The following is a 130,613-nucleotide window of genomic DNA, read 5'->3' on the forward strand; positions in this document are numbered from 1 at the left end:
AGGAACCAGACTGCCTTGATCAAACAGTCAAGATCCACCACTTCCAGTTATTCTGATCCTATATAACAAGCACGCTTCTGCCAAAAAGATAATCAGTGGGACTAACCTGAGAAGTAAGGCTGACATTATTCAAAAGTATTAACTAGAATATATGCAAAAATTAAAAAGAAACCCAACAACCCAGAGGTCCAGTGCAGTTGCTAACATTTTTCCCCTTCGCGTGTTCTCTAGAGGAGGAATCAAAACTGAACTGCAACCAGGAAACCAACATAATAGCATGAACTGAAGTTTCTTTCATCTAAAATGACCCAAAACGCCCTCCTGAAAAGAAAAAAAAACTTGTCTTCCCACACTGCTGCTAAATCTCTGTGTTAGAAATCCTTGCAAATCTAATGCGCTGAAGAAATGTGATGAAAATGAAATTAATGTACTTTTGTACATTTGAGGATTTGGAAGAATCCCCTTTCTTTTGAACATATAAAATGAAAAGATCCACAACACCCAGAAGGCTGTGAATAATTATTTTTACTAACAGGACTGCCAGAAATTTTTAAACACTTACTAAGCACAAGATTTCAAGATAAAAAAAATTAACTTTTAAGTTTTTTTTCCCCAGATTCCTTTCCTCAACAGACTTCACATAAAGAACTTATTTCAATTTTCGCCTCTATTAAAAATAAATGACATTAATAAAGCCAAAGAGGAGGCATTTCTATTCATCTAAACTCTGTGAGGAAGCATATTTATGCAGATAGATGTGGTAGCAAACACTACGAATCACTCAGAAGTGAGGCTGCAGCTCTTCAGTTTTGGCCTTCTTGTGAAGTAAACAATATGCTTGATTCTGCTCTGACTTACTGATTGCAGAGGTGTCATTCAACAGCATCTTTTCACAGCTGCTTCAAGATACACATTCCTCTTATTGCTTGTGTATTTTCAGTAGCTGAAGTTCTGTGCTAGTCACTGTAAAATGAAGGCTATAGAACAAAACTCAGAATTATTTAAAATGAAAGTCAAATTCTTATCTTGTTTGTACTGAAGTAATCCTACAGTAACTCGATTTCAAGAGTAAAACTGAGCTTTGAATAAATCTGAGCTAAAATACTCCTAAGTTGTGCTAACAAACTGTAAAAAGTCTTTGTTTGTTTGTTTTGTGGGTTAAACTAACTAAACTCTGATCTCCTAAACTCTTAGGAGGAGATAGCATTAACTGTTTGTGAAATACAGTGCTCTTATTAAGAAACAGTAGTGCTGCCTATTTTACTCTACTTTCTGGTCAGCAAATATTATTATCAATACTTGCTCCATAGAACATATCAGTGTTGGCTGTTAAACCCCCATCTGCCAAGCTTGACATAGGAATACAAGTACTTTTAACCTCTGTAAATCCAGATCTTGGTTCAGTAGCCAAGGCAGACAGTCATGTTACAAAAGCAGGAGAACATCCTGGCTGCAAAGTGCCCTGAACACTGCATTCACAAAATAAGCTTTTTCAGCACGAGGAAGAAGATGTAATCCCTATGGTCAGTGTGTATTGCAATCTCCTTCTAATAAAAAAAGGCTTGAAATCTATCAACAGGGACTAAGAGAAGTTTGACTTTATTTAAAGACTCACACATTTAACTGAAAAGGTTATTACTTAATTAACTGCCTGCTGGCTAAGTGAAGTCATCACACTTACACCCTTACTCCCCAGTTCAGCTGACACGAGCACACAGTAGCCCAGTTAAGCCATATACTTCTTTCTTTGATAATAAATTCAAAGGCACCAGATATCTGGCTGGCTTATGGAGGAAAATGCACTGAATTCTGACAGCATTATTACTGCCAAAGTGTTAAAGCAAAAAGAGTAGACTGTGGCCAAGAAAAAGCTATGGAACACCTTTGCAAGAATGTGAATTATACCTGAAGGCCATTCAAGTCAATTAATCACCTGTGTAAACTTGTAATCTCCAAAAATATTAGCACTATCACCTAGTTTACATTGGATAAACAAATGCTCTGCTTTTTCTTTTTTAACTCAGATTGTGAAATAATGGTAGAGTTACATAGCTGTAATGAAGGTTTGAAATAGCTGGGGAGACTGCTAAGTAAGCCATTGTATGAGAGCAATCTGTATTCCTGTGAAATGCTGTGACGCTACAGTGATACCAACAGGAGCATGAGAGGAAAACAGCTTCCCTTCAGAGAAAGCTTTTTGCTTTGTGTTATCTTCAGCCTTAATAATTATTCAGACTCACTTTATGCATTAGACCTTTTCTCACAAAATAATGCTTATTTTAATCACTGCAGTAGAATACGCCGTGCCACTTGCAGGCCGGTGGGGAGGTGTTCAGGCACCGTTGAGTCAGGCATCAGCAAGCAGCTGTACAACATCATGTTACTTTTAAAGATAAGAACCATGCAGAATCTTTAGATACCCAAAGAACAGGAGAAATATGATTTATGTATCTAGCATTTTTTCCTGTAGCTCTTCTGAACACAGTATTTTCCTAACTGGGAAATGTTAGTAAAAGTAGAAAATAATTTTAAAAAATACTTGCAGAAGAAAGATATTCTCCTTTACATCCTTCAGCTTTTATCAGAATTATCATTACCCAGAAGTTGTTTCTTCATGGTTATTGTTAGAAACGCGCACAAGTTTTTCAAGATCATGTGTCGAGCAACAATCAAAAATAAATTAATATACTCAGCAAGGGGTGACAGAAAACAACTGCTTTCTCTTCCTTTTTGGTCCTCAGTTCAGCTTAGCAATACATCTCCAGAGAATTTAATTTCAGTTTTTGCCATCTTGCTTATTGCTGTACTAGCATTATTCCCATCCCAGGTCTTACAACATGAATTATGTCAGAGTAATAATGAATCAAATCAAAACACAGAGTGACAGTGTTTACTTTATGTGAACATGCCACGAGACTGAAATTAGACTTGCTAAAATGCACATGCATAAAACTCACTTCATTTAGATACATAACGGCCTACCATTTGTAGTCTTAAAAATATGTATGCATGCATTACCAATGAATTATAGCTCAGCACAAAGTGAAACAACGTTGGACCTGTTAAAAGTTCACCACCCAAAAAGATTTTTTTTCACGTGCTGTGGGAATACATTTTATATCATTATTTAAGCCTTAATGTTGTTTTTTAGTCTTATCACTTCTCATCAAACTTGGCTTTCTGATCTTTGCACAACTGTAACAGAACTTGACAATTCCCAGTCACCTGCAGTTCTTCCCCCTGCTTGCTGTATGCTCACTGATGTGCTTAGCAATGCCCATTCTTCCTAAGCAATTTCTACTTAAATACTTCCTATTTTTCCTCTCTTTCCTCATTGCATAAAGTTTGCGAAACCAAATCATTTATAAGCATATTATCTGTCAAATTTCAGTGCTTGTTCTGCAAAGATGTATTCACATCATTATGGTTGCTCAGATGAGCAGTAAATTGAGCCACATAGAACTGAGATCCCAGCACTTCTTAACAACCACAAGGAGGCTGCTAAGAATTGGATCATCATGCAGGCTGCTGATGAAACCACTCATATTATTGTCTCTCTCTTTTTTTTTTCCTTCCTCCTATTAAAAAAGGCCTACGAATGGGCCTGAAACAATAAAAATTATATTGCACTTCAGTTAAAAATCCCCCAAGTAATTATTTCAATCGCAGTGTTTTTGATGTTAAAATCATTAATTATTTTTCACACCCAGAATAGATTCCAAGTGTTGTCTAATGCAGGTACAGACCAAAAAAGAAAAGTATTTCAGTAAGAATTACAATAAAATATTTCTTTTAATTTAATTAAAAAATAAGCAACCTGATTGGTTATTAAAATATTAAGCCTAAGAAAAACTCTGTAGGACTTATTTTATCCCATAATTGCTCTACGTAATTTTTGTTTGTGTCAGTAAGAACAACAATCCCCATGTGTTAAGTAAGAAATCTGTAGGCTGATCAAATAAACTACTGTATCTTTAAAAGGCCATCAGACTTGTAGAGAAAACACTCATCAGTAGTTTGAAAAGCATGTTATGCTACATTTGCATTTGATAAGGTAACAATTTACATTTATGCAGCAGCTATTATTCCAAAGCAATTTACCACTCATAGCCTGAGATTATCACTTCATCTCCAGAAAAATTTGGCAGCTACAAAGTGTTACTCTATAATATAAAGCAAGAATTCTGGCAGGTAGCAATAAATATAAGGTTTCAGTCGAATAAGCATGACTTGTATTTATCCCTACAATGAAATCAAGTAGAATTTCAAATTATTTTTCTAAAGCTGCATTGTCTTTTTGTATGTAGCATCCACTGGCAAAACCAGGAATAGTTTCTACAGAAAGCAGAAGAATATTTGCAACATACTCTCCAACAAACCTTCCCAGCAAGAACTCTGAAGTGCCATCTACTGTGTGTTTAAAACTTCTTCCTGTGCTGCTTCCTGTGCGTATGTTTGGCTTAAGAATACTCAGGAATTGTTCCAGTTTGGGAGATACATTTAGAAATATCTCCAGCTTTCACACAACTGAATAAAGATATTTCAATAAGGACAAGATTTAAGAGAAAAAAAATAGAAACATCAATCATTCAAAATGCCACAATTTCCACAAGAGAAACTGTATGATCTTAAAACAAATGTAAGTTGTACACTTTCATTTTCTGTTAATTTTATCTCTGGAATACATATTTCCAAGCTTTACTTTGCATCAAGAAAGATGAGAGAGTGCTAAAACCAAAGCAAAACAAAACCCTGAAGGCTAGAAGTTATGTGACTCAATGTACCATGGGTTTGGGGGCCATCTTGCTGTAAGGTTCAGCACAATTTTCCAAGACAGAGAAGCTTGGCATGAGGGTAGCTCTAAATGAAATTCATGTACTCTATACGGGGGAAAAAAAAAAAAGTCATATTAGCCACATGAGGACAGAAAAAAATCAGTTTTTAAAACTTGCCCAGTCAGCCCATGGAGCCACCTGTCATAAGACAACAGAACAAAAACAACACAAAAAAACATGAGTTTAAAATTTAAATTACAGTGGATCATTCCATTCTCAGTACGGAAGACAACGTCCTTCAGAGAAATCAGGGTATAACAACAGGAAACAACCACACCACCACGCATCCTCCCAGTTGCCTAATGCAGATCTATGTAAAAAGTTCTGTAACCCTGGCAGGCAGTTTTTGGAATTAGCAGTCTCCTTTGGAGGCATGGAAAGAAAGAAGAGAAAGAAGGACTTACAGAAAGGTACACAAGAAGTCCATTCCAGTTCCAAGATCACAATCTGGTATTTCTCCCAGGCCTACATGCTGTAATTCAGTTAACTTTCTACCAGAGTGGGGAAGAAGGAACTGGCTGCAGTGAGGGGCTGATCTCTAAAGCTCATTGCAGCAGTCAGCTCAATCGCTGGAGTGACTGATTTCATTTAATAGGAGATACAAAAATCCTATAAGGAGCACCCTTATTGTTGTTTTCATGGTTTAAATTAACAGAAAGAATAAACAAAACATTGATTGTGATCAGATGACAAAATTAGGAGAAGTACTTCAAGCAGCAACATGAATACCCTGTGGGAATAAATCATACACATGTACATCCACCTGTATCTCCGAGCGAATCCTTCATGCGGGCTGACAAGGCCATTTTGAATTGATCACATCCAGTTCTTGTCAGACAATCATGCACAAACACCTGGCATAACAACCTTAATAAGCAGTGACAAGGAATTTGTGTCTATCCAAACAGACCACATCTGAGCAGTTACATGATAAAACCCTTTAACTCCTTCCCCCGCTCTCTGGACCAAATTCTTTAGCTTTTTAAAGGCGATTTTTACAAAAACGGATCATTTACTGGTCATTCACTGCAGTCCTTTTGGCAAACTCTCTCCATAAAAGAGCAGCGTAATAAGAAGCATAAAACGGGAGTAGCGGAATCACATTCCTCTCAGCAACTGCATCCATATTCCCTCCCATATCACATCACACTAATTATTGTTAAAGAATTTGGAATAACTAAAATTTGTACAGCGATCCAGTGCATCAGCCTAGTCAGAAAACATCTCTCCTGGTTTTCATTTCATTTCAGCTATTCTCAACTTCCAATCCCAGCCCGACTTCTTAAAAGGATCTGCATCCTACTGCATGGAACAGATTGAGATATGTGTGTACATATATGTGTGTTTATTATTAGTTTAAGGAATTTAAACACAGCAAAAGTTAGGGAGCATTAATAGCGATGACTACTTCACATTCCCACTTCACTGCCTATACCAAAAATTTTAAGTAAAAACTTAGGAAAATAATGAAGCCTTAAATAATTATGAAGTTGTAAAACCAAGGAAAACAGAAGCATTTAATAAAAGAAACACCTATGTCTTGTTACAGAACATCATAACAGTCTAGTGAAAATGCAAAAAGAGCCATCAGCTGTTCCAAGAGCCATATTCAGAGAACAGAGAAACGCCTTGAAAGAAGTGGTTCATTTCTGCTCAAGGCTGCAGAGCACTGCACCTCTCTGTACCAGTGTGCCTGTGCTTCAGTGCTGTCGCTGCTGCAGGTGGGTGTGCTTGCAGTCACACTGTGCACACTGTTGGCACCCCTTAGTCCTGCTCTCACCACAGCTTGCCGTTAGAGGTATCTCCCCAAGCAGTCCCATGGCACAGCTTCTCCCCAGCTTCTGTCACACACAAAACACAGAGCTGAAGAGAAGCTGCTGCACCCGTGAGAGATGCCCAGGCCGCAGCAGATGAAAACCAAGGCTTTTACTGGGAGACATACACCATGGGGGCTGCAGATGTGGTCATCTCCATTTTTAAATTTTAGCTTTTCCACTGTGAACCTTTTCAGGATTCCTGAACTAGGAAGCAGAACACCAGCAAGTTGAATGCAGGCACCTTCAGAGAAAGCTGAGCTAAAACCACCACTGATCCTAGCAAATGTACTTACTAGGCTTGCAATTAAAGGTCTTAAAAAGTGACTGCTCATAGTAATACCACGTACTGGGTTTAATCAGATAACCACTACTGCTTTAATAAGCAAATAAATGTGTCTATGTGTACATTCCACTAACTTTGACATGACTGGTTCATTTTCCTTTGCATATTACACCACCATGTGGCCTAATGCTCTTCATATTTTCTTCTATTTACCATGTTTCCTCTAGAGATACCAGTACAGAAAACAAAATAAAATTAAAAAGCTGAATCGCTACGTAAGATAAATGAACTAACCAGAGCATTACCTGAGAGATCCTGCTAGATACTTGTAGCAATTTTTCTCCTATTATAGCTTATAAATTCAAATTTAATACAAGCGTAAATTTGATTATCATTTTTCCCTCTCAGCATCAACTTAAAACTTATTAGAAAGAGGATCATCTTCACCTTTGTCTGGGTAACACATGTGCCTCTGCCAGTGACACCTCTGCTCCCTAAGTAAACTACCTGCTGCAACTGCTGAGGCAGCCTCCAGTTCCAACTAGTTTGCTATTCAGGCTTCTCCGTATTTTTGCTCCAAATCCTTTGAAATCCATATGACCAGGGAGCAGTGCGGATGAGGGATACACGTTCCACTCACCCCCACTCATGAAGGAAGCCAGGTTGATCTAGTTGAATCCTGTTTAATTTTCCCAACCAATGCAGCAATGCCAGCCAACAACTAAGGTCATAAATGTTTAAATTTCATGCAATCTCATACACATCTAGCAAAAATTTTGCTATTTAGGTTCCAAGTTATGCAACAAGGTATTCTTCCAGGAGCATAAAATCACTTAAAAAGAAATGTATTAAAAGAAGTCCCCAGGGGAGTTGGGCAAGATCACAGGGAGAATACTTAGAAAACAGACTTTTGCAAATACTTTTGCAGAAGTCCAACAGCATGATCAATACACAGCTCTGTGGAAAATAGGTAACCTTCCCTAATTACAAATGAATAAGAACCTCGTTGTAATGATTATTACAGCCTTAAGGATCCTGGCTAGAAAGACATTTGCTTGTTACTGTGAGTAAATGACATGGGATTACTTTTCGTAGAAACGAGTGTTCTTTCTTTGCCATTCAGCCATAACAATTTGAAACAGCAGAGCAGCACATTCAGGAAGCATTACAAACACCAGACATTCAGAATGTACACTGCATGCCAAACTAGGTCCAAATCGTAATGCCTAGAATATAGGTACTAGAACTATGTCACAGAACTATGAAATAGAATCCAATAGATGAATACTTAAGTTAGAGAGTTGGATTTCCAAACAAATCATCAGACTTTAAATTTAGACTATTTGAATATTTGACTTCTAAGATTCTAGGGAATCCTCCAAGTCTTTGTCGAGAATAATAGTATATAATAAGTTTTGTTTTAATTGAAGTTTAAAGTTACAGGTAAGTACACAACTCCAGCAGATGTGAATTTGGCAAAACGTTAAACAGTTAGACTTGCAGTAAGTCTGAAAGAATATTTCATCTTCTGAAGTTTGTAGCTCTGTTCACACTGACTGCTCTTCTGTGAAGGCACCAGACACACAGCAAGGCTTGTACCAGCAAGGCATTAGCTATCTTGAGTCAACTTTGGAAACTACCAGTTTGTTTGTTTGTTCTTTTTTACTGAGCGAAGGTGTACTTTGGAAACAATGTGATTTGTTGTTGAAAAATACCATCTCATTTGAAAATCTTTTGCTAGAAAATAGGAGGCCACATTATATCTTTCTCCTTTATGGCAACATAACAAACTACTACTGAAACACTTAAATGTTCCAAGTTGCATCCAGCCTCTGTGCCGATTTAAAGGACATTCAGAACTTCTATCTTTGTCCTTTGCACCGCTGAGTCCCCCTGAAACTGCAAGGGCTTCCCCTGATCAGGGCTGGGAAGACATCATGTATTGGAAGAGGATGCAGGGATTTTTAGCCTTCCTCTGGTCCTACAGGTAAGAGCAGAGCCAGCTGAGTAGGCAGAAATGCGTATACACTCAGTTCTTAAGGAAGTGACAAAGCCCAACAGCAATACTTGAACAATGCACAGAAAAGCAGAATCTTTTCTTTACAAGTTTCTGACAGTTGAGCTGTACTTTGAAGGGCTACATTTGTATTTTTGAGGGGAAAGAAACACATATCTTTCAAATGGAAAGACAAGCTAGAGCAAAGGAGAGCATGGTGTAAATGGTGTATATTCTAGAAACAAGTGCCTCTACTACCAGTTAAAAAAATGTATCTTTCTCTGATCCAGGAGATGCTACTGAATGAGACACCTGGAAAAGGCAGCTGTCAGTGCTGGCACTATCCCACCTTACTCCTGAGCATATAGCTCTTTCAAATATGGTTAGATTCAGAGTAAGATTAGTCAGTAAATTTCAGAAAAGAAATTGAACAAATAGTTTTGCCATACACACTTAAAAGAAAAAAGCTTAGAAAGTCTGCCAGTCTTCTTGTGGGAACAGAGGATATAGCAACTTTTTTTCATCATATAAAACATGTCCTTTAAACATTTACACTGTAGTTTCTACATGTGGCCACGTCCCAGGCAAAAGCCCTCTGCATCTCACCAAAGCACACTTAAGAGCATTCGCTGCACATGTGATGAGAGTACTAGAGGACCCAGATGTAAATTAGAAAAACAACTGTGTGTGTTACAGCTGAATTTCAAACTACTGGAATGAGATTAAGCAGGAGAGCTGCGGTTTGTTCCAGAGCACCCCAAGCCCTGGGAGCACCGCACCAAACGGCAGCAGAGCTCACCAGGAGAGCACACAGCATCACATCTCATCGCGTTCCCAGCCACGGACCATGGACACGTTCCTCAAACCTTAAAAATCAGCTTTATGAAGATGTATAGATATGTGTTCCTAATTAACATCTAATTGTTACTTTCTTCGGCTACAGAATATCACAAGCGTTTCAACAAATCCAGGGAGTACTCACAGCATCATTGGGTGGGATTAAAACTACAGCTTGTCCTGAGATGGATGCAATCCCTTCCTGCACTCAGCTCCACATGGCGGCGTTTCACGAGGCCTCACAGAGCCGGGCCGGGCAGAAACAGCAGCTGGGGCAGCGCTGCCGAAACAGTAACGACCGCTAACTTTAAGAGAGCTCCCAGGAGGCCTTCATTTATACCTAAAGCGCAGCTATTTGTAACTTGCGACGGACAACACAGATGCGTTCCCCGTCAACGTGCAACTGAGGAGCAAAGCGCTACCCCGCCGCTGTGAGGCGCTGCAGGGAGCCCCGTCCCGCTGCTGGCTCCGCAGGGGCGATTTGCAGGAGCAGCGGGGCTGAATCCCGCCGTCTGCCTGGAGTGGTGCGGTATCCCAGAGACGGGAGGGACGGCACAGGGCGGACACGGGCAGCGGAGCGGGCGGTGGCTCCGGGCAGGATTTGCAGCCCGCTTTTGAGCGCGGCGGGATGTGGAGAGGCGCTGTGAGGAGAGGCGCGCGCGCGAGGCGTGCTGTGAGGAAAGGCGCTGTGAAGAGAAGCGCGCCCACGCGACCGTGAACAGAAGGGAGGGCAATGGAGGCTGAGACGGCTCTGCAGAAGCAGCACCGCCGTAGCACCAGGCCGGGCAGGCAGAGCCGCCCGGAACAAACACCGCCCGACCACGCGGCACGGCCCCGCCGCCCGGCTGCCACCACCCGCTTCTACGCCTGCGCCAGCGCCAGGATTTGCAGGAGCACCGCCGAGCCGCCGGGGGGCGCTGCAGGGCCGCGGCTCCCCGCGCCGCCGCTCGTGCCGGGTGCGCGCGGCGCCGCTGCTCGGCGGGGCCGGTATCCGCCCCGGCCGCGCGGTCTATCGGGCCGCCATGGGGAAGAAACACAAGAAGCACAAGTCGGACAAGCACCCCTACGAGGGTGGGTGGGGAAGGGGGTCGCGAAGCGGGCGCCGAGCCTCGGGCCTGCCGGCCGGGCCCGGCTCAAAGGCAGAGGGAAGCCGGGGCCGGGCGGAGAGCCGCGGCCGGGCCTGGGCACCCGCGGCCGGGCAGGGAGGGGAGAAACGGCGTGGGGAGGGCCGGGGTTACGGGTCTGCGGGGCGGGGGTGGCGGAGGGACGGCCGGGGTGCGGGGGGAGCGCGTTGTCCGCGCCGCTCGACGCCTCGTTTCTCTGCTGCGTTAAAGAGTACGTAGAGAAGCCGCTGAAGCTGGTGCTGAAAGTTGGAGGGAACGAAGTTGCCGAACTGTCCACTGGAAGCGCGGGTCTTGATTCCAGTCTGTATGAGGACAAATCCGAGCATGAAAAGCACAAGGACAGAAAAAGGAAAAAGAGGAAGAAGGGAGAAAAACAAGTTCCTGGAGAAGAGAAGGAGAAAAGAAAGAGAAAAGTTAAGGTATGCATTCGTGCTTTTGTATATTAGCAAAAAAAAAAAACCAACACCGCCACAGAAAAATACCTTCAACTTTGCCTGCCCCTATTACCAGACAGAGAGCAGGTATGCCCGCCTGTAACTTGTGTCCTTAATCAGAGAATGGTTTTGGTTGGAAGAGACCTTAAAGATCATTTAGTTCCAACCCTTCACCGCCCTCTGAGTGAATACTCTTTTCCTAACATCTCTCCTAAATCTCCCCTCTTTTAGTTTAAAACCATTCCCTCCCCTTGTCTTGTCACTATCAGACCGTGTAAAAAGTCGGTTCCCCTCCTGCTTGTTAGCTCCTTTCAAGTACTGGAAGGCTACAATGCGATCTTCCTGGAGCCTTATCTAAGCTAAACAAGGGCAGCTCCCTCAGCCTTTCTTCACAGGAGATGTGCTCCAGCCCTCTGATTGCCTTCTTAACGCTGCAGTGTGTTCAGACTCTGTGTGTTGGTTTTGCCAATTCCTTTGTTTCAGATTTTCTAGAAAAAGGTGTGAAAACTCATCTCAAATACTGGCTAGTGTAAACACACAGAAAGTTAAAAGCAGAAATAAATGCTGTGTCTAAATAAATCGATTTATATTAAATAGAATTAAGACATCACTGGTTCTTAATTAAGAAGAAAATGTAATTCCCTTCTTTATCTGATCTGTATTTATAACACATTTCTGTGAAGGAAATGGTTACAATCTCATTTTAAACTTTCTACCTCTCTCTTACTAATTTTTGTATAAACTTCAAAATCATCCCAGAGGTATCTCTGGAGACAATTCTCTGTGTGGAGGCATTCCTGTCACGCTCTAAAGCTGTCTGTCATGTTTAAAAAATAAACACTCAATGATGGATTGCATTGTATGCTGAATTTTTGTATTGACCAGTAGATGGAGACAGTACATAAAGAATGCAGGGTTTCTGAAGCCTTATAAACATGGTGTGGTTTTTTGTGGTTTGTTTTGTTTTCATTGTGCAAGGTTGTTTTGAAAAATCTGGAGTGTTACGTGCAGTCATAACGCTGGTTTTGCAGGTCCTGAGGTTTTATAGCAATTTTTCTCCTTCTAGGAGGATAAAAGGAAACGCGATCGAGAACACCCAGACAGTGAGGGAGAGCAGGAACTGAAATGTCAGACCCCTATCAGATTGGAATTATCACCAGAGAAACCATTAACGAGTACTTTATCAAAACAGGAAGGTAGAAAAAAAAATCTTTAGTGAATTCTAATTTTCTTCTACTGTCTTCCTTTTTATTTTTGTTTGTTAAGAAATATCTTGATATTTTTTGTCATCCCCATGTTCTTCTCCAGTTCTTAAAATTATTGAAACTGTTACCATATATTTGTTTTGAAAAAGTAGTATCTACTGCCCCTGTCAGTATGTGCAGAATGTTGAGGCCAATGAGAAAAGTATATCTACGTATCCTGCTTTTTACCACTGTATTTGTTTACGCTGAATTCTCAAGTAAGATCAGTTTTGTGTGGTTGATGACTAATATCTTGGAAGTTCAGTATCACTTGCAGTCAGTTCCATTTCATATCCTTCCTATCCACAATTCTTTTTGGTCTAGAGGTGGAGCAGACACCGCTTCAGGAAGCTCTGAATCAACTCATGAGACAGCTACAAAGGTAAGTGTCCATGCTACAGGCTTTCAGAGCTGCTAAATGAATTTAATGTACATTAAGGGAAAAGGCCTATAAAAAGTTTAGTTCAAATACTACTGGAAAAAACATATCGTATTACTGGAAAGTTAGGTATATTTTCTATATAAGAACTTCTTTTCCCTGTGAGATTGGAATAAAGTTACCAAAACTGTAATTTCATTTCTTTACCAATTTTTACTATAAAAAGGAAGTACGTGCTTCATAAATGTAGATCATGTCTTATTAACCAAATATATTTTGACTAAAATAATCAGATTTGCAGAAGCAGTTCCTTCAAGCAAGCTCTGGTTCAAGGTATTCCTTCTTAAAGTCAAGAATTAGTGTATGTCTTACAGTGGTTGAAAGACCTTTGTCTTATTTTACCATATCAAGCTCAAAATGTTGTTTGGGAGGCATCTGCTTGATTGCAGATTGGGAAACTGACAGCATACTATCAAAATGTTTGTCTACACACGCTTTGCAGCTAGGAGTGGAAATCCATACTAAGCCACAGGAGGAGGCCTGAAACAGCAGTGGTTTCACCAGCATGTAGTAACAGTGAGGAATTCAGCCACATTGGCGTGGGAGGCCAGTCTGAAACTACAGTGTTCGGGGGAAAGGGAAAAAGAAAATAAAAATGAACAGTTCTGGGAGAGAAATTCACACCAAGTTATCAATCTAGCTTTATCCCAAGGAGAGAATATCAGGGAATGTTTAATTTTAAATAAGCTGTTAGAGTTGTGTAAGCTGAAAATGAACATAACTCTGAATGCATGTTTTATTGTAGCTTTTATTCCCTTTGATTAATTTCAGAGTAAGCAAGCTAGTTAATGAATGACAAGTATGCATTCTTATCACATTAATTCCCTTTGTTTTATGTTGACCTAACTTTAACTTAAAAAAATGTGAAGAGAAAAACCTCAAAAGCATGTTATTTGTATTTTTCTTTTTCATTTTCTTGGGGATAGTTACCAAAATGTAGAACTAACTTCTATGATATTTTTGTAGCACTTTTCTGGTATCAGGGTTTGCTTTCCAGCCTTCAGAAGTGAAAGACTGCTGACAAAAGCCATTTCTGGCTTCATGTTTTTGATTCTTTTTCAACTTAGTCTGTTCCTTTCTATTTAACTCTGAGCTCAATATGTTTTTTGTTATAAAGTTGAAACATAAAAATGTCCTTTCATATCTTAACAGAAAGGATCCAAGTTCTTTCTTTTCATTTCCTGTGACTGATTTTATTGCCCCTGGCTACTCCATGATCATTAAAAATCCAATGGATTTTAGTACTATGAAAGAGAAGATCAAGAACAATGGGTACCAGTCCATAGAAGAATTAAAGGTAATTCTATGAATTTCTCTGTGACTACAGAGATGGATTGTGTGCAATGTACTTGAGCTCTACAATTTTAGGATAATGTGAAGTTGCCAAAAAGAACCAGTACTTGTGCCTGAGGAAATGTTTCTTACTGACTTATTTGTGAGCAGCTAAGCTGTGGAAGAGAAGAGGAAGCATACCTCTGGTTTGTAAATATGTATTTCAAGATGACACAGATGTCTTCATTTCTTACGCAGGATGTATATCAGCTTGTCCATCAGTGTGTCAGTTTAGATCTTTACTTGAATGAAAACGTTAGCATTTGTAGCAGACTTCCCCGAAAAACAAGGAGTTGGCTTAATTTGCCTGTCAGTTACTTCATCATTGGCATCCTGTCACCTCAGTGCTAGCTGCTCAGCTTATCTAGGGATGTAGAACCACAAGTAGCAAAGGCCAGACTAGCTCAGTCCTGTTCACTGCAGGCACTTAACCCTGTGCTGTAGTGTCTGGTGGATCAAAGGCCCTGAAAGTACCGTGTGTGCAGTGGTTGGGGTGGGGAATTGGGGTCATGCTTTCAACTACTACTTTGTAAAACATGCTTATATGTTCTTGTACATTTTTATGCAGTAAAGGGATATAGGCAAGGAAACTGGCCTATTGTTAGACATCATAAGTTCACTGGTTTTTCTTTGAAGTTCTTTTTTGCTAAAGCTCTGGATGCACCATTTGCAACAAGGATTATAATACAGCATACTGTAAAACTTTAACTTTCATTCCAAAATCGTTTGTACAGGATAACTTCAAATTGATGTGTACTAATGCAATGACATACAACAAACCAGACACCATTTACTACAAAGCTGCAAAAAAACTGCTGCACTCAGGGATGAAGATACTTAGCCAGGTAATAAATGATTACAAAACAAAATATTGAAAAAAAAAAAAAAAAAAAAAGCTGCTTTGACAGAGTTGTATCACAGAATTGTAGGGTTTGGAAGGGATCACTGAGTCCAGCCCCCCTAAAGCAGGCTCCCTACAGCATGCTGCACAGGTAGGCATCCAGATGGGTCTTGAATATCTCCAGAGAAGGAGATATTACCAGATAACATATTTGTATTTAATATTTGATTTTTCTAAATTGCCTTTATACTTGCAAGCATAAGAAAGAACTAAAGTTAAATTATTCTTTGTGGTTAAGTTAGGAAAAGATTAATGTAAGCAGGAAACAGAAGGATTCTATTGTGTTTTTTTAGGAGAGGATTCAGAGCCTGAAACAAAGTATAGAATTCATGGCTGATCTGCAGAAGACAAGGAAACAGAAGGACAAGGTAGAACTGCAGCTAAGTGGAGAAGATGAAAGTGGTTCTGGAAAAGACAAAGGAGAACCTGTGGATGGCGATACCAAAGCTTTCAAAACACCTAACAAGGAACACAAAAAGTGAAGTATTGTCTCAATGTTTAGAAGATGCACCCCTTTAATGCCACTGAAATAAGCTGACTTACTGGGGACTTGGAGGTGTGGTTTTCTTTGGTACTGGGTATACTCTAACAGTCCTTCATCTCAAGGGAATAACATTTATGTAAAGTCAAAATACCAAAAAAAGTATATTTGGAAGTCTTTTATAGGATATCATCATGTTTCATGGGGATAATCTTTTACTGCTCAACAACCATTTCAGTTATTTTCTGTTATTATTACCAGTTATTGTTAGTTTTAGTGTCTGTTTCATGTAAATAGTACTGTTCTGAAGATAACTTGCAAACATGACCTTTTAAGTATCTCCTTACAAATAACTCTTCAGCCAATTTCAAGTTCCAATTACTATTTTCTTTGCATAATACTTACAAATGTGTAGCTACGGAATATTTACTTTCTAATTAAATTTTAATGCCTAGAAACATTCCTTTCTAATGTTCAGAAAAACTAGGGACTTCATTTTCCTAGTTTTGAAAGTATAAGTACTAAAATACAGAGTATGAAACATTTAATTTTTACCAAAAACATCCTTGTTTGTTTTGTCAGAGCAATGATATAAATTTTGACATGCCAAACTGTATCCATCTGTATGGTTGAACTAAGCTAAACAGATACTTTTACTATAACTATCATAAAAAAAAATGCATTCATGGGTTTAAGACTCTGTCACATTTTTTCCTTCTTTATTAAATAGTCCTATTAAATGCATCTTTTTTTTTTAATTGGGGGGAAGCTGTCTACAAAAGCAGTTTGCAAAAAGAAATTATCCACTGCCCTGTTCCTGATACTTAGCCATTTGTGTCTGTTACAGCTATTAACTAAGATACATTGGTTTTATTTATAGGAAGGACAAAGATCTACTTGAAGACAAATTAAGAATCAATAGCTTGGAGAGGGAACAAGAGCAGATTGATCGTATTGTTAGAGAATCTGGAGGAAAGTTAACAAGACGACTTGCAAACAGCCAGGTAAATCACTTTTTCCTGAACTGGGCTTAGGTAGCATCACTGAATCTCAAGGCATGCTCTTACTGCAGTTTATATCATTTTACACACGACTGGTAATGTCAGTGTAAAGGCAGGAGGCAGGAAGAGCGTCAGTCGAATGCATGCTGAATGTCATCAGCAGAGCAAGTTCATGTTACGTTTTCAGCATTCTTAGATAAAGTAATAGAGGAGGATGAATGCTAGGGATTTCAAGAAAAAAACTCCTGTGTTTGAAGCAGCCACATATCTGAGCAAAGGAGAAGGAATCCACTTTGGTAACACTGGGCCCATTTCTACCAAGTATGAGTTACATATCTTATTAATTATCTTTTATAGAAATGCTATTATTTATTGTAACTTCTTTATCCCTTGTGCCTGGATCAGTAACTGTTATCCAGTGAAAGGCTTTTTTACCAAAAAAAAAAACAAAAAACAAAAAAAAAAAGAAGAAGAAGTAGTATTCACTTCTAAGTCTGACTGATCTTTCCAAATCCATTTTAATTTCTATGGATAAGACAACTTTCATTAGCTGTTTCTATAAATTTAAGGACTGTGAATTTTGTCAGGTGACATAAATTGTGATTTTATTTCAGTGTGCGTTTGAAAGAAGAAAGCCAGATGGCACAACAACTCTGGGTCTTCTTAACCCAGTTGATCTTACTGCAGGAGGTAAGTTTGCATGGTTCAGGTAACAAATCACACCAAAGTATTCTGCTGCTTTTTTTCCTGCTGGTGTAGATGGGCAAATGTCTGTAGTTCTTAATAGTCTGATAATCTGAATTTAAAAAGCTGCAACTGGTGGAGGCAATTGGGGCTGCATTGAGGAGCAGCAAGAGGGAACCATCAGTGGCCAATCCTCTTCCATTTTGCATGAATTGTTTGTGGGAGATGCAACAGAGCTTTTGCCATGAGAGAAGGAACTACCAGCCATGTTAGGGTACACTTAATTCCTGGACTCTCTATAAGTCAGGATCAAGAACAGAGTGCAGTCTGTTGACCCAGAGGATCACAGACTCCCCAGAACTGGGAATTGTCTGAGTTCCAAATGACTTTGTCTCATCACTGCCATCTTTGTGGTGTCACTAGCTAGAATGCAGGTGCTCAATCATTTAACTGTCACCTTACTGCAGAATTGAGCTGACTACATGAGACAGAAACTATTCTGAAAACTTCTCAATTCCTCTTATTTATGCAGTAGGAAAACCTCAGCAAGACAGTGCAGCTTTTGTTAGGGGAGGCAGGAAGGAAGAAAACTAACCCTTAGCCAGTGTTGCCACTTAACCAGTGCATTATCGTGGGTTTGAATTCATATTTAAAACTACGTGTAGTCTTTAATATGAAGCAATTGAAGAACAATGCTCTGAGTTGTAGCCAGAAATTTCAGACTAAACAGGATGCAAATATTAAATAAGCTTGGACATCTTATTGTGTCACTTAACAGTGCCTTATTAGTCTTGTATTTTGATTGTATGCTATTGCAGAACCAGGTTACTGCCCTGTAAAGCTGGGTATGACAGCAGGAAGACTTCAGTCAGGAGTTAATACATTACAAGGGTTCAAAGAAGATAAAAGAAACAAGGTTACTCCAGGCAAGTGCTGATTGATTTATTTATTTTTGAAACACTATAAATCCTCCTTGTTATATAAACAAAATATGTTGATCTCATTACTAGTATTCAGTTTGCATGTGTTTATGACACATCTGAAGAGCACATCACAAAATCTAGCTTAATTTACACATACAAAAGGGGAAGCGTATTCAATAGAAGATTGATCTAGAATGAGAAGAGAAACAATACCAGAGAGATGCAGGGGTTTCTGCTGGCTTTGAAGGAGCATAGTGGGAAACCTGAGAACTGGTTATGCCCAGACTGAATTTTCATATTGGGTTAAGGCATACAATACTGTGAATAGAACATTATAAATAAATAAGCATTTAAAATATGCATTATTAAAAATTTTTGCAGGGTGGAAAGATGGTATTCTATGAATATTTGTTTTCTCTTTAAGAAATAACATTCTTAGTTTCTTCTGAGGGGTTATTTGACAACCTCATCTCACGTTTATCTAATATGTACATACCAGAGGTAATAATTAGTACTGTTGTTATTCATTAGTTACATACTTGAACTATGGACCCTACAGTTCGTATGCTCCGACATATGATTCTACATTTGCCAACATCAGCAAAGAAGATTCTGACTTAATCTATTCAACCTATGGGGAGGACTCTAATCAGGGATCATTCAGGTAATCAGACAGCTAGAGCATGCATTACAGTGGTCGTGTATGGAAACAACATGCAACTTGCTGCAGTATGGACTGTGCCTGTGCTGCTGAATGATGTCACTGTGTCCCATGTCTTACAGCTACTGCTTTTTTGTTAAGAAACATCTAATCCCTAATGTTAAGTGTCTGCGTGTAACGCGATGGAAAGCACAGCAGTGACAGCAGGGTAGCAAAGTCCTAGGCTGTACTAAGTGAGGACTTGCTCAAATACAGCAGCTGTGGGCACAGAAACAAAGAAAAGAATCTGCTTACCTTCAGAAGGCCTCAGGTATACAGAGAGATGCCCTCACCTCCACTGCCAACACTTAAATGATGTCTAGGAAGGGGTGGATCCTGGCTTCACCCCTTCCAGTCACTCAGGTACATTGCATGCACCTGAGCTCCTGGGTTGGTCCTGCTCCCCACCAGGTGCTCAATCACTGCTTCAGGCAGTGACTTAGAACTTCTGCTATACTGTAGAAGTTTGCTTTCAGTTTAATGCAGTTACCTGACGATGCAGATTTTTGTTTTTCAGTTCTTGAATCTGAATGTTTTCCTAGGCTACAAGCTCTAGGCAATACAAAAAAAAGGCAAGCCAGTTAAATTCTTTGCTACTTTTTGTGTTTCCCATGCTGTAGGCATTGGTTACCCTTTACCTAACAAAACTTTTTTCTCTTGAATACAGAATACAGAAGTAGTTGTCTTAACTATCTTTTGATCTTCTAGTATTCATGAATTTTTGATGAAATCGCAAGATTATCCTTTCTTAATGGCTGATAGCTTGCTTGATGTTCTAACTAAAGGAGGACATTCAAGATCTCTCAGAGAACTAGAAACGGTAAGGGTGAACTTGTGAGTTTTCTAGTTGTTACTCCTGGTGCACAAGCTACACAGCTAGAAAATGATGACACTGATCCTAGCGAGGGGTTCCCTTTTTAACAGTGAAATTTGAAAGTGAAGACACCTGTCTCCAGCAAATAGGTTTTCTAGAAAGATATTGTGATAGTTTGTTAATTAGAGAAATGTGAAAATCAAATATTGTAGATGGAGTCAGAGTCTCATAGCCTTTGTCCAGCTGTTCTATTTGTGCCTATTACAGTTAGTAAGAAAACAGCAGTGATCAGCTTAGAGACAAGGTGATCACCATTCTTAGTTTGTTTCCATGAGAAGTTTGCTAGCACCACTGCTTATTTTAAGAGAATATTAACTAATTTTCCCCATTAGTTAGTGCAGTGCTTTTAAACTCAAATATGTGCTATGGAAGAATAGTAAAAAACTTGTGAGACTTCAGTATCCACGTGTGCCAAACAAGACTGGAATCAAAGGGGCTGATTTGATGAGCAAGATATGGGACCGAATTTGTAAATCATCGATTAGTTGTGTCTCTCCAGAAAGTAGTTACCCCTAAATACTGCTTTAGCTTACTCTGACTTGAGTGGACACTCCGGTAATAAACAAATAATAGGTTTTTAGTAATGATTTGTACGTAACTGAAACTAATTCTGGGAACAGCTCACAGAGCAAAGATCAGAGCCCCAGCCTCCAATTCAGACCTTTGCTTTGCATTACACGTTTATCACTTCTGTTGTACTCAGTTGTGCCATTGGCTTACAGGGTTTGACCACTGTTGTTGCAAATATTAAGAGAAATGCAGTTATGTATTGAAACAATATATTTCAGCCTGATTGTCATGCTGCTTTTTTTTTTTCCCTTTTTCCCCCTTGAGGTGATATCACTGGGGAAAGACATGTAGATATTTGCAAAGAGCAGTAAAATGTGTACTATAATATATTTTGGTAAATATTGGTATCTGAAAAAAGCTGTTTAAAAACAGCTGCTTTGTAACTTGGTTTTACAGAGCTTGCATCATGTACCTCAGATTAAAACCACCACATTGTAAGGTTCACTTTGACCTTAAGGAAAAGATTAGTTTTAATGCCTGCTTTAAAAATCCTTTCTGTATTCAGCCCCTAGAGGAAGATGAAGGGCCCCATGAAAGAAGTGATGCATTAAAAGAGGTAAGGGTAAAATTTTTCTATCTGTAAGCTGCTCGAAGAAACACGCGTCTAACACCTCACTTATCCCAACAGCCAAAACCCCTGCAGCTTGCGAAGCAGCGCTGAAACTTTGCATGTAAATGTGCTCTGTGTCACTTCTGACAAATGCATGGAGTCATAGAATTGCTCAGCCTGGAAAAGACCTTAAAGATCATTGAGTCTAACCACAACCTAGCCATACTATCCTAACTAATGAACCTCTGCTGAATCAGAGGGCATCTGGAGCACAAGAATATTCCAAAAGTCAGTCTTATGTAAATTTGACTTTGTCAAGAAAACTAGAAAAAAATTCATATATATTTGTGATTGCTTGACCACACACTCGATCTTCTGGGTGGAAGCTGTAGTTGTACCATTCCCTCTAAAAACCTGATTTAACATAAGGTTGTAATAAGTGTCAAAGACAGTGATACACAGCTCCCTTTGGGATAGTTTCTTAAGGAGCTTGTGTCCCTGTAGGCATGCAGTGTAGCATTACAATCATTTCACCCAACAAATTTTGTTCAGAGAGAAAGTGCAGTAGTACAGGGAAAGAGCTGAAGCCTTCATCTCCTATCAGTTCCCCATTGGTTTTAACTTTTATTGTCAGATTGTTCATCAATTTAGTCTTAGGTGAGCTCATGTTTATAGTCCAATTGTTTTTGCTGCTGTTAGTTTACCACATCGTTTGTGCACGGCCCCACTGTTTTTGGCAGATGCCAATTCCTTCCTGTCTAAGTATGAAACATAATAATGGGCTGAGTAGCTAGAGAGCAATGAATGTTTCATATGTTTCATAGGGTATCAGTACTGCTTTTTTTTTTTTTTTTTTTTTTTTTTTGAGCAGACTAATTTTAATTAACTTAGCATTCTGATTTACCCAAAACAACTTTGCTGTTTTGAGGTTGATTTAAATATTATCTATCTGAATTATTACTTGCTCTTTTAGATTATGGAAATTGATATCGCTGCAAGATTGGATTCTGCTAATAATGACAGACTAACAGCCCTAAAAGCTGTTACAAACTTTGGCATGCCTATGGAAGAGTTTGATTCTGAGGGTAAGTTAGCACAGTACTTGCAATTTTGATACGTGTCTTTAACTTCTGATGAAAGGTAGTTGATGTTCTCAATCTCTCTGCACGGTCAGCCTTAGTACATTTTATATCATAAAGTAAACCTACCCTCTTTACTTAGTCAGGGACTCTTCTTCTATAAACAGAGGCTGAAATCTTCCAGAGGAAACTTGATGAAACAACAAAGCTTCTGAGAGAACTTCAGGATGCTCAAAATGAACGGCTAAGTACAAAACCACCCCCTAATATGATTTGTCTTCTGGGTCCGTCTTACAGAGAGATGCACTTGGGTAAGATAATACTTCTTCTGCTCATTCTTGCATAATTGATGAAGTCCTGACTTATATTAAAGCAGAGGTGTAACAGAGTGGAATCTGTGTCCAGTTTGATGTAGTATGTGAATTTATATTTCATTTTTTGTATGGAAAGCCAGATGAAGGTTTTAAACAATAAGTACAAGTAACTGAGCTATCTTATAGTTTATTTCAGTGCCACGGGGCAGATGATAGCCAAGCACCTCTAACTTCACGATTTTTCCAGTGTCTCTGAACAGATGTTTTGTACATTTTACCAAGTTTTTATTGTAAGGATAGTTTTATTCCAGGTTTGGTCTATTTTTATTATGGCAATTCACAGCAATCATTAATTTAATTATCTGAGCAAAGCTCCCTGCCTCATTGGTTTGTTATACAGGTAATGGAAGCCTTCCATGTTAGGACTATGCAGAAAGGGTGTCAGTTCTGCAAGTAAAACTAAACTGTGCAGTATCAACTGCAGCGTACATGATCTGAAGGAGCCAGCTCACTGAGAAAAGATAAAATGCTTCAGTGTTGGTCCAATTGCATTTGTGTATTTAAACACTGGTAATAAGATGAAAGACTCATGTCGGCAGTTTTGTGTGTGTTTGTATATGCAGCTTACAAGTACATCCACTTCCCTTTTTTTAGCGGAGAGAGTAACCAACAATCTGAAGGAACTGGCACAACAAGTGACTCCAGGAGACATTGTTAGTACGTATGGAATCCGGAAAGCAATGGGAATTTCAATTCCTTTACCTGATACGGAAGACAGTGGGGTAGATTTGACAGATGGTGAGTATCCAAAACTGTTGGGTAGCATCTAAAACAAAACCACAATCTGCAAATCATTAGAATGGCTTGTGGTACAACTCACCTGGTTTCAGCTTTCAGTTATTCTCCACTTTTAAAAATCTCAGTTCAAAATTAATCTTTTGGATATGTGGAACTTTGGTTCAACTACTCAGAATAGTTATTTTATATATTTGCCAAATTTTAAAGCTTGGCACTCCATTAAATTCTAGTTTTTGCATTTAGAGTGAAGTTACAAGAGAAGAGTTAAAATTACTCACTTGCTGAAATGAGGACATCTTGCTCCCTTTTTGCTTACTTTGGCCAGCTGTAGTGCTTTTCTAGTTGACAGCATCAACTTCGTTTATCTAGCAAGAACCACTGATTGTGCTGGATTAGGAGTCTGGGCAGTGGAAAATGAGTGCCAGAATCAGATCTCCCCCTTGTGGCAGTGGCTTAATAGGTCGTGTAAACTATGAAAACACACCTAGAATTTGTTTGTACTCAGTTTATAAGGCAGGTAAGAATTCTGTTTCAAGAAAGATAACTCACACAATGAATTTACTCAAGGTGTGGCTTATAAAAGGTTTTAGTTAAGTTATTTAGTAAGAACCAGATTGCTTCAATGAAACTGAGAAATCTTTACAATTACTGAGCAATTTAGTTTCCATAGCAGTGTACTGCAAGAGAGGCCACATAACAAACACAACTGAAAAAAGACTCGTGGACAAACAGAACACACACTGTTAACTCAGGACTGTCTACACAAATAGCGAGTGTCTGAGAAATACTGTGCTGTCTGTGCTCTTCTGTCACTGAAAAGTGGTAAACGTGCTAACTGACCTGGTGTCTGTTGTGAACTTTCAGAGTTTCAAGAACCCAAAAAGACTGTCACCATCACTGAAAACGAATGTGGTCCAGTTACAGTCTGAAGCGTCAGTTAAGTTTACAGGTGTTTGTTTGATTCTATTTAAGAACCAGATAAACGTCCTTCAGGTGCATTCACTGGGCATGTGTATATTGTGTGTTAAAGAAACTACTTTTGTTTATTAAATTTTGGAACTGATGATTTTTGAAATTGAGTTGTTTGTATTAGAATTTCTTCTGCTTCAAAAATGCACTTACTATTCATTTGCCATTCTTTATTATTTTATAGGACTTCTGCTGCATTTAAATTCTTTCCATTATTGTGTGTCTGGAAAAGTCAGAGTGTATGTGAAAACAAGCCTGTATAGCGTGCAAAGACACGGCCACCAATTTCCAAACGTGATACATACACTGTGTAGCTGAATCTGACTGAGACAATAATTAGTGTCTGAATGTGAAAGACTCCCTTTTCAAAATAATTCTGCAACAGGCAATGTTGGGTATTTTTAATTGTTGTTACCCTACAACATTAACTCACGTTAAGATTCCATGTTACTTTAGACTTTACAGCAGCGATACACAGTAGTTCATCTCCATCTGATTAACAGTTTATAACATGTGAAGTGGCATGAAGCTGAAATGAAGAGCTAACTTAAAGGTAAAGCAGAATAACAAATTCCACTTAATCTCCAGCCTTATGTCCAACATAATCTTCATAATTCCTTTCCTCTTCCTCCACTATATAAAGGAGCTGCAGAGGTGCTTGTCTGCTTTCTTGTTTGTTTTTTTTTTAAAACTCACACAATTCTTAAAATTCATTCCTAAAAAGGTTGAACTGTCACCCTGAATACTTCCCCAGTAATTTCAACTGTCGCAGACTGGTTTTAGTTTACTAATAAAATAATCACTGGGGTTTTCTTCCACAGCAGTGGCTAATTGTAGCTGATTACCATGATGTTCTCAAGGGAGTGAGTTTTCCATTAATATTTATATTTAAACTTTTTTTCGTGCTACAAGAGAAGACAAGATGTAAAGCAACAGTTCCAGCCAAATCATTGTTGGCTCAGTTTTTAGCATCTAATCACCTACCTCACATACCTATCATATAGTGCAGTAGGAGGCCACAGGTGGCAGAAAACAGCACTGAAATTATACTTCAGCTGTTGAATGCAAGTCTCTCAGTATGTGTTTTCTACTTGTATGAATTCTCTTAAATATATGTATCAAATCACTTTGCAACTAAAAAAAGTTTACTAATTCTATAGGGGGTATAAGAAATACAGCTCCTGTTCATGGGTATCACAGAATTGCAGGGGATGGAAGCAACCTCAAGGGAGCATAGAGTCCAACACCCTGCTAAAGCAGGCTCCCTACAGCAGGTCGCACAAGGAGGCAAGCAGCCAGGTCCTGAATATCTCCAGAGAAGGAGACTCTACCACCTCTCTGGGCAGCCTGTTCCAGTGCTCCACCACCCTTACTGTAAAGAAGTTCTTCCACATCTCTTTATGGGACTTCCTATCTTCAAGTTTTAGGCCACTGCTCCTTGTCCTATCACTACACAGAACTGAGAAGAGCCTGGGCTCATCCATTTGCTTCCCTTCATAATAACTGCAAAAACAAACAAGTTTCAGGAAGTTGTTTATTTAATAATAAAAACAAAAGTTTGTTCTTTAAAATAGATCGTTAATTCAAAACATTATGAGCTCTTCAGATTAGATACAGTGTCATTTTCATAGTTCAAAAAACAATAACGCTGTGAAGATTTTCTAGTAAGATCACTTTCTCAGTCTTAAGTTCACAGTTCTCTTAAGATCAATGAACAGTTGTCTCTTAAATGGAACTTTTTTGTAGTTGAGTAGTTTTCCTAGTATAGTATACAATTTCTGTAGTATGCAAATCCATTCCTAACAAGAAGTTAGTCATCTTCAGCTATGAACCCCTGTTTCTTTACATAAATCTGTTATCCAAACTAAAATTCAGTCCTGCTCAGGACACAATGTCCTTTTAAACAAAAGAAAAAAAACTTACTAGTTCCAGTTCAAAAGCAACAGGTTTCTATAGGTTAAGGTATGCCCAAGCAAGTCACTAGCCTGACAGGCAATACAATGTAAACAAAAGCATTTCAAAATGCTGTTAGTGACAGCCAGTATTTTTCCATAGATAACTTACATCTAAATTCTACTAGTGCTGTGAACTTTAGAGCCAGCTCTAGCTATAGGCATGATGCATTTTTCAAAATATATTAACAAGGCAAATAGCCACTTCACCTAACTACCATATGACATGAAAGACTGCTGAGTCTTTCACACATGCATGGTCCTCATAACACAATAAATAAATATCTCAAAACAAATGCTTGTAGAGCATCTGGTATTACAAACACACATCGTACAAGGGTAGCAAAAGCTCTTTGAGAGTTTATTCTATTACAACACTGACCTGATACTGAGAAGACACCAAGTATGAAGTTTCCATCCTCAGCAGAGTCCATACATGAGCCTGACAACCTCAAACTAAGGTTTTCTAGCCTGCTGTTTTCTGTTGGAGAATTACTACAAACATAGTTTTGACCTACCAATTTGACAGTCTGTAAGTACAGTTTTTAAAATCCACAATATTTAGATTTGTTTCTGCCTTGAAACAGTCACTCCATTTCCTAAAGAAATTACACAGTAATTAGAAAGTGGCAGTAATGTATATGACTGCTTGTTAAAATCTTTTCCAGTACAATTTGGTATGAACCCCTCAAATTAGTAGATGCTGCTTTGTTTGTAAAAGAGTAAGGCTTAACAAAGCAGATGTTGCATTTATTAATCACTGTGCCGTTTAGTCAAACTCCATGGGGTTCTAAGGGATAAGGGGAGAACGCATCCTTAGTTAATACATATATTTAGCCACAAGATCTCATCATTAGAAAAAATGGTCATCTCCACCAGCAGAAAATAGATTGATTGTAAGCAGGTAACGGCTAATTTAGATTTTTGCTTTAACTATTAACACCTTAAAAACTTTACAAACCAACTTACAGCCAGTTTCTGTGATCGCCTTACCAATGCACTAGGCCTACTTTTCAGCATTGAGGCTCTGCTCAAGCATTTCCATTATGAACATGTTTTTCCACATATCCTGCTGTAATCTTCAAAACCAAATTGTTTCATAAACTGCACTGCCTTTAAAAGGAATGTAAATCAGCAAGAAGCCAATCAAGTTGAAGAAACAAAATAGAAAAAAATTAAAAAAGGAAAACTCATCTCAGCTGCAGCTCTGTTTATAGAGTATCTGCTACTGTTTCTAATACTATTTCATTAGATCTGTTTTTCAGTTTCCAAATAATTCAAAACAGATTATTTTCTTCTACAAAAACATTCAAGAATGCAGTCAGTATGCAGAATTCCAGCTGGATGTCAGTACTAGAAGCTGGTACCAGAGTCTGTCTAACCAAGCATTCAGCAGAAACTGCACTAGGTATATTTTCTTGAAATTTCAAGCCAGATTTTTAAAGACCATTCTCCTATATGACTGTAAAATATATGCATGCAGGTGTTAAATACAGAGGCGCATAAACACAAGGGGCAACATATATAATGTAAACACCCCGAACTAGATGAAAGATTTCTGGACAGCTGCTGGTTAGGAAAACACTTGCATAATACATGATACTGCAGTGGAGGAGGAGAAGATAATGAAGTCATCCAAATCTGTGCAATTACTTTTTTTTTCCACCTCCAAGGCGCTCAGCTCGGAGCTTACTTGTATTTCTCTTTCCATTATTCTGCCGTCTTCTGCCATGAAGTTTGTTGAGCATTAATAGCAGGATGTGCGGCGCCTGGAGAATCATCTCCATACGTCTGTGACAAATGCAATACTGTGTGCTATGTGACAAAAAATGAAGCAGTGGAATATTTTAACAGGAAAGGAGCTCAGCAGTGCATCCACATAGTTTGTTACTGGAGCTATTAGACTCTCACAGTGCAAGTAAAGAAAGGAACCAACAGAGAATGCTTCACGGCAATTCCAGGTACATCCTGAAATCCTTTCAGGAAAAGGCAGTCTTTCTCAGACTGGTGGTTTGCTAGGAACTTTTCAGAGCTTCTTTCGAAGATTAAAAAAAACTGAGAAAAATAAACACCAAAAACACACATTCTCCTATCTTTCGATGCAGAAGAACTATGAATACTATCTGTGTATTTTTAGAATAGTCTCCTTCACATAAGGAGGGAAGTTCTAAGTCTTCACAGAAGGGAGGCAGTTCAAAGCCTACTTGCATTAACTTTGTCTTAGCCTCAGTTCAGTCCAATACCTTGGAATTTGGCTGTCTCGGTGCAAACAAAGTAAGTCCTCAGTTCTCCCTTTCCTTTGACGTTAATGAGTCCCCTACATTCACACGAATATCCCAGGTCCTGTAGAATTCTACTCGTTTCTTCTGTGACCTTTATGTGAAAAGAATTAGAAAACTCTTTGAAATAGTACAGATTATTCAAAGAAGAAAAAAAAATCCATAACCAATTAGAAATAATTTCTTAGAATTTCCAAAGCTTGTACATTTATTTACCTGGATTTTTCCAAGCTCCCCTGTACTCTCCATCCTGCTGGCAACATTAACGGTGTTACCCCAGATATCATACTGAGGCTTCCGGGCACCAATTACACCAGCAATCACAGGACCATGATTTATCCCTTTATAAATAAAAGCAGATATCTTTACTGAAGCAGAAAATTACTTGATATCTACCTTCATTATTAGCTATAAATTGTCAGTCTAAAGGAAAGACAATAACAGAAAACTGCACCACACTGACTGTCTAGCAGTATTACCACTGACGTAGCACTGAGTGGCATTTGGGCTTGGGAGATGTGAAATTACTTACTGTATAATGGAAAGTCCAAGGGCTAGGATAGATCTCATGCCAAAGCAAAACTTCTCATTCTTAATATATAGAAAAAAACACTTGCATAATGCTAACACTGACTTTATTTAATTACAGGCTATCTCCCTCTTCACCTGCATCTGTAGTTTTCTCCAAACTGATCCAAGCTGAAGTCCTCCTGTTGCTCCTTCCAGTGATTAGAAAAAGGCATTCCTTAATTAGCTTGGCATATTAAAAAAGCTAGACTAGACAACACTACTTGCAACTGTTCAGCATTTTATAAGCACCTAAATACTGCACTCAGAGTTAAGTATTGAGTGTTATGGAATGCTCCACTTGCCTAAATACTTCATTTTTAATTTTTATGAAGATGAAAAGTTGGTGCTCTTGACAACTTACCAATACGTAATCGGAAGTTGTTGAAGGAATGTCGGTTGATGCCATCCAGTTTACTCATCAAGGCAATTCCATATTCCACCATAATCCCAATGTGTGCATGTTGTCTCTCCTTATCCTACACAGTTTGTGACATGTGTTAATGATCAAATAACAACACAGAAGGTTGGATTTAGGCTACTATTCCAAAACAGTACCATTAGTGTATAAAGTACATAAGGATAGGGCCACGGAATAAAAGGGCATAGTTCAACAGGTATTCAAAATTGATTCAATTCAACTGGCATGGCTAGTTATAATCAATTTACCTATCTCCTTTTGAATTCCACATTTAATGTACATGCTTTATATGTACATAACAGCTACCTGCATCCTAATGTCCTGTGTAATCCCACTATGGTGAAAGTGAGCCTGCATATAGAAAAAACTGCTCTTAATTCTTGTTGTAGAATGTTTCAGATTCAGATCTAACGCAGCACTAGAAGAGTCTCTTTTTGTACAGGTTCTCAGGTAGCATAAAAAGCTTCCTGTCACATTCTGAGATGGCTATTTCGCTGGCAGCAATTCTTTTACTTCCTTATCATTAGAGCTACTGTTATGCCTCTAGAAATGTTAAACTACAGTAATCAGAGGGAAAAAATGTAAGAAATATACTGGGGTTACATTCTTAATGCTTGCTTCAAAAATCGTAAATGTGAGACAATATGCTTTCGTGACCTTTTCCCACGTTTCAGAAGGTCACTCTTGATAATTTCCTTTTTCCGTGACATTTTCTTCTGTTGCTTTGAAATGCACATGCAGGCATGGTAGCCTCGTAAAGCACAGAACACTGCAGGTTGATTTCAGAGAAAACTCACCTGGTTGTTCTCTTGGCCCGGTGTGACACTGAGGCCAGCTGCTGCCATATAAGTGCTTCCAATTGTTTTTATTTTTTCAACACCACTGAATTTAGGTTTTAACAAGAGCTGTTAAGGTAAAGAAAATAGAGACTTTAATAGCCTATTTCAGTCTGCAATGAACATCTCCAGGAACACTATCACCACACGAGCATTAGGTGTAAGAAAGCACTGAGTATTCAATTCGCTGTCTTGGTCTAAGAGTTCATATAATAAAAGTAGTGAAATTCACAACTTTCAAGCCATATTACTAATGAATTAGGTGATCCCATGATCCCATCAGATGGAATAAATTTTATTTCCAAGATCGCAACGCTGAACTCAAAGTATTAGTTCAGACTAAAGGTGTTATTTCTCCCTCTGCTGCTCACAAATCCAGCGAAGCTTTTTACAGTAAGTATGTAATCCAGCCCCCTTTAGCCAAAACCTTAATTACCTCATCAAAATCAGCAATGATTTCATTCAACAGTCGCAAGCATTCCAGACCTTCTTTATTGACATCACACTCAGTATAAAACACCTTAAAATCTGGCACTGATGCAAACATGACACAGACACAGTCATAAGATTGATGGTACCAGTCCTACAGGAGAAGAATATAATCACACACTGTCAGCAGTTGATCTCCACCACAGGTATTCACAACCACGATTATTGTTTGCAGTGGGTAAATCAAATTACAGTTTTCCTATAAGCTGCAGTACTTTACGATGGGTGTGTCCAATTTCAAGAGAAAAGTTAACAAAGTTGATTTGCCTACAGTCTACTTATCTCCAATTCTAATCTGTTCTAGACCATGCCTGTTTTCTCCCACTCAGCATGGCTATAAAATCAGCAATATTTATTCTGATAACATGCTGGCAAAATCAGAAGGATGTCTTTGAAAAATCATTAATGATCAACTTTTCTCACAGGGTTTGTTAGCACAGAGATAGTAGCTGTTGCTGGACTAACTTGGTTAGAAAGAAATCCTGTTTTCTCCAGTAAAATATGGTCTTTAGAAAGCAGTAAATCAGCGTTATTTGGCAAACTCAAACCATGTCCCAAAGCTAGGTGATCAATTCTGAAAACAGATTTCAGGGACTGACACTAAAATTTGCATTTTTTGAGCTCTCCTGGATAGCAGATTAAATTACAAAGGGACACAAGCAAGATGGAAAATAATGCAGAACCTTGTAGTTTTCTGTGTGCTTGTTAGCCTGATGTTCTGTGCCAAAGACATCCAATTTACTGTCATTAGTAGAGAGAAAACCTACCTCATTTCGCTTTTCACCAATGAAATAGGCAGCGACGTGTGCTGGAAGTACATTTTCCAGTAACAGCCTGTTGACATTCTCCATTGTTTCAAACTGCTCATGTTCTTTTTTAAACTTATTCTTCCACAGACAATCCAGTCGACAGTAATAGTCAATCTGCACAAGAACACAATATGATAAATTAAATAAATACATATAGTAACTTGCTGAAACATACATGAGTCCAATTATTCTGACAGTGTGGAGGCAATAACATTTCTTTAAAACCTTCTGAACCTAAACAGTTACAAACAGTGTGCTTCAAAAATGAAGGTAGAAAAATAAGAGGCAGTCACTATGAATAAATGCCATTCAGGTAGCATCAGGTGTATTTAAAAAAGATATTTTATTAATTGTGTGATTGTTTTTACCTTTAATTGCTACCTTGATTTAGGATAATTACATATACATATAGATGGATCCAAAGTGAAGGAAGTTCAAAAAGTTATGACTAATATAAATACTATTTAAAAATTTAAAAATTTTCTCTTTTTTTAAAAATTTTTTTTTTTTTTTTTTTTTGCATTATCTACAGTTAACTACAAGAGAAGAATTTATATATATCTATATATACCCACATATACATTTACATTTTATTTAAATTAACTGGCTGCAAGTAAAGGACAAATAACCCATTGCTTTTTCAGTACATACCTGCTTTGCAAGTAACATTAGGGTTATGTAGAACAGAACCAGATATATATTAATCATTACTCTTGGCTCTTCAATGAAAAGCCTGTAAACAGGAAAGCAATACAAAATCCTCTGTATTAATCCCATACGATTAAGAGTTGCTCTGGGGGTAGGGAGGGCAACAGAAAGCATACACACATACAGATCACCAATGTCATTTTTGCCAATGGCTGTCTGGTTGTGTCATTATCTGATAGTGAAGAACGATTCCCATTCACAGCAGTACATGAACTCTTCACACAACAACAAAACAGTACTGAAACTTCATTAATTGTTGCAATGAGGTATTGCCCATACTGTCCTACAGAAAACACAGCCAACAAGGCCTTCACATTCAACAACAAAACCTTCTTATTTGTAGAAAGGAAGCTGATAACAAATAAGAACCAGAATTACTAAAAAGTCAGCCATTAAATTACTCCGTGGAAATCTGAGAGGCATTTATATTTTTTAGTAAAATCAGTTCCTCATTACACTTTGAATTTTCAACAATGTATCAAACTAAATTCTCATGATATGATTAGTCTGGGATTCAAGGCTAAATTAGGAGCTCATTTAGGCTTTTTTAAACTGTACAGAGAGCCCACAGTTGGTCTCTGCAAAATCAATTTATTCTAATCATCAAGTATGAGAATATGCTGAAAATTTGAGAAAGAGACCTGCAAATGAACAGTAAAAGTTCTCCACGTGTTTTTTATAGTTTCTTCAATTAGATCAGGGTATTTCTGTGTCACTGGGGTTAAACTTAACAAAAAGCTTTATAATGTCTGACTGATGCAATTTTGCTATCTTAATGTTATAGCTATTATATCAACATCTCCTTTAATAGAACATTATTGTTAATAAGAAATTTTCTACCACACCTGGTAACGTTGACAGGGACACTCGTGTTTCTATATGGAAGGGTATTAAAAATGATGAGGTATACAGTTACAGCAATGGACAGGAGGAGAACTTTGAGTTCGAAGCTCATTTGAAGAAATACTGAGCAAGCAATGAACCCCAAAATGCAGCAATAAGCATAATACTGGAAAAGAAGAATTTAAATGCAGTTGCATTATTCAGACTTTATGCTGCATAAGGCTTTCAAACATAGCAAATGCTCTAAGCTCATGACCATCTAAATTTAAATAAAAGAAACTATAATCACCAAATACAATTAAACCTTTATTCTTAATTGAACTACAGTGCAGAATGTAACACTTCTCCTAGCTACTACTTTTTTGTCGGAGACAAACCTTTAAACAAAAAGCATCACATGCCAATATGTGCAGCATCAGATTAAAACTGAAGAGTATTGAAAATGTACCTTCTGAAGACTATGAATTACTTATTATGAGTTCAGGAATAACTTAAAGCAGCTTTATAGTCCAACAAACTGGCTCCAAGGCAGAAACTCCAGACTTCTCATCCTATTTTCATAGTGCTCCCTTTGTAACCTTAAGCTGATCCTACATTCTCATATCTCTCTTTTTCAAATGCCCCCCACCCAAAAAAATTGCAAAGCCACACTTCCTTCATTACAGCAGCAGCAACTGAAACACGTGATTTCATGAAGAACTTTGTTGCTGCTAAGCACCTAGAAAAGCTGTTTTTTAGAGCAACAAAGCCTGACAGTCGTCAAAAATAAATACAGTATTCAAAGATCTGGGCTTTAAAATAAAATGTATTTACTACTTACAGTTTCTTCAACGAAGTATTCAGTTGTGTTTTCAAATGACTGATTTTCAAACATGCAAGAACAGAAAATTACAAAATTAGATGAGTATAATCTGCATTAAATGTGTGTAACTTATCTGTCCTTAAGGCATCAATCAAAGGGTCCTCACACTGGCTCAAAAACATGTTCTTCATATAAAGGAGTGGCCAGGTGACAAAGGAGCATCCCACAGACTTGAATGATCTCTAAATAGAGTGTTTTGAAGTTAAAGAACTAAAAATATTAAATCCCTAGAAATGATACTTTTGTCTCGTTACCGAGTGCTGCATCTAACTGTCCCTGACACAAATGCTAGGGAACAGCTTCCAAAAGTGCAGAGTAACCAAAGCAAGCTAAGTCTTTGGGTTAATGCACTACTGATGGAGCCTTCAGAAAATCCCTAGAAGATGCAGAGTTGAGTCACAGTTAATCACAGAAAACACTTCAAGAATTGCCTTGCGGAAGTAATAATCTTTGAGTTCAGTGACTTAATTCTATTTTTATAAAAACAGGAAAATGTATAAAAATACTGCATCCATTTATACTATACACACCATCCAAGCCTTATTTCTTTTTACCTGAGAAAAGAAGACATAAGTCACATTGGCAGTGCCATTCAAGTCATTCAATCCAGTAAAGTTTGCAGCACTGTTCCTTTCAGTAGTCTCATTTATTAGTAAAAAAAAAAAAACAAAAAAAAGACAAAACCATAGAAATCAGTTGGCAGGTAATTCATTTTAAATGTCTTCTCTCCACATGTTATACAGTGAATCCTTATCTGCTTGCCCTTTCAGCGCTACTGCAATATAAGTGTTAAAGTTTCATGATGCCCCTTAAATGCAAGAATGTTAAAATGGCCAAGTGTTTACCTTTTGTTCATTTATTTGGAGGTGAAGCTTCATATTACATCTAAGCTAATCCAGCAGCTAACTGGCACAGTAAGACTGGTGAGTGGGACACAGCTGCTGTTCCTGTTCTCGTCTGGTGGTGTTCACATGACACCGCTGTGAGTCAGTTCAAGGACCTGAGCCAGCAGAAACACAGCCCTACAAAAGCTGCAGAACAGCTTTCAGTACAAACTCCCCACGGAATCAGGAGACTGATAAACTGAGAACGTGGAATAGGAAATATGTCACTTTCAGTAGTTAGCTACCAGAGAGGTTTAACTGTTAACTTGATGTACATAATGCTTGTTAACAACAACAACAAAAAATGGCATGGTCTTGAGCATAAGGTAACACCAGAGAGTGGTTTTTCAGATGTGTGTAGCCCAGGTGGAATACAATACACAACTAAGGCTAAACATGGATTCTGTTTGCATCTAGTCTAGCATTAACGACTGACAAGGTCTGTGTTCTACCCAATACAGGCACTTAAACTTACATTAAAAACCAGAAGACATCTTGGTGATGATAGTCATAATCTATGGTAATTATAAATGCCATCTTGGAAGCAAGAAAAGGTGATGTAAAAGAGATCTCAGAATTTTAGTTTTTGTGGGATTTTTTCCTTTGAATTGTTTTATTTCGCATGGCACATTATCCACATGCAAGTCATCTCAGGTGGGAATTGGACACCAGGAGAAAAGCAAGAGCTAAACCCTTCATGAAAAGAACACAGAACGCTGCTCAAAGTATGGTCACAGAATAAAGACAATGCAATTACTTACCAAGTTAAAAATGGCTATAATCAACAAGGCACCTATGGTGATGAATGCTAAAGGAAGCCTAAGTAAAGGCATTGTTTCCACTTTTTCTGAGATAATGCAAAGACGGCGCAGGAAAGGCCACCTTTCTGAGCAGCACTTCTGGTCAAAAAAAAAAAAAGTTTCAGTAAGATGGATAACATAAGGGAAGAAATATCTGTAAATCTGAAAATACTTCGTGTGTGCAAGAGAGAGAAAAGACCCTTTTGTTGAAATCCTATTTTACAACTCTGAATCCAGAAATTCAGAGTCAGTGCCTACTACTTTGGATTCCATGCTTGAAAAGCGAGAAAATGCTTTCTCATTCCAAAGAATCACAGAATCACAAGGTTGGAAACGACCTGCAAGATCATCTGGTCCAAAGATACTGGGTGATTACATTTTTTTGAGTTTCTGCTATAAAGATACAAAGTTAGGATCTGATTGAAGGGGCTTGAGAAGTTTTAGAAAAATACAATGACATCCTGCACTGCATTTTTATTCAGTTACAGTGTTTTTCTTGGAACTACATTTGCAGGCTCTAAACCAAAACCAGTCAGTTCCTTTGCCATCCTAATACCCTCCATTTGCTGTTGCAGAGAAAAACCATGTAACAGAGCTTATGATTTTAAGAGACTGCAAACATTGTGCAAGGGTGCTACTACCAAACATTCCCAGTGTAAAACTCAAGCCTGATTGTAATATTAGAACTTTTCTTTTTCTTTTCTCCACCAGTTTTTACATATGTAGAAACCACCCGCATACCTATACACACACATACCTCTCTACATAGACATATACACCATCTACACACATAAAATCCACCTACCTGTATAAAAACTGTATGTATGTAAAAGCCATGCATGCTATCTAACTGTATCTAACAAGTTATTCATATGTTTATAATTTTTGTAGCGCTTTACAAATTATTATGAAAACTAATTCAAACTTTGTTTTGCTTTTAATATTGTTTCCACTATAGAAACCTCAGGATTTACAGCCAAAATTACTATTAATGACACAGAAATGAACATAAATAAGAAAACAGCCCTGCCACACAAGTGTTAATAACTTCCTCCTCCCTCCTAGCCACCTATTTTAGTACTCAAATTATTCTGAATTACAGTAATAATTTTCAAACACGACAATCCATTTCAGGCAGTAAAATCTTCTGGCAACCTGAGGTCCTACACTCCTGCAGCTCCTATGGAAACTAGCAGCTTACCCCATCATCCTGAAAGACAGACTGAACTGCCAAATCACATCTGTCCACATTTTTATACGTACCATACATTTCTCAGCAAAGCACACAAACAAAATAAGTACAATGATGATTCCAACGATGCCAAAGGAAATTCCTAGTTTTGCAGTTCTAAAGAGAAGAGAAAGCATTTAAACAAACCAGCGCTAAACGAAAATGTCATTCAGACTGCACTTCAGACTAATGTTTCCTAACACTGTTTCTCAAATTTTGAATAGGCTTTTTTTCCCCTTCTGTTGGCCCTGGATAACCATCAAATTGCTCAAGTTACTGTTGCTGTATTGTACAAATACAACTAAATTATCCTATTCCCTCACCGAGGGCCTGAGCTATTACCCTTATGCATAAATCACATGGAAATTGCACTCCAACAGCCGTGAAGAAAACAACTGTGCTATAAACTTCAGAAACATCAAACATCTGCTTTCTTGGAAGTATGTGAAGAAATTTGAAGCTCTTTTCTTGCAGCTCTACAGAAAAAAGGAGCACTGAGCACCTTTTTACCAGCCATTCTTCCGCACTCAGTCAACGTTTTTACAGCCAGCTGTTACAAAACAGTAATCCTCAATCCCCAGATCATCTCCCTGTGTACACTAAAGAGTCATACAGGTTATTTAAGAAATATCTATATTTTATTTTCGTAGTGATATCTGGGCTCATTTCCCAACAACACAAACGCACCCTTTTATGGAGGGTTAAATTACACCCACGAGGGGCACCCCTCAGGAACCCCAAAGGACTTCAGAAAGTTTCATGCATGTGAGTTTCAACTTCAGCTATTGGCTAATTTGAATTAGAAGTTATTAAAATGCTGGCACTTACTTGGGCATTACAAACACTTGTATCAGAAAAATACAGAGGAACACAAAACTTGCACACGCAAAGTAACTCTTCAGTTTCAGAATGGTGATGGTGCGATACTGAAACACAGATTTTAATAAATCAGATTATTATAAAGAACATTACCTTGTTTAAAATGCTATACTGTTTTTGTGATTACATATATATAGAAGTTTACACTGCACTATTCAAAACATACACAGAACTAAAAAACAACAAAAGAAAGTCACCTGAACGTTTGCAACATACACCAGCCCAGAGCAAAGGATAATTTTTAGCCTAGAGGAAAATCCAGCACCAATTATGTAAATCAGAACTTCACAGATTTGTGAGATCAAAATCCTTACAAAAAAAGGACATACATGGAAGTAGATCTAGTGTATAGACATGTGTGTGTAGATATACATACTACATACATGTGTGTGTTTTTACAAATACACACACACTACATATTGGTTCATTATCTATATGTGCTCCAGCAACTATGCACGTGCATCACAGCACAGCAAATTTAGGAACCTAACTATAATGGTATTATAGTTGCAATGAAACAACCACGGAAAGTAATTTCATTATGGATGCAGTATTTACATTTTTAAAATTCTCATTACTTTCGAAAATTCTTCATATAGTAAAACCAGCCTAACTCCTACTGACTCCTTATGGCAAGAATTTAACCACAGATTAGAAACACTTTCCAGAACATGGATTGTCAAGGAAGAGTGGCCAACTTAAACGAATCATGAGACCCACTTTCCATTAGGTACCAAAAACCTCTCTGGGTTTGCACTCATCTCCAGAATCCAGTTCAAGAATGAAAACACGGTTTTAAGTATACTGTTATGCTGCTCTGAACCAGAAATCAGACCAAAAACTATTATTTTGCTCTTACCAACCTCTTTTTCAAGACCAGGTTCTGCAAATATCAGTGAAAATCCACAGAAGTCATCAGATTTGCCACACCATGGGCTGCATGCACAGAGATACACATGTTACAGAATGTACAGAACAGCCCAGGAAGGATGCAAAAGCACTGTACTTATACAGGGTGATGGTGCTGCAGATTTATACACATTTGACTGCTCTGAAAAGTCTTTATAATTCATAGGGTGACCCATGAACTGCTAAGTTTTTAGGTTGTTGACAGGCAGATCCAGAACTTGCACTAACGGCAGACTTTGCCATTTATGTGCAAAACGTAACCCCAGACCTTTTTTGCAGTTTAAAAATAGTCACATAGGACAGCAAGTGTTAGAGATGGCTGACAGCCTCCAAACTCTGCCCTTAAGTATTACCAACAGCATCACCTACTAGGAATAGTAGGAAGAACAGTGTTAATGTCCTTGCCGTAATTTAGATGAAAGATTTTCTTCTTGAATTCACTGGTTCACATTTGATAGGAAATCTAACTCTGTATTTTAAAACAAAACAAACAAACAAACAAAAAAAAACAAGGAGAAGACAACGTTGCCCACTCTTGTCTGTTTTTAAATGCAACAATAGAATATGGACCTACAAAAATCATCAAATCCAAATGCCTACTAATGCCAAATGCACCATCTGCTACTGACTGACCATTTACTATGAACTAATCTGACATTAAACCAACTTTATTAATACCCCCAAACCACATTTTGGCTTTATATATAGGCTTTGGTCAGGACTGCACCCCATATCTTCATACTTCTTATTTTAATAAACAGAATACAAGTATTAACTTCCTGTTCCTGCACTGCAACTCAACTCATTGCTTTGGACAGTCCTAAAGTGATAACTCTGTTATTTCACAGTGCCATACCACATAGAACAGCTAGACTAGCCACTGGCTTGCTCAAAGAATGAAAATAACAAGATTATTACTGAAAACTAAAGCAAAAAGGAAATTCAATTTAAACAAAAAATTGCAAGACAAATACCTGGTAGCACTTTTGAGAAGTAAGTTTTGCATCTGGAGTTAAAATAGAGAAAAAAAAAAAGATGACAGAAAATAAAAGCTTTGCATACTTAGTTGAACTGAGTCCTTCAATGGTTGACATCATTTCATCATAAATATCTTCCTCTATTCTTCCCTTCTGAGAGGAATTTCTGTGAACAATATGAAGTCCATGTCACAAATGCTATTCAGAAACCAGTAATCTCTTAATCCTCTCTATCCAAGCTACACAGTGGAATTATCACACGCACTGTTTATCTTAACTAAAAAGCTTTTTGACAAGTACAGGTATCCTGAATCACATTAAAATAACATCTGGCTACTTTCAAAACTGAAGGAAGATGGGTTGGGGAGAAAGCCTTTAGAGAGTGCCAACTATAACAAACATGAATTTAGATGCCTTTTAAAAGTCCAGAGGCCTAGCTGAACATTTTCATTGTGGAAACAGCATACACACTGATTAATCAGCCGAAAGATCACATAACTATAGTAGACAGAACAGAGAATCATGTATCAAGAAAAAAAAACCAAACTCAACAAACCTGTCAGAAGTCCTCTGGCGCCCAGTGGAACACAGAGGTATTTCCTAAATCATGTAAGGAATAAAGAACAAGTTACACACTCAACAATGTGAACAACTATTGAGAATGAACTATTGAGAGGAAGTAAAAAAACAGTTTTATTGACAAACATTCAAAAAACATTCTCAAACATAAAAGCCTATCAAAACCAACATTTTCCAGCAACATTTTCTGCTTTAACAAGTGGGTGTTTTCTGTCCTTTCTGTAAAAATTATTAGAAAATAATTTAACAAATAATTTCTCTGATTTTTCTCCATACACTGAAATAACTAAGATGAGCAGAGACAAGTAAACAGGAAACTACTTGCACAAACCTGAATGGAATGATACTTCATTTTTTAAAATTGCCACTGCCATCTCTAGGCCTCTGTTGGGCCTTGGAAGCACACCTGAGAGGTGAGCATCTCCTCCTTTCAGCTTCCAGTAATGGCAGATCATAGGAAAAACGAGTTTTCTTAAATTATTTACTGACAAAATCTTACTATAGATGTAGGGCCGATTTATTTTCCATAACATTTCAAGTAAATCATGAATGCATCTAGAAGCTAGAAAAGAAATAATTTGTCCTAAAACCACACATATTGAGTACAACCCAGAATGGAGAAATGCCAGAAGAAAAGATAGTTTCAACGTTTTTCTTTGAATGTTTCCTACAAGCATGATATGCTAGACTAAAGTGGAGTGTGAATATTGTTCTGACTGCAGTAGTTGTTGCACAGATACCTGCTCAGTTCTGTACACATATTTAAAGTAACGGCAGAAATTCACCCACAAAAAACACATCAGATTTCAAGTTTCAAACCCCAGACACAAGTAGTTCATAATTTTAAGATGACATAAACACTTCAAACTTCACCTTTCTTTGCCTTCCTTGTGAAGTCGAAGAGTCACTGCTCACACTTTCTCTGTGGTTTAGGTGGGCAAAGGGCCTGGCTGCTCCCCAGGACTCTAAATAACGTGTCATCCGAACAGATGCCCGCATCTTCAGCCCATCATTCACTCTTGTTTTAGGAAGATGATTATTTGATATGCACTGTTTGGACTAACAGAAAAACACAGTAACTTAGAAAACAGGTAATGATACAAATTACAAGCAAACAAAGCTCAGTGCAGTTGAGTAACAGTAAACTAACTAACCTAGCCACTTATTAGGACTTGACATTCATCAGCAAAGTTGGCCAACCTTGATTCCTTTCTCTCATTTAATTAATTTCAGTTGTAGCAAATCATGACATAATGAATTTGCTTGAGCTGCCTTTACAAGCCTTCACTTGTAAAACAACTTCCAAGCTTCCTGGTTTGAGAGTGATGATACCAGAGATCCTGGGACTATAGGTACAATTTCCATGCAATCAGCATAACAGCAGGAATATAAGATTCCCAATTTCTGAGCTAGAGCATATCAAAACAATAGTCAGCAAAAAGATGACAGACTCCCTCTTAGATTATATCCTTATACAACAGGTAAACAGGCAGTGCTCATGCAGCAGTTCCTCTGTGGGTCTAAAAGGAAGATTAAACTACAGAATAAATGGATGCATCACTGACTGGCTACTTGCTACCATCTCATGGGTATCTCCATGTGAGCAGAGACCACTTCAATAGAACTAGATCTTCAATCCGTGGACTGGGCATGCAGTGGGGAAGGTTGTTTCAGTGTTGTGCACATAAAACATACAAGGAAGATGAGTTTGAGCTCTTGATAATTAAAAGTGGCTCTACACTGTCTCTCCCTGTAAAGATCCTGAAGGAAAGGAGTTCACCGTTTCTGTTTTTCCTTTTGAAGTGCTTTATTTGCCATCCGCAAGCCAATCCAAACTAGTAATGCTTGAGGCGTTACTCATCCTGAAATGGGTAACAGTTTCTAACCTCATAGCTTGAAAGGAAGGTGAGCCTTGCATATAAAACAGCACGGAGAAGCTACTGGAAGCTGCTGGAAGCTACTTCACAGAGAACATTGTATCTGGAAGTGGCTACACAGCATGGGTGTTCTCTCACGACTTCGTATCACCTTTTGATTTGAATTTGTAAGTCACATGCTTCAAGCAAATACATGGTCGAATATAAATGCTGACTATATGAACCACGTATGAGGTTTCAGACACAGAACTGAAGGACGTGCTTTCAGATCTGAAGTCCCAACTCTAAATTATTCAGATGACTCACCCCACAGACACCTCTAATTAAAAAGTACGAATTTAGATATGTGTTTAAAAACACGCACATACCCTTGGATCAACCACCAAGTAGGTTTTGATATTCATGGATTCGAGGTAAGGATCTCTAAGGTGTCCATTTCCTTCTTCTACTTCATAAGCCTTGCCCAAGTGATTTAGCGTTGCTTCAGTGATGTGTACACGACTGAGAATGGAAGAAAGAAAAAGACAACCAAGCATTTAGAGAAAGGTCATACTAAGCATTTCATTTACATTTCAATGGCTACTGCTACATTTCTGCTTTTCAGCCACCACGTGCTTTGGCAGCCAACTCCAAAATCCTGCCAGTACTTAAAACTGCATTTGCAATCCATCACCGCAGTCCTTTGTTGTGCATCTTTCATACAAAGTATCCCAAAAAACACTTCCCAGAATGAGATAGCATCAGTACAAGATTAAAAAGAAATAAGCGCAGTAAGAGAAAGAGGGAGATAGGAGAAAAAACATCATTACCGAAGATCTGATGACTGAGAAAACAGACATACAGGCAGGTTGTTGCGGATGGCAAGAGCTGCACGGAAAGCTCACATAAAACGCACAAAGGAGGACTGTGTTGGGCTGGCAATGCACGAGGAGTGACAAAGAAAATATGGAAAAAAATTGGAAAAGGTTTTTGTCAACAAGGAGGGTAAGTCTTGAAGTCTGTCTTTTCTGACAGGAACAGCTAGATTATAACACAGCAACACGTCTAATGGGAGCAGCTGGCACTTGTTGTATCCACTCATGCTTTCCCCTTGGATGTTACTTAGCTCAGCGTCCTGAATCACATATTTCCACGGAAATGATGAGTTGCACTCTTCCACACAACATCTCTCAATGAGGGACCTCATATCTTGAGATATGAGAGGCCTCAATCTAGACACATAAGTGTGTATATGTACACATAATTTTGTTATATTTTTTCTAGTTGCCATCATCCCACAACTTTCTCATTTTTCCTTGGCACAGAGGGGTTAACCACTGCACCATCATCCTTACAAGCTATCAGCACAGAGCTGGTAACAGCACACGTCTAGAATGGAAACTGACAGCCCCTGTCTAACTGCAGAAAAAAGGGGGTGCTGGTCCAATCCAGCTCAACTTTCTTAACCTGAATAGGATATGTGAAGATAAAGCAGCCAAGAGCTGAAGACCCACGGGCTGTGGCTTCCCACAGAAGAGCAAAAAATCCCACAATTCTTTTGGAACTAGAAGGTAAGAGGTTTTTGCTTATGGCAATTTTCTAAAAAGACTATGTTTGGGGATATTTTTTCCAATGGATTAAGCGGTTTTGAAATACAGGCAAGTATTTGAATCTGAAATCTTACAGCCAGCTTCTGATTGCCACTTCTCCCCCCTCACAGGAGCTGAGGCATACTGAGTGATGTCTGTATTAACTCAGCATTTAAAACACACACTTTCCTGTCTTTTTCTACTTACCTCATCTGTTCAGTATCCGCTTTTGTTATGGATCCTCTCTCCTCTTTCCAAATCACACACTATCATAACACATTTCAGATCTTACTGTAAACTTCTTTCTATTTGACTTATCATGCTGACAACTTCCAACAGTTACTAATGCTTTACTGGATTCCATGATCAACACATAACAAAAGCTGCTAAAGCTGCCTCTCAAGGCAAGCTCTGACATGCACTAAGGCACCTCTATCAAAGCAGAATACCTAAAACACCACATTCTCACTTCCCTATGCTAATATGCCTGAGCATGTATTTCAGTGTTTCAGGCACATCTATGTTAGAGAAATGGTCATAAATGTGGTTTTAATCTTGGTGCAGTGCTTGTTGTTTTACCAATATATTATTATGTTATTACAAATGTAAATAAATTTTAGACTATGAAAGAAGAACAAGGATACTCAGTCAAAAGGAATAAATTACTCATAAAATGAGCAGTTTCTCTGCATCTTTTCAAAAGTCTTCAGAATTTCTTCACTCAAAGGCCCAACACACTTATACTTCCTATTTTAAATAAAAGCCTCACACTGCTCCCAGTGACAAAACTTCTGCTGACTTCCAAAGGAGAACTAGCTAAGGTTGGAAACTATGGAGAACCCCAGACAGATTATTTTTCCACAGTAGAAACTACACAAGTAGAAATCCCACCTCCCTGGAAGGCTCAGTCTTCCAGGAACAGAAGAATTCCTGTGGCCATTTTTAACACATGGAAAGTGAGTGCTACAGAAAGTATTGTGTGTTACATTTTGGAATCAGCAAGCAAACCTAAAATAACTTTGATTTCTATCAGAGAATCAAACATTTGCATGACAAATGCGTTGGAATAATCAGTTTTTAAGGTTCGGCAATAGTCCTAAATGTGATATTTGTATGGTGTTCATGTCATATTCAGAGTTGTGTTGTCTGCTTTGCCAAGAAAAGAAACTTCGCAACTCTGTATTTTTGTTTAACCATGCAGAATTGCTTTGAAACACTCAGCCTGGATGATATTGCAACCATTAATTAAGTTCCAATTAGTCTGCTTTCTGTTACCAAAGAAAGAAAAGAATGTGATATTCATAACCTCCTACTTTGCAGAACTTACCTAAAATACAAATAAGAAGACACTCTACAATGATGGTGATATTGAGCAGGAAAAAAAAAGAGTAATTGGAATCTCAATGCTTCATAGTTTTCAATGGAAAATATACACCTCTCAGAATGCCATTCCATTAGTAAGTATTAATTTGCAAAGAATACCAAGATCTTGCAAAATTACAGCGTTGTTTGGGAAGGGAAAAAACAAAACTTTCAATATGGTCAATTCTGTGTAAACCACTGAAAAGACAGGAAAAAAAAAAAAAAAACCTGCCAAATTTTAATCCCCAAGGTTCAACTTAAACAACTGTATTATCCTCATTTAGGAAAGTATGCAGTGCTAGCATTTTAAAAAAACCAACCATTTATAATTGTCCTTTTCAGTAAGTACCTTCAAAAGCACAGCAAAAATCTGAGGCTCAAGCCAAACACCCTGCTCTGCTGAGTGACACAAAGCAAGTCATGCTACATTTTGCCCCAGCTCATCCACCCAGGCCTACTCATTCTCCTTCCCATTCTGCCCACGCCAAATACAGCTCAGAGAGAATACACAACAGCCAGCAGCTCTAAATTCTTCTTCCTCAGACGCTCCTACACTCCTCTCCAGGGTTTATTTTAATTTCTGAGAGTTCAGGGTCGTGAAGTGTTTGAACATAGATCTAATATAAATCAAGTGACAAAGGAACCAACTGATACATCAGCAGAAACACTGGCTGCTGTAAATATGCAGCTTTTCTTTGACAACCTAAGTTCTGTTTCTATTCTTACAAATATAGTACTATCCTTGTACCCAACACAGGTCAAGCCAACAAAATAATACAGCGCTAAAGCCACACAACTTTCTCAAATGAAGGAGAGGTCAAGAAGTAGTCACTGTTCTAATAATATAGTTTTATAGCTCATCAAAAAATAACAACCAGAAAACATTAGCTTTTTACTGCTCAGGTAAGTACACATTTGTCCCATTTTATTCACACCATTGTATTGATTTGTGTCACGGAACAGTTACAAATTCCACAAGCCATGACTATGAGAAAGGTGATGACAGTGAGCCAGCAGGGAGAGTGGAGGACCTCACCCAGGGACGCCTGCAGACTCCATACGGTTGGCTAAGGAAACATCGTGAGACCAGACGTCGTACTGCCACTTGCGGAGGCCGATCACACCACACAGCACGTTCCCAGAATGAATGCCAACTCTCATGTTGATATCCACACCTGTAGCTTCTCTCACCTGCCTGTAGAAGAGAGGAGTTAGAGCATAATTTAGATTTCTGTCCTTCTCTCTTCCTTCTGGAGATCTATGAAGGTTTAGTCTCATTATATGCTCAGTGCAAAGGCAAGAGACAAACTTACGACCTGATGTGTAACTATCAAACTAGAGGCAATAAATAACATTTGACAATGACAACACTAACAATAACTTGATTCAATACCTTTATAGGGTCTATACAATTAAAAAGTCTTTTGTGTTATGCTTACTTTATTGCTTCACACATGTCCAGTCCCATTTTAACACAGTTTCTGGCATGGACCGGCAAGGACACAGGTAGTCCTGAGACACAGTAGTAACAATCTCCCAGGATTTTTATTCTCATGCATTCGTTCTCCTGAAAAATAATGATTAACATATTTAATGGGAAAAAACAAACAAACAAAGAAAAGAAAAACCTGCAAAGAGACTGATGACACCAAAACTAGGACTTCTCTACGTCATTGTGACAAAGAAAGGTTGTATTCAATCCTGTTTGAAGCAAAACCTACTTCTCATTCTCTGCATTCAAATGACTTAAGGGTAACAGAAATCACTACTTCAAGTGTTTCTGAAATCCAATCTTAATAATTTCTGAATTAATTCTTGGAACTGTTTGCAACTGAAAAAAACCATCAATGGAATTACAGCAGTGAAAAAACTTTCAAAGAATTTATCACTTGGAGGATGAAATCTACTTAACTATCTTTTTATTCATGTGTTAATAAATTAATCACTTTGTTCACCTTTTCATCAGATTTTTAGGGCAGTGTCATAAAACCTTCACAGAATCTAGGGAGAAGTTAGGAATTAGGATGCCTAACCTGGTATATCTGCATACAAAAATTTTATTTTTAAATTTAATGGAAGAGGAAGTTGGCACACAGCAGAGTTTGCTGTCACTTAACATCAAAGCAGTTTGGTAGCAGAAAACTCCCAAACTCTGCAACAGAAGACGATTGCCTGTTGTTGGCTGAAGAGAGAAAAGAAGACCTCATCATATTGTCTTTTGTTAAGATATTACTGACAAATGTTAGCTACAAAGTTTACAAGCAGGCCAGGCTGTGAATGTTTTGACTGACAAGGGGAGATGTCATAATCAGGGACAGCTGCCACTCCAGCTGCAAAACCATCCCTGCTGGGGAACAGGCAGTTTTTCCACCAACTAAAAAACACTATCATTTGCAACAAATCAGTGTCAAGTGATCAAACTAAGCTGTTCTTGTCACTCCAAGCCTCAAAAGGACATCCGTTACTCTCCAACATTTGAAGCCACCCAGTAGATTCTGAGTAAACCAGCTCACACGGCCCTGAGCTTCTCCATTTTGGAGATCAGTGGGTAACTGGAGACTGGATGTTGTGTTGAGGGACATGGTTTAGTAGGAGCTATTGGGAATAGGTGAACGGTTGGACTGGGTGATCTTTTAGGTCTTTTCCAACCTTGGTGATTCTATGATTCTATGAACCTTATGTTAGAGCTGGTAGACTGCAGTATCCAGCTCAGTTTCCAGGTTAGCTTTTATTAGGCAGTTTGGAGCCTACAACATCCTTACATAATAGAAAAGATGACAGAACAAAAACAGAGAATAAAAAAAATAAAGAAATACAAAACACCACAAGAATCTCTTCTTATAGCCCAACAAGAGAGCTGGAAGACCTTGTCTCACAAAATGCAAGTGCTTTTTAAACCAGGCCATTTGCAGAAAGTAGTGAAAAATTCAGATGTATCACTCAAAATCCCAACTCTTTTATATTCTCATACCCAAGGAGCAGTTGCAAACAGTGACCAAGTATCTTTCACCCCAGCTCCTACTGTAGCAAAAAAGCAGCTAGGATGGCATGACTTATTTTTGTGCATTCTTAATTCCTGCTTTGATACCATACAGTAAGTAGGGCCCTCTTATTTTCCAGTACTTTGAAGTTCTAACAACAACTGAATTTTAACTAAATTAAATCCCTGCTGCACAACAAACTGCAACATGTACCTTTGCAATCTGATCAAACTTTCCAAAAAGTTCATTCAGCATCACTACTAGTTCCTTAGGAGAGCAGTCACTGGCAAGGCGAGTAAATCCTACAATGTCTGCATAGAGAATGCTAGACAAGAACAAAAGGAAAACAAAAAAACCAGATGAAATACAAAGATGTGTCTATTCCACAGTCAGTTGCACAAATTAAAATGCACTTAATAGAAAGCACCTCAGCCTTAGGAAAACAACTCCAGAAAACTGGGCGAAGCATCTTGACTCATTACGAGTCTGGGTGACATTATCTTTCAACGACAGGAAAGGAGCTCACTTCACCCTGAAAGTCTGTCCCTGATTTTCAGTACCACTGAACAACATGTGCTAAGAAATTAGCAGCTTATATTAATAAAAATACCTCTAGTATTTCAACTTACCTAACATTTTCATGCCTTTTAACGTATAGAATGTGGAAGTTGTTGTCATGCATTTGCCTATTATCATTAGTTTCCTTTAGTCGCTCTATGATTGCCAGCTTCATTTCCATAGATATATGAGCTGGCAGTATGGATAAAAGCAAATTTTCCTAAAAGGGAGGGAAAAAAAATGAAGGATGTAAAACTCTTCATATACTAATTTTGAAACCGCAGGATTTAGTGACCACAAAAAGGAATTTAGGAGATAAAACCTCTTTATTCAATCACCCTTTGAGGAACGAATGTCACATTTTCCAGAAAAAAACTGTTCCATTTCAGTTCTCAGAAACACTGATTTTACAAATGAGTAAGGGTTGCATTTTATTTTCTTCCTTGTGACCCAGATGCCATGTAACTCTAACTATGAAGCAGAGTAAAGAAAATCAATATTGCTACAATTTCTAGATAAAATAAAACCTCCCCCCCCTCCCCCAAGCCAATCTCAGGATTACATGAGCATTTTCTGATAAACTTTAGATAAAAGCTTAGTTTCTGTAACTAGTAATCTATGCAGTATTAAAAACTCACAAACAGAGCAAACCAGCAACTGATGCCACCGAAATAAAACTTTTCTGAGCTGTGTGAGAATAAATCTTTTCATAAACCACTTACATTACTTGCATATTCAGTGCATTATCTGTTACACTGGCTTTGTCTTAAAAGCCCGCTCTTCAAAAGAAGACAGCATGAATCTGCCAGGCAGAAGAGGAATACAAAGGAAGAGTACTTTTAATCCAGGAAGGGCTCTGCTGCTCCATAGCAGGGTCACCACAGAAAGGGAAGCACCGCATGGAGCAGCTACGAGCAGGAACTTCTGATGACACTGCCAGCAAAGCCAGACGATTGTGTAACTGAGTAAAACTCTGTCCCTTCTGCCTAAAATTTGTCTCCCTTTCCCAAGAAACCATGCAGCAGTCCACAGATGGGAAGAAGCTGCCAGGATTGCTTAACCAGCACTTGCCACCAAAATAAATTCCTTGGGATCACAGTGGGAAGAAGGAACTCATCAAGCACTTGGCTAAACGAGCCCTAGACAGCAGTCTGGCTTGAGACTGCCTCCCAGAAATAGAAAAGCTTCCTTTCACTCCTCCAGCAATTTATTAATAGGAGAGCAAACTTTGGGGAATAACTCAATTGAAAACAGAGCCCCACTGCATGTCATGGGGCCATGTGATGCTTGCTGACATGTTACACAGCTTTCAAGGAAGTGATGATGAACCCCAACCTGCAGTTCTTGTATTATCTTCATAGGGAAAAAATGGCTGGCAAAAAGATAATTGTCTGGCAAATTGCAACACAGCTGAAAAGTAAACTGTCCATAGACTTCAGCTCATCTTCACTTCAAACAACCATAAAACATATGTGCAAGTTACCACATCACCCAAGGATGTTTTAGAAGCACAGTGCTTCTGTAAGCTGCTTAAATACTTTGCTGGCTGTTGCACAGGGAACAGCTTTCAGCCAGGGTTTTCATGCAGGTTTGTCATCTCACATGATTAGCATCAGAGGCATTCTTTTCAATTCTGCCATGTCAGTCACTCCTCAGCCCCTTCCTTTTATCTAGGAACTTGTGGGCAGAGAACTCAGCTCACATCAGCCTTCAAGAGCTGCTGTTCCTAACCCTGCTCACACCAGGACAAAAGGAAGGCATGCTACTTTTGGCTTTGATACTTCCTTACAGTCCTTCCTCAGTAGGAGATTAAAGTTCCTTGCTTACTCCTTAAATACCCCTGGAGTTCAGAGATGTAAATGTTATCATACTCCAAACTGTAATGTATTATATGATTTTTTCATAGAATTACAGAATGGCCTGGGTTGAAAAGGACCATAATGATAATCTAATTTCAATCCCCCTGCTATGTGCAGGGTCACCAGCCACTACACCAGTCTGCCGAGAGCCACATCCAGCCTGGATTTTTTTTTTCCACTTAAGTTTCAATTTTCTCCTAGCAAAACAGTTTCTGAGACAAGAAAACAAAAGGACAAACAATACTGCAGAATTTCAAAGAAAATTCATAACAAAGGGAAGCACAAAACTGTTGAAATTACCCCAAAGTATTTGTCAGGACATTAAGGACATGTTCTTTTGGATTAGGCCAGCCCCATCAACCTTTTGTGCTAGGAAATACAAGTTAGCTGAAATAACTGGCAGTAACATCCTTGCAACAAATACTGTGATTTTCATACATACAAGCTGCATGGAACAGCTTCCTCCTTTCAACTTCCTTCTTTTGTTACTGACAGCACAACTTTTATTTTTCATGCGAGGTGGGTATCATGAAGATCTGCCCAAGCCCTTCTATGAACATTAATCACAAACCTTATAAAATTGCACCAATTTTAGAAATGCAAACAAGCAATTCATAGCAAGAACCACTTCACTCACTTGTTGCCTCTTTTCAATCTTCAGTTTCATTCGGACCTGAATGCACTTTAACGTGTATCTATACAAATCCCACGAAGCAACCTGCATTTGGCGTTTGTGAAATGCACCCATCAAATTACCACAAAGGAAAACGACAGCATTGGCAAGTACCTGCACAAGAAAAATATTTACCTACTGCAGAACAGTCATCGATACTTCACCAGTATGCTTACTAGCTCCTTAAAAGTAATCAATCCCAGGCATTGTTCCCCTTTCCCTTACCCTGTTACACACCAAGTGACAACATTTCCATTGGCCAGGATGTACCTGGACAACAGAAGCCAACTCACACAGTAACGGGCACTCAGGTGGGAACATACAGCAGTACAACGAAACAACTCTGCTGTACCACTTAGCACTTTTATTTGCAGACACCAGTGATTGACTCTCAAAACCATGCATCAGCATGCTGTGTGAAGTCTGACAAATATCTGCATTGAAAGAGCAAGGTGCTGCTGTGAACACACCCTGTAAGTAAGGGATAGGAACACCAAAAGGTTCTGTAGCACTCCCAGGCCCTGCTGACTCCCTGGGGCAGCAGTGGCCCTTTTGATCCACCCAGCAGGCAGTGTCAGATGAAGATAGAACCCATCTGAACATCACAGATTGGGAAGAAAGATTGTGACAAACTTTGTCTTACACTGAGTAACAGTTAAGAAATTCTGTTTCTTCCCTTACATTAGAAAATCAAAATGTATTATAAATGAAAGTAAACAATTTTTTATTGAAGGCATGCAAAACAGACATGGGCTCGTGATCCAAATTCTTGAACTTTGTGGAAGTTTGGAACCTAATCTAACCAGGATAGCTATGCCAATATCAAATGGTAATATGACTATGTTATTTAATGAGTTAAAGTAGCTTTTCCTTACCTGAAACAGAATGGATCTTTTATCTGCATAAGAATCCTTGGATAACACACTTAGAACGATAATATGGGAGAGAGCAGAAAGAACACTAATTATGACTGCATCTCTCATCCCAAAGGGTAGCATGGTATACACTGTGAAGATTATGAACAGAAAAAATGGCACCTAGTTAAAGGGGAAAAAAAAACCAAAACAGTTAATCACACACACTCATTATTGTGTGTTTAACAAAGCTCACTAAAGAAGGAAAGCAGCAGCATTCTTCTCATTTTGAAGTTGAACAATGAAATACTGACATTTCTAAAGCAGAGTTAAAAACATAAGGAAAGAAGTAGCCCCAAAAGCTTCCAGGGAATTAATAGATAAAGATTCAAAGACAAAATGATTAACACAATGCATCACTTAATTTTTCCAGTTGTCCTTGCCCTTCACTCTTAGCTCATCCACTACAGCTGAAGATGCACTTTATCTATCAAGAACAGTGCACTGCAAGGATAGCAAAGTTGAACAGAATGGGATTTCTCACCTTCTCCAAGTTAGTATTTTAATCTTAAAAGTAGCACATTACTTGTTTATTTACTCCATATCTGATAAAATCAAAAGCCCAAATAATAGTTCTCAATCTGACACGAGAATAATCACTATTGCCACTATGTATTTAACAGAAGAGATTTTACAAAATGCACAATGTTCTGCTACACAGCTAGGGATAAAAAGGAACATCTACAGAAGTTATATCCATATTTATAGATCTGTTATAGCCAACAGTTTCCACATATATGCAAAGTAACAATGTCAATCAGAATATATGGCAGTGTCTCTCGCTCAGCTCTTTCTTCCCACTGCAACTCAACTCATGCTGCTCCAGACAGCAGCTTCCTCCAAGGAAGTTTCAAGGCCCACACTACAGTGAAATGCTTATCAGCACAGATCTCTTTGCTTGAGACAGAACGTAACAAGCGAGCAAACAAATAAAAGGTTTCATCCAACAGGAGTAACCTTTTAAACGTCCATCTTTACTATTTCATTTGCACCAAAACTTCCTCTTCCTTACAACCCTCATCAGACCGTTCTGAATGCTGTGCAATATTCTTATAAGCCCAGACAAGCAGAGGTTACACTTCATTTAAACAGTAGCCTTAATCTGTGATAAATTAAGAACTTGCAGTAAAACTTTTGAATTCTCCTATTTGCTTCTGCTTTCTAATCTATAGCTGCCTTCTATTTTTGGCTTTATATCACCTTTATTAACAAGTGACAATGACACAAGACACTGTGTTGCAGCACTGAAAGCAACAGAACCAAATCTTGCTTAATTACATGTTTGTATCTATAATTAAGAACTAGATTTTGGTTTTGTTTTGATTTTTTTTTCTTATGGTGATATCTCCTTTCTTAAATAAAAAAATACTGAATAGCAACTGTAAATACTGGTGCTGGATCCAGGCCATAATACAATCAGATATGGGTTGTTTAACTCATAATTTATATCTTTCTTTATCTGAAATAAAGAGGGGAAAGGGAAGAGTCGGTAAAACAAGATAAAAACTCATTTTTATTTTATTGAAAACCCTTCTGTTTATATTATGAGAATTTAGGAGGAGTTTCCTACAGATTATGGTATTTTTGGCATCACAAAATCTCCCGTCTTCTGATCAGATACCAAGTAATGAACTTGAACCGCACCCAGCTATGCCAGGACGTGTCATTAATTCTTATTGTTCACCTCTGCCATGATGTGAAAACATGCTCTCTAGGGCACACCCAGTCCCAGGGTCCTTTACACATTTCTTGAACACCACTTTGTCACACAGAAATCGATCAAAGCTAATTTTTTAATGCAAAATTCTCTTAGAAGTGAACTTGTAAAGATTTTTAACCTGTTTACACAGAAATAAAATTACAACTTAAAAGACGCAGTTCCTAAATAGAAGTGTGCAATTATCCAACCTTCTTAGCTGAACAAAAACTGACCAGAATGAATTAATCCAGGAATGCACACTAAATCTCAGTTTTATGCTGCTATAATGTTCAGAAAAAATAAAGTGCACAAGTAGATTCACACACAGTGACCACAGGTTTTATGGTAAATACTTGCATAATTGGGAAATACATACCTGTTCCCAGGCTGAAAAATAATCTCCTCGTTCAAGAAGAGGAATGTAACCTATCGTTAAGAAGCAAATCCAAATTGTAACTCCAAATAAGGTTAGCCATCTCCGAAATAAGGATTCGATACATAAAAGTAAGTACATGACTGAAAATATGACAAGAACAGCACATACTGCAATAATGAAGGCAAGATGAATACGTGCTTCCTGAAAAAGCAAAAGAAAGCATTATGTTTGCTCCAACTTTCTCCTTTAGAAAAAAAAACTGGAAAATTCATTTGTACTCTCCTGGAAACAGATCAGAACTCGGGTTAGCGTACTTTAAAAGCTACGCAGTCTGGCTGCAGCAGCACTAACACTTTCTGGTATTGATACATTCAGAGATAATACACAGTACTGAAGATATCCAGTCCACCCAGCTTCAGCTTCACCATTTTCATTTCCCGAACTAATCTTTTTGTTGTTGTCTTTGAAGATAAGTTATAATCCTGATAAATGCATTTACGGAGTTCAAGCTTTGCTAAAGGTGGTGTAGCAGCTCTTTTCCAAGTTTTACAAAGGATGACTTGCAACACATATGAATATTGTTGCTACTCTCCTTTTTTTAAAGGAATAAAAGCTGAACAGTTTACAAGTACAACTGGTATGATTAAATCTCTTTAGCAATTAATCTAAAGCAATTAACTCTTTCCACATGCAGCACTGCATTTGCAAAGCAGTGTTAGAAGGCAATAAAAGACTGTAACAGCTTCCTCATCACTCTTACAACATTATCTTCAGATCAGCTACTCTTTTTTAACTGCTGTCAACTGAGAACACTTGAAGAACATGAGAATTTTTATTTTAGTTTCTTTTTCTTTTTCTTTTTTTTAAACAGAATTATAATATGCTACACAACCACAACTTTCTTTAAGCTGCATCTTTCCTCTGCATACAGTATCCCTGCACTTTGCTGAATGAATACTGATCAATACTCACATCTTTGACAAAAAAGATTATAATTAGTGTGGTCCAGAAGATGATTGCAATGAAGAGCAGCAGTAGCAGGAGTGGAAGCTGCTGGCTCGTGTAACGGTACTTCTCATAGAGAGGGTCTGTGATCCTGCAGTCATCGCTTTCACTGAAGAAGTATTTACCCCTCGCTGGCATTTTATCTCAGACTGGCTGCTATTTCTCTCAGCCGGCAGCGCACACACAAGGACACAGCTGAAACTCCTTCTTCACAGAGAATGCTTGACTTGTTACTGTCGCCTCTGCAATCCGCAGCCACACTGAGTAACCCGGGCTCTTGAATTTGACTTCTCATGAGCATGAACTTCAGATTTCCAATGCTTCCAAAAGTAAGACAGTTAGTCTTCCCAAAACCAGGAGTCTCACGCATGAATCTCTAAATCAATGCATATTGGTGCTGCTAGGAAATTTTTTATGGCTTTTTTTTTCCCCTGCTTTTTTTCCAATTATTATTTTGCAGGACTTCTTGCAGCAAGCATGAATTTTGCTTCCTGGGATGAACTCTGCAGAGAGAAGATACAATTAAAGTAATTGACTTCAGTTGAGCGGACACGGCGTTCTCCAAGAAAAGTGAAAAGCACCTCCTTTCACACTGTTTTGATTAAAAGGAAGGAAAATGAGAAAATGACACAATTCTGTTCAAGCCAAAATTCACTCTACTGTATTAAAAAAAAGATACTTAGCTTCAAGCTGCACAGACTGCATTTATCTCCAGTTAATAGTGTTTCTGCGGCTATCGGTGTGCTCTATTAGCAATGAACACTAAGGAACAAACTGTATTGTTAATTGCTAATGACCAATGCTTTCCAAATAGATTCACAAATATAACTTGTTCCGTGCCAAATGACTTGCAGCAAAGCAAAAGAATGGGGGGATGGGACGGAGGGAAGCATGAAAAACAGGCTTTCAGGAGAAGTTTTATTAGAACTTGATAACAGGACGGCGGCTTCTTTGTCACTTGACTACCGTCACCATGGTGCCTATTTATGTGGGGAGAAAGAACCAGCTAAAAGGAAAGCCAAATTCTAGCCAGCAACTGTCAAAAGACAAAACGTTTAGCCATATGTGTTCACACTGCATTCACACTGCAGTCAGGAGTGCCATAAAGGAAAAAAGTTTCAGAAAGCATACTGAATGATTTAGCCTATGTAAACACAGCCAAACACTAATATACCATCCTTTAACTAACAACCAAGAAGGAACAAACAGACATACCATACTGACACTGGACAAAGAAAAGAAACAGCGAACTTCTGCAGGAAAACGAAAAATTAACCTCTTGCTTACAGTATATCATAAATTTGCATTAATTATAAAAAGATAAAGAGTGTATTGCTCTACTTTCACTGATCACAGAACCATGGAATTGTTTGGGCTGGAAAGGACCCTTAAGGGCCATCCAGTCCAACACCCCTGCAATGCACAGGGACACCCACAGCTCCATGGGGTGAACTGAAGTTAGTAAGTTACGTTAGTTATGTAAGCTAAGTTAGTAAGTGACTTAATGCAGGTATTCAAAGCTGAAATAAAATGGAAGATATTCTTCAACACATCTTTCCCTTCTGCTTAATGGTACAACTGATATCTCACCTGAACTTGTTACTACTGAGCTCTCCTTTGCAATAAAATGGTCTCCCACAGCTCAACCGAAAAAACAATTCGGGCACATACATTATTGGCATATGCATCGTAATGCTCTTTTGCTGCGTGTGTGAATGCATCATAAAGATCATTGGCAGCCAAAGGAAAGGAGATGCCAAGACAGAATTAAAGTATTCACGTCATGCTCTAATATCACATCATCCACATCACACAGGTGACTGCTAAAGCGCTTCACTCTAGCATCGGCCAGTTCCTTGTTCAGAAAAGTGCATCAGGAGTTGCAATTTTCATCTTAGCCTTTCAGTGGGAACGGTGATACTGCTGACCGTGGGAAGGTTTCAGCTGTAACTCACTCCAAAGGCAGAAAACTCACTACTCAGAAGACAAATTTCTTTAATATAATTTCAGAAATCTGATTTTCATGATAGTAAATGTTTTGAGATGCTTTTTTTCCCCTTCCAACTTGCAGAACCAAATCTGCTTTCTAAAATTAAGTATTAATTGCTATGCAGTCATACATTCACAATTACGAGGCACATACAATCCTGCCTTGGGCTGCTGACGCTGAAATCCAGGAAAAACGAATTCACAGTTTTCATTCTGTAATTTATTCTTCTGACCACGTCTCTGAAAACACACCACCAGGGACAATCTATTCTACAGCTCAGTTGTCTAATTAGTTCTAACATCAGTTCAAAAGATGAAAAAGATGTTAAATATTAACTTGGAGCTCTCTCTGAATATTATTAAAGAGTTTTACAACATTCAAAGTCAGAGACAAGTCTTGTCAATGACTTAATTGCTTTTAATAATACAGAGAGTGCTAGCTTATCAATTCATTTATTCCTTCTCTGATACTCACTGCCATGTACGTAATTATGAACGAGGCCTGGGTCATAGCATTTTCTTCTCAAAAACTCTATTAAGTAAAAAAATCCCAGAGCAATACTTCACTGGTTTAACAGAAATCTGTAATGCACTACAAAAACTTGGAGATAATTCTAGACTTGATTCAATTTGCACGTCTCCACTGCCACTACCAGAACCCTGCTGAAAAAGAACCACACAGCAACTTCTGCTCCTCCACCACAAGTTAAGTACTTTGGAATGTCAAATTTCTCACAATACAAGACATCAGCTACTTGCAGCTGCAAAACTGTCAGCACTGTGTGGCTTGATCTAAAACACATAAATCATTACTGATATCAAGTTAAATTACTGGAAAGAATTAATTAAAAAACAAATCTTCTGTTCAAGAAACTAACAGACGTAGCTGGAAGTCCCCACTTTAGGTGCCTTTCCTCTGAATTCTTTCCAAAAGTCATCTTAAAACACAGAAAAAAGACGAGAGAAAACCAAATTCTAAGAATTCTCTGTCTCACAGGTGACAACACAACATCACCAATGGAAGGCACTCCTGCTTAAGTGTACATGAGCACTGCTCCTCACAGTATCACTTATACTTTTTTAGGTCAGTTTCTTGGAGATTTGATGTTCTCACACCACAAGAGTGGCGTAACCCAGAAATGGCAACAGACCACAGAACCCAACAGCACTCCCAGAAGTACCAGCATCAAACACAGCACGCCTAGCAGGGACCAGACCCAGAGCTCTGGTCATCGCCTTAACAAGAAAAAGCATCCTTACTTTGCAAGTCCTCTCCTGTATTCTGGAGAATTAGAAAGGAGTAGGAACAATCTGTCAACACAATTATTTTGTTATGTGTACATAAGAAATAACCCAAATAGTATGGATTGGAAACTGCACTGAGAACTGACAAGAATGCCTACAAAAGAAATACACAACATTCAGCCAGATCCAGATGAGCTCCAGCCATCTGCATGGAAGTTAATGTGACAAAAACCTGCTCAAACAAAGCAAGAAAAACAAACAAGAAAACCAGCAAGATAAGACCCACGGCAGTAAGGTACCTTCCAGACCCTGAATCAGAACCACTACAGCAGCCTTGTAAATCCATTCTGACTGAAGCCAATAGAAACAAAGCTGCATTTATATTCAGCAACAGAAACTTAGGTAAGTACTGGGCAGAATTTCTCTCTCTCTCTCTTGCGCGCACACACACACACACACACACACACACAGCCACCTCTGGCTCACCAGGGCAAAGAAGACCATGTTTTCTGCAGATCTGATAATTTCTGAAGGCTCTATGCTTCCACTTAAAACAATTGCTAAACTCCCCAGTCTCCTACTGACAAAGCCATAGGATTTTGTTATAACAGATTGTGGAAGCTACCATCTTCTGGAGCTCTTCTGTTGTCCAGCACTAGTGAGGCACTTTGTGCCAATACAAAACATTTTCTTAGGAATGGGCCTTGTCTCTGCAGTCTCCGAATAGGCACAACTGCGCTACAGAGCCAGGAGAGATCAAGTGCTTGAAACAGAACAAAAACAAAATAGGAACCCAGTATCATGGGCTAAACTCACAAGTAATATTACGAAAAGTCAGAGAAAACTTCTTTTGCAGATTGTTTAAGATAAGTGGTTACAAAAAAGCAAGTCTGATCACAAGGAAAACTAATCAGGGACCTTGCAGAGCACAGACAAGATGGAGGTGATCAAACTCCTGTCCTCCCATGGCTGCAAGAACTTACCCCACCTGCCATCTCCAGCCTTGTCCTGCACAGCAGCACCATTTCACTAGGGTACAGACTCCCCCAGCCATTTGCTTGCAGATAAATTTTCACAACAGAGCTACTTACTAAACATAACATTTTCCCACCTTATTTTCCAAACAGGCTACTGCTGCTTTCTGAGTTGCATCAGTGCTTTCCATTCTAATAGCTGACAACTACCTAAATTATTTCATTTGCGCCCCAACTTTCATTCCAGGTGAGCATCTGTAACTACTGTAATTGTTTGGGAGATTTGATTTCTGCCTCCCAGTGATTTATTCAGCCCTGTATGTGCATTCTGCATCCAGTGCAGACAAACACGCACTGAACAGTGAGTAGAAATCAAGTCTTCTTTTCTTTTTTTCCTGGAAATGGGATCACATCAAAGTCCTGCATGTCATAAGCCATTTAAAGCTTCTAGCCCCCAAAGTTTAATTTCTCTGAAACGGTACCAAATGGGTAAATGCCATGAAGCTCAGAATTTTTCTAGGTGCTTCTCAAAATATGCTTAGATCAAAAGCTCAGTTTGAGCCTCTGTCCTGGTAATAACTGAGGGGTCTTGCCCTTGGGTCCCAGTTCTCTTCACAAGCAGGAGTTAGTGATATCTGTTCAATAGCACTTTGTTTCACCTCTAGCAGTCTCTCCTGCTGCCTGGACAAACATCTTACCTTCAGAAAGCCCCTACTTCTCCCTGCTTGCTTAGGGCTGGTTTTCTACCTGCACCCATCTCCTGGCCATTCGCCCTGCCTTTCCCATCTACTCCTCAAGGAAGTGGCAGAGGCTCAGCAGTTTTCCCCCATGATACACAGAAGCATTTGCACCAGCAGCATTGCTCCAGACCTTTTCTATTTCCTTCTCTTTTTGTAACATGGTGCAGGTCACACATCAGCCCAGACTGATGGGATAACTTTGACAGCTTCCTTTCCAGCAGCTGCCTACAAGGATCACTGCCAGGGCAGGGCATGCAGGGAGACACAGGAGGAGATTTCAGTCATTGAGGGAGCACAGCACAGGGCCTCTCATCACTGAGGCTTTCCTCTTGAACTGTGGCACAAATAGCATTCCTCCTTGCTGACAATGCAAGGTAGAGCAATAGACAGAATGACATGCTATCTGATACAAAAATCAGACTGATAACAGAACAGCTCTTGGTATGGCACTCCTTTATCATCATGATTTACAGAGCACAAGCCATTTTCAGACAGCTTTACCTCAGACTACAGAGGGGATCTGGCAAAGCTGCATCTTCTGCTCAGTCTCCCATTCACGACTGTGATGCGAATGGCCAGAAACTGCATCCTTTCTCCCTTTTCCTTATTATTCCTACAGCTGCTGACCAAGTTGATATCTTTCCAAGCAGGATCTGAGTGTGCAGCAGTTCTGCTTTCCATTTGGAAATTACCAATGCAGTCACAAACACATTCTCAGTAACTGCCTCAATAGTTTTAAAAGTACTTATTTTTCCACTTAGCCGTTCATTTGCCAAAAATTCAAATCTTGCTGTTCACTAAAAAGCAGTCTCATCACTGAAACATTAAAGACAATCCCTAATAGCAAGAATCAAGTAAAATGATATCCACTGCTTGATTCCTCTCCATAACCACAGCACAAAAGCAAGCAGAACCAGTTTTTCTATTTTTAACTACAGTATCAAAGAAAGATGATACACTTCTGATTTTCATTCCATCTTTTGTTTCACACAAATGTCAACAGTGTTTCTGAAATGACTACAGCAACTTCCGTGAGAAGAGTGATTGCTGACCATAATTACCCATTAGCAGATATTACAAGGGAACTGGGAATCTCTAAACACCAAATAGAATTATTGGAAGAGTACTGCTGGATGAGTTACGAATCTCAGACAAAAACAATCTAGAGTTCAGTGGGCCGCACAACTCATTCAGATTGGGAAACAAAGGTTTGCAATCCTTTTGGATTTTGAACACTTCATAGCAGTCACCACAGGAAATACCGTTCACATTACAGACAATTTCCTTTCAGAAGATAGTTCCAAGTGCTAGCCTGCAGCCCTTTTGGCCTCTTCTACCGCTAGAAGGATGTTAAAAGGAGAACTGATGTTTTTAATGACTTGTTTGCTACCTGCTTCATTCCGCGTGCAGATAGGTCTCTTTACAAAGGTAAATCATTTTTACATTTTGCAGTTTCTCATGCAACATTCCACCTTTCTTATTTATGTTTAATTTGTGAAGAGATTCTTCTGGTATACAGCAAAAAATCTGATCTAGATTAACCTTCCACTCATCACTCAAAACTCAATTTAAATACAAAACAGTGTGGCAATTGGAAAAAATAAATCAGGAGGTAGATGTAGCCCCACCACACATCAAAATGGTCATTATTAATGAAACAGAACAAAGGTTAAACTATGACATTAAATCATGTAGACTATGCACTTTAACTTCGAGAGCTGTAATGACACTTGGGCTGAACATCCTGCAAAGAAAGAGTAAAACTTAAACTTTCTCTTTTCACATTCCTTTCTGAAAAGATCGCTTTTTCTTGTGCTGTTAATCCTACAACAGTCTTTAAAATCAGACCAAGATGAGCAGTAGTAATTTGAAAATGATTTTCCGGTCGCTAGCAGAAGGGGAAGGTGTGAAACATCAGAGGGTGTATTTTCCCTAACCTGAGTCATGCAGCTGGCTCACAGCCCAAGGACAAGGTGGTCTCCCTCACAAGCCCCTCTCCTGAGGCGCACAGCCTCCCCTGGCACCTGGCTACTGCACTCACCTGCCTCCGGGCTGGGCTGGCCACCAAACAAAGCAGCAGTCAGCCTTGGTGGTCACACCTCTGTCATTGCACTGGAGTGTGTCAGCAAGCAAAGGTGGTTGCGGAGCTCGGAGCCAGCCTAGCATTTGGAAAGGCAGCAGGCAAACCACATGTAGGAGGGCTTGGGAACTGACTCACCCCTTCCCGTGGGTCTGCAGCCCAAGGAAAGGACACCGATAACATCACCTCTGGATCTGGGGTGGGTGGTGGTGTTCGTGTCTAAATACCATGATGGTTACAGGATCTGCTTTGAGGATAAGATAAGCTGGTAAAGAAGGAAAAAGAATTCATACAGCCAGAGCAGCACAACTGAATTAGATGGGAGGGTTTACTACTGTTCCAAAATGGAACTGTGCAATGACAGTTCAATCAACAAATCTATTAGGCCTTATAATTAACTTTATTTCCATCTCAGCAGGAAAGAAAAAAGTGCTATTATAATGCTGATTTTCGTAAGCAGCCAACTCTAGGGTGTAAAACAACATATCACACCAGAAGGAACTCAGCTGTGCTTTGCATCTTCCAAAGTCCAAGGTGCATGATTGCTTCATGAGTCCCAGACACTCTGTCCTATCTTACCGACAGATTTTCTGACTTCACCTGGTTTAAAATTGAACTCACAACTACAAAAGTCAATATCCCACTTACACTAGGTTCTCAATGATCTATTTAGACGTTGTGTCTCTGAGCACCGTGTCCTCAGAAGTCTGGGTGAGTTTTCAACTTTATCAAAAGCAGCTTGCAGTTATTTGTAGTAATAAAAACAGCAATATTAAGCAACTTATACAACATTTGAGAGGAGAAAAAAAACACCAAAAAACCCAGCATATTTAAATCGAAGACTACAGGCAAAAATAGAGTGTACTATAGAAAGCCTCAACATTTCCCACTGAACAGCCATAACTTTTAGAGAAATTGAACTCCCTGATATTTTCAGATTTATTTTTTTTTAATGAGTGTGGGGAGGAAATACATTACGCTAAGTAATACTGAGTCAATACTGAAATTAACACTAAAAAAAAATAATCACTTTGAGAGGTATAGTCAGACTGACAAGAAATTCTTTCAGATGTCATCATTTAGGATACAGAATTATAAGCATATAGCAAACAGAAAAATGCTAAAGCTGACAAGCTATCCAAGCTCAGCTGAATTACATCTAGAATCTAATCTCCCTCATTTGTATAGCAATGTTTCAAATATCCCTCTGCTTTTCTGTCTCACTAAAGCAATCAAGTAGCACAGACTGCTGAGGTGACAGAGCCAGTGTAGACGGACGTAGCTTGACTCTTCTAATTACAGCTAGGTACGCCAGGAGATGTTCAAAAAATAAATAATCACAGTGACTGCAACAGACATCCCCCGTTACCCTTATCTTCTCCCCCTCCCCATCTCATTTAGTTATTTAGGGGGAGTGTTACAGTTCCAGATAAATGTGCGTTTCCCACCTCTAGGGTAAACAGTATATTTGCACAGAACAGGTGCAATCATAATATGGCAAGGGATAAGGGGCATGCTGTGGGCGGGAGGAAGATAAAACCTGTCCTGAGCAAGATAAGAAACCACTTGCTGTTTAGATTTAGGTTCAGTTCAACCAAAGACAGTGAAAAAGAAGCAGGCTCAAAGATGAAAACCTCTCTTCTCTCTCTACTTCCACATACCGAGTAGAAATACAGACACAGCTGAGTCTGCACTGCTGCACTGAATCCAACCACCTTGCTTTCTCAGGCTTTTCATTCTTCCAGAATCTAGATTTTTGGAAGAGTGAACAACACAGACATTCATACAAAAAATACACCACTGAACAGTAGGTAACTAACCTGTAGGGCTGCTCAAAGCACAAATCAGCACTATTTTCATAACATACTCTGTCATCAAAAGCTATTACGGAACTAAGAATTTTCAAGGAATTGTATCAAACATCATAACAAAAATTCAAGAGTAAGTAATAATACAAGAACCACATTGCTCATTTTTTCTACCAAAGGCAATGATTGTTCTTCCCATCTCATCTTCCGCAGCATTCTTCAGGTTAGTATTCCTCCAGAAGCAAAGAGATCTACAAGCAGCTTCATTTTGGAAATAAAGCTCAGCCTGAGGCTGAGGGATGTTCAATGGAAAGGACACACAGTACAAATATTTTTATTATGGTATAAAATGCCCGTTAAGTTTCAGAAAGCAAAGCCTTCCTGTCAAATGGGGGGCAGGAGACACTAAATCCCATCCTCCTTGTTTAATGACTACCACTTAAACAGTAAGTTCTATGGATGTTTTTAAACATCTTACTTCTGTGCACCATTTATTATGTGGGGATTTTAAGAGCATCTTCAAATATCAACCATGTAATATTGGTTACACCACCACATCTGTGCTTAACAGCCAAAACCAAAACTAAAACTAACACTTGCAATGAGGAAATTCCCTCCCTTGGAGGGTAAGTGTGAAAGCACCACTATGGGGATGTGCCTATACTTTGAACAGGAAGCACTCTTCCTGCAGTTGTACCCTACCTCAGGGCACAACAGCAGCCAAACAAGAACTGTTCTTGTAAGAAAGTTTTGAAAAAACACAATATTAGGTTTTAAAAAAGGGCCCTTTACAGATTCACTCTGAAAGAAACCACCACCAGTGGGGTGCAAACTTACAAACTCTTGGCTTTTTAGTCATACTTTAAGCAATGCAAGCTTCAGAATTGTTGTACAGGAGTCACACACATTTATCACGCAGGCTACATGCCACAGATGCCTGGGTAGATACTTGTGGATCTTTGAAAGAACAGAAGCAGAACAAAGCTCTCCATGTTGTACTGCCCCACACACAGCTTGCACACCTCATGAGAACTGTTTGCACTGTAAGCTTTGATTGTCTATCGAGATACTGTAATTGCTGAACACAAATCTGTGATCAGTATCATTCTTCTTCTTTCATCTTATCCTCCATCTTTTATTTTCAAAGCTTTGCTTGGCAGCCAACCCCACTGTTTTCCACACTAACAGGCTACTGGAAACCTACATCATGTGAAGCACTGACTCACTATGGGAAACACTGGTGTCTCAACAGGCAACAGCTGAAAAGAAGCAGATGCTTAAAGTTAATGATTCTGGAGCAGCTTAACTCTTGAGATTCACTCATACTAAGTTCAGTTAACTGGTAAGAAAACAGAAATAGTTATTACCAGAAACTTGAGATAATTTGATAGTTGCAGTAAAACTTGAGAATATGACAAAAGTCACTTTCCTTTAAAAAAAACAACCAAAGAAAAAACACAGCTATGCAGTTACTGCCTTGGAGTAAGACAGTTCACAGAAGAACTTTCCAAAACAGCAAAGGACAAAGTCACTACCACAGAGGTTATCACATTGACGATCAACATCCCATCAATCCCCAGAGCTGGGTGTAGCCACTGAGAAAGCACTTCTTAGACTGCAACTCTAAGGCTGAGCTGTGCACAACAGGTTACTTGCGGGTGTTACTGTCCTGAATTTTACTCCTGCTTAAAAACAAATACAATTGTTGTTTGCTTACCATTACAGGCCACAGAATTCATCAGCAAATGTAGTATTTCTTCACTCTACTGTGGTTCCTTCGATCATTTTGAAATTTCTGCAGCAGAGTGAGTGCAGCCCTGTCACATACGACCCCTGACACCAAACCTTTGAGACGGCCCGCACACCAACCTGCAACAAGGCAGACAAGAGCATTCTGAGGATCACCATCAGCACTAAGAATTTTTCTATTTCTTACCCTCTTAGCTCATGGAAGAAAAATACTTTTCAGTTTCCCCACAGACAATGAAACTTTGGCCTAGAAAAATCAATACAAGAAAAAATTAAATATTTAACTATACTGGGTCAAGCTGCAGAATGAAAGTAACTTGTCTGAAATAATGATAGATGGAAATGTCTGATATGAAGGCAAAAGACTGATGAGAGGTACTGTCCTGGTGCTAACTGATCTCAGTGCTTTGCAAGCAATGACAGCAAATGGGAGTCTGCTAAAAATGAAAGAATGTTTTTCTTAACTGACAGCATTCTTCGTAATAAGAGCTGTATGTTTTTCCAATAACTTTTATTACATATGAGATGAAACATCAGCAGTTTCATTGAATAAAACAATGTATAATTCAAAATAGCATAACATTCAAAGATCAACTTTTACAAGTTCCTTCCTTGCACCCTGCAGCTTTGAATGAAGGCTTATCGCAGTACTGCTAGCATGGAAGTGAATACATTCTGACTCTGCCTACTGGCTTTGTCTTGAGGCACAAGAGCAGGGAAGCACATTCCTAAGATGTGATGAACTGAAAATTTTATCTCCAGGTGAGCAGGTGAGCAGAAGACTCATTTAGTAGAGGTTCACTTTGAAACTGAATAGCAAATGGAACTGCCAAATAGTCTGGCATGAAATGACCATGAATGGAAAGTGTTTTATTGTAAAAAAGGATTCAAGTAACCCTGCAGTAATTTTCTGTTAAACTCTTGCTAGTACATACATACTAAAATCACCACTCAAAATAGGCACTCAGTTTTTCCACTTGTCTTAATTTCTTCTGAATGTTTCTTGAAAGCAGACAGAACTCTACAAAATACTGCAGGACTCACAGATCAACACCAGTACTTCCTATTTCTTGTAGAAAAATTTGCAACGTTTATGTTTTCCTCCTTCATAGATATAATCACTTCAAAACTATCTGCTATAACTGAAACACTTAAGATTTTTATCAACTCCAGAGACCTTCCACTATGCAAGACATGTATGATCAAAAAAAAAAAAAAAAGGCATAATCTCTTATTTTATTATTTTATCCAAGTTTAAGCCAGCCCTCAAGGTCACTCAAATCTTACTGCATAACACTACAGTTCTCTCAGAGCTCACACATCTACTTTTGTGGCAGCAATATGCCACATTTGCACACTTCATTTTGGAGACTTCACAAGACCGGGTCATATAGCACCAATCACCTTCTCTCCAGTGGACAATTTCTGGATCTATAAATTTTTGTCAAGGATGACAAAGTACTGTCCTCTTCAAATAAAACAGTATTGTACCTCAAAGGCTTAAGCACAGTGTTATCAAAAAGCATTTATCTTCATTAGCCTAAAATAAGAAAGGATAACAATATACATGTTAGAATGTTTGTATTCAGAGACACCTCTGTCCACGTGAACATACACACATCTGGACACAATTCTACTCAGCATCAAAGCCTCTGGAAGCATTTCTGTCACAATGGGCTACGTGTCCAGTACAGGCATAAGAACGAGGACAAGTTGTAATCAAATCACATTACTTTTTGCACAGCAGTTAGCTTCAGCAAGCCACACCAATGGACATCAATTTATAAAAGTCAGGTGGAAACTGCAAAAGATTCTTAAGAGAAAGGTCAAGACCTTGACAAAGGCTGCTGACAGCCTCGGATCTAAAACAGAAAGGAAAAAAAAATAACTCACGGAGTTGATCTATCAAGGGAGCTAGAAATCCACCGAGCACATGTATGCACATGTGTACACATAGATAAAAATAAGACTTTAACCTCTGTATGCCTTAATAGAGGTACATGTTCAACCTGGAATGCCCAAGCTAGTTTCCACTCACACCCCAATATTTCTCTAGCATTAAGGATGACTCCCTGGTCATCAGCAGACAGACGCCTCGCGCTTCTTAGAAATGGGTCAGTGCTGTCCAGGGATAGAGCCAGGCAGCTGCTTACTGGCACTCAGGTGGGACAGGGAGGGAAACACCTGACAGCTGAGGTGTTCCAGAATTGCATAACGCCTTTCAGAAAAACACACTGTGATGCTGTTTTGAAACCATCCAGAAAGAACACTGGTCAGAGATTCTGGAAGAGGAGAGAAAGAATTGAGCACTGATGTTTTCAGTATTTGTGAAGGGGCTTCATTCCTGTAATTTGTATTTGCAATGTATCTGATTAGCTAGTAGAGGGTTACATTAAGGACTATGCCAAATTCCCAAAATTTCAGTGAATTCAGTTTTATTTTATTTCTTAAAAATGTTCCAGAAAATACGACTTTCCCCAAAGCCTCTGACAAAGGCTTACATGTGAAGTCACTTATATGCGACTTCATTGGCACCAAGCTGCTCATCTGGAAGCAGTGTCAGGACCAGGACCCAAGGGCAGCAAGTCTCACGGCAAACACAAGCACTGAAAACAGAGACAGCAAGCAAGAGAACAGATGTAGAAGACATCTACAAAGAGGAAAAAAAGGTTATTCTGTTTTTGTAGCTGAAGCCTGTCAGCACGCAGCACTCTGCTGATAAGCAGCAAGTTTCAGGAAGTGATACGACGCAGGCTGAGTACTTTGAGCCTTCTCTTGATCAGAAAGACAGACAAACTTCCCTGCGCTCAGCGCTAACCACAGGCACCTACTGCCCTAAGAATGGGCACAGGCTGTCTTCCTTCTGACCGAGGCACATTTTAGCAGCTCCACCAAGCGCACTGCACCTTGCTGCTCTGACAGCAGCTCCTTTTCACACCTACCAATTTGCTGCTTATGTCCTGTTGAGCTGGTGGATCAATGGTGCACCTGCAGCACAGATCCGTTTTGATTTTGGTTTGGTTGTTTTCTTATTTTTTCTATTGCTTTTGTTGTTGTTATTTTTTAAAAGTTTTTTCAAGCTAAAACTGTTACAGGGTGAAAAACCTGCAGCCAAGCTGTAATACCAATAATAACATCTCTTCTCTTTACTCTTTAGCAAAACCTTTTGTCTACTACTTCAATTTTCTTACAATTTTTTCCTTTGCTTTAGCTTTTTAGTACAAAGAAATCTGTTGTATGAAGAAGACAGAGATGAAAACAGTTGTCAGCCAATTTTGGAGAGAGTTCATTAACTTCAAGAAACAACAAACGTGACTTAACAGAAGCTCCAAGGAGAGGGACGGATTAGTTTTGTGTTACAAAATCCCAGACTTATCGTACTTTACCCAAAGGCAACACCTCCTCAGAGTACAGACCTCCCAATTACTTTCATTTTCCCGAATGTCTCAAGACATCTGCTCACTCATCACTGAGCAGCACAACTAACCCATAGAAATTCACATTTCATTGTGGTTACAGAAATCATACAGAAAGTCTGAAAGTAGCAGTTCAGATTCATTTTTCTGCTACAAAGCACTCCCCTTCATGTCTTTCTCTTGGTCCAGTTATGAGATATACATCCAACTATTGATCAGTGGCTTCTTTATTTTAATATTAATACAATCCATTACTGGGTTTGGACACTGTTTTGTAAAAAGTGTTCCCAATCTCCTTACTCAGACATTCTTACTGGTTCATTTGACGCCTCCACAAACTTCTGTAAAGAAGCACTGTAAGGTTTTTGGTTATCTATTTGGTTTGTTTATTAACTTCAATAAGTCTCAAGAATTTACCCTGGCAGTAGGTGTAACAGAAGTGGTGCTCCAGCCCTACCTTGAATGCTCATCCTACATCTGTACAGTTGTGGAAATACCTTAATTCAGATCAAATTAATCACAATCATATTGAGAACGAGAAAATTTTAAAGCAAATCTCTCATACCACCTTTGAACCGAAATACTGAGATTCGCTTGAAGTCCTTTTAGGCAAAATATAGTGACAGAGTGTTTAGCAGGTCCAGGTTTGGAATTCTTTTTTACCAAATCTACAACAAAATGCATGTTATTGGAATACGTACACAAAAGATTTTTTTCAGGAAATATGTAACTTGGGTTACTAAATGTTACTAAAATGTCACACTATACTTCAGTGTCTTAAAAGGCAGACACCATTTTGTAACGCTGCTAAAGTTATCACCTGCAGAAACCTGCAGAGTCCATAATTAAGAACTCCCCAATGTATTTCAGAAATCCTTAAAATACAATTCATATTCTCTTTTTTAAAAAAATAAACAAGCATAAATGAAGAAAACTAAAATTAATACATAGACTAAGATATTTCCTTCTACTTTACAGTTTAGCAGGAAAAAATCTCTTCCTTGTTATCCTAAATAGCAGTCTAAAGAAAGATAAATTGAGCTGATGTTTGGCTTTCAGCTTACTTTAATCAGCGACATATAAGGCAGCTTATTGGAGAAATGAAATAAATGCTTAGGAACAAAAGTCAGAACAAAACAGCATTAGATAAAACTGGGACTACTTCCTCTCCAGTACTACCTTCATAATTACATTGAAAACCACAAGAAAAGCCAAAAGTGTATCGATTCCTCCCATAAAACGAATTATAAACTTTCTAAACAACAGCAGAGCAGAGCATTGTGACTGCACTAGTTGCAGCTCCTGGTCAATCTGCAGTTCCCTCCTTCATTTCACCTTTTCTTACACTGGAACTCTGTGGCTACCAACGTCTTACAGATGTCCCTCTGGATATGCCTGGAAAACAGGACTTCTATGCAAGGACCGATTCCTGCTCTCTGGGGAGTAATATTTCATTAACACAGGAACTATTTCCTGAAAGCAGGAAGTTTGAAGTAATAAGACACATGCAGAGCCCGTCCCAGAAGTACTCCAAGGTCTCCAAGATTTTTTGCTACGATCTTTATTGCTCCAGCAGTTTTACAGGTTTCGTAGCACTGCTGGAGTGCTTTTAAATTTCAGCAACTAGAGTTCTCAATCTGGTGCAAGAATATAAGTAATTAAGAACTTAGCAACATTTAAACTATTTCTAATCTAGAATTGCAATTTTTTTATAAGTAAAGGCAAGGATAGAAACACCATTACTACAGGCAGCTGCAAAGCACACACGGCTCCTGCAAGATCTCCAGCATCAATGGCAGCTCTTTGCCAGAACCCAGCATGGCTCCAACACACGCTGTCCTTCTGTCAGCACGTTCCTACTGGCGCTCGTTGTACCTTGGCAGGGCTCATAGCAACAGGGCTGCGCCAGCACAGACAAGATGTGGATGTACACCAGAACTAGCCCCAGTGAAAGGCACTGCAGAGCTGAGTGATGTGGGATCTACTAGAAGAGACAGAAAATATGCCACGCTGATAATACAGTGATGCGCTTCAACTAGTCATCCAGAACCAGGTCAGAGAGCATAATGAAATAAAAAGGGACAGAAATCACAATTTACGAAGTAACCAATTGAGAAAAGGCAAAATTTTTTAATGAAAATATAACTGTACTATGTAAATAAACTCCATAAAATCCCAAGTTTCTCTCATTGCTGGTGGAAGAAATACGTGGTTTTGGCTTTTTTCTTTTTCCTCTCCAAGTATATTACATCAAAAAAACTCTGACTAAAAATGGATTTCAGCAGTAGCTCCATGATCTGACCAAATGGTAGCATCCTAAAAGATAATCCATGATCCAAATTAGAAACACCAGGGGAAAGCAAGCAGCCATACATAGGAAAAGCATGAAAACCATGAAGTTCCTCAGAAGCAAACCTGGGAAGAAAACCTAAGCTTCATAGCTTGCTGGCAAGATCTTACCTGGTAAATCAGGGAGGTCCCAGGGAAGCATAAAACACCCATTTAATTAGTGCCACAGCCATTTCCCTACTTTTCAAAATTCTGACTGCTTTTAACTTTCACTTAAAGTGTCCACTACAGTTCAAGAGCAGGCCTGAAATCCGAACATTGCCAAAAACCCAATATATTATTTTAACAACCACATCCTGTGGTTAAAACATAATAAATTGCAGAGGCATTTCTCCTGCCTGCAATCCCTTCTTTCCATCCTGTGCACATACAAATTCTCAAAGCCATCTGAAGCTCTCAGCCTATGAATGAGAAGGATGGCCGCTGTGGTTAAAGCAAACAGCTCAAAACCCATTTTCTAACTTTCAGCCCTCCCAAGATCTCCCGCCGGCTGGCTCTGAGTGAGGCGTGCTCCCTTTTGTCTCTCAAAGGGGCCAAACTAATACCAGCACCCATCCACAAAGGTGCTGACAAAATAAATGAATACTTGAGACATTTTAAGAGTACAGCAGTCCAAAGCTTGTACAACACAAACCATTTTGGACTATAACAACGCAATACAGTAAACATCAACTTTTGCACTTAAATTTTTTGCTTAACTTTAATCTTATACTTGCAGAAATTAGCCCTGAAGGAGAAAGCCTGTTTGGCCGTGGCAGGAAGCACAATGCCAGGCTTTAAATATCACATAAAAATAATTAAGTTATTGCATCATATTATTATACTTATTTTTGAATATAAAATTAAATAAGAATGCATGTTAAGGATAACTGAATGCCAGTCATTCCGCTCCCAGCAATAGTCACGGCAGTTACAGAAACAGAGTCAATCAGTGCTGCAAATTCAGTTATGAAAGCGGGAAAAAGTCCTTCATTTATGGTTTGATCATCTGAGAATTAAAGGTGGCTTTTTCAATATACCTAAACAACAGCAAGGCAGAGCAGCAGATAAAATCATAGGGCTTCTTGCATCCCTTTCTCATATTTGTAACCCAACTACTACATTTTTTAATGTAGGGTTCAACCTGACTGGTAGATTATTGCCATTATTTCATTACTTCCAAAGTATAAGTTTCTGCTCAAGTAAATGAACCCTAATATAAGAGGCCAATGGCCTACCAGTGAAACGACAGGTACTGCTGCCAGGGATGTACTCAAATCCAAACAGCTGCTATGACAAGTTGGCAAGTTCACATTAATGAATCAACTCCCGCCCAACTCACCTCCTTCCCTTCCTGGTTTAAATTAGTTTAGTGAACAGAACTCTAGAGAACTTCTGCTGCTCATTTTTAACAATTACACCCGTGGATCTGGCTCCAGCTCTGGGACAGGGGCTTTGCTGGTAACAGTTGTTCAAAAGAGCTTCCCCTTCTCTCCCTCCCCACTGCTTGCTCCTACCTTGTCACCACGCGACACTGCTGTTTCGTTATGAGCGTGCAACTATTTCTAGGCCCACACTCAGCAAATTCAGCTCAAAAATAACCTACTGGCGCCTCTCGGTTCTCGTTCCTTTTCCCCTAATAAGCCCAGCAGCACAGCAACACAGCGCAGCCAGGGCAGGTGCTGCGGCTGGCAGCAGGAGCAGGGCGAAGGCAGGAAGGAGCTGTGCCCCCTGCATGCCCTGAGCCCAGAGAGATGCTAGGGAAGGTTCAGTGATGGGAAAGGTCAGCTGCTTGGGGAAAACAGGCTGCTCAGGTTAGCAAGCAGCCAGAACAGTCTCTATTTTAATGCTTGCCAGCAGTGACTGCCAGTTCAGTTACAGCCAGTCCATACTCCCAGGGTATGATTCTCAAGAATCTAAGAAAGGGGAACCAATAAGTACACACAAGAGTAGCCTCCCCCCAGCCAGGCTGGCTTACCCCACTGAAATGAAGGCAATGCGAGGCGTGTTCCCCGAGCAGGGCGGAGGGCTGCGCTTGCACCACTTGGATGGAGCTGAGCAGCGGCACCGGTCTGGGCAGCAGCTCTCCTTCCTGTGAGTCAGTGCTGAGCCAGACGCTGCCCTGCAGCCATCCCCGCAGCTCTGTGCCGGCAGAAGCCAGGACCCTGCACGGGCTGCAGAGCAGGATCCACGCTTTTGCTTACTAGAAAAAGATCTGTTATTTTATTTTTCAGAAAGAGCAAGAATATATTGCTAATACTTTGGGCAAGTTCCAGCAGCCTAATTACCGTTAATGCCCAGAGCGCATTCTGCTTTTGCCAGGGGCCTCCCAGAGGAGCACCTAACACCTCCTGTACTCTTGTTAGCATCAGCGTTTTGCAGGCAGAAAAAGCCAGAAGAAAAGCAGACTTGCTAGGATCACCCTATCAACACCAACTGCATCTGCTGACTGCCAGGTTTGTGCTTCCACCGCTTAATCATGCTGAGTGCCACCTAAAAAACAGTAACTTCACATGGGAAAAAATCCATTCTTCCATCCTAGACTGTCACATGGCAAGACACACACCACAAGTACCTGTATGTAAGTGCACGTCGAGGGAGGACTAAATGAAGAAGTTTCACAATCAAAAGAAAAAGCTTCAGCTCATGCTTTTAATAAGAAGAGAGTTCTTAGTGCAAACAGAGAAATATCAATTCTGTTGTGACTATTTTTATGTAAATACATTTTATATGCTTTACACATTTTTACACACCTACGCAAATCACAGAACCAAGTCGTCCTGCATTTCATTTCCAGTTTAGAAAGACATACTATTTCCCAATGAGAAAGGAAAAAAAAAGCACAAACATGTGCACGTTTTGTATTTCTAATGTAACGCTCTCAAACGTTTTCATGTCCAAAAGTTGCTTTTACTCTAACAACTTCCTTCAGATATTTCTGTTGACACTTAATTAAGCCATTTAACGTCTCTGACAAACTTTCAACAGGGAATACCATGATGATTGAAAAAAGAAAGTGTCTCAAACACAAAAATTTAACAAATGAAGCAGAAATGCAATAGCCTGTGCGACGTGACAAACCCTGTATTCATACCTAACACGTAGCCTGCTTCATTCAGGAGCCAGCAGCCAAATATCTGAGGGTAAGAAAAAACACAAACCATATGCAACCCTTCAGTGACCTAAACCACGCACAGAACAGGCACATCTACATTTTTAGCTACTCTACACACAGCCATAGAAATGCTGTAACATTTAGTTAAACCACAGCAGGTTTGTAACAAAGGTACCAACAGTACAACGTCCCTTTGGGAAATGAATTGTGCAGGGTCACTTAGAGGTACTGAGCACAAATTAAGAGCAGTAGAAGAATAAGTTCTTATATTGAGATAATGCTATGGACAATGAACAAAGAAACTAACATTCACTGAACTCCCCACCCAAAACACTGATTTATGAAATCCTGAGTTCTTAGACAGGATGACGCACAAAAGTAAAAAAAATAAAATAAAAATATAACAGCTGCAATCAACCATGCCAAGACGAGGAGGTGTTTTGCATTCACTGTGAGCACTAGATGTCTGCATTATCAACATCATGGGTGAAAATAAACCTGTACCGTGAGCATAAAGCCAGAATGTAAGTAATCTAAAATAAACAAATATTAAGAGTTACAGAAAATGGTATTCACAACAGGAAATGCATTAACTAATACAACAATTATTTCAAGTTTTGTTTGACTTTAAGCTTCCCCAAAGGTTTCCTCTTGGCTGAGGTGATGACTGGAAGCCAGCACAAAAATGCATGGAGAAACGTGTCATTTAAATAAAAGGCAACAATGCTGAATTAAGTACCAGTCTGCACGCAGTCCCCACCTTCCTTCCTGCAGTCTGCAGAGGGGAGGCCAGAGAGCTCTGCCCCAGAGCACAAGCAGATGGGGCCAGAGGTCTGGGCTCCCCACTGCTCCCAGGATCAGCCACTCCTGCTCCGAGCAAACAAACGTCTCTCCCTGTTCATCCTTTTATGATCCTACAGAAGCCATTAATAGATCAGCCTAAGGAAGAGCAAATATTTGGTGAATCTTCAGGAGCATCAAGGAACTCACTGACTGCATGGTAAATCTATACGAATGAATCCCCAAAGAGAAACGTGCTCACTCTGACTCAAGTGAAACAAAAGAAACACCAGCATCTCATCAATAAAAAAACCAGAGGTTTGTTTCAATACTCCTGCTTTTAAGGTCCTTACCGCTAGTTCTTGTTCAGAAATTATTCACTTGCACAGAAGAGTAAAAACAAGATAACAGCCCTAACACAACACCGTCTCACACGCTGCCGAAACCCAGCATGTAACCTTGGTCATATATTCCTTCATTTAGTGTGCTTGAAATCTAGAATGAGTAGAGAAACATACACAAAAGTGTAAGTCACAGGCCCAATTAAAGTGCACAGAAGTTTGCAGCCTTCTCCATTAAGGCAGGAAGGAAGTTATAAGAATGATTTAGCCTCCTGGCTGACAAGCTTACAGCTTTATCAGAATATTTATGCTAGCTGACATTTTTAGTATAACACTAAATCACAAAACTGTGTGTTTTAATCAGAGCTTTCAGCACTTGCCCACAGAGAGAAATTAAACTTATGTCAAGAACAGGTGAAAATTCAGATAGCATGAGAAAGAGAAGCTGTACAGCATTAAAACGCTTTTGAAAAAAAATCAGAGGGAAAAACAAACCCACTCAGTATCAGAAGTTATGGGGGTTCATAACGTATAAAATCTCCCCTAACAACTGCCAATGTACAAACTATCTCCTCCTGTAAACGAAGCCAGAACAAACTGTCTCACGTGTGCCTTACATAGGATGGCAATGCACACAGGAGGCATTATGGCTCATTCCTCAGCAACTTTCTCTGCAGTCATCCTCCCAGGTTTTGATGCGGACCAGTTACCTGCCCAGGCAGGGGCTAAGAACTACCAGGACCAAAATTACTTTGCTATGCCCCAGCATGTCAGCAGACATACAGACTGCCTGACTGTGCACCATTCTGGAGAGGGAGAGAAAACACAGACGCAAAATACAGCTCCGCTGCACAAATTCCTTTGATTACGCATGATCTGACATCTACATTCTGAATGTCAATTGGACATTTCTAGTCCTTTGTAGGTAACATCCCTGTTCAAGACCCAGAGCCCAGATAGGAGGATGGACTGTATTGCAACGTACTGAGGAAGGAGTGGTGCTCAGCCTCCACACTTGAACAAGGCATCATTAAAGACCATCTGCAATTACCTGGGCTGTTCCCTAACAGAACAGGTGGTTAGTGCCCATAAAAACCAGTTTTTCAGGTCTGAACTCAAATTGCATGGTAACCACGCAACAGACCACCCAGGGGTTTGTGCCCAACAGAGGGCCAGGCAGCAGCTGAGGGAATGGTGAGAGAATCCAAGCTTGCCTGGATCCCTCTGCCAGGTAGAGATAGGCCTGTAGCAAGTGTGAAGCACAGAGATGGGAGCCCAGGAGAGCATCAGTCAGACCCCAGGGAACATGTCAAAAAAGGGAGGCTCAAAGAACAGCATGCAAAATTGTTCATTTTGCACTGACTGGAAATCTTCAGCGTCACCTAAAAGCTTTCTTCAGAACATGGCGCACAGTTAGCTGGTGTCTGTGACTGTCAGCTACCCCAGGCACCCGGGAGCCCAGTGGTACTGGTGGTACTGGGCCTCCAGAGCAATTTACTTGAAATGGCTACACAGTTAGTGCTGGTTTTAAGGCCCAAGACAGCTGTTCCAAGGCCCAGGCCCAGTGAGCAAGCCTGCAGAGGCACCACACCAAGCAGCTCTGAAGCCCCAAAGTGCTCAATGCACTCATGTATGGGGGCACAGCACTACTGACTGCTGCCTTGCAGAGAGGGCCTCTCTGCCTACAACCTGCAGTCAGCCTGTTTCCACAAATGAGAGCCACAGTCAAAGGAATCATTCCTCTTCTACCCTCAGCCACCTTTTCCTGCTCTCGAAACCCCTCTGTTTCTAGTGAGAATGTTTTCACAGCGTGTAAGAACAGAAACACACCATCCTTTTTCCAACTATTCCAAATGCACACAGCGTTACTTAGCTCAGCTTTCAGCACGCTGAATACACAGTGTGCTGGAGAAGTGCTGCCTCACTCCCTGGCTTGGTTTCAATGAGAAAATAAATTAACCAGCTTATGCATCCACACTTTCTGCAGCCAGCACTCCTCATAGACTTACCATCAAGTAGCGTGATATTTTTTTTGGCAAGTGCTTCTTAAAACGCTGGTTGTCCATCTGTAAATGCACAAGATCAAAGAATGATGCCTGGGACACCTGTACACAGAGATGAGAAGCCATCCAGAAAGACAAACAAGCACAGCAGCTTTTTGATTCTGTGTTCTCCAGGAATAACATTTTAGTTAGCTTTCTTCATATGCAAGTTTTTTTCAGCAGCAGAGATAACTAAGAAAAGCTTAACCATCACTGGCAAGGGAACCACATCTCAGTGAAGTACAGCAGAATGCATTTCTGACAGCCTGGATGAATGTAGGGCAAAAATTGATTCAACATTTAAAACAAGTATTTAAGCCACTCTGGTAAACCCAGTTGAGCTACAACTACACCCAAATTCCCTGTCTAGACATGTTTTATAAACAGTTACAGAACACACACACAGTCAATATAACAAAGTGAACAGCTTGATTCTAAATCTGTCCAAAATCTAGAGGGGAAAAAAAAGCCAAAAAACACAACAAGACAATTATTTCATTCTTTCAATACATTATTCATGAATCCCAATTTAATCACCACTGTCCAGTAAGGCTGTTAGCTAACTGGTCTGCACCTGGCCAGAAGCAAGGCAGCAGCCCCCAGTTCTGCTCCCGCTGACAAGTGATGTCACCAAAGCTCTATGGCTCAGTGAGCTCCCAGCACGCAGGCAATCAACACCTCAGCTCCTGGGGTTGAACAACCCTGCCTGCGTGAGACCTTGCATATTTGTGGTGCTGTAAGAACCATGTCCAATTAGATTTACATGGTAACTATGCTGCTTTTTTTTCCTACTTTTTTTGAAAGCATTGCATGTTGTTTATAGTTACAAAACTAAATTCTCACTTTCTCAGATCAGTTCCTGGTTTTGTCTGCCTCCGCAGTGCTGTGATGCATCTCCTGCCTTCTTCTACGGTGCAGCATCATGAGAGAGAAGGGAGGGGGGGATTATAACTGCTGTGTAGCATTCGTTTGCTAATTGTAATCCAAAAGCAGAGAATACAAAATCAAAAACAGGACACTCCTTAGGAACTTACAAAAAAAAAAAAAACCCTGTAGATTTTTAAGAAGTAACTTAGTGAAGTATTCTCACATTCATTTCCCATTGCACAAGGAAAGCAGAGGAGCACAAATCTCTCTATTGCAGTACTGCAGTGGGGCTAACAATTCCACCAGCAGTATGGCACACAAAACACAGCCCGGGTTGCTCCGGCAGCCTGCAGCTTTAGGATGCAGCTGGTGCCCAACAGCAGGGAACGGCCCCTGCCCGTCTCCTGAAGTCCAACAACGCTGCCTTCCCATTTCCTCTATCCTGCTTGTACTGTTCCTTTGGAGGAAAAAGTTCCCACTTAAAATTAAAAATTTAAAAAAAAAAACCAAACTGCTTATCCTATAGAAACTGCCGCTTTGCCCAGAGTTCCAGAACCAGCTCAGAAAGCAGGCAGAGCTGCCCTGTCCCACCAACAGACATAGGACCACACCATGAACCCACCCAGGGTTCAATTTACTCCTTTGTTCCTCTTCAGACACAGGAGGATATTTTCCAAAAATACACTTTACAAAGCCATCAACAGTCATTTGCACATAACCAGCACACAGAAAGCAATCTGACATTTCCAGGACATTCCCAAAAGAAGCTGCTGGACATATGTAAAGCACTCGCTGGGAAAGAATTCTTAAACTCATGAGCAGCAAATGAACATCCACAGCAGAGCAAAACGGGGCCCCCAAAAGCCAAACCTCAATCAGCTCCTGAGCTCAGAACAGCAGCTGTGGGCAGGGCAGCAGATGTTCTTCCCACCCCACACGTGAGGAAACACACTGCAATGCTGACGCTCCCTTCAGGCTTCTTACTGAAATACATCGGCCAGCAACCTAGGAGTTTTAAATGGACAGGAGCATTCTTTACCTGTATTTCTCTTCTAAGGAAGTGCACAGGGCTTGCACACACGAGTGTATGTACTACATACAGGGTGAGTAAGTAAAGATCACAATTGATTCATTGATTTTATCTGCAATAAGGACTTTCAGAGGGTTTTCACCTCAAACCCAGATTAATCCTGATCAAAGCGCGCTCATAACGACAACACACAATTTCTCTTCTCCTCTATGATTTACTTTAGTTTACTGCAGTAAAAGTGCATCTCACAAACACGGCTGTGCTCCTCACACAGCACTTCCCCCATCCCACCCGGTGCTGCGGTGCCGGCCACCCTCCAGCAGCAGCCCAGCAGATCGGTCAGCACAGGGGAAGTGAGAAAGTGTTGAGAGCTGTGCCCCAGCTTCCTTTCAAATGAGGAAATTGAAATTGAAAACCCATTCTGCTACTGGAACTTGGGTTTTTTTTGACTCAGCCCCAGAAGTTCAGTGGCAACAACGGAGAACCAGCTACAGACAAGAAGCCCAAGGAGGAAGTTTGTTCTCCCCCAGTGTGCCCCCATTTCCCTTCAGCACGGCTCCAGCAGCAGGTCCTACCTGAAAGTAATGTAACAGATGGACCAGGGCTGACACGAGCCAGGTGCTACGAACACCTGGCATTTAAAATGATCCCTTTACTGCCCATTGCCATTTATTTCAGCTGCCCATGAGTAAATCCCAGTGACCTCAGACTGCTCCCAACCCAGCTCTGACGGCTGCTTCCACCACGCTTGCTATCCAGCCCAGCAGCATCTGCACACTCCATTTGGCTTACACGGGCAGAACACAGTGCCTGAATGAAAGTCAGACACTGCTAGTGCTTTGCTCAGCAACTGGTTCTGAGAAAGACATTTTAAAAAGAATGCCCTAATACTAAAAAATCGTATTCCATAGAAATAAAAAAGATATCACAAATTAGACATTATGCACCTAATGACTAAAATCCAGGATAAATTACGAATTAAGACCTTCTTACTGAAATATTTTCTTCAATTCACTGGAGCGCTGATGTTATTGGTCATAACAAAACTTCTCCCAGAGAGAAAAGTAACAAGTTGCAAGGAGTCACATGTAGGCTATTTCAACATTTACCTGCCTATAAAAGGCTAACGCTCCCTCCTCCCCCAATATAAAGTACGCACTGTAAGACCTTAGGACTTAATCAAAGTCCTTTAAACAGATTTTAATATTGATTACAGTACAAGAGGACACTCGTGGTCAACTACAAGGCAATGTTATCAAAAGGGAATTTATGACTATACTCGCTGGGAATCTCAGAAAGACATGTTTCCTTAACTGTGGGATGAACGACAGCACCCAGGCTGAGCAGTACTGGCTCATGCATCACGGAGAGCAGAGGACGACAAAGAGCCCCGTGATGGAAGCAGACTGAAGGCAGGACACAAGGAAGGCAGCTGGGAACACCTCACACAGCTGAAGCCCTGCACGCTGCCGGCACTGAGCTCACACCCGGGCAGACATCAGGCAGCAAGCAGGCACTACAGAGTGAGGCTGCCACAAACAGCCACATCCAGAGACACCTGTCACCTTCCTCTTATGTACACCTCAGTTACAGCCTTGGAAGTCTTTGTTATTTCTGTACTAACTACAGCATGTTACTTAATCACTTAGCTCTAAGTCAAAAAACAGAAGCTAAACACACCCTGCTTGTTCCTTCTGTCTAATTACAGGCCAGAAAGCTGTGCTAATGCTGAGATGAGGATTGCAGAACAGCTGCTAATGCATAGTGCCATGAGCTGCAAGGAGGCTCTTCAGAAAAGCAGCAGCATTGCAGCCCTGAGCCAACTTTGACGTGGCTTTGTCTCTAAACCACAGACAGACTGGAGCTGCTGAACTCACACTGTGCCATAAAGAGCAAAACAGCAGCCTGGCTGTCACAGAACACCAGCTTGAGTTGCATAGAACATTACTGAAATCAGGCTACACAAAACAAATCACGTTCCTATTTGAAGGACACATCTTACTAAAAATCCATGTAATAACTACAAGCTGCTGAGCTAAAGCAATGCCTCCATTAGAGAAGGAACGGCAATCCCACATTCCTCTTCAGCATTACCCTTTCATCTGTCTCTGCAGAACCTGGAGGAAATGAATTCACCTTTTGAGTCTTATCTTTCTAACTCTGAAGAGATGAGGCTCAGCTAGAGTAGGAGCCCACAGATGATGTGCAGTGAGTATCACAGCATAAAGTACTCGCACTGCTGTCTGTTGTGTGTATTAAGCAAAGAAAAACACGTGCAGAATGAAAGATGAAATGCACTGCAGACCACCACGGCAGCAGCTGGCACTGTGGGACAGAGCCGGGAGCCTCCTTGGGGCGAATGAAGGAAGGCAGGGCAGGGTATAGAGCAAAGGGCAAAAACAGCAGAAGTTTCTATTCTACATTCTATTCCTATTTTACACTTTGAGAGCAGAAGGCCTGTTTGTCAGCACTGCACACAAGGCACGTACCTCGCGGCCTAAGGCAGAAGCTGCACTTCCTCATATTGATGCAGGACGATCTGCCTGCAGAACGGTTACAAACTCCTTCACGCTGTAACATCCTGTCAGGTTAGCAAATCATCATCTTGAAAGTTCGCAGATACTCACTTAATAGAAGATGTGCTGAGCAGAGCTCAGCCTGCGAAAGAACAGCCCTCCAGATGGTGCCTACCAGCAGACAGCCCTCTGCAGCCCAGACACCTCCAGTCCCACCTCCCACACGGCCTTCATCTCCAGGTCACTTAGTGTAAACAAACGGTCCTGGATTGATAAACATACGTATATTTCCCATAGAAGTCCCAAAAGACGATCTGAACAGAAGCCCTGCTCAGTGCTACATTTCATTCCCCTAATACAGCAACCAAACCCTCTCAAGCCATCAGGCAGCCGGGTGCTTTTCCAAACAGATCAACATAGCTCTATCACAGACATTCAGACTGAGGGAGGAATCTCCGGGTGAAGTGCTTCACCCTACGCTTTAAAGCCTTTACAACACATTAAAAGTGATCGTTTCCATAAATTCTGTTACGTTACGTCAAGAACTTATTCCAACAAACACATCAGTAAGATTTCAATTTATATTTTTCATTTTTTGGTAATTCCACAAGGAACACCGTCTTTCCTCTTTTTGATCCCAGAGCCACTGGCAATTACACAGACACCCACATTAACAGAAGGCTGCGTTCATCTGTCTCTAGGCTAACACCTCAGCTAATTAGCTCTCCACCAGCACCTGCTCTTTCACTTAGCACAAACCACGAGGTAAGGATGCACATACATTAGGGAATGAAGTGCCTTCCCTGCTTTCTCTTAATGGTGTTGACATTAGCTTCATTAAGAAAAAAATTAAGAAGCTTAATGGCTGCTTTACAAGAACCCCCAATGTCCCTAACTGCTGTAAGTAATGGCTTCTGGAAGCACAAATAACGTCCTTTAATGGCCATTAGAAACCAGTATTGCCCTCTTGCTTCCAGGCTGGTTCTTCTCATTCTTATTTTCCATTCTACATCTCTGGATAGAGGGAAATGTCAACGCATGATGACTTTGTCAACCACTGCAATTCAGAATACTTAATTCCAAAGCACTTATTTCACACAAGTATACCCTGTGCACACGGGTCTTACCACAGACCTGCCACACATCGTCCTCCTGCCCACAGGGGACCTTTTAAAAGCTTCCGGATCAGGATTTCAACATCTGGAAGATGGGATATCTTTGTAATAAACAAAAACCCACAAGCACTACAGCATTTATTTATTTCGCACCTATCACTAAGCATTAAACCTTCCCCAAAACTCTCTCTTTCTCCCCTGGAATTCTGCTTGCTTAATAATAATAAAACATTTCACAGCCTGTTTCTTGCTTTAAATAAATAGAAAAGATTGCAGCATCCTCAGTTACAGCACAAAGCAGCAAAACCATCAGTGCATGTCCCACTCTGTAGTAACGTTCATACCCCTGTGTCCAGCAGAGGACATTTTATTTCCTACAATAAATCACAACAGCCTCAGAATCCAAACCATTTGCATGGACTCCCCCTAATATTTGCACAGCGCTCAGCACAACGTGGTCTTGGTCCACGACCAAGCGTGTAAGGCAGAGAGCAATACAAATAAAGAGCTGCACACTGACAGGAGAGAAGTGGGCTTCTATGCTGAGCCAAATGCAAACACTACACTGTGTGTTTACTTTTAGTATCCAAAAATGGTTTCAAGTGGCTTCATCAGATTTCAACACTTCTGCACACCACAAGGCAGCCTCTAAAAGGGCCCTGGGTCCCTGCTAACACCAGCTGGATAGATGACTCTTCTCACTGACATGCTTTACCTGCCTCCAGCAAACGTAATGAGACCAAATGGTGGTGAACAGACATCACATCATACATGTGGAGATGTCTGAATCCCTCAGTTAAGCATGCTCGCTTAGTGCAGTAACGCTGTTAAGCTTCCTACCAAGAGCAGAGCTGAATGATACACGCCGCTTCTGCAGCACAAAGAGACATGAGCCAACCCGCCTCACACATTTCAGTCTTCTCTGGAGATTTAAGCACTAAGGCTGCTCCAAAAGAAATACCTCCTATTTTATTGTGTTGGCCCACAACGGCAGAAGCAAATGTCGGTGGTATGGCAGCAGAGGTTGTACCTTCCCACCAGGCACAATTACAGTTTGTTGCCACGCAACAGATAGCAGCAGAGGGGCAGTCTGATAAAATGATGTCTGACATGGAAGTGAAGATGAAGGAAAGGTGTGTCACTGGAATCCTACATGCAGAAAAAATGGCATCCCTTAATATCAGCATTTGCTGAATGCTTATGGAGACCAAGCAGTGGATGTGAGTACAGCGAGGCAGTAGGTGGTGCATTTCAGCAGCGCCAATAGTGACAGTGCGGTACCTCTGCTGCTGCAGAGCAAACGGTCACGACTGCGTTGAAAAATAGTGTTCTGTTGCTGAGAATTCACTCTACCAAACAACAGTATTGGTCTTTGTAACTATTGAAGTTTCTTTAAAAGAAAAAAGAATAGGAGGCATTACTTTTGGAGCAACCTACATACTTCTTTCCCTAAAGTAAAACTCGAATAGACTGAAAAAGTACGCAATCGGGGACCCGGAATCCTCCAGCAGGACGAGCTGCTCTCTGTGTGCTCGCTGTGCAGGCATAAAGCGCGGCTCTCAGCGCAGCTCAGCTCTCGGCTCAGCTCTCGGCTCAGGGCTCCGCACGCCGAGCCGACCCAGCGAAAGCAGCACGGGCCTGACACCGCGCCGGCTGCCCGCACGCGGCGCAGCACGCCTCGCTATTACTTTCCGCAAGTTCTGCTCTTTCAGCCTCTCTCTTCCTTCGTTAGTGGAACCGCCCAAACCCTATGGGGACCACGGTAAGTCGCTGGGTGCCATCCCGCGCACGGCGCGCCGCTCCGGCAGCGTTCCGGCGCGAGCCGCAGCGATGAAGCGGAGCGGATCGGGGCTCCCCCCGGCCGAGCGCGCCCCGGCTTCCCTTACCCTGCAGGCAGAGGTTCCCCAGGGCCGGGCGGACGGCGATCGCAGCGGCGGGGCGCCCTCACCCAGGGGCCCCTCACCTCCGGGGCGCGGCCGCTCTCGGCCCCGCCCGCCCGGCCCCCGCCGCCGAGAAGGGAAGGGACGCCCGGCCCAGCGCTCACCTGCGGCGGCCGGAAGAGAAGCGGTAGCGGTGGACGGCGGGTCGGCACCAGGCGCTGCTGCTCCCTCCTCCTCCTCGTCCCGCCGTCTCCGAGGTGTCCGCGGGAGGCTCCGTGCGCGCGGGGCGTTGTGCGTCGTGCCCTTCCCGCCTCCTGGCGGCGGCGCGAGGAGCTGTAAGGCGGCGCACGGGCTCCGCTCAGCCTTCGTCCCGGCGGGCTGTCAGCGGGGGCGGCCCCGCCGTCTGCCAGAGCCCCGCAGCCGCGCCGCCGTCGCACGGCTCGGTGCGGTCATTGAAGGCTACGGGTGTCGCGTGGGCAGCGCTCGCTCCATCCTTCTCCTCAGGCCGGAGCCCCGCGCTCGGCTCGCCCCGCGGGGAGCAGTGCTTCGCACGCACCGCAAGCGCTCCGGTCGCCTCTCACGCTCCCGTTCGGATATTGCAAACGGGAAGCGTTTCGTGAGACTGCCGACCGGGAGCGCTTTGTGGGATGGGGAATTCAAACCTAGTTCTATCAGTTCGTAGCATCGCAGAACCGCTCGAGGTGGAAGGGAAACTTTTAAGGCCGCACAGGCCAGGATCGGGAGAGGGAGAAAAAGATCCTCCAGCAAAACACGTGTTAGAAAGAATTCCTCTTCAATGAAAGCTGGAGTAGATAACTGGATTAAAAAACCTGCAGGAAATGGAAAATGCATCGCTCTGAGATCATCAGTGGACTTACTTCAGAACAGCTGGACTTCATCACAAGTTTGTGGACCTCCCAAGCACACCAGTTCCTTCAGATCAGCTCCGTATACCCACAACCATTTGCTGTCCCACATGAAGATATAAAATTCTGCATGATTCAGTACTACTGATGCTGTAACTTTTTAACAGCAGCAGTTCCAGAACACCAGAAGTGCTATATGAGAACTGCTATGAAGATTAAACTGGATAACTACAACTCATTTCTAGCAAAATGGATGTAAAAGCAAAAAAAGCGAAGTATAGACTGTAAGATACAATCCATTGGCTCCCACACATACTACATACAGCACACACTTCCCCTTGTCTTTTCCTGCAGCACTGCAGCTTCATTGCAAGCAGCTCTGCCTGAGCACCAGCCTGCAATTAATCATTCGTCTGTTGGCACCTTCAGACCCATATAAATGACCTGTGTGCATGTGAGAGCTGTACATATGTACAGCTGTACAGTGTGATACTGTGAAGCTGTGTTATCCATAGACAAGCAAGCTTCATGATTTTCAAGCACTTGTTTAGAGAAGAAGTCCTACAAAAGGGGGAGAAAAAAAAAAACCTCTTAAAAATGCAGGTATTGCACATATAGGACCAGAGCACTAAACATGCATCTAAACCTTCCAGACTGAATCACAAATCTAGATTTATGATAGGTTATAGTTATTCAATTAAAATAAAATGCAACACATTAGCTGATGAGATCTAGCATGACAAAATTCAAACTCTTTTCCAATTTTCTATTTGAATTAGTTGTTGATGTGTTGTTTCTACCAAATCCATTTCCAGCACTGTTTGCAAATTGAGTTACAGAGCATTGCAGAGGTTTGCTTTGTACAATAAGGATGTATGCTTCAGTGTAGATTGCAATTGTAATTCTAATGGGGGGTGCCTTAATTCTTAAGTCATTGTGGGTTGAATCTGCCTACAGGATATTCTTTCTTGCACTATTCATAGTAGAAAGAGGGGTAAATTGAGTCCCAATAAGTAACTTTTAAATAGTTTTATTTGCAAAGACTTTGGACACTGAGGCGTTCTGTGGCTCCCATACATGAGTCAGGTAGTGCTCAAGGGACAGTTGCTGAGCAGATGGCATTTAGGAAAGCGTGCTTTATCATGCTGCCTTTTGCAGCTAACCAAAGAAAAAGCAACCAAGACAGCCTTAACTTCATTTAGAGAGCAAGACGAATAGCTCAGGTAAATTTTGTGCTATTTCCTGTAAATCTGTGAGTTCAAAGATGTCTGATAATACCACAGTCCTGAAGCGGTTGGCTCTACGTGCTTAGGAGGAAAGGAAAGGGAAATTATTTTGAGCTGTTACATTGATATCATCCTCATTTTTGAGACAGTATTAGAATGGATTGCTGAAGACCATTACGTTTATGATGTTAAATGCAAATACTTTACTGCATCAGCTACAATAAAAAGAAGGTAGAATTTCACTACTGTTATGTAGCTTGCATTCCTGGGCTATTGGATCAATTTAAGGAACTTTTGGGAATAATTTGCTACTTTTCTGTAAAGCATAAAATCTACAGGAGTTACATGCATCTCTAGGCAAATGAAAAGCTGCTCAGGTTTCTTGTCACAGCTGTGATTTGTTTTAAAATTCTCAGTCTAACTGCCTTGGAACCAAGGTCACATTTTCTACTGTTCTGTATTTTGTGAAAGTCAGTGGGACTTGGTTCTATAAAAGCAGCTTCTCCAAAGAAAACTTGAAAACCAACACAAACTCACAGCAATGTGAAACCATTGAAGAGGTCAGGATGGTTGTCAGTGGACCAAAAGAAGCACTGCTGTAACAAAGGCGCTAATAAGCCAGCTTCTAAAGGAAATGAAGAACTTTGCAGTCCAAGTCTCACCACTCGATTTCTCCAGCTTTGCAGCCTTGGCTGCGAGGTTTGTTGACTTCTTAAGTCAATTAAGAAACAGAGAAGTATTTCCATTTCCTTTCTCTCTCATGCTTCTTTCTGCAGAGCAAGAATGTGCATCGTGCCCTAAAATCAGTGCTTGGCCAACGGCTAAAACCTTCCAGCTGCGCTCGTGGGTGTGATCAGGACTGCACCAAGAGCCACAGGTCAGACCCGTTTTAAAGTGCTTCTGTATATTGAAGTTATATTAAAATGTAACATTTTCTTCTAGAAATTGAATTGTTCACAACAATGCTGAGTGACAGCAGACCCAGTCTGTGCTTGCTGAAAAAACTATCGTGATGACCTTATTGAGGGGTCACTCCTCCTTAACTGCTAAGTTACACAAGGGAAGAAAATAAATAAAAGGACATTTCTCTGTTTGGTACTGCAACGCTGCAGGTGGGGCTTCTAATAAAACTGACAATGTTATTGATTGATTTAAGGAAAACAGAAAAGGTTAAATCATTTTATCATTGACTGTGAAAATAGCTAACTGCTCTCAGTTTGCACTTCCAGTGTCTCCACATTAGCAGCCACAAGGACATATTGGAAATCAAACAGAAAACTTTGGGTAAATTACTAAGGGCCAAACAGACCATGTGTATTATCAGGGAAAATTGCTTTTGCATGAGCTGTCCTAGAACAGGAAGTTGGTAGAGTCCACTGGAAAATATGGTTTTACTTAAAAAAAAAAAAGCCTGTTTTGAAACAATTGAAAAAAGAAAGCATGGGCAAAATCATCTGGTTAAATCAACATAGCCCCATTACATGGAGTTTTAAGGAAATATCTGACTTCTTGAACACTAGATTTAGGTGGTGATTGTGATTTTAATAGACAATACTCCTCCCCTTTATCCTTTATACTGAGAAAAACCTGTGCTTTCCTGCAAGTATTTGGCATTTTCAAGCATTTTAATATCATGATTATCTCAAAGCTGAGAGGGACTAAGATGATAGATGCTTTAGTTTTTTGTTATTTTGAAATCACGGAGTTCTGCTGTATCAAAAGCTATGACTGTGTTGAAAATGGATTACATAAATTCTTAATTGATGCCAACTGGCAGCTGGAATGGACGATGGCTGAGGTTTCCTGTACAGGCCAGATGTGTCACAGAACTAGAGGAAGTGTGTAAAAATTGAAATATCGAAGAGGACGTGAAACAAGAAAGGGAAGAACTTCCTATAGTGAGATCAGGAAAGTAAACATCAGTTCTAATTTATGTCCTTTTACTGATGCACCAGCTCATCAAAATTGTTAACTGCAGTTTTCCTATTAACTACACTAACTACCAACTAGTACTTCCTTACTAAGCCACATTAGGATATTCAGACTCTCCCGAAGGTACAGACACAGTACCTCATCACACAGCCCAAGTACTCTGTTTTTCATGGGATTTTTGCCTGTTGATACCTGCACAAAGAGAATTGGCATTATTTAATGAACTGCTGTTTTCTATTGTTGTTCTATTGTTATTCTATTGACCAGCACCCTCTGTACCTATGAAAGTCTGAGTTCCTTCCCTTTTATGTTAATTCTTCAGCTTCCAGGTTCCTAACTTTGGTGTTTGCCAACGTACTCTGAGAAGTTTGTTCTGGTTTTGATAAAGCATCACGTGACTTTCCTCTCAAGAATGGAGAAATCCTTAAATGCTAGGTGCATTTAAATAAAGCTCTTTGTCTAGGAAGGCAGGTCCGGTCAGCGGAGCCGCCCATGGCAGTCCCTGCATACACAGGGAGATGCCAGGCCAAGCACAGCCCCTGCTGCAGCAGCTCCTCTCTCAGGGGCAGGCAGCTCCTGCCCATTGGCTTCTGAACCCTGCTGATACTGTCTAAACTTTTTTTCCTCCAAGCACCAAAGTTTGATTTTTTCATCCATACCTGTAGCTCTGGGATGTGGGATGTATGAGGAATGGAGATGAAACTCAGCAGCACCAGACAAATTCCTGCTACCTTAAGTTCCTAGCATCTATGTACAAACATTATAAAGCAGAAACCTTTGAACTACCTTTCTTACATGGAGTATGTTGTTAGACACTGCACAGAAGTCATTCAGCAGGTGGCACACACTGCAGCTCTGATGTGGTTGAGGTTTTCAGAAATTGGACTGCTTTATTTTGTCACCTTGAGGGATGCAAGTTAACATCATAACATATGTTTAGTAAGACACATTTTGGTATAAGTAAAATTTATTCTATAAGTAAAAAATATTTTCTGTATTACATTACTTTATTATACTTTATTATTCCCTTGCACTGTTAAAAATTTTGAAAAGGCAAACAAGCTAGCAGTGAAGGAAGAAAGTAAGAAACATTTCCACCTGCTGTTGGATTAGCCATTGATTTTTCTGAGGATGGTCTTCTCATAGTTACTGATTACCAGACAACCACAAATTAGTCTGATTCAAAATCTACTGCAATGAAGAAAAATATGAAACAAGCACCTCAAACTTCACCGTGCCTTATTTGCTGTGAAAATGACAGCAGTCCTGTTTGGAAAGGCCATAGGACAAGGGAAATACAAACAGTAACCACAGCATGGTACTTCACATAAACCACAATGGCATTGTAAAATAAAGAAACAGAAATATATATATATTCACACTCTCAGGTGAAACAACCTGTTGTGTGCAGACCAGTGAAGCAGATTTGTTTTGTTTTTTAAGGTGGGAACATTACATTCAGAGAAGATAATCTTCCTTTCAAATATTCCTTTCAAAACTCTATCAATCTTCACCTCAATTCCTGCCTCTCTGTAGAGGGCTGGACAGGGTCTGATAAATACCACATTCACTACCAAGACTTTGCACCACAAAACTGAAGGCTGGCTTAATAGTAAAAATAAAAATTAAAAAAAAAAAAGGACTATAAGACTCAAGTTAGCAAGTTTTTGTTTGTTTATTATTTTTTTTTTAAAAGCAACCAAGGATTAAAACGGCATCTTTTAAAAGTCACCTAGCAGGAGAAAGCAGAAGCAAGACAAATTAGAATGAGCCTGACTGCTAATAAATGCCTTTGTAGCAGTTTATAGCTGCTGGGGAGCATAGGAATCTAACAGGCTTCAGTGGTGAGCAGATGTACTGCTCAGCTCATTCAGTACCTGATGAGAAGGAATGCTCAAGCAAACTGACTCACCGGAAGCCTTGTGGTGTCTCATCATTGTTCATCTTGGAAGGCAAAAAGATTGCATTCCTCTATCAGACTTTTACGTGGAGTATCTCCAAGATTTCTTCTATTCATTTTCTCTTGGTGTTCTCTTGCTTATTTGCATACACAAACGACTTTCAGGATCCCATCAATTTTTACCAACTCATTCGTAGAAAACAAAATGTATGTTTTTTCTTTCTCCTTTCCCCGCTTCATACTCACATTCACCACTGGTTGGCATGTAGGACAACAAACAAATGGGAAGAAGCAATTATTTGAAGTAGTTACTGCAATGGAAGAATCGTATGAACGGTACCCCAACCATGTCTGTGGTTGAGAAGTCTAATAAAGGCACCACACTTCTGGTAGAAATTAATAAAATGGCTATGGTAGGGAAGTCACTAGATAATAAGAGTTAACATCAAAGCTATTGAAAATTGACTCATCTAAGTTTTTGTGTGACCTAAAATATAGATTAAATTAATCTAGCACCATCATACTAAAATGCACAAATAACTGGTTTTGGGCTACTTTATTCCTTTTTCAAGTAGATGCTCAAATTTTGGGCTTGTCAACCTAATAAGGCTATCTAACTTTTAATTCTTCTATTACCTCTATTACTCAGAACAGCATTCCATTAAGTAACTCAGAGAGGATTCTATGTGTTGGATCATTTCTCTGGGGTTATCTCAAACATCCTAATCACCAACCTTTGAAGATCAGTAATTAGGCTCAGAACAAACTACTACTGGAAAAAGACCATTAACTTTAACAGAAGGAGCTCTGCAAGTGTGACAGATTTTAGGACCACGAAGTAACGAAGCTGCTTTCAACTTACAGGTGAAGCCACGAATAGCTGTCTATCAGAAGTACTGGTCAATAGCTCATGGATGAAGAGACAAGACACACTAACACTTTGGTCACTGCAACTGGAAAACATTTTTGAGAAGCTATTTAACAAGCTCACGGAAGCACTACAGATTAGAAAATAAAGCTCTCATATGTTTTCCCTTTCAGGAGAGAGAAACACTTGCAAGACAGCAGATTTGATTCTAGAAAATTGCATTTCTAAGCAAAAGAATCAAGTTGTAGGAACCAGCAGTGTAAGTAGTCACTAGTTTTTTCACTTTAACACTGGCTGGAATAATTAAATGTATTTTTTGTTGCAGCCCCTGAATGGGGCATTCCTCTTTCTAAAGTAATTGCATAGTTTGTTTGTTTTGCTTTGGAGTCACATGGTAACATCTAACACGAGCTTTAGCACCCATCAGATGTCAAGATGCTGACCTCTTTAACTTAATGTCCGTTTTCATGATAAGACCATTGTCTAACCACTTGCTCACATTACATTTAGGAAGCATACAAGACGACTCCAGAAATGGAAACTTTCCATTTTTGAAGTACATTTAAAAGGAAAGTTTGCCACCAATTGTAAAGCTTATTATTTTCAAAAGATTAACAAAATTATTTTCCTGCAACTTCAAGACTGAAAATCCAAAATGTAAATTCTGAGAATCCTACAAGGAACGTAGGAGGTGAGTAAAGAGAATCATGTCATGAGTCACAAACAAAGCTTGACTTACATTTCAGCTTCTTTTTTTGCCACACTGTAGAAGAATGGCTGTAAAAAAAATAATAACTACACAGCTTTTTAAGAATGAAAACAATCTGAGCTACCTTTTAAAAACGCTAACAACCAAACCACCAATCCGATGTCCCAACAGGATGTACAAGCATTTCAGCATCTCTAGATGTTTTAGATGGCCTGTGTTATCAAACTGGCACAGCAAGGAAGAATTCAATACGTAAATACGTATATGTCTTGCTACCGATTTATGCAAGGAATTGCATAATTATTTATAATTAGTTAATAGAATTAAGTGCATAAACTCGTAAAAATCAGCCATGCTTCAGGATTTGTGCTAACAAAGTTTCCACCAAAGGCAACTGCCATTAACTTCTGTGTACATCCACAATGCCCTGCTCAGAATGCAAGGTTTGGACAACTCCAAATGGAACACAAGATTGGACAAGTTGCCTACATTCAGAACGGAGGGAAATTAAAGAAAGGTCATAGTAAAAAAAAACCTGTATACACGTATATCCTTACAACTTGTTCTCAGAATATTCTGCTTCAGCTCTCTTAAAGTGAAAAGCTGCAGGGCAGGCCCACCTCTGCAAAAGGTAGAGGTGCCCAGCAACCAGCGGGTGAAGCACCCAGATACTACAAAACCTTAAAGAGCTTTGAACACTCTGTTATTTCAGTACTGTGAAGGCAAAAACAGGGTGAGTGCCAAGAATGGTGATAAACTGCAGTAGTTAGATTAAACATTTATTTTTCATATATTCACAAAATCTTCACAAAAGTATTGAAACTCAAAAAGGAATTAGACTTGAGTCAAATACAGAGATGAAATGTACAAGACAAATGAGCAGGCAAACTAAAAGGTCTTGAAAGTATTTTACTTCAGATTGAAAAATGAACAGTTCAACTGTTCTGTTTAAATAAAGATTTGCAAGATATACAGTATTTTATGAATACAATGCTGGTCATTTGAGGCAATGTAAAATACCTCAATTCTTCCTTCATGCTTTTTTTTTTTTTTTTTTTTTTTTTTTTCTTTTAGAAAGATACTGTTTACCAAAAAGAAACTTGAGCAGTCCAGGAAAAGCTATTTTCCATTAAATTTATGAAAACCATAAATTGAGGCAAACCTAAGATTCCCAATGGAATCAAGATTATCTTCCCGCTACCACCACCTTAAAATTATCACATGCTTATTGGAACACTAATATCTGCACCCTAAGAGTACATTTGCTTTCAACAATGAGGGTGATTCTTTTAAAAACACTTCAGTGTGGTAAATGCGATACAGATCTTTGCAGGTACTTAGTTTTGGAACAGTTTTGCTAATAGCAGCTAACAATACTGGATTAATATAATTTATAAATAATTGTTCCCTAAGCGGTGAACATAAGTCTACACATTCACAATAATCTAAAACAAAATAAATACTGTGATTATGCATAATGTGGTATAACTTTTACTAGTTTCTATGAATAAAAGCTCAACGTCCTGTGGATAAAATTATCTGATCAAATTAAAATATGAATCTAATTTCTTTTTTAAATATTGTCAAATTAACATCACTTAAGCTTAGTGTTTGAGTAACTGTTAGGACTTTCCACGCTTTTGGAGTATATATATGTATTCTTTCCTTTTTGAAGTAAAACACTTTACCATTGAAAATGTTTATTCCTTTAAGTGATGACATCAGTTCTGGTCTTATTTGTGCTTTTTTTTTTTTTTTTTTACTTTAAAAATCATTGCACTCATTAGTGCCCATCAAAGGTCAGGTTGGTCTGTAGAATCCACAACTGTATACGCACTAAAAAAAGAAAAGCTAACACTACTTCTTATAAAAGCAACATCTCCAGAACAGCTGCATTAAATACAGCCACGTACGCCGGGTACAAACTTTCCTCTTAAAAGAAACGTGTGAAAGTAAATGCCACTCAACATTTTAGCACTGAAGTGTCCCAGCCCCTTTTCCAAGCGATACCTGCAGTTACGCATCTGATGGGCGCTCGTGGCATGGAGCTCACTGCAGCGAGGCTGACGTGACTGAACCAGACAAATGCGGAGTTTGAATTTAGTGATAATTACTTCAACGAAGAGATACTATGAGATATGAAAGGTTTGGGTTTTTAAGGCAATACAAAATATATTTCATCATTTGATTTTTTTTTTTTTAATAATAATTAAGTGTAAATACAAAAATGCCTTAGAGGGGAGTGAGAAAAAATACTTTAATTGTAAAATTTACTTAAAGCTTCAACAGTTATCATCTCCTACAGGAGTTAGCAAAAATATAAAAGACAAAAAACCAGACCTAGAATGGGGAGGGAAGGCACAAACAAAGAGGCATGGGATCCAAGCAGCCCAGGAATGCAAACGGCCTGTAGCAAACCGAGTTGTTTTGGTTTTGTTTTTTTAAACTAAGGGGGAAAAAAAAAAAAAAAAAAAAAAGAAAAAAAAAAAAAAAAAGAATCACCAACACCAACCAACCAGCCCTCCCCAAAGTGGCTTACATCAAAAAAAATGAGAAAAAAAAGAAAAAAAAAAGAGGGAGGGAGGACCACTAAGGGGAGGAAGAGAAGGGTGCAACTATAAAACCCCACTGCCCTGAAATGATGGCACTCTAGAAAACAAGGTGAAAGTTACTTCTCCGAGATGACAAGCTCAGTGTCTACACAAAGTACAGCTACACTTATACAAATGAAATGTTTCATTTGTCACCATAAAACTTTCTTCCAGAGGAACAGCTTTTGCAGATCAAATGTTCTATTAAACCTTAATGCCAAGAAAAGAAATTCTGAGCAATATAACTAGTAATGTCTCTTTATATGGATGTTAAGATGACAATTCAGATTATTTTCCAAACTAATCCTGAGAAAAATTTATGTTTACAATTTAAACAGTAATGTTATGTAAAAAGTATTAACAAATCCACTATTACAAATGTCAGTTTTCCTATATGGTCATCTATATATACACAATAAAATGGTAAGTATATGCAAAAATAATAAAAAAATCATGCACAAATTACTTTCACGTTTAAAGGCTGGGTTTCCCTCAAAATACAATTTTTGCCTTTTTATTCTTTTCCTATTTTCTGTGTTTTGTTAACCACCCCTTAGACACACTGAGTACTACCCCTACAGGTCAGCATGAGCTGATGGGAAATACATTTATTTTACATTCAAGCTTTTATATCCTAAATGACCCTGTTGTAGCATATGACTTATCAAATGAGCAGACTTTTTCCTTTTTTTTTTTTTCCTTTTAAAATTTTTTTTTTTTTTTAATTTTTTTTCTTTTTTTTTTCTATTTTTCTTTTTTTTATTTTTTTTTTAATTATTATTTTTTATTTTTGCAGTGATCAATCTTCATGATCCGTTCCGTGGCGAGCTGGGAAAAAAAAATGCAGTTGCTAATCAATGTCCGAACAGTCTGAAGCTCCGGAAGAGATCCAAGGAGTCACTATCAAACTATCCTGTAGCATGAGATCATTGCACACAGAAGAACAGTCATAAAATAGGCAACTATCTACAAAGGTCTGAAAGGGCTGCATCCCTCTTGTGTTTCCTCTTTTTGCCATGGAAATACTGATGGTGTGATTTGCTGCCTTGATGTTGTTTGTTTGTGACTGAGGTACCGTGGCTTGAATTTGCTGGACCTTGGAAGCCTTTGTTAGACGAGCGGAATAACCGTGCAGATCCATGCTGCAAAGAGAAAGAGGGCCCAGTAAGTCCATGGTAAGAAGAAAGCGTGGCGATTACACAAACTTATTTGGGGATAACAAGGACATCAGCTCATGAAAATGAGTCCACAAAGGAACTGGCAAGGCAGAAGCTGGGCCATTGTTTCAGCGGCAGAATGAAACCACAAATCTTTCATTTTGCCAGCTGCAAACAAATCTCATCTCTAGATCCAAACCACACGTCAACAGAGTGAAGAATACAGCACTCTGAATTTTGAAAATGATAGAACTGCTCTATTTCACCCACTGTGCAACCATCAGAAAAGTGTTATATAAAAACAGAATTCCATAATCTGAGAAGAGATGAAGATTGCTCAAATCTCATAATCTGTGCAAATTAAGACAACATTCCTTTAAGATCAAGACTAATTTTACATCACATCTTTCTGCAGATGTACAATACCTCAGGTTGTGTGTGTTCACCTGCCAGTACCACAGCTGGCTCTGTGCAATGACACAAACATACATGAATGGTACGTCTAAGGCCTGTTTGTTTAAACTGTCTCATTCTTAGCTAGAGAACATCAGCAAACAGGAGGCAGCAAGTCATCAAATTTACTTTTCAGGAACATTACACTAGGTTCCAGACTATTTTTCATCCATTAAAATAGTCCTAAGTTCTGAAGAAGTAGAAAAATTTGAACTGCATATATTCAGAGGTATACTGAATATAGAGGCACATTGTGTTTCCAGATTACTGAGCTGTCACCAAAGTATTTTTCAAAAAGATAAATCCCCTGGTGCATAAGCTGTTAGGTCTCACCATAGAGATATCTGAATTTAAGGGGAAAGGAGAAGGAATTTCATGTACCAGCAAGCATCTTCACCTCCTTTACTAAAAGGCATTTCAGCAAAGATCAACAGCTAACACAGCAGTCAGTCATTGTTTTACACACACATTTTTGCTTACTGTTATGTACTGAAGCATACACAAGTCCAATTATTTCTCATGCTTTGCAGTTAAGAATGGACTGACAAAATTTTTGCGAAGAAGATTTTTACAACACAAACACGTACTTGTAACTAGTCTAGACTTCCCAAAATAAAGTCAATCCTACTGTCATTATGTTTAAGCCTGGAAAAAGCACAAAACTAAGCTAGAAAGAGAACTGGATGACTTGAATGCAAACAGTACTCAGTGTTTTCTAGTGGAACAAAGGAGAAAAACACAATGTTTTCTTTCCAGAACAAACTATCCCTCCATAGAGGGTATGTGCTATAACATTTAAACATTTCACAAACCTGAGATTTGTTCGTGTTGCTGGATGTATTGCCTGTTTGGCTGCTTTGTGTCTTCCCACTTGACTGGGAGGATTCCAGTGATACTTCTTGTGACCCCACTCTGTTTGTTGTAGGCTGGCGACAACTCAATTGCTTAGAGGTTTTGCAAGGTGTTCCATCAGAATCCTTTAGGAAAATGTAAAGTATAAGGGAGTTTTTCTTAAGAACAAATATGTTTTTAAGTGAGTGAGTTTTCCCTCAGAAATAAAGCTAGCAATGGATGAAACTTGAAATGTTGTTTATTAAACTTTCAGTTCAGAATTCTTACTGACTAAACAGATTAATTTTAAAGCATATTGGTTCATGATTCCAATGTTGGAATCTAATATTTTTCATTTATTATTTTTTAAATAGAAATCTCATTAAAACAGATTTATTTCTAAGACATTTTCTATTCTAATTTTTTTTAAGTGTACAGATTAGGACTACCAGTCTTTTTAAAAAATACAGAGATAAAAAAGGGCTATATAGCTTTGTATCTACTGCACTGACTTCCTTATATGCAAGGTGTCAAAAAACACACTGCAATTTACGTGTCCAAGAACTGCAAAAGAGGGGACATTTACGCAGGTTAGGATTCTGGATGAAATACTGAACTCTGGTTCTATGCTTTCCAAACGTCCTCTGTGGCAATACCAATAAAGAGAACAGTTTAAAATCAAAATGCAGAAAACCTCCAACTTACTACATCACTAGAGCTGGACAGTGTAGATGATGACGATGATAAGGGACCTGATGAAGAATTTGAAGAATGTTTACTAAGTGTTTCTGAAGTTTTATTTCTTGGTTTTCCCAGTGCTTCATTCTCTTCAGCGAGATTATTGTTGCATTTGTCTAGTTGCTGATTATCTACTATCAGGGTTACTCCGTTACCTATTAAAAATGAGACAGAAGCATCAATATACATTAAGTGACATTAATTATTATCTCTTTCAATATATGCACCCATTCAGGTATTATGTATCTATTACATCCAGCAGGACACAGACAGACATCTGTCTGTACATACTTTTAATACATGCAAGCACATTTGTATGCTTGTGTGTATGTACTGCATGCAGCAAAAATACTTTGCAGAGACTATGGTGGATTACTGACAAGATCCATTCTTGTACACTATGAGAACAACCAAGCATTACCCACAGTGCAGGATGAACGAGAGATGAGGTGTGGAAGAGGGAAGTCAACAGAGCCCAGATGTGTGGATTAACAGAAGTGCTTTATAACATGCTTAAACAGCACTCTATATTTAGCTTTATTTTAGGTCTAAATACTGTTCCTATGCACTCAGCATTCAGCAACTCCCAGCTGGAGTTGAAGCTCCTACTGGAGCTGCTAGGGTCATAAGAACTTCAACTAATTCTCATTGGCTTTGTATAACTCCCTCAACTGAAAATACAAGACAAAGAACTCTTATTTCTTAACTTCTACTTTAATAAATAAAAAGAATCAGAACTTTAATCTAAACTAAACCTGCCAGGTGAACATTGCAACTGTCACCATTACCTTCCTAATATAAGGGTATTATTACTAAATAATTGCTTTGTCCCATACATTGCACCTTGGAGTTACCTCTGCTTCTTCCTCAGTAACCAGTATCCACATTAAAGGCTGTCAGGCTTTTCTGGACAACTTAGATTGAACTGGCTTTCTAATAGAATTATGTAATACACGTTTATTGCACCACTAGCTTTATTTATATACAGCTTCATACGTCTCAAGAGGCAGATAAGTCATGCTACGGAGCTTGCAGGACCAAACTGCGGTTGACTGCCATTGCCAGTGGTACAGCAGTGCCACAGAGATCTACAGAGAGGTAAAACAGAAATGGCCCACTGGGGGCCATTGGGGAAATCACTAAAAATATCTTTAAAAGCAAATAAAACCCCAGCCTAGCCTGAAGACCAGTATTTGTGTGTCTTCTCTGATTTAATGGCTAACTGGAGAAGACTTCTGGTAGCTAACATTCTAAAATTAATTGTAGAGTACTGTAATTAATTTGAAAATTTCCAGCTAGCACATACACCTACACCCAAAGAGAGTGACAACTTGTTACTGGGCAATGAAAACAAAGATTATTTTAAAACACACTTTTCAACAAGATCTCTATACAGATCTTGTGTGTTTCCATTTGTTAGTAATAACAAAATATCAATCACAAGTCTTATTTCTGTTTTAAGGACTTATTTTACTTATGTGGTCAATGCTTGTTTAAATACTGCTTCTGTAGATAGACATTATGTTAAACATTAAAAATAAAAGATGAACAAAAGGTAAAGATTTGGATTTTAACTAACATTCCTAATAATTACTTTTCAAACACTACCCACAAAGGAAGTGTGACAATAACAACATGTGATTTAAATCTCATGTTTGTCAGGAGCTTAGTTTCGCAAGCCAGCACTGTTTACAGACCTCCCATACTGACCAAATCTAACACTGTAGAATAGTGATGCTATGATACAACCTTTCTTGCAGAAGTTTAAATTTTCTGGGTGAAAACACAAGAAAATCCATCTCCACTTTGCAAATAAACTTATATTAAGATGTATGCATCACCTTATGTGGAGCAGAAGCAACAAAAAAATGCACATAGTCAAAATGTACAGGAACTCTATCCTGTATGCTTAGTCAAATCTTACCATTACACGAAGAGTCAGTCCTACTTTGCATTCCCCACTGCTTTGATATCCAGTCTCTGTAGGTGGCCACTTCTTGTGTTACTCTAATGATTCTACCTAATATACTGTAAACCAGGAGAAAAGAAAAAACTCCAAACAATTAATTTCAGGTACACAAGAACATAAGCAATCAACGTCTGAGATTTAGACTCATAAAATTTACCTTTCAGTTTCGTTGTTGGGATAATATTTAGCTATTGGGGAAACTGCGTGGCTCAAAACAACATAGGCATAATCAAAAGCCTGTTTCACTTGCATGGCACCATATGAACTCCTGCCAACGTCATTACCTTAAAATAAGAATATAAATGAATATGTGAAACTGAAACCATGATTATCTGCTTTCCAACAGGGGACAGTTACGTTTTTTTGTTTTTGTTTTTTTTTAACTGTCCGTAAGTTCCATCTCACTACAGTTAAACATTTACAGTGCAAGACTACTACAGATATTTACATGTACGGAAGTCAAAAAGAGTAAAAGCTCAATACAGGACTAAAAATACAAACAGAAATAAAAATCAGGTGCTGCATGTATTACAAATGTAACACTACTATCTTGGGCGACAGATTGGACAAACGTACACTCTTTTCTAAAACAGCACTTCATTTCCAACTTTGGAGTCCAGCATTCATGTTAACAACTGAATTTAACATAAAAGTAAAAAGACAGATTACAATTGCTAAAGAATCACAGAGAAGGGGCTGGACAAGATGATCACCAGAGGTCCTTTCCAAGCCCTACAATTCTGTGATTCTGTGAATGAGAAGAATGGGCATAAGCATATACTGTGAAGCAGGAAGGTGCAACTGCGACAGAGGCAGGCACAGGCTTGGAAGGGAGGTATGCACACACAGCCAGCCCGTATGCATGCCTGCATTCCTGTAGCTATATCGCTGTCACAACTCTTGAGGACTGTAAAGTTGGTTGGTGTGCCTTTTTATACTTAAATTTCCTGACAGAACCATAGGCACACTCTTGGATAGCAAGATAGAATTTGCTAGGAGCATTTAAAATAAATAAACAAATAAATGAATAAAATCACAACACTGAGTGCATCTTGTGTTCTCAGACACAAGCAATTTCTTAAGATTTTTGGTGGTCACTACACTATTCCTTGGTTTAACTCTTGAATTTAGCATTCTCTTCGTCAACACAGAAAAGCATGGTTTGTGAGGATACCTGGCTGTAATGGATCTTCAATATACAGCATGGATGGTCTATAGCCATCTAGCATGCTTTTTTGCACTTCGTCTTTGGCAACGTAAGAGCCACCATCCTTTATTCGGATTCCAGTCTTCAGATAATTGAAGTGACGTCCATATAATTCAAAAAACTCTATTAAAAGAACACCATAGTTGGCATTGGGTGTGCAGGCATCTTCTCTGGGATGCAGCTATTAAGAAGAGAAGAAAAAAAATAATTTTCTTAATACTTCAAATGCCGTCAAGTCCTCTTCTGTTTACCTTTATATTATTTTCTAATTCAAGGCAAGCACGTTGAAATATAATTAGTAACACATAATAATAAAGCAGACATATCTGAATGTAATAACCATTCTTGATAAAGCTGTCCTGCCTCTTTGAAACAAGATGTAATCAAAGCTTGTATAAACTCATTACCTCTTTACAATAAGGCTGGCAAGTATTTCTGCCTTTATATTTGAATGTTAAAGGCGTTTCTAACATTTATATACTTTGTATTTGAACTTTCAGCTCAGTAAGTCAACTTCAGTGCCAAAGGCAGTTCATACACAAAAAAAGAATGCTCCAGAATCAATTTGATCTTCAAAAACCTGGGTTTTTAATACAAATACAGGATTTCAATCTACAAAGCTATATAAATAAACCCCCTTACTGTTAGACACGCAGCCTAAGAGATTACAGATTGGTTTTGTAATTGTTATAAAACCTGACTGGATCAGTTTTTTTTGCAAATGGAGATGCCACTAGTTACAGTTTTTCAAAAAATGGGAATGGGAGAGGTTTGGGTTTGTTTCAGAAAGATATGCCTGCTACGTTCATTTCTTTTCTGCTTGGCTGTCAACTGAAAATTGCACTGAGCAAACACTGATCTCCAGCTCAAGGGTCAGGTTTAGAAGTAACTACAGTGTGAAAAAGTACAAATATACACACACATAGTGTACACAAGTAGTTAAAGAATAAGATTAAACACAAGAAAAAAAATGAGGCTAAAAGAGAGAACTTGCTACTTTGTACCTCCGCAAAGTGTTTTCTCAGCCCAAAATAACAAAATGGATTTAGCTTACGAATTCTGTTCTCTAGTATTCTGTTCTCTAGTATTTAACAGACAGTAAAATCTTTACTCTCTTCCAGGTGAAAAACCAAAACAAGCAAATAAAATTCTGTTGTATTCATTTAACTATATGCAGAATGTACGATCTTGAAACCAAGTGTTACAAAGAACAGCTGTGCCTAACACTGACAGTACCACGCTCAAGACCTGGTATTGATACACTAATGGATGTTCCAAACATCTCTAATTCCAGAAGCAGCAGTATGGAAGACAGAAGAGAAGACAGCTGCGATGTGACTATTATAAATGAAAAGGGAGTGCAAAACCACAAACAAAAGGGATTAAATTATTAACAATTAAACTCTTTAATATATGCCTATTAGCATCAACAGATAATAGATTTCATTAAGCTTACCTGAAGGAAACTGACAGCCATTAAAAAAAGACTGTAAGAACCAATTCCACCTGTGAATACTTCATTAAGGTCCCTCTGCAACAGGAACTGTTTCAATACTAAAACTAGATATGGTAATACAGGGTATTTCTGAAAAAGAACAAAAAAAGTTTCAGGATACCCTGATGCATATAAACAGTTGATGCTAAAAAGCCTCACATACACAAATTTTAGGAGGAAGGTTCATGTAAGCACACACAGACAGGACTAGACAGACAAGTACTCAAGGCTATTATGCCAAAATTGAGCAAAGAATAAAGAGGTTTTTTTCTCCTATAAAAGTTCTGTAGGTTTAAGTAGAAGACAGCGTAGAAACAAATTGAGTTACTTTCATACTTACTGCTATATACACATAAAAGAATAAACAATTAACAAGTTGAACTCCATGCATCTAGATCATCAGCAACTGAGAAAATCCCCCAATACTCGGAAGTTACCTTGCAACTCAATGACATTATCAAGACAGATGTACATGATTTCTAATCATTTTGATTTTAAGTGCTTGCTTTATTCAGACTTACAGATTTTCCCAAAGGAGTTTTGCTTATTTAACTATTGAAATACTTTTTCTTATTGTTAGGCTAAAAACAAAACAAAGCACTTAGCAGTAGAAAATCAATACCATATTACCAAAATGAGACTGCACTTCATATCCTTACACAGAACATGAAAATCCAAGTAACACTTTCTACTATTTTGATACAACATCTACCACAAGCGTCCCATACACCGAATAGCAAAATGTACATAAAGACACCGTAATATCCAGATACTGTAATACATCCAACATGATGAGAAAAAAGCCAAAAGGTAATAGGATCTATGAGACAGCTATCAGGGAACTCCTGAACCATAACTCGCTGTGTCTAACTTTATCAGCATTTGTATACTGGAACAGTATTCAATCGAGACCAAGATTATTCCTACCTGCTACAAGACTGCAGAGCACTACTGATTTTATGTTCACGGAACCACAGTTACAAGAGCAGAACATTCAAAGTCAGTATTAGTGCATTTTCATTAGTCACTGTACCACTGTAACATTTCCATATGTATTCCCTTTGTACATTTTACTCTTTTCATGTATTTGATGGCAATAAACCTAAGAATTACATGCAGTACTACCAGACAACAAAAACTAACTGTGAATACATATCTGCAGTAAGGATGCAGCTCAAAGTAAAACGAATTAAGTCACCACATGAATATAAAGCTCTACAGCCCTATCATAGTATTGCCTAACCTTGATAAAATCTTTGATGAGCTGTGCTGCTTTAACCCCATTCTGTACATTAAAACTGATATCAACTTTTACTTCCGTGAAGGAATCTGTCAGTTTAATAATAGGTACCTGCAAAAGAAAGACAGATTAAGTCAACACACTTCCAACACACGTTTGTTTTCATTCTTAATGCTATGCATCAATAAAACCGATATATCTTATGAATTCATAGAGAAGGCAAATAAGAAAAACAGGTCTCCTAACTAGTTATGAACACACACTGCCTACCTGTTCAAATTTTGCTTTTCTTAACTCACATATGTTGTTTTCAGTTCACTACACTGTTTTAACAAAACATAACACTGCAGCTTCAAAGTTATCTACTTTACATTGGTTTTAGCCAGTTTCTGGTGCAGCGCAGCTCTAGCAGGAGAAACAAACAGCAGAGGGAGACAAACGCTTAAGAAATAAATGGTAACAGACATCCTCCTAAGAAAACACACAGATTCCTCAGCAACGTTATCTTTAAACAAGAAGCAGAAGGTATTGAGAGCACTCTACTGTATCTCCACCTGCATGATTTCTAAATTATGTCTTTCACTAATGACAGCAGTCAGACATCTGCTTAAACTTCAACACCCTTACCACAGTCTTACAACAAGCAAAAGGGAGGAAGTCAGAATAGAATTAATCCCATCCTGCACAAGAAATACCATTAAATATTTATGCAATACTTATACTGTACTCATTAATTCTATACGAAAGCATATTATGTCTGCTTACTTACAATAAAAAATACATATATTTCACTTACTTACTACAAATTCTGTCCAGAAATTTACAAGTTTGATCTCATTAATTCACCTCAATGACTAGCATAACCACACTTGAAAGCAAGCATATGCTGTGCTGTGTGGAAACTCTAAAGACTTTTTCCCAATAGACGAAATGTTTTCTTGGAACACCAATTATTTTGTCAGAAATTAAACCATCATTAAATAAAAAGTTTCCTATTTTGATGTGAAGTAGCTTCTGCTTATTTATCCTTTTAACATGATCCTCCTTAGTCTAGAAATTTAGTTTAAAAAAGGAAATACCCTTCTTTCCCAAACTTACAGTTGCTTTATCTAAAACCTTTACTGAGTTTTCATCTGCTACATTGTGCTTTCTAAGAGCTTCTTCCAGGGTCCAAAGAGGTAACGTCTCCCATTTTCCAAACACAACTAAGTCAATATCGCTGAAATGAAAAGAAGACATAGATACATTCAAATTAAAAGACCAATACACCAAAAAGACAGACAATTGATACCCACATGTAACTAGCAGTAAGCTGATGGAATGCAGCTTAGCCAAATAATTTATTCTTTATATTCTTTGGAAAGGGGTGGGGGTGAATTCTTACGCTTGGGAAGATAAAGAACATTTCAGATTACCAAGAGCAGAGGGCTGACACACGTACAGTCAACTGGCTTGCCCAAGTCAGATATGAATCTCCTCACATCACACAGTCAGCAGAGAGGGATCAGCTTCTCCAGAGTAATTTAGAGCAAGAAGGTAAATAACTGTGAATCATATAAGGGCTGCATTCATCATTAAAGTCAATTTAACAGGTAGACACTGAAAGGGAAAGCCCTGCTCCTCATCTTCCTCTCCCAGATGCACAGTCCTGTCCTCTTTAGTCCAAGTCTGGTATTTGTCTAACCTACAGCAAATCAATTCATATACTAATGAGCCTGGCAGAAACCCACTCAACCCCTCTCCCTCCACATGCAAAACAAAACAAAACCCCACACTCTGAGGGTAATTTCCTGCCTCCTCACAACTCAAAGGTTGTTTTCCAGATGATCCCAGCACCAAAGTGGGCGCGTGGTAAGCAGCTGGCATGTAGTGCTAACAACAGGGAGCAGGGAAGGAGAGAGAAAAACGTGGCAACTTTTCAGGAAGCAACAAGCTGTTAAATAAGATCAAACCTTCTAGTTAACTTCACTCATTAACTCAGCTCCTTGAAGAAGTATCTCCATCCCTCTAACTTCCTGCCAACGCACGCTGACGTTCATTTGGCTACGCAAGGAGCTAAAACCCTAATTACTCTTTTTCTTGTCTTTTTTCTTGATTTCCTATGCAAAGAAGGCAAGTGTATAACCCTATAGTTAAGTATAACTAAGGTCATTTCAGGAATATGGAGAACTGCATAACAGAACACAGTAAAAAGAAAAAAAAAAAAAAAAAAAAAGTAGTAACACTACCCCTATCTTTCCCCCTTCTACTCCACATAGGTTTCATAGCTTTGCTCATTCACAAATAACAATGCTTCAACATCCTCAAGGCATTCAAAGAAACTACATCTGCACTAGATGAAACATCTCTTGACAACAACTAATGTCAGCAACAGGCAAGTTCAGCACCAGTTCAACTGCATACCATTTAGCTGACAAGGACAGGTAGCATTCAGCACGTTTCCAATAACCATGTTCAAACCTGCTTGGAGAGCAGGAATTGGTGCTGAACTCTTCTCTTCTAATTTACTTTAACTAAACTAGTGTTTAACACACCAGTGATGCTGATGGTGGGAGTAGGAGATGTCTTATGTACATTAAGAAAGAAAAGGCAGCCCTCTCATCACTTGAGGAAACATATTACCTGCAAGATAATACAAAGACCCAGCAGCAGAGCAATCACATAACTGATACTGAAGATTTTGTATAAGTAAAAGGATATTAAAGAAATTCCAGCACAGATTAAGAGAATTAAAAACACAGTCCGCCAAAAACTCAGTTGAAACCAATATGGAGAAAACAAAGTATATGGAATCAAGTAGAAAACAACAAACCTTTTCTTGTTATTCCATCAACTTCAAAACAGTCAAGCAAATACATACAGAACTATAGCTATTAGTCACGTGGATAGGAATCTCTTGCATTACCAGTGTACAATCAAGTTTAATTAAGCCCATTTAAAAATCTATCTTGAAAAGGCCAAGAATGAGGCCAAGAATGAAAACAATATATATTTGTAGGCCTTCTAACTTCTTACAAAAAAAAAAAAAAAAGGACCAATTCAGGTTTCTGCAACTCTTTAGATTCCAACAGTTCACATTGTAACCCTCATGATCTGACATCAGAAGGTGAGATGACTCAGGTACCACTCACAGTCAGTACTGGATATTAATTTCTCACGTTCCCAAAGAATATTTTGGAATATCTACAGAACTGAATTAAAATGTTAATCTCAGACTTACGCTACATAAATGTCTTTATTTCCTGCAGCCGTTTAAGCCTTTGATTCTATTTCTATTTAATTGCCAAAAATACTCACAAATTTCTATACAGAAGACAATAAAGTCACAGAGCAATGATTTTCTTTATGAAAACTAGTAACAGATTTTGAAAAGGTAGAGGTTAACTACTATACAGATTTCACAAAAGAAGATAAAGGAAAAGAAACGGTACAACATCGATATATATATTTTTAATCTTCAATGCTAACATTAAGAAGGTAGCCCTACATGTTTTCATCTCTAGATGATGAAATTTGGCTTTTCTATAAGAAGGTTGACTTCTTATGTTGGTTCAGTTTCTTAATAAAGTCAAAAAGAAAAGAAAATTGTGATTTTTTTTCCACAGTGTAATAATTCAGATCTTTTACTGATAATGTGAAGCCTATATAGATGTATTACAGCCAGTAGCACTAATTACTGGATTTCTGCACATTCTGCAGAGTATTAATAGCACAACCCTTTCTTATTAAAAGAAGTGTGTGGACATGTATGCACAAGTAACAGATACTGGGATATTGGATAAATCTCTACAGGGCTACAGATTCCACAGGATATCCTTTCTCCTGTATGAAATTTATACAGCAAAATTACTAACCTTGTAGGTAAATATAAACCAGTTTTAAAACTTCCAAATATCTGCACCTGGAACACAAGAACAGTGCGTAAGAAATCAGACTTACAGGTTTCAGAAGACAAATTTTCTACAGTTGCTTGTACAGGATGATTGCTGCTACCCTCCATTGGCAGAATTAGGTATTGCTAGCAGGTACATTGTGAAAGAAAGCACTCTTTTCTGGCACAGCATTTACATACCTAACGTAGTATAAATAATTAATGATTACACAAGCACAGATAATAACATTAACAACTTCAACTTTTCTCCTAGTAAACTTTTTCTTAATATCAGGATTTTTACTATAACCAAGTTTGGCAAAAGCCATAAACCAGATGATTTTAGAACACTGATGACTGACAGAACACACACACACAAAAGACAACACAAAAAAAAGTCAGATCAATTCTGTTTTGCTTTAAGTATACCCTTCTGTTTTTAAACACATATTCAGAATTTAGCTTTATATATTTCTGTTGCTTTGTATACTTAAAATAATAAAAAATTTAAACCTAATAGTTTCTGTTGTTGGTTTTTTTTCCTGAAATACAGGTAGCACAACTCTCTCTAAAACAGCAAAACAAAATAGCTTCAGGAACTGTCACATGATCATGCAGATTCAGTTCACTGTGCTGGATTTTTATTAGCACTGGAAGTTTAAAACATTGTGTACGTACTGCAAGCTGTCCGAAACCTCAATCTCTTTAATGTACCAAGCCTCACCGGGGGGTCAGACTCACAATCCAAGTCTCAGAGGGGACTGGAGAGACTTCAAAGGAAAGTTATCTACACATTTGGACTAATTTTCAACTAGACTGTCTTCTGATGCACTTCCTGGAGCCACCTTACAGTTACATATTCTGCCTTAATGAGTCTCACAAACTAGCTTGATTTCCACCTATGTGTATGTCAAGTGACCCACTTTTCATATTTTTTCCCTTTGGGATAAGAAAAGAGAGAGACAGGAAAAGATGATGTTCTGTAAATAAGTGCTTTTACACTTTAAAAGGCTAAGAAGCAGAACACAAATTCTTCCTCTTGATTATTTTGCATCACCTCACTCTTTAACCTTTCTTATTCCTAAGGCCAACAAAAAGCACGCAACTGCAGTAAACTTAATGTTCAAAGTCCATAGCTACTCACAGTACAAAAGATTGCAAGAGATGTTACTGCACTGGTATCAATATTTTACCAGATCTTGACAAAAGAAGAAAGACAAGACATGCTAAAGATAGGAATGTAATAAAAATAATCTTAAACTTACGATAATTTTTTTAAAAAAGCACTCTATCAAACTGTTTGGGGCCAGTCAGATCAGGATTTATTCCACCACCAAAGTCTGAAAAGTACTTTTTCATAATAAAGCAAACATCGTGGATGGGTTAAGAAAGTCCAAATATGCTTTCACATTACTAAACAAAGGAGTGTGTTCCACTCAACAGCAAAGAAAGCCCTTGTTAAATAAACAACCCTGAAAATATTCATAAACTTACTGATACAACGTATATGACCTTTGCTGAAAGGAATGAGAGAACATCTGCTCTTGTACAATAATTTGGAGTATGATAAACTGAACTATTATAAAAGAAACCCACACCCACACTCCAATCCCTCTCTCATCCATCAAAACTACAGGGATGGAAGAGGAAGAGAGGGGAAATCAGAACAGATTTTAAAAGATTCAGATTTATTATCAAAGTAGAACTTAATCCACAGTAGTTGTATAGCCATTTTCACATTAAAAGCATCCCAAATGCAGGATACTATTACGAGAGACGTGTTGGTTTTTACACTGTGCCAGTACTGTTCACTTTATTTTTATTCTGTGTAGACAGAGGTAAGAACACGCCTTCATAAGACAGCACTTCGTAGTACTGCAATGGACTCCTACTGCTGTCACTATTTATTGCCATAAACTTGTTCGAGTCAGATTCCGGAGTTCCTGAAGGAGCTTTCACAACGGTACATGTCCAAATATGTCCTCACTGTGCAGAACTGAACTTGGAAACCCACAAAACATGGGGAACTCTGTCCTATCAAAATCCCCACATCAGGACAAAGAACAAATCTATCCGTAGCCAATTCAAATTCTGCTACATCATTAAGTTAAAATATGAATTTTCTGAAGTCTACAAAAATAAACAGTCCTACTATTTCCAATCGTAGTATTTTTATAATTGAAGTGCATGAAGCACACAACACTGCCTCAGTGAGGCCACACACTCAGACATGAAGCTGAGGGCACTATGACAAATGCATCCTAAACTCCATTGAAGTACTTGTTGAATACTCAGCTTTTCAGATTCAACTACTCAAAAACTGTTGTGCCTCCATTAAATGCCTTCATTTAATGTTTTGAGTTGTTCAGTTCCAGTGTAATTAAAGCCTTTCTTATGGTCAGAGCATTGCCGATGCCAAGAACAGTTCTCACTTACTAGGAATGTTTCCTTCTAAGCACATTCCCTTGAGTAAGAGAGCAAATGACACAATTGCTAACTTCTATAAATAAAGTAACAGTTTAGGATACCTAGTTTTACCCCTCTTCATCTGCTTTTTCAGCCTTTTCTGACATGAAACAGGAAAATGAAAAAAAAAAAACAAAACTGCACACACATTCCACACTATCTCTATACAATTAGATTCATGAAATCTGATTTTACTTCCCGTGGTATCAGATTTTTACAACATACACAAAGCTGAATGTCTATGTTTAACTTGAAGGTTTATTTTAGCTGGATTTGCTGCATCTACCAGTCAAAGCGAACAGCTTAAACATTAACTAATCACTTTACACTACAGCTACAGCAGAGGACATTGGACCAGACACCACTCCACCTTCTCAGAGCATGTACTCAGTACTCAGATTTTGGAAGTACTGAACCAGTACGATTTTCAGAAGTTTAGTGATTAACTGAAAAGACAGGAAAATCAGAGATGGCTGTCCAAGTTAGAAGTCAAGGTCAGCAGTTAGTTCCCAAGCAGGTCTGTAAAGTATTAGAAAAATGGCATTACCGTAATTGCCAGGTTATAAGCTGGCACAACTCCAGTTCTTAAAAAGATTATGGCTTCAAAAAACCAGTAACAGTATGTTAGATAGATTAAAAATATTTTCTCAATAACCCAAAGTCATATATCTAATCAATCAATCAATCAATCAAAGATCTAGCTTCCACAGGTTAAGTCTGTCCTACAAATGGTTAGAACACCCTGGAAAGCAGTAAATTCTGGTGCACCGTTCAGAAGTCCGGCAGTAACAAAGAAAGATGCCCAAGTAATAAATCCACCCACACCATTAAGCTAGTAAGCCTACAGCACATAAACTTGTCTGGACAACAGTGGCATCTTTTCTAGGCTGAAAATAATGTGTTTTCTCGGTGAAATTCACCACTACAAGATTCTGGTAAGGTGCATCAGAGTAAGCACTGTTCAAGGCCAGCAGTGTTTCTTGTCACGGTGGCATCCCACCACTCCTGCTCTTGAACAGGCTATACACATCCTTGTTTCCTCACTGTTAGTGGAGAGCTACACAACACTGTGAGATATACCCAAGTTTGGCACAGTTCCATTAGAAAAATTACTGCTTTTTCCTCAAAGAGAAAATTACCCAATGTGTAGTACTGACTGCACCGACCCCCTGAAGTTCTGTGAGGTAGGCTTTGATGACAGTCAGACAAGAGGCTGGTGTGCTCTTTCCACATTATATACATCACTAACATGCTGTCTGTAACACGTGAACTACCTTGAAGACAGCAGTGTATTTCACACACTAAAACAAACACATACAGATAGCTCATACTGAATTCCAGTAGTCACTCTGCCAATCTCTGAAAACACTTCCCAGAAAAAAATGTTAGGAAGATCTGAAATGAATAGCAGGTTAACGTCACTCATGTCATAACATTACCTTCTACTGTGGCAGGATCAAAGTGCATTCCTTAAACTAAAGATTTTGCTGTCTGAATTTGGTTTGTTGTTCTGGTTAGCAAGTCCTTATTTTCAGCTACTGTTATCTGTATTTATCTGTAGATAAATGACTAAGGCTACAAATCTGCATTCTGGAAATGATCACCATGTTAGCAGAAACAATTATGCTAAAAACCCAACAGTGTCTCCACAAAAATTTCTTGAGATGTAAAAGAAGCTTTTCTAGTTTCTCTTCAATCCATCATTTATTATAAACAAAACAAACCATAAATACACAGCTCATAAATACAGAGGAGAAACTTGCTTCAGCTGAACGAATCACTGGCAAAAACCTACCTTCAGTGGAAAGGGGCATTAGAGATTTAAAGCTCAATATATAGTAAAAAGATCTGCAGAGTTGGTTTTTTTTCTGTACAGAAACCTGGATAATTTACATTTGTAAGATATTTCAATTCAGTTTAACTGCCCATTATGGTCTACATAGCATGGCATTGTTAGCATTTCACCAGAGATTTATTCAAGACTGCAGGTCTTTGGACTAGAAGTCCTGCCGCAGACTTTTTCACTCAGCTATGTGTTTCAGAATTCATTTTTTTTAAACGTGGTACAGTATAAGCATGTCTGCCTGCCTGATAAATTTACCTTCGTCTTAATAATTATTAATGAGATTAAACATTATTTTGCCATATCTTACATCTTTTCTTTGACTACAGGTCTAGCTTGTCTTTGTTCTTTTCTGTTCTTATGCGTGATATAAAATGTTGACCTATATTACCATAGAAATAAACATCACCTCTCTTATTTGACTAGAAAGCCTTATTTATTTATTTATTTTTAAACAGAAGAATAAACAGTGTTTTCAGAACTTCAAAGACTAAGCAGGCACAAAATGCTGTCTTTTATATTTTAACAAACAGAACAGTGTCCTACTCACATCTGCATTAGGCCAGAGTTCCTTTATAACGTTTTCTATCCTGTTCACCACTTCCATTCGCATTCTCTCTTCTTCATGTCTGGGAGACATATACTTATAAAAGTCAATGATTTCTTCATGAAGACTGGAAGAAAAAAAACAAAACAAAACAAAACAAATACTCCTAGTTAAGGACCAGTCTATGAGCATCATGCAATAAATAATATATATATATTTTTTAGACCTAGATTTGCAACACTTAGCAAGATTTAGTTTCCCATTAGTTTCCTTACACTAACTTGCACCATACGTATGGAAGCAACGCTAAGCTAAAGTACCTTCACATCAGAAGCTGCACTGTGTAAAGTCAGCATTATACAGAACATTTCAGTCTTCAACTAAGAATGCAGCTGTAAGCTTAAAGCACATCCAGCTCAAAAGCTCCAAGAGGAGGTTTTCAGCCAGCACTTCCCAGCCTGCCCCTGGCACCAGCAAGGGAATTCCAGGCATCAGTCTATATCCAGCCCCAAGCTTTCAAAAAAGTTTATAGTAAATGTGCCAGTACTAGAGCGAGAAAAACTGCTGCTTTTACTGTTTAGACAAGGCACAAACTGAATATGCATTCTCTCCCCATAACAAGAAAGTAAGTAGTACGCACACAGCAGTTGTGGCTCAGAAACTGCCTGACAAGCAGACAATCAACTTGGCAGATGTGAGTTACCCTGTTATATGTGCTGCTCACAGTCAGCAAGTTACATTTACATTGCCTTTACTAGAGCTGCAATAACAAAGTCTTCACACAGTGCCACCAATGTGGAGACCTCTATAGCATCATACGCACATCATCAGCTTGACTAACATCATATTCAAAAAAGCAGACACAAAAAAAACCCTTAATTCCAACAAAATACAGAGGAGCTCTAGCACAGAGTAGTGAAATTAATTTCATTTGTTCTCTGTAATGATCATTACAGTAACATTTTATTTAAATAGATTGTTTCTAGTTTCCAAGTACGCACACATCCTCCCTTCAAGCTCCAGGGGATCACCAAAAAGGAGTAATTCACAGAAGCACATCCTTAGATCAGACACAGGATCCAACACTTCCCCACTGCACACATGTTTAAATAAATCACATGTTGATAACTGCAAGTTGTACAAAGGTGTCAAAAAAACAGACTGAAACATCCGAAGGGTGTATTTGACTGAATCAGAGCATGGACAGAACTCAGTCCATGACTTGTCTTGCATTCTTCAGCACTGTATGTTACAAACAACAAAAGCTTCTTTCTGTAAGAGACCAAGGGATGAAATATCTATGTTACTTTTTACCCAGCATTTACTGGAATTACATCCAACATCTGTAAGACAACTGTGCCAACGGCCCATTAGCCTGGGATGGCAATCACCACAGGCTCTCTATGGCTAATGCAAAGAGAAGAACGCCTCTGAAAAAGCTCCTCACGGGGATATAACCAGGTCACCGTCAGAGAGAATCTCGCCAAGGCCTCAAGCCCAAACCTGGGGCAGCCTCGCTACCCCCACAGCGCCATTTGGCCCACTGCGATGTTTTTAAAAGGCAGAACAGAGTGCGCACTGCTGTCAGAGGGCACACGACGGCACAGGCCCAGCACGAGAGAACAAGGGACCTGGGGAGACGTGAAGGTGCAGCACAGCACAACCCTTCTGCCAGCTGCTGGTGGCCCTGGCTGCTCCTGGGCTTCCAGGGCCGAGCTGCTCCCTCAGCCCAACTTCAGGAAACACCGCCACCAGGAGTTTAAGTCCCTGAAGCCAAAAGAGGTCTGTGCCGTGCAAACACTGCAGGTCTCAGTGCCTTCTCCATTAACGCACCCACACAAGGCTCCTATGGAGATAAATACATCAGTTGGTGCATCCCTGGGAAGCATGTAACTACTGAGGTGCTACACATAAATATCATGCGTGCCTACATCTGGATTGCTCTTACTCTTAGATAGCCGTGCAAGTTTTTATGGTGAAGAGAAGAAATTAAACAGGACACAAACAGACACATCACACCTGCACCAAACACTGCTACACAACATAGACACAGCAAGAATGAAATGGGAACTCTGTCAGTGACAGAAGACTGGCTTTAACAGTACTAGAGGCAGCCCTCAGTGTGCCAGGTGGAAACCTCCCGAGCCCCAGGAGCGCCATGCTGCAGAGCGCAGCCCTCAGCTCCACCTGGAACCGCACTTCCCTGCCCACTGCAACTGCTGCCAACAAGTGAGAGAATGATTAATCAAAGACGAGATAAACAGAAGCAGTAACATGCAGATTTCAGAGCAAAACAGCATGACTTGGTAGCGTGACTCCAATTAATACAGAGTTAACTCGAACTGTATTGAAAATTAAAACCCAAGATTATTCACTGTCTTAATCAACATCTATAGCTGCAGTTTTTTGAAACAATTTGTTGAGATTAATGGAGCCTGTTGTCTTAAGTCTCTAGTGGAATTTTATATCTTCAGCTGAAATGAAGATCAAAGAGACCAATAAGTTATTTTTGGCATCATAACAGTATTTTGTTATTGAATGCCACTACATTCATTAGCTATTTAAGATAAAAGTCCTTAAAAGGAGGCTTGTTTTTGAAAGGAAATTACGCTGTAATAAACCTGATGACAGCACACAGGGCTATTTTACTTGGCTTTAGAGTTACACTGAAGCTATCAACACCCTACAGCTACTTAGGATGTATGAGGAGAGTAGTCTGCAATGCATAAGAGCATTAGTTTACTTATTACAGTAAATAGCCGTAAATAAGCGCGTCTTTGTCCGGTGTCCAAGGAAGTCTTAACATGTGGGGAGAAAAAAAAATAATCTTACAGTTGCTCTGAGTTTGACTTAAAAGCAAGTACCAGCTGTATTGTGTCCTGCTTTCAAACCGTGTTAAGATGAGCTCACTACAATTCTACAGACCAAACAGAACTGAAGTTACAGAGAACACGCCATGAATACAACGGACTGCAGTGCTTGTTATGTTTACCTGACAGTGACAATGATGCATCATTAAAAAAGTAAACGATGGTCACAAAAGTTGTAATGACAAAAAGGACATCACACTGCAACAGCCTGGAGCAGCACTGTGAGGAACACAAAGCCTGTCAGACCCGCAGCAATAAGGCAGAAAGCTGTGAGTCATAGGGAAGTAGGACCTTACTTTCTTTTGCAGTACAACTTGTGGGCTCTAAAAGCACTACCCAAGGTTCTCCAACTACGTGGCCAAGATGCTGTTATTCTGGAGGATGAACCCTACCACACCTTTGCCAATCAATTAAAAGCAGTCATGGACAAACAAAATGCGATTTCTGCTTGAAATGCTCTGCACGCAGACACAAACTCAGTTGCCTGATGTATGAAGCAGCACAACTCACTCCAACAGGTTCAAAACTGGGCCCAGGAGAGCTACCTATAGCCATGCTGCTCCGTGAAACTGGAGACACGCTGGTGCAGACCAAATGCTGAGAAGCAAGCTGCCATATTCCTAAGCAGAGCAGGGAGACAAAGATAATAACAACAGAATAGCAGCTTGTTGCCATTGTGTGCTGAAGTACAGTTCTATGCTAACCAAAGAAATCAGTTGTAATTGAAAATTTCCTGCATTTGTCATTTTAGAATAGTACTATAAATCCATTTGCTCTGGCTCTTCTTCACCTTTCACTGCACAACAGAAATTACACAGACATACGTTTTAATTTCCCTGATAAGGGTGTTACCCACAGCTTCTGATCCAGAATTCCATAGTGCTCATGTTCTACAATTTATCCTACAGGACGTTCTGAAGGAAGCTCCATTTTCAAAGTGATGAAAATTTAAATTATTAAGAACCTCCGTGGACTGTGGGCAGAAGCAGGGAATGAACACACAACTTCTGCCTCCCCAAACTCTATGCTTTAAGATGAATCACTTCCGATTTCAGAGCTTATTGATTTTATATCCACACCTGGATGGGATATTTACAGTGTACTTCTGTATCATTGAACAAGTCTTTATATCCGAATTTTCTTTGGCTGAATCATTCCTGTACAACAGTGTTCAGCTGCCCTCACCATTTCATATCTACTCCGGAGGAAAAGAAAACAACACAGATGCATCCATCCCTCCACTCCAGTTAGGAAAGCCAGGATTGCACAGGAAGAGAGAGAACAACTTTGGTTTGAAGCTTCCCAGGATACTTGACTATGAAAAAGACGGCACTGTTTCTGTGACTATAAAGCAAAGAAACAAACAGGATTATGGCAGAAATTTCTGATCCTTTAGAAGTTTTGGGAACCAAAGCTTGTCCATCTTCCATTTGTGAGCTGTTTGGTCCTGAAGGGACTTTGAACAAAACTGAGGCAAAGGAAAAGCACTGGGAGCCCAAACCTCTCCCTCCTCCAGTATTTTTAAATACAGAAGTAACACTGCACTCTCTAGCAGCATCCCAAATTCGCTTTTCAGTTTTAATGCTCATAATTTAAAAAAATTATTTCTAGATCATTATCACCATCATCACGTATTCAGTAACAAAGCAGGACAGAGCAGACAACATGAAGACCACAAATCATTTTGCCTACCTTCAATCTGAAGCAAAACCAAGCATTAGAGCAGCAAAGGGAGCAGTAAATATACAGCATCTGCTGAGCTCCTGTCCCTACCACCTGCGTCTCTGTAGCAGACTAATTCTTGTAGTGTGTGCTAGGTTTTAAGCTACAGAAATAACAACTAAGTGCATCTGCAGGTGATTTAACAGGCAATTAAGCTTCATGACAATAAGTAGAATCAGTCCTCATAAGAAACTAAAATTACACTGAACAAAGCAAACAACTTCCAAAAGCCACAGAGACTTTGGCCATCGCTTTCTACCCTCAATCTCTGGATCACATCAATGTACTACAGGTCACACAGTAACCAGATTTTGTGGCCACGCATGTCTTATGGGAACTTCAAAATGAAAAATCCCCAAAGATTTCCCTGTTAGTAAGGTAACAGATAGGAAAGCGTAAGGAGGTGTGACCGGGCTGCTGAGAGCTGCACTGCTGGGCCGCTGCATTCATCCACTTACAGCCAGACACCTCTGAGCAGCACCCCCAGCTTGCCGAGTGACTCACAGAACTGCCTTTTCACACTGAGGGCAGGCAATGTTTTCCCAAATAAGTAAGTGAGGCAGGAGCCCAGACCCTGCTTTCAGGACCAGTGTGTTCCAAGATTCATCTAAATACTCTGATGTTAAATTTGAAAACATTTCCCCGAATGGAGCTTGTTCACTTTAAAAAGCCATGGTTGACTGATCATCACATTTCTTCAAAAGCAGTGGAACAAAGAGAGATGCCACAAAAACTTAGATTACAAAGCCTATAATGCCTGTCCTGTGCAAGTATTTGAAATCATGCCGTGAAGCCTCTCCTCCTTTCTCCCAATAAACACCACTCCCCCAGGACCTTCCAAAAAAAAAAAAAAAAAAAAAAAAAAAGGAGCTTTTTAGTGATGTCCCAAACTTACCGTTAACTTATTGGTTTAACAGCATCATAAAAAGCATTAAAATAACTGCACATTGGCAATAGCAAGACATACTAAAACACAAGAAGGAAAAGAAAGCACTGTAGGCAGCTTTTTCTATTACTGAATTTAAATTATCACCATCATTTCAGTTTGTTTTTGTTTCTTTTTAGTTTATTTTAGAGATCCTTTGCTTCAATGCAGATGAACAGTCTCTTCTACAGTCTCTTCTTTAAGCTGACTCAAGTAACTTCTAACTACAACTCCAAGTGCATTATTACAGTCAAAAAGTAACACAAGAGATTGCCTTTTTCTGACAACACACAAGTGAGCATTTTTCTTCACTGTGTCAAAATGGCTTCAACTTTTAGTAACAGCTAATGTCTTGAGACACACTTCTCATTCCAGCAGCCCCTCTGGTGAGCACACATAAAATACTGCAAGGCCTTTCTCTTCAGCTCACTTGTAGAAAAGCATCAGTCTGTTGGAATACAGTGAAATATATACAGCAGCTCCACATTTTGCAAATTCATAATTTGGAAAACAGATTTATATTAAAAAGAGCCTTTAGATGCAGAGCACAACTATTGGTGTGCACATTCTATGTTCTGCAATAGCAACAAGGTAGAATTCTGAACAGCTAGAACTTCTGAAACATTAAAGGTATCTGTTTCCCATAGTGAGGAACCAGTAAGTCCACAGTCTGCCAGATTCTCTTGTCAAAAAACTCTCACCTGGAGAAGGCAACACTGGTTTGTAAGATATTTGAAACGAGGCTTTAATGAGAAGTAAAATAGTTATCAGTAGCAGTTCTATGTATATTAGCTGCACTTTCCCAGCAATGCTGTAACAACACAGTGAGTCGGGGTTAGTGCTAGCCCTGTAACAGAAGTCACCCTTGGGACATCTCCCCAAGGTCTGCAATTAGACCTGACACCTCCTGAATCAACACAACAGGTGAGAGAAGAAAGGTGTTTTTTTAAAAAACAAACAAACAAACAAACAAAAAACAAAAACCAACCACATCAGATCAGTTCTGCGAATGCCAGCCATGGTGTTTACTATTAAAATAGATCAGAGGGATCCAGTAGGTCAGCTTATAGTCATCTCTATTTATCTTCAGACACAACACTACATCAAGCTCTTCACACACCACTATCGCACTGCTACTATTTTGTTAGTGTGGGAAATATTCTTGTGTAAGTGCTCCATGTGAGGTGTGCCACTAAGTGACACCGCATGCTGCCAGGGCACAGGCAGGATCACTGCACTCTCTGAAGGCTGTCCACTACTTCTGATGGACAACAGCTCTCCTCCTGGAGACTGGGATCCAAGCTACAACTCACACCACAGGCTTTCCTCAGCACATATACCAGGCCACCTCTGAGCTGAGTGTCAAGTCCATTGTGGGGCCGAGCAAGCCTGATGCAGACCCAGAACAGAGCTCTGGAACAGAAGAAAGCTGAAGAGAACTGTCTGCTCTCCCACACACAGTGCGTTCTGCCTGGTAAATGCTCTCCTCGCTTATCACTCCGTAACAGATTTCACTGGGAAGATCAGTTAAACGAAGAGGAGAGCAACACAGTTATTCACTTCAGCCTCCTTCCATCTGAGCTGATTTAAACTTCCAGAGCTCCACACCCACAGCAGCCTTACAATGAGCAGAGGCAATCCTGCACCTCCCCCCCGCTCACAACAAGTCAGTCAGAAAGCCGGGCCGGGTCTGAGCTCCCCCACGGCAGCAGCTGCTGACACACCTGGCTTTGCAGAGCAGCAGCCACGATAAGCACACAGCTCCCTCACGGCCACTTGCACAACAAGCACACTGCTCTGCTGCTCAGCAAGAACTGCCCAGAACAGAGCTCAACTCCAGACAGCTCCATTTCAGTAACACAGCATTTGATCAAACTTGCAAATAATTTGACGTCAGAATATTGCATCCAATTACAATTTACATCTGCAGTACAGGACTTATCAGATCCAGCACAAGAACATTTTCAAATAAAATCTAAAATCTGAGTGTACCAGCTAAAAAAATCAGCGCAGAACCCTGTAGCTGTTAATACAGTGCTGGGTGGCTACCTGGGGGATCAGGGAGGGCTCTGGGGACTGCATTTTAAACATTCAAAGAATGCAGAAAAGAGCCACAAGTCACCTCGGCTGGAACTTCATGTTAGAAGCACTTTTTTTTTTTTTTTTTAAATATAAATATTTGAAGTTAGCACTTACTATCTTGCACAAAGCTTTAAATTTGTATGTTAAATTTATATTCTTCAAGTAAAATGGACTGTGACCACAACTCACCTGCCTAGCACATGCTCAGAACCAGATCTTCCCATTTAGGACTTGTTTCTGCATTTCAGTGGCTCTGTGATACAACAGCAACACAAATTCAGATGTGACAGTGCTCAGATGTTTGTGCAGGGGTGCATTTTGAGGGAGGAGGAGGCAGAAGGTCTACACGTGCTGTGGCAAGGTACAAGGAGCATTTCAGGTAGCTTTTTTCTTTTATCACTTGCTATCTTTACAGTAAGGCTGTGCAAAGTGACCTAAGTTCAGATTAACAACTGAGTATTCATTTGGGGGCCCATTTAACCAATAATATACTCTCTTACAGGTATGTATTATGATCTACCTATTCACATTCTAGTTTGCTCTCTGGCATTCTGATGCTTTCGCTTAGTTGCACAGCCACCAGAAAGAACATGTGCAAAGCTGTGTGCCACACTTGCAACCTGCAGCATTCCAGGGAGTCACCAGCCGCCTTCTGCTCTGCTCAATTGCTCTGGGTTACATGGCTTCAAACAGTAACAGCCAGAAAAGAACAATACTTCAGCAGCTCACAGAAAAATGTTTCCTGAGGTCCCTTCTCAATGATAGAGATGCACACCCAGGAGCTTCAGTGTGAGAACTGGAAAAAACACTTCCTCATCCCACGCAGGCTATCAGACATGTTCCTCACAGCACCCAGAAGAGTAAATCTCTGACTAAAGCTGCAGATCAAATCACGGTTTTTCCTTTCTTTCTCGAAGATTGAGCTGGTACACCTGTCAAGCTACCAGTATGAGCCTAGAAAACACCTTTCTCTGAATATACTTTCCAAAGTCATAAAATCTTAGAACTTATATAGACCATTATATGCTAAAGAATGACTTGTTAAGGACATAATGTGACTGCAACAACTGCTGAATTCTACTCGGACACAAGGACAAGAGAATCTGTATGTGGTGATAAAACAAGGATCCTAACGGCTGGAGAGTCAAACCCTCCCAAGGGGCCAGACATAACAGCGGGCAGCTGAACTCTGGGTCCCTCTGTAGGATGGGACATCCCCAGCGCAGCATTAATTTGTGTGCAGGCTCTGACAGAAGCAGAAAATGGACATGAGGCTGTTCAGAGCTCTCACACCACGCACTCAAGATTCATCCAACTAATTTACTGAAACCAACATCTCAAAATAATTTCGTTAATAAATTGAAATGTAAGTGAATTTGTCTAGCACACCAAGAAGCGAGCACAAGACGCAGCAGAGGAGCCCAACTGGCCAGCACTCAGTGGGTCGCTGAGCTCTCCACACACTGCTCAGTCAACTGAGGTTGTGGACAGTGTGTTCCTGAGCCCCTGCAGCTGATACACCCCAGAGGAGCAGTTGCTGAAGTGAACTATTTCAGCATTCAATGACTTAGTACCTACAGGCACATCCTGCATCATACAAGAAATGAGAGATGAAGTTTATTATTATACTGTTACACTCTTCATTTGCTTCAAGGTACTGTCATCCCAGGAGCTGACACTGCTACTCACTGTCACTGAAAGAGTATCTTTTACTACCTGTAGGTGCACTGTGGCATTTGGCCAAATTGTAACAAGAGCAGCTTCAGAAGATCAGTAGCCAATTCAAATTTACATAGATTTTAGCTAACAAAATGTTTATAGCTGACGTATAATACAATTACAACACAGAAACAAAAGCAAGACAATGTTCTTCATCTGATCTCAAAAAATATCTAATAAGAGGTAGACCCAACAGCTCAGTGAGACAAACCTCTCTTGCATACAATGTTGGAAGCAGAAATAGGTATAAAGCTGTTAACCTCAGACAACTGGCTCTTCAAGGCAAAAACCAACATGACGATGTTCTCCTGAGTACCTGCCAAGTATGACTCCAGCAAGGAGGAATCCTCATGGATGAATGGGAATGAGACAATGAGACCAAAACACAACCAGAAGGCCAAGTAAACAGAAGATCCTCAAACACTGGTTGAATCACCCAGCTACAGCGTGACATAGCCAAGCAAATAATAACAAAACCCATCAGGATCTCACTCTCTCAGCACAGCTCAGTCCTAACCCAGGCCTGGATGACCTGCAGCCACAGCCACTATTTGGGCCCAGGCAGCTCCCACCCCATGCTGTGCAGCCCAGCTGCTGTACTGACAGCCACTGGGCGCCTGCAGGCCGGGAATCCCTGACACAGAGCTGGCAGAGCCCAGGCACAGGCTTTTTGGACTACATAGGAAAATGCCTGCTATTTCTGAAGTAACAGTGGAATTGAACAGCTTCAAAGTTAACACAGTGAGAGAAAAACCCATAGGAAGAGGCTGGCTGCATTAGCACTTGTCTTCAGCGCGGGACCACTAGCAGACCAAGAGGCCGGGCTGGGCCCGCTCTGACTGCACACTGCTCCTCAGACTGCAGTACTGCAGCAACACTCCCACTCTAATCATGCAAGACGCTTTATGAAGGCTTATCTCTACGCTGTATCTGTGACAATGCAAGTTTTCTCAGCATTTATTAAGTCTGTAAGCAAACGGTAAGAAAATAAGCAACATTTTACACATGTGCACTCAAATCAAACCAGCAGAAAAAAAACAAACCTAGACTGAGCAAAGGCAGCAAGCCAAGTTCCTGCTGACCTGGAAGCGCAACCCTTTCTCCAGCACCCTCATTTTCCCAGTACTGAAGTTTGTGAAGAACTTTAACATTTGCATCCACCCATTATTACATCCCATTACTTGCAGAATCACAGCACCATTTCCTCTGTGCTGCTCAACAACACTTAAAAAGTAATGCTGGCTGACTCATTCCTCCCTTCAACCCTAACCTCAAATCACACCAATAAAAGAGTAGGTGTACATAGGCACACTTTGTCCCTAAGCCCCCTACTACCACCATTTTTCAGTAAAAATCCTCTATAAACCAAAGCAGAAGAAATAAAATGCAAGATTAGACAGAGCAGTGTGGCGATGGAACGTGCCATACTGTAAAGCCTTCTCCAAGCAACTGTGGCAAGACTGTGTCTCTTTAGCTGCGCACTGCTTCTGAATAATTCAGATGTAGATCCCATGCCAAGGAGGACATTACGAGGCTGATCTGGAACGAGGTCTGCCAAATAATCTTAATTGTCACCATGGGAGGAAGGAAATTAACAGACTTTGCTGATTTACCAGCACAAGACATCCTCAGGTGCTGCCATGGGGTGGTTCACCCTCACTCTGTGCTGCTGCTGCCTCCCAGCCACCAGCAGCCCCAAGGCACACAGCAAGCACACAGTACCACATAGGTTTTGTGACACTACTTTGAGGCTCAGAACAGTAACTGCCAGGGACAGCTAACTGCAAAAGACCTGGACTGAATGCAGCAATACTAATACATTAATTGCATGGTTACGGTACAACAGTTACCACCCGTGCAAAGACACAGTTATTCAAAAGGTAAATAGACTCCAAAGACTCCATAGGAGAGGTTTTTGGACATGTTTACAAATGAGGACTGTTGTCTAGATCCAACCTATCTTGCTTTGACATCAGAAGTCCATAGTATACCTGGAAAAAAAATCCTGCTGCGTTATCTGTTCTAGGTTAAAGTTTCAAAATGATTAAAGTTCAAATCACTTCAGTAATGCTACCTGCAGCTTCGGAAAAATATCTAAAGCCAACATTCAGCTTCTTGGTTTACACTCTTTTCCTTCTGATAGCAATATTTTCTTCACCCCAATTTCTAGATTTGAGGACAGAAAGCAATATTCAAATACAACCAGCTTCACTCCTTGGAAGTTCATCTGCATGGATAATTCAAAGGAACGAACTCCCATAATTTCAGAAATCACAGCATGTTCAAATACTGAATTAGAATGCAAACAGCTCACTAAGAACAGCAGTAGCATTCATTTGCTTATAATAAGCTCTATGCAAGATTTCCACTTTGTCTGACAAAGCCTTCTGTTTTTCTTCTGATAGGAAAAGGAGAACCAAGGAAGGCTCTCAGGCCACGTGCACCAGGGATCTCCACACAACATGTAACGTGGCTCCAGGCCACATCCTGCTACTGCTGCCACTGCCAGCATCCAGCAAAGAGAGTGGAACACTGTTATGCATCACATGCAATATAAACAAAAGACTTGGGAGCAAAAGCCACCTCTGCAACTTCAGTGCATTTGTTATTTTGGAGTACATACTCTGTATTGAGAGATGTATTCTGAATCATCACATTATGAAGTCAATAGGAAGTAGCACAAAGTTTTACAGTACTGTTTTGATGGTGGTGTTCTGTATACAACTTCTCAAAACGGCATTTCAAAGCATTAAGAATTTCCAAAGTGAAAACCAGATCTCATTCTCCAGCTTTACAGAAGTGAACACCCTGGAACAAAATGTAACACTAAGATGATTAAAAAACAATAAAGCAGAGAAAAATGCAATACTATGCTTTGATGACATGGGTCTAGGACCAACAAAACACTCTCACGCTTCCTAAAACTGATCTCATGCTAACAGCTTGCCCATTAAAAAAATAAGAGCTAGAACTCAAACACAGTTCAAGGCAACTCCAATAAAGATCCAGCAGATACTCTTTTCTCAACTGCACGCTGCTGAGGAGAGCATGTAGCAGCTCTTGGGAAGCAGCAAACACCCAAGGGAGAATGACACTCTCTTCCTATTACTTAATATAGGCATCCCCATCCACCAAAGAAGTCCACCGAACTTCTGTTCCTTATATAGCCGCTCCAAGGTAAGTAGGTGCCCCAGTCACAAGCAGAATGTAAGAATCAGAGCAAACAAAACGGCTCACAAAAATGCATTCAAATGCTCTTTCCCTGCATGTGTAAAAACCAGCAGGTCTACAGAGTTCTCCTTAAATTGTTTAAACGACATGCTGAAATTTTGGCACCAGCACAAGATTCTGCAAGCTAAACAGTACTGTTATATAATATTTACAGCGTGTTTCCTACAGGTTTCCTCAAACTGCCTTTAGTCTAATACTTGCACCTCCTAGTAAGCCCGTTTCGCTCTCTCTCCAGAATAACAACCCGTCACTACCTGAGGCTGCAGGCAATGGCCAACCCCCACTCCCACACAGCCCAGCTGCCCGCCTTCCAGAACTGCACAAGCTGTCACGGGGGCCCTGCCAGCACCACGCTCAGCACAACGCTGACACTAACAGCAATCTCATCTGACAGACACAGGAAAACGATGCGCACTCAACTCACATCCCTGGACTTCTACCTTAAGGCTTACACACGTGGGTACAAAGTGACGAGACAGCACAGTCCTGGGAAACTGTTTCAAGGGGCTGATAGAATTTCTGAGCACCATGTGCATGGTGAATTCAAGCGCAACCCATGTTTTGACGCACATTTCTTCATGAGCTCCATAACATGAGCAACTACTCCAACGACACATCTAGAGGCACACACAAACCTCACTGCTGTTTTACCAGCACTTCGGAACAACAAGCATTGGTTTATTTACATGAAGCTTTTGTAGGCACCAAGCTAGTGCAAGCAAACCAAGTATCGCCCATGCTTCCGATTCAAAGAGTACACGATGAAAAGCAGCACAGCAAATGAGGATGACATTACATTTGCCCAGGTTGGGCACTTAGCCATACAAATCAGCAGTACAGGTACACCAATTTGCTGTGCTCACAGTACACCCAGCTGCTTTGCCCATGCTCCAGCTCACGTGGCAATACTGCTGCTGTGGCTGACAGCACACACAGGTGAGAGCTTTGAGACGCAGGGCACGCTGGCTCAGGCTGCCCACAGCCCTGCTGCAGCCACACACGCACTGCTCGGCTCAGGCTCAGCACGGCGCTCACACCTGCACACTGAATTTCTGCCTTAAAAGACAATAAGGGGCCCAAAGAGCTGACAAATGCCACATGAAAATAGCAGATTAGAACTTCTCCGGTAAGCACATACAGCTTTAAGCTACTTCTTCCTGAGGTGCTTATGGTTCTACTTCACAGCATCCCCTCCTCCTGACCAGCACCCAGGGAAGCCCTGTGCTGTGCCAGCCTGCTGCACCTCCATTGGGTTGGGAGCCTCTCTCTCATGTCCAAGTCACTGTTATCAGTGTGCTTTCAGTACTCCAAAATACTCAAGTCTTCAACATAACCCAGCCTCTCCCTCACTACTACATATAACATTTTTATTCCTAAACTCACGCATTAGTCAGGTTTTCCTATTTGACTGCATGTTGTAGTAAAAATTATCCAGTTCCCTACAAAGTCCCCAAACCCACATCCTGGAAGCTGCTCGTGAGCTCTTCTCTTCAGTGCAAGCATCTGAGAAACAGGAGGGGACAGGCCAAAATGAGGTGCATGGCTTTCTTTGGTTTGCTTCTTTTTTTTTTTTTTTTGGTTTTGTTGTTTCACATAAAGCTTCTGCCTTATGCAGTTCTTTTAGACAGGTTCAGCCTTGTTTGGAAGGAGCTGTAGGACCTATCTTAGCACCCCAGATGCTTTTTGTGCCCTTATAGCTATGACACAGTGCTATCAGCATTTACTGCTGTCCTTGGAAGGAAGGGAACAACACAGAATCCCCCCACGCCCCAAACCACGTATCTACCTACACCCTTGACCTTTGCTGCTAGGAGAACCAGATCCAGGTAAATTCAGTGACAGTTTTAAACAGACATATTACATCTACAGCAACATCATCCAGGTCCAGCACAGCTTTCTGTGCTTTTGGCTCTTTGGAACACCACTGCCTGCTGACAATGCCAGCAGAGGACACAAGACACATGCCTGAATCCGACAGTGCAAAGCAACTCAGGCACACTGGACACCTGCTTTACAGTGCTGCTTCCCATGTCTCAAAGCTGAGAGTGCCAGCACAAAGCAGAGGAGTATGAATAACACAAACATTATCAACAGAACAAGAGGTCTGAACACTGTTGTAAGAAAAAGCATTAAAGACATGCACAGCAGTGCCATTAACTCAGTGAAACAAAGCGGCCACATGTTGAACACAGCCAGTATTTCTGCACCAACAAATGCTCACAAATACTGTGCACGCTCTGTAAGAGAACTGTCTTGATATGAAATCCATGCAGTGGTGGGTTATTGCTCAGTTATCACCTTACACAGACTGCATGAGCTGAGAAAATATTGTTTCTCAATAAAAATAAAAACAAGTGAAAGGAAATGCCTCAAACATTTATCTAAAGCTTCAGGCAGCTCAGTAGCAAGTTAAGTTACATGCTGTCTGCCACATGTTTACATAAACTGCCCAACTAGCTAAGAACTGCCGGGCAGTTTTTCCAGACAGCTGATCAATAGAACTGTGTCCTCAGAGCCAACGGACACACAAGTGACATCCTTGCCCTGGAAACATGAATTCCACTGTCTGCTCCCAGCAGTGTATGTGAACAAGTCAGGCCCGGTGGTTTTGAAAATGCGACTGCTCAGTAACATGGGAGCATCCAACAGACTCAAAATTTAAAGTGATCAACAGAAAAAAATAAGGGAAGGCATTCAAGGAAAAGCGGCAAGCCCAGATTATTTGTAACATTTGCATGGAACCAAGTACAGAGGGGAAAAAGGATACTTTTAACACCAGTGTAAGGCTTTGCAATACAACTACATATCTTCCTTTACCCAGTGCATGCGAGGACTAACCAACACAAATTCTGGAACCCATACTGCAAATACGTAATTTAAAATATGAACTTTAGCAACAGCCTCATTTTCTGGGTTACAGAGCTCTCTGTCCATCAGTGCCACACGGTGCTCTAGGACATGGGACAGAAGCCCACCAGCAGCTGCTGGCGAAGAAGGCACACGGCAGCGACGCAGTGCGCAGCCGAGCAGTAATGCAGAGCTCCACCATGCCCCACTGGCAGCCAGGCAGGCACCCTGCAAACACCCAAGGGCTGCCTGTGCTTTCCTAAGAGCACAGCATTTCAGAAAAAAACAAAACAACAACAAAAAAAACCTAACAAGTAGGGGTATATCTTAAGGACATATCTTAAAGACTTTACCCCACCCTGAACAAAGGAAATAGCTAAAACAGGACCAGCATCACATAAATGCGCACCACAAACCTGACAGCCCAGTACACACAGAAGTGTACACTGGGCATCCAACATTGAGTGTGAAAGTGATTCAGGTGAAACTCTCCTACTGCAACAGTCATCGCCTTGAACACTTGGGTGCAGTTATTACCTTGTGGCTTCTGATGAAGCTAAGCCCCTTTTTCCACTTTGTCTCCTCAATGTGGAGAAAAGGTTTATAGATTTACAAAAAAGAAGGGCTTCTAAAAGCAACCCTCAACAACCAAGTAAATAAATGACAAGCTGGAAGGTGTTAGAGTCCAAAAACTAACTTTAAAAATGTTTAATTTAGTGTGTTTGGAACGTGCTACCCGTAAGTCTTGTGAAGGACATCATGGAGGCTCTAACACAGAGAGTGACCACAGAATTCAGAACTGCACAATTCTGCAGTGTCACTTTACAAATTATTATAAACCCAGCAGTAAAGGTAACAGAGTGGCTGGCAAGAAAATAGGGAGCTTGGGGCTGTAAGAGTTTCTTTTCCAAAGCAACCAACAACTTTGAATATTTGTTCTGACACTTCTTACAGGAGGGCAGTATTCAGTAGGCAGGAGGTCAGCACTTCCCGTGGGAGGCAGCAGAAGGACCCCTAGGCACAAGTTGGGCACACCAACATGACCCACTCACATCAGTACTGATTTCTAAACCGAGTCCTTCCCACCCCTCCTGTCACCACACACCTTGGCCAGCTGAACCCTGGGACGAGGCCTGATGTTTTCTAAGCGAGAAGGATTGGAAAGGGCGCTACACCCTGCACTGCAAATCCACACTTAACAAACACATGTCAGTATACTGCTGCTGGGGAGGAGGGAGAAATGGGTCACAGCCAAAGGACGGATTCCGAGAGCATGAACTTTAAAAATAAAAAGTAAAACCACAGAAATTATCAATGGATTTTAACCAGGGATTCACCCATACCAGAAGTCATCCACAAGTTTAAATAAAGGAGCAAGGAGGGGCTTTGGACAGAAGATTCGTGTTTGCCTGCTGTCGATCTCTGTGGTCCCAACAACACCAAGGGATGAGACCTAAGCTAACAGAGAAACAATATGGACAAAATCCTCAGATCAGCACTCGCATTCCACAGTCAGAGATCCATGAAAACCATTAATAATCCCATACCGAAATCCATAATGCTGTATACACACAGGGGTTCCTTGCTCAGAACGGCAGGCAGCATAGGAACGCACCTTTTCTGTCACCTCTCTTAGAAAACGCACCGCCCCCACCGTCGCTCCCTACGAACACCCTCCTTTATCACCAGCAGACCTTTAGGTCCCAGCTGCCGCCCCGCGCGCGTTCGGCGCACAGCGTGCCTGGGGCACAGCTCACCGCCCTCCCGCCTGCGGGCGGCTCCGTGCCACATCCCCGCACCGTGCGGAGCCGCACCGCCGGCCGAGCAAAAAGCGAGACCGGGGACCCGCGCAGACGGAACGCGCGGGCACGGCCACGCCGAGACTCTGCGGCGGCGCCCGATCTCCAAGCGCTCCGCGGGCGACCCGTGTGTAGCACGCACCACGTGCACACGCAGTGACAGCGAGACGAGCGTGCGAGAAGATCCCGTCCCCGCACCTAGGCGTGCCCGCCCCATTAGCATGCACACAGACACCTCTCGGCCGCCGGCGGAACGCGCCGCTTCGGCCTCGAGCGAACGCCTCCTTCCTTCCTCCCCCTCCTCGGTTCCAGCACCCGCACCGGAGCCGCCCCTCCGGCCCGCCGCTCGGCCCGGGCCTCGTACCCGCAGGGGCGCGGAGCGCTGCCCTCCACCGCGGCCCGGCCCCGCCCG

At 39.9% G+C, this 130,613-nt stretch overlaps 3 protein-coding genes and 1 long non-coding RNA gene across 10 annotated transcripts; 2 read left to right on the forward strand and 2 right to left on the reverse strand.

Moving 5' to 3' along the window:
• The first annotated feature begins 10,735 nt into the window (after positions 1-10,735).
• Positions 10,736-24,291, forward strand: BRD7 (bromodomain containing 7). Its single transcript, XM_042821390.1, has 17 exons — positions 10,736-10,839; positions 11,103-11,311; positions 12,393-12,522; positions 12,895-12,952; positions 14,162-14,306; positions 15,076-15,186; positions 15,536-15,720; positions 16,604-16,727; positions 17,339-17,414; positions 18,227-18,334; positions 18,863-18,995; positions 19,740-19,851; positions 20,981-21,031; positions 21,999-22,110; positions 22,272-22,415; positions 23,073-23,216; positions 24,081-24,291. The coding sequence occupies exons 1-17, from the start codon at positions 10,791-10,793 to the stop codon at positions 24,143-24,145; spliced, it is 1,956 nt and encodes a 651-aa protein (XP_042677324.1). The 5' UTR covers positions 10,736-10,790; the 3' UTR covers positions 24,146-24,291.
• A 1,414-nt stretch (positions 24,292-25,705) lies between these two features.
• ADCY7 (adenylate cyclase 7) lies at positions 25,706-85,345 on the reverse strand. Of its 5 annotated transcripts, none has more exons than XM_042821388.1 (28): positions 85,262-85,345; positions 65,636-65,787; positions 55,050-55,585; positions 54,078-54,278; positions 51,964-52,125; positions 51,053-51,202; positions 48,628-48,776; positions 48,212-48,323; positions 46,457-46,584; positions 46,054-46,212; positions 42,456-42,588; positions 41,084-41,269; positions 40,188-40,231; positions 39,717-39,797; positions 38,609-38,681; positions 37,695-37,792; positions 36,899-36,983; positions 35,597-35,731; positions 34,506-34,592; positions 33,910-33,948; positions 33,092-33,255; positions 32,190-32,271; positions 31,497-31,652; positions 30,677-30,823; positions 30,202-30,309; positions 29,348-29,462; positions 28,633-28,757; positions 25,706-28,510 (listed from the first exon to the last, which is right to left on the reverse strand). In XM_042821388.1, the coding sequence occupies exons 3-28, from the start codon at positions 55,218-55,220 to the stop codon at positions 28,364-28,366; spliced, it is 3,237 nt and encodes a 1,078-aa protein (XP_042677322.1). In that variant the 5' UTR covers positions 55,221-55,585; positions 65,636-65,787; positions 85,262-85,345; the 3' UTR covers positions 25,706-28,363. The 5 variants fall into 5 exon arrangements, with proteins under 5 accessions (XP_042677322.1, XP_042677318.1, XP_042677319.1 ...); XM_042821384.1 differs by having other exon boundaries at positions 35,597-35,734; XM_042821385.1 differs by lacking the exon at positions 65,636-65,787 and having other exon boundaries at positions 35,597-35,734; positions 85,262-85,337.
• LOC122161758 lies at positions 84,884-97,964 on the forward strand. Of its 3 annotated transcripts, none has more exons than XR_006169281.1 (4): positions 84,884-84,979; positions 87,966-88,066; positions 91,886-92,148; positions 95,986-97,964. It is a non-coding gene; the product is annotated as an uncharacterized LOC122161758 (long non-coding RNA). The 3 variants fall into 3 exon arrangements; XR_006169282.1 differs by having other exon boundaries at positions 92,063-92,148; XR_006169283.1 differs by lacking the exon at positions 84,884-84,979 and adding an exon at positions 85,678-86,566.
• TENT4B (terminal nucleotidyltransferase 4B) lies at positions 93,365-120,844 on the reverse strand. The gene is made up of 12 exons (XM_042821391.1): positions 120,795-120,844; positions 113,010-113,133; positions 108,134-108,180; positions 105,378-105,498; positions 104,283-104,390; positions 103,001-103,129; positions 101,512-101,725; positions 100,495-100,621; positions 100,293-100,396; positions 98,336-98,523; positions 97,612-97,776; positions 93,365-96,331 (listed from the first exon to the last, which is right to left on the reverse strand). The coding sequence occupies exons 1-12, from the start codon at positions 120,827-120,829 to the stop codon at positions 96,152-96,154; spliced, it is 1,542 nt and encodes a 513-aa protein (XP_042677325.1). The 5' UTR covers positions 120,830-120,844; the 3' UTR covers positions 93,365-96,151.
• Between the last annotated feature and the right edge of the window lie 9,769 nt (positions 120,845-130,613).

The sequence above is a fragment of the Centrocercus urophasianus genome, unplaced genomic scaffold (genome assembly GCF_019232065.1).
Source record: "Centrocercus urophasianus isolate 14NV4802_14NV808 unplaced genomic scaffold, USGS_Curo_1.0 seq_2, whole genome shotgun sequence".
In the NCBI taxonomy this organism is placed as follows: domain Eukaryota; kingdom Metazoa; phylum Chordata; class Aves; order Galliformes; family Phasianidae; genus Centrocercus; species Centrocercus urophasianus.

Excerpts from the sequence above, each read along its gene's own strand:
- ADCY7 (XM_042821384.1), bottom strand. The coding sequence starts at position 55,220 with ATGCCAGCGAGGGGTAAATACTTCTTCAGTGAAAGCGATGACTGCAGG. Across the intron at positions 46,213-46,456 it reads GACATGTGTGAAGCAATAAA|GCAGGTGAGAGAAGCTACAG; the intron begins GTAAGCATAACA and ends TCTCTTCTACAG. Across the intron at positions 37,793-38,608 it reads AACCTGGTCTTGAAAAAGAG|TATCGCACCATCACCATTCT; the intron begins GTTGGTAAGAGC and ends TCTGTGTTTCAG.
- BRD7 (XM_042821390.1), top strand. The coding sequence starts at position 10,791 with ATGGGGAAGAAACACAAGAAGCACAAGTCGGACAAGCACCCCTACGAG. Across the intron at positions 14,307-15,075 it reads AGTCCATAGAAGAATTAAAG|GATAACTTCAAATTGATGTG; the intron begins GTAATTCTATGA and ends TCGTTTGTACAG. Across the intron at positions 23,217-24,080 it reads TGGGGTAGATTTGACAGATG|AGTTTCAAGAACCCAAAAAG; the intron begins GTGAGTATCCAA and ends GTGAACTTTCAG.
- TENT4B (XM_042821391.1), bottom strand. The coding sequence starts at position 120,829 with ATGGGAAGATCTGGTTCTGAGCATGTGCTAGGCAG. Across the intron at positions 103,130-104,282 it reads TCATCAAAGATTTTATCAAG|AAATACCCTGTATTACCATA; the intron begins GTTAGGCAATAC and ends GTTCTTTTTCAG. Across the intron at positions 101,726-103,000 it reads TGGCTGTCAGTTTCCTTCAG|CTGCATCCCAGAGAAGATGC; the intron begins GTAAGCTTAATG and ends TCTTCTTAATAG.